The sequence below is a fragment of the Lonchura striata genome, chromosome 11 (genome assembly GCF_046129695.1).
Source record: "Lonchura striata isolate bLonStr1 chromosome 11, bLonStr1.mat, whole genome shotgun sequence".
Lineage (NCBI taxonomy): Eukaryota > Metazoa > Chordata > Aves > Passeriformes > Estrildidae > Lonchura > Lonchura striata.
Window position 1 is genome coordinate 9,039,433 of NC_134613.1, and position 144,179 is coordinate 9,183,611.

The 144,179-nt window shown below is 39.3% G+C and overlaps 3 protein-coding genes and 2 long non-coding RNA genes across 7 annotated transcripts; 2 read left to right on the plus strand and 3 right to left on the minus strand.

Moving 5' to 3' along the window:
* Positions 1-13,667: 13,667 nt before the first annotated feature.
* Positions 13,668-91,492, minus strand: LOC110483912 (uncharacterized). Its single transcript, XR_002467652.3, has 4 exons — positions 90,913-91,492; positions 89,344-89,442; positions 31,028-31,093; positions 13,668-13,729 (listed from the first exon to the last, which is right to left on the minus strand). It is a non-coding gene; the product is annotated as an uncharacterized LOC110483912 (long non-coding RNA).
* Positions 91,493-96,093: 4,601 nt separating this feature from the next.
* BNIP2 (BCL2 interacting protein 2) lies at positions 96,094-107,649 on the plus strand. Of its 2 annotated transcripts, XM_021554285.3 has the most exons (10): positions 96,094-96,202; positions 96,900-96,967; positions 97,682-97,855; positions 99,640-99,816; positions 100,243-100,345; positions 100,458-100,589; positions 101,215-101,301; positions 101,415-101,513; positions 102,899-102,934; positions 104,845-107,649. In XM_021554285.3, exons 1-10 carry the CDS (start codon positions 96,153-96,155, stop codon positions 104,891-104,893), a joined length of 975 nt encoding a protein of 324 aa, XP_021409960.2. In that variant the 5' UTR covers positions 96,094-96,152; the 3' UTR covers positions 104,894-107,649. The 2 variants fall into 2 exon arrangements, with proteins under 2 accessions (XP_021409960.2, XP_077641998.1); XM_077785872.1 differs by lacking the exon at positions 102,899-102,934.
* Positions 99,146-109,490, minus strand: LOC110483979 (uncharacterized). 2 transcript variants are annotated; one of them, XR_002467669.3, is made up of 3 exons: positions 109,355-109,490; positions 106,292-106,541; positions 99,146-99,892 (listed from the first exon to the last, which is right to left on the minus strand). It is a non-coding gene; the product is annotated as an uncharacterized LOC110483979 (long non-coding RNA). The 2 variants fall into 2 exon arrangements; XR_002467668.2 differs by lacking the exon at positions 99,146-99,892 and adding an exon at positions 101,413-102,363.
* Positions 109,491-109,534: 44 nt separating this feature from the next.
* On the plus strand, positions 109,535-113,929 carry GTF2A2 (general transcription factor IIA subunit 2). Its single transcript, XM_077785873.1, has 5 exons — positions 109,535-109,597; positions 109,816-109,950; positions 110,414-110,518; positions 111,846-111,972; positions 113,624-113,929. The coding sequence occupies exons 2-5, from the start codon at positions 109,879-109,881 to the stop codon at positions 113,647-113,649; spliced, it is 330 nt and encodes a 109-aa protein (XP_077641999.1). The 5' UTR covers positions 109,535-109,597; positions 109,816-109,878; the 3' UTR covers positions 113,650-113,929.
* Positions 113,930-119,713: 5,784 nt separating this feature from the next.
* On the minus strand, positions 119,714-120,991 carry GCNT3 (glucosaminyl (N-acetyl) transferase 3, mucin type). Its single transcript, XM_021554219.1, has one exon. It carries the CDS (start codon positions 120,989-120,991, stop codon positions 119,714-119,716), a length of 1,278 nt encoding a protein of 425 aa, XP_021409894.1.
* Between the last annotated feature and the right edge of the window lie 23,188 nt (positions 120,992-144,179).

The following is a 144,179-nucleotide window of genomic DNA, read 5'->3' on the forward strand; positions in this document are numbered from 1 at the left end:
AAAGGAAATCTGATCTCAGGGTGGGACCTCGAGGCATCCCTGGCATCAGGGAGTGAGTGGAGCCATGGTGTGTGTTCAGCACTGGGAAGAGCCCAAAAGCTCCAGCGAGGCTGCTCTGGGATCAGCCTGGAAACCAGAGACTTGTCACAGATGGGCTTCTTTGAGCTGCTTTGCTGTGGGGAAACCTTTTGCATTCCAGGACACAGGATCACCTGCTACCTATGCCAGAATCCTGATGATGATGAAACTGGCAGCACTGAAAAATATCTCTTGTATAACTCCTATGCAGCTACTTAACAATTTTTTAAATTATTATTTTTTATTTTAGAGAAAGGGTCACCTTAAACTTGGTGAACTTTCGCAGCCTGAACAGGGGGACCGTGTGGAGAGCAATGTCTCTGGGGATGTACTTTTCAGTGAGTAAGTTCACTTGAGGCAGGAGTCTCAGGTAGATTTGATTGCATTTACAAATACAAAATCTGTCAACAGTAAAGACACCATCACTGTTTAATCTTCCACTAGAGGGGAAAAAAAAGAAAATCAAAATACTTTTTTCTTTCCCAGAATAGCTATCTGGCAGAAAACTTGAAAAATGTGAATCCCCTTCCTTGATACCAAGTCACTTTGTTGATGAACAGTGCTCCCAGCAAAAACTGGGAACGATACCAGACAAAGGATGCCCAGCATCATTATCTGCATTATATATCAATAGTTGTGCTTCCTTGCTTATGAAGTGTATAACCTTGTGTGTCCTTAAAGTGTAAAAACAAAACACCCACCACCCTAAGGACACCTGGGACTGCACTTCTAAGAAGCCAAGAGAAAGAAAAAGATTTTATTAAAATATTATGAATTATTGTTAACATATATTTACATAATTTAATTCATCTCAGGAAACATCTAAAAGAATGAAATTTTATACATGTATGGTCATGAAGCCATTCTTTAATGTCATCATTTTCCTCTACAACCCATCAGTACAGTGGATCCATATTTGAGGGGATTTACTTATTTTATCTAGTAACAAGACAATTTATGGGGCTGTTATCTCTTAGATGGGATACTCTCCTGGCTTAGCCTAATCCTGAACTAGAGAGACAGTGCCTCTTAAAGATCCTGGTTTTTTTGAGTGAACAGTCCAAAATGCTCCAGCTTTTGGGCTAAGCAAACTGGGCCAATAGTGTTACTTGAAAATGATTGCTGTTAGTAACTGACATTTAAGGCTTTGATATTTCTGTTAAATGCTTTTCTTATTTTCTTGGGAGTGCTTAACTTGTAATTAATTTTATTAGGTTAAATGTCATTAGGAAAGAAAGTTCAAGCATCTTTAGGCTTCTTGTATATAGAAGCAGTTTCTGTTAAAGACCTTGTCTTTCAAATCTGTTCCTCTTTTAGTCTAAAACAGCTTTGTAGTATTTTTGCAATTAATGGTTACCAATTCAATAAGGACTTCTGGCATTCTTGGTCAGTTGTTCACACAATCATAGTTTTAAATAGAAAACTGTTCAGGATCTGATTATACTGATGGAAGTGAAAAGGGAAACAAGACTGAGGAAAGCAATCTGGTGTTAATAGTCTCTGCTAGAAAAATGAACTTCTTGCAGAACCCATTATTAGAAGTAAAACCTTAGTGAATGCTGGGGCATTCAGAAGGCAGACAGACACCATTAGGGACACCAGCCTTCTGTGTGCTCTGTAAAAGTGATGAGGCTTCTGGGAAAATGTCTGTATTTAATCACAGAATAATCTTACTTGCAAAACCATGTGTATAAACAAAATCTTCTGGTTTATACCAAAAATAGGGATAATTGTGTGGCTGCCAAACAAATCTGCTTGACAGCGTGTCCATTAAAAGGGCATTATGCTGGTGAGGGAATTCACTGAGGGATCCTGGAAATTGTTTGTCAGGAAGCTGAGCACTATTGAGATGACCAGATGCCTGTGAATCACAGGTGCATTATTTCCATTGCTTGTGGTTTTAATCTCTGCATTTTGAAATCTAGGAACTCCTGCATCTCCTGACCATTTCTGCTGTTTTGCCATCTCTATTTCCCCCTCTGTCAGCAGTTGGCTACCAGACAAGCTTTAGATGAATAGCATTCACCTTACTTCAGAGTTGTTTTATGATGCTGGTTAGATGAAATAGTTCCAGCAGATACTCTCAATAAGCAAAGGCCTGTACTCTCTGCAGTTCATTGAACCCATATGGATGAGAACAGCTGCAGAGATGGGTTTGCTACCTGAGGCCAATGTTTGTGTTGCCAACCGCGACTCCAGCTTGCTGACCCTTGTATAATTCATTGCAGTTGAGGAAATGTTGCTCACACTATTCCACTTTGTGATGAATGGCATTACTTAAAACTGATAGTCTTGTAAAGCAGTGGTGACTTCCCATGTCTGACAGATGTGAACAAAGAATACAGTCAATAAATATTGCTATGTTCTAAAGGAAGATTCACTGCTCACAGTTGAGGGGGGGGAATTTCAGTGCAAAGAGAAAACAGGTGGAAAAGAGGCTGGTATACAATTACAATTTAGAGGTTATACTTAAGGATGGATCTTTGTGGGGATTTGTGTATTGCAGGTCTCTGAATCATCCAGGTGTGGTGTTGCAGGCACATATTTCAATCTAGCATCATGGAGCAGTTACTGCTTCACTGACCCTCTTACAGGAGCCAGGCAAATCATTTCAGTGACCTTGCTGAGCTTAGACTTCCATGGAATTTGCCCAGAAAGGGAAGGATGCCTCAGGAAGGCCATATCTGGTTAATAACATTTTCTACTTAGTACTATTGCTTTCGGGAATGTTTTTCATCCAGATGTTTCCTGGTACATTTTTATTGACTTTTTTTTTTTTTTCTTTAACTGAGGTTGAGCGTTTTCTTGTTCATGTAAAAGAGCACCTGACCTCCTAACCAGTGTCTCTGGACTCTGTGGGAAATCCTTGTAGGCTTTGCTGTTGGCCTCTGCAGGCAGCAGCCCTAGGTTCTGATGAGACAGAGATTAGAGCCAGCTGATTGTATGGGTGGCAAGAAGAACAAAAAGGCCTTCTTTGAAAGGTCAGGAATATCCATGGTTAGCCATTAAGAAAAGGAAAAGAGGAACTGAGAAGAGAGACACACAAGTGTTTTAGCAGGTTTCTGTGAGACTTGGGCAGAAGTTATAATGGTCTGAAAGATGAGAATGGAGCCTGGGAAGGTGGAGTTAGGCAGATCTCTGAGTGGTTTGGAGGTACCACAAGGGGAACAGGATGTGGGTTTCAATAAGGAACAAACTGAGGTGAGTGGTGGAAATGGTGGGAAGGGAACAGATTCCTTTAATGTGAACCCTTCTTTCACAGAGCTGGTGCTCCTATGCTTTTAAGGTATATGAGCAAAAATAATATCACTGATTGTATTCAGTAAGAATATACAAGGCACAAAATCACCTGGTATTTGCCCACATTCACTTTGTGATGGGTGTGCAATTGTTTCAGTCTTCTGCCTAATTTCTTGCCACTTCATGGAGTATGAGGATAAATAAGGTAGTGTTTCTATAAAATGTCATGGACTGCCCAATTCAAAGTCCTTTTGAAGCTGAGGTATGGATTAATATTTGTTTTCTATTATTTTGTGGTGTTAATGGTGCATCAGCTGCAATACTGTGGATATTTCCCTAGAAATATTTAATTATCATTTTATTAATGAGGGAAAATAATTTTTCTCCAAGGCTCCAATTAAAAAACTACAAAAATCTTTGCTAAAAGGCTGTTAAGAAGGTGCCTGAAGTCCATGGAGTGAAATAAGAAGAGAAATTTAAGTATCTGTACAGGTAGTGGCTGAAATAAGATAAAACCCAGTTAATAATCTACAGTTCTTCATCCTCAGTCACTAAAGCTTGCTACAGCACAGAGATCAGACCATAGAAATGTGTGCAATAATGTTAAAAATGAGTGATGCTCATCTTACATGCAATAGAAGGAAAGGCAAAGGCCTCTCACCCAGAGGCTGAGCACCACAGCAGTGTGACCCTCTGCACCCAGTTCTGAGGCTGTGCTGTTCCTCAGCCCTGGGTAGGCCAGCAGGGATGCTCCTGAAGTTCCAGGTCTAATTGAAGCAGCTCTGACAAAGTAGATGTGTGCACAGAAGGTGTGTTTGCAGTTAGGCTGAGAAAAGGATTTTTGCTTTGCTTTGTTGTCACTAATGTTACATCTACTGAAATCAAAGCTTCAGCACTGAAATGCAGTCATAGTGATTTCTGCAGTTCTCTCTTCTTTACAAGGTGGTGTGTAGTCACAAGGGGCCGAATTAGAGATGTCAAGGCAGCTTTTCTGGGCTTAACTTTTCAATTAAGCTGCTTTAAAAGATTTCCCAATTAAAATGCAAGTAAATAAGCCACAATAAAAAGTAAAATAATGTGAAACTAAATTTATATTCATTTAGACAGTAGCAATTCCTTTAAATGTGTTGTATAGATCTGCACACCTCAAGTTTTCAGGCTAGCAAAACAATGGTTGTCTTTAATATTCCATGTGAACCGGCCAACACAGTGGGAGGATAAACTTTATTATTATTACTGTCTTGGGGTTTCACAGTTGTTTGTGGCAAAGGAACACACAGCTGAGGATTCCTGAGCTGACCTGAAGGTGCTGTGCAGAGGTGTTCTCCAAGGATGCCCAGCTAGTAGTGTTGTGCCTCTGGATTTTCTTGCCTGTGTCACCACTTTGATTGTCTTCCCCAAGGTGACCTTTTAATTTTTCTTTGTTTTCTGGTACTGGCAGCCTATTTAGAATTCCTGCACAATAACTCTGGAAGCAATCTGGAAATCTTGGTCATTTTCCAGAGCATGCAATGGGCGTGAGGCTGAACAGGACTTCACCTGCCTTTGGTACCCTCACTAAGAGAGTGTAATTGAGACACAGCAAACCCTTCCTCCCGTGGGCACTGAGCCCAGAGGAGGGAGGGAAGGCAGAGGCGACAAAGAGGAGTGAGTGGGAGAGTGGGAATGCTCGGGGAGGTGAATTGGTGGCACCAGGAGTTTCTCTGTCTTCCTCCCTCTCCCCAAACAAGCTGCGGGCCCTGCTGCCTTTACTGCGGCCGCGCTGGGGCAGCGGTGGAGCCTCAGGTCCCGCCTGGGCCGGGAGCGGCGGTTTCTCCCTGCTTGGTGGGCCAGGGCTACGTCCTGCTGCAGCACCGGCTGCTGCAGCTCCTCTGGTGGTGATGGGAAGCCCGTGTTGGGAGCTCCAGGATTTCCAGCGAGCTGCCAAACTGCCTTTGCAGAGCCAGCAAGAAAGGGGAAGCCATCGTGCTCCTCTTTATCTCCCTGCCAAAACTGAATGGGATTTCATGAGACAAAGGAAGGGCACTTCACCACCTGCCGGGCTGCTTATCAAAGGCCTTCTACACACAATGGAGGTGTGAGAACTTCTCAAAAGTGAGGTCACAGATGTCCTCTAAAACTGAAACTATTGAGCAATCGAGGTAGAAAATCCATTTACCGGATTCCCTGGAAATATGCACTTGAGGGTATATAAATGCGTATATAGGTGTGAACAAGTGTCTCTGTACCTAGATATAATGTCCACAGATCGACTGATGTAACATCAAAGGGCACAGCCCCTCACCATGCCTATCTAGACAGAAGCAACAGCAGAAATGGATGTGAAAACCAGACCAACATAATGCCTTTAAGATGACTGAAAATCTTCTATTTATATCTTGCATTTTGCACTTCACTTCCTCTGTCTGTTTTGTCTTTTGTCATTTTGTCATGTCTCTATTCAGATGCCGAAATCCTTAGGGAAGGCTGCATTTTCATGGCAGTGTGACACAGTGCACTTTTGCAAGTTTATGACTACTATGAGAAATAAATATTCAGTGCAATGGCATTTGCATGATTGAAGCTTCTGTTACCAGTGATACCCATCACCAAACAGAAAGAATTCCTTGGATCCTGGATGTGCTTTCACAAGTCTTAGAAATGCACCCACAGAACCTGTGGGGAGGACCTTACTCTTCCCTTAGAAAATCAGAGGGGACCCTTGAGGGACACACCTCTGTTTGTGTGTATACAGACCTGACACCTCAACTGAGTCATATTTTACACATGTCTCTGTATTTAACTTCTTTCTTGTATTGAAGTGCATTTCAAGTGTAGTATTCATAATTTGGGAACTGTATTCAGTAACGTGGTTCTAGTGGTTATTCTTGGTATGTGATGCTGAAACAAAGGAGATCAAGTGCAGACACTGATTTTACTTCATAATAACAGATAGAGACTAATTGATTTCTATGTTGCAAAGCAATACAGTTGCACAGGTCTGTGTAACAAAACATGACCTGGGACAGTGTATCTGGAGCACTGTATGTAACACCAAGGCAGGACTCTGTCAGTAGCCATAAGAAACTATTTTCATTTGGAAATATAAAATCATACCTGACACCTAGCGGAGGTGTCGCTGTGGCTGGAGCTGAGCAAAGGAATGCCTTTTAATATAAAATAATAAAACTTAATTTCAAGTGCAGTCTTTTTTGAGTAGACCAATAAAATTACATATCTTGCTGTCAATGCTGATAGAATATCTGTGTAAATGTCAGTGGATCACTGAGTGTCACTTATAACCATTCTTAGATCACTATTCAGTGACATTTAGGATTTGTTTTTTGGTGAATCTTAAAAACAGCAGGAAGAGAAATAGTCCCTACAGATAATTGCTAGATCATCTGGTATTCCTGGGATGGAAACAACTTTCAAATGTTACTGATAGTTTCTGGCCTTGTTGATTATTTGTTGAATTGGTTGAAATGGCAATTTTTGTCATAACCTTTCTAATATTTTGGCTTTTTCCACAGACAAAAGACAAATATTTTCATTTTTTTTTTGGCAGAGGAGCTGCCAAAGTAGCCTGAGAACAGCTGGTGGAATATTGTCCTTGACATTAGGTAAACCAGGCACATGGCCAAATTCCTTCTGTAGGCTTCAGTCAAGAGTTAAGGACAAGATTCAAGTGGAAGCTCTGTGAATGTAATGTCCTAATCATTAAATAATTCTCAGAAGGAGCTACCAAAGAAAAGTGAGGGAAGCTATCAGTGTTTTGCCCCTAGTTAGTGTTAGTGTTATGCACTGTTTAGGGATGCCAGGAGCATCCTATGGCGTAAGTCTCAGCCCAAGTTTAGAATTTCACAAGAGTGGAGTGGTGCAGTGCAGTAAGCAGGGAAGGGCACCTGCTGGGAGCTGTGTGGCACCAGCATGGCCCTCAGGGAGTGGGATTCCTCCCACCTAAAAAGCAGAGTTGCCTCTGCAAAACAACAAAAAAAAGCCTTGTTCTGACCTGTGTTCTGTTTCACGTGTTGAGAAGGCTGTACCCGATGTGGGGAGTTCCCAATCTGTGTCTATTTGTCATTAAAATGTAGGAATGGCCTCATACAGGGGCGTGCAAAGGATGGAATCATTGTGGTTTAAGCAGTAGCTAATAGCTGAGAATAATCCAAGCAAGTGAGGTTAGGGGAAAGGTATTGATTTTGTGTCATACAAATGTAGGTAGAACATCTAAGCATTAAATAATGTTCCCAGGGCACTTCTCAGTCTGACTGGCTGAAAGAGGAGAGCACAACTTATTTAATGATCTGTAGAACACAGCGTCCTTGAGGTCAATAATGTGTACTTAACCTTTAGGTTTTCCATGTTGTCTGCTTGTCCAGTTGGTTTATGAAGTGTATGCTAACATGGCTGGGGATTTAAGGCAGTGATAACTTGATCTCTCAAACATTCACTGCTGTTGCATGTGGATGTTGGACAAATCCATTGTGAATTCTGCTGAGCTTTCCCTGGCACTGCCTGCAGCAACTGCTGCTGCTCAGTCACAGTCTTGTGTTCTGAATGCAAGTCAATAGTGTTTATAATGTGAATGCTAAGATTGCTATCTTAACCCAGTTTTACTTTGCCTCCAAGATTTAAAATGAAAATAACCTCTTCTAGCCTTCAGCTTTTATCAAGATTCCTGTGCTTATTTGGTGGCACAAATAATGATTAATTAATTTTAAAGAGGAAATCTGATAAGAAATAAAGGCAGAACTTCAGTTGGCAGCAAGCATACCTCATTTAAAAAGAGAGTAAACATTTTTACAAAGTGATCCTTATTAGACACTAAAATATAATGCCACAATTTTGTAGAGTTTTACTTCTCTGGGAAAGCTTTAGAGCATTCTTACAGGACAGCCACAGTTAAAATATTGAGCTGGTAGTCAACAGGCTGCAAGTTCTCTTTCCAGCTCTGCAAGAAGGTTCTGTGTGTGTGGCAGAAACTCAGTCTGTGATTCCGCAGCTGACAGTCACCTCCACTTGCACAGAACTGCTGTATTGTTTGGGAAATGCCAGAGTTCTTGGCTAGCTTAGGGCTCATCAGTGACATGGAACTACAAATTGCACATGTGCGTTTGCTTCTGAAGTAAATTAAAAATGATCATTTTGTATTTCCAACAAAATGTCTTATCTTCCTAGCTCCAAATGGTGGGGCAGAACAGGAAGTAATGACAATGTTATCAAAATTCATCCTGATATCTAAAATATTCTATACAAGCATTGTGTTCCCCTCATTTCTTAATTGGAGCATTGTGTCCCTGGGTTGCTTTCTGAAAGGTTTGGATCAAAGTAATTAAAATTTTAAGGGTATTTCAGAACACAGATCAAATTAATATGATCTCATTTTTCTATTAATTTTCATTTTTATTTTCTTCATATTTGTGAGTCATCTAATATTTATGTTTATTAGACTGACTATTAGATCTTTTTTCAAACAAAATCTGCAGTGCAATCTGAGTGTTTGATAACTTGCTGGAAATGAGATTACGATCCTATGAAAACTTTTGCCTGAAGCAATGAGTGTTTCCATATGAGTAGTTCTATCGATTTAGTCTTGTATAGAAACATATGAAGGATAGGATCTGCAAAGTTATATTGTATGTACATGATGCCGAGTCTTTCAGGGGGATTTCTCTCACAGGAAGACAATACTTTTCCTCAGTGACCTTTCCCCCTGTTACTGTATAATTAAATGAGAAAGTAAATAATGTTATTATTTCTGAGCATGGACACAGTGCACACAGTAACAAATCAGATTCAAAGAATAGCTGATGAGGGGATTTGTGGAGATCCTTGATGCAAAGTTTTAAGTGCAGTACAACCAGATACCTACTCTAAATTGGCTGCCACTGTAATTAAAAGTATAAATGTTTCAAGCTGAATACATCCTATTAGTAAGATTTTAGGAAACAAAAATTTAATTTATTCACATTCGATATGGTCTGTAAATGCCACCATTATATGCTTTCCTCTGGCCTTTGATTAGCTATGGATTAATAAAACTTTTATACCTTCTTTGTCAGCCTCATTTTGAACTCTGTTTTTGCATACTGCTACTATTAAATAAATGAATTAGTGTCCAGAAATGTGTCATGCATATTACCTAGCAGCAGGAAGCATAATACAGTGGTCAGCTCCCCAGGAGCATTATAAATCCTAACACGCTCGGTAACCTGCTCATGTGGACCTATTAAAAGCTTGATGATTTAGTGAAGCAGTATTTGTGCTTAACAATGGAATTTTAGTTAATTCAAAACAAAGTAAATCATTTCCAATTACAGTATTTGAATATTCACAGTAGCTATATAAGGATGTGCAATGCTGCCAAGAAAAAAAAAAAGGCATTATAAAGGTTGACTGGAGTTTAGTGTTTCGAGTGGTTGTGGTACCTCAGCATCAAATGAACACCACTGTTTGTAAAACATATTTATTTGACATAGCTGCTTCACTGGAGAGACTATGAAGCTATAGTTTAGAATGGGCAAAACTTCCCAGCGACCGTGAAGACTTCAGTGACCAAAAAGGCTCCTGGGGGTGAGGCAGCAGCAGGAACAGCAGAGCCACCCAGCCGAGGGAGCGTTCAAATGGAGCAGGGTTGTCAGCAGAGCTTTGGGATCAATTCAGTGGCACCTTTTTTTATCTGTGCCTACACACACCTCAGCAGGGCTTGCAGGGATCTAAAGCTGCAGCTCTTGGGGGAAGTGGGTGAGAGCATCTGCCAAATTATACTGGGACTGTGTTGCAGAAGATGAGGGATTGAGGGAAGGCTCAAATGCCATGAAATGTCTTTGCAGCTTCTCTCACATGTAGCCAATGTGCTGTGCATGTGTGTGCAGACACTCAGATGTGTGGAAGATTGGCTGTTCCTTTTGAAGACAGGTCAATGTTTTCCAAACCTGTGTTTTCAACCCAGGTTTAGAATTGTGGCTATGCCTTAAAATGCTGATATGGTTCAAGAAAGGCACTGGTTTATGTTTATGAAAGCATAATTTCCTAATGCAAGTAGAATACAGCCAAATAATCATCACATGAAAGCATAGAACTGCATGAAGAGGACTTATTAACTCTTTCTCTGCCCAGCTGACTTGCACTGTATGGTGCAGACAGAAGGTGGGGGAATAGGTGAAGTGCCAGTCTCCAGGCAGATTTTATATCTTCATTAATTCTCATTACTTTTAAGAAATTTATTCTGACAACGTTTTCCTTTATGGGTGACATTTGCTATCTTCAGGTATATAAACCTGTTGCTGTTAATTTGGATTGCATTATTCCTACAAGTGTCTCTCTGATTCTTGCAATTTTCAGGCCTCAATTCCATTAATAATCTTAAAAATATCAGTATTTGCTCCTTGTGGCTTATTGGTCTCAGCATAATGACTTCTGTTTGAAGATGATGGCAGTCATGTGATATCACCTACTTATTAAAAAGTCCTGAGGAGAGAGGCTCGGGAATAGATTTGTCATTAAAACCAATGCGTTCTATGAAGTCTGAAATACAAAGTATCACCAGTATCCTCAGAAGCTTTCTTAGTTCATTGTGGCTGTTACAGTACGGGATACAGCCACGTGCTGCAGAGCAAATTAACAAGCCTAGAGCTGCAGAAACAGACCCGTGGAAGATGATACATGATTTAGAGGGATAAATTTGGACAATAAAACATGACTATAAGGATCTTATAGATTATAAAAAATGAGGTGATGATCACTCGTTTAAAAACCTGTTTATATGCCATGGAAAAGTTCTGTGCAGGTTCCTACTATGTTGTCTCAGAGGTAAGGACTGCCACCTGATGGGAAGGCTGCTCAAGGGGCTGCTGATTGTATTTGCAGGTAATTGTCAGCATTTGTGAAAATTGCTGTGGGGATGTGACCTCACAGGCATTCAGCAGAATGAGGTGGTCTTAATTAGCATTCAAAACCATAAGGAAAGGGAGGAACAGGGTAACCAGTACCATCATGGTGAGGGGAAATCTCTGTTGTGACTCCAACAAGAATTGCTCTCTGTGTGTAGCTCTATTTTTCCTTTTTAAGGGTTATATTTATGGACCAGTCTTAATCAGTTCTTAGCATTCATGATCAGTAACATAAGTTGATGTGAATGTTAAAATTCAAGTAAGTTTTAAAGTTTCCATTGAGACTTGTTTGCTTCTTCAAAACAGGAAATTACCTGGCCTGAAAGAAACCTGCTGAAGATTATGCAGGATGCTTTGCAGGAATATGTATGATCCTTTTTCATTTTAATGAAACTTTACTAACATATGGCTGAAGGAAACAAACACAAATAGGTTCAACCTGGCCAAAAGCATTAAATCAAATATAGCAAGTGTACTCATTATCCATTCATTGTTGTTTCAGAGTTACTCTTGATTGCCTAAGAAATCTTAGAAATTAGAAAATCCCTCAGTTGGGGCAAAACATGAATAACACATATAAATAAGAACACAGACTGTATTTCAAGCCCTTAATTTCTTATTTGTGTGAGAGCAAAGCTAAAAGAACTTGCTATACAAATAAAATCAAGTAAATTGCAGTTTAGTTAAAATACGGTTGATGTGGTCAGGATTTTGGAGCCCAAGTTCAGTGATAAAGTTCAATGATAAAGGCTCTTAGGGTTTCTAACTACTAAAGCAACAACTTTGTCTCTACATAGTACATGTTATTAAGTCAATATTAAGTTTGTTCTACTAAACTGATTTTTTAAAGAATATTGATGACAGCACTAGCAGTATTTATTCTGGACTATATATCTTGAATCCACATGCCTCCAGGCATATGCAGAACCTTTCCATAGAAAGCATAAAACTGAGAGCGGGAATCTGGTCTAAACATTATCTCATATATTCTGGCAACTTTGACAGAACTGTGGAGATCCTCCCAAAATGCCAGTGCAGAGATCCTGCCCTGGTGATTGTGGGGATGGGACTCTGAAATGAAATAGATTCCCGTCATCTAAACTTTTAGAAGTGTTCTTTTTATAGGTATGCAAAAGCTAAAATATTTTTTAAAGTCTCATAAGCTAATAAAGCTGTCCTACCTGCAGGGTTCTTTGATGTAAGATCACTGTGGACTCTGAAGTTCTTGTCCAGCCCCTTCATCAAACAGCTCTGGGAGCACCTTTCACTTCTCAAAAACAGGAAATGTGCTGGATCTTCAGCAGGAATTGGCTTTAGAAACTCTGGAAATTTCCCAGTGTTCATAGTCATATGACATCTTTCAACAGGATATGAAGGGACAAATTGGAGTTTATTTGTAGAACTAGTTAATTAGTTGTTTATATATGGCAAAAAAGCTATTAAGCTTTAATTCTGCTTTGCATTTGGTTAAACCCAGTGATGCACATTTCTACACCCACTTGTGTAGAATTTGTGTGGTTTTTATCTCTGACTTGTGTTTAAGAAAATGGGAGCTGTCCACACTTTGAGTTTGTTTAAATCTACTTTTCACAGAATGTATAGACATATTTTTTTTTTTCCTCTTCTGCATACCTTCTGTCTACGTAGGTATGTCTTTGTGCATGTGGATGGGCCGTTTGTTCCCAATAGTGCAAGGAACATCTGTAAAAAGGACATACCTCACTGACAGTGGCAGCGTGCCAGGAATATGCCCCAACTCCTGCTCTCAAGGACACAAGTTTGTGCCACAGCTCAGACACAGTGTGCAGGGCAGGAAAATGTAACCCCACTTTAATGCACATTTACAAGATCCCTGCTCTCCAGTGTGGTGTAATGAGTACCCCATGTGCAGTTTGTATCACTGTTAAAGCAGCACTGGTGGAAACACCAAAAGAAATGAACATGTTAAAATATTGTGATCTGTCCCACAGCGTACTGTTCTTCAAGGGCTTGGTGATTAGAGGTTTTGTTTTCGTGCAGCAAATGTTACTTACTCACAGAGAAGCCCTGCAGAGAGACTGAGGGACTTACACAGGCTGTGTTTGCTCAGGGGATGGGGCTGGGCTGGGCAGGGCTATTTCTTCCATGAAGAGACCCATCACTGAGGGGGTTTGGGAACCTCTTCAGGTTTTGTGCCATGGCTCTGCTTTTGATTATGTGCATAAATAGGTGTTCTGCAGAGTGGCTGACTTAGTTCAGTCAGTTCGATTGATAATTAGAAATGACGAATACGAGATCAGTGCAAATCATGAGGATAAAAACACTGGGACTATGAACCCCCTCAGTGGTAACCACACATGTACAAACCAGAATTCAGTCTAAACCAATTTCTTGGTTTAGACCTTGTGGGTTTCCAGTGCCTTTCCAGGGTGGAATGTGGGCTGAGCAGTGTTGCAGGCTGGCTTCTGCTCCTGTCCAGAACTGGATGAATGCTTTTCTAAAGTTTGAAGGCCTCCAATGAGATGCTCTTGGATTTGTTGTTGCTGGTATTTTCCCCCCTAATCAAAGAAACAAAAAATTAAATACTTCAAAGAAAGCATTTGATGTGAATTTGCAGGTATTTTGTGAGAAATTAAAATTGTAGTGAACAGAAACTTGTTTTAATGGATGAATTTTTTTCCTTAAATATATCTTTTGTCAGGTGCATTCCATTTCATACAGCAATGAGACCTGAAAAAAAATGGTAATTGGGTTTTTGTATGTTTTTTCTTTCCTTCTTCCCTCTTTCCTTTTCCTCCTCTGAAAGTGCAATGTCTCTGCAGTTAGGAAAATAGACTGCTGTCAGGAGATAATTTATCAGACGGTGGAGGTGTTCTGGTTTGAAAACAAAACCAGTGAGAGACTCCAAGTTAGAAATACAATTTATTGGGAAAAGGGAAAAAGACAAAAATACATGCAATGACAGAAAAGGAAGACCACTGACAAAGTCAGAATACAACCTGACACCCCTCTGGCCAGCGTGCTGGTAGCAGTCCAAACTGGAGTGGCTGCAGGCCTCTTGGAGTGGCAGATGCGGTTGCTGTGTCTGCTCAGAACCCTGTGGAAAGGCTGCTCCTCTGTCTAGGAGCTCTGGAGAGTGTTATCTCTGAGTCATTGATGGGCCCGTTAACAGGAGATAAGGAAAACTGCCCAGAGGCAACTGCTACTCGGATGGGAATAGGAAACATCTTGGTGCTTCAGTGTTGGATAGGAGGAAATCCTGAAGTGTTTGAGGATAGTGGTTACATTTCTTCAATTTCAAAATATTTTGAAAGTTTTCAGGGAAAAAGGGGGTGGTGGAAATGGGAGAAAAATAAGTTGTATACATACTTTCATGTTTAGGCACAAGATTGAGATGAGAGATGTGAAGCTTGCTACAAAAAAAGGGAAGATTTTAAATAAACTCAAATAGAATGGAGGATTAATTTAAAACAAACTGGAATATAAATACAGTTTTATAGGGAAAAATAATCGGAGAACTTTTTGATGATTTGTCCATAGAGTCATATTTTTCAATAGGATTTTTTATTTTCCCCTTTTCGATAATTGATGCAATCTCTTTTTGAGTTAGGAATGAACACTATTTACATTTACTGTTTGAACTGACATTCAGAAAGTCTGAATGACTTGATGGTGATGTCAGAGGCAGCCCAGCAGAGCTAAGAACAGATCCCTTATCTACATCCTGGATTTGTATTCCTTGGGAAGAAATCTTTCATGGTCACAGCTGGTAAATCCCAGTCACTCCCTTTCTCTGCAAGGCTAGGGTGGAAGGCTGGGCTGTGTGACACACCACACTGGGTGACAGTGGCACACAGCACTGGGTGGCAGCAACACACCGCACTGGGTGACAGTGACACACCGCGCTGGGTGACAGTGACACACTGTACTGGGTGGCAGCGACACACAGCACTGGGTGACAGTGACACACCATGCTGGGTGACAGTGACACCATGCTGGGTGACAGTGGCACACAGCACTGGGTGGCAGCAACACACTGCACTGGGTGACAGTGACACACCGCGCTGGGTGACAGTGACACACCGCGCTGGGTGACAGCGACACACTGTACTGGGTGGCAGCGACACACCGCACTGGGTGACAGTGACACACCGCACTGGGTGGCAGCGACACACCGCACTGGGTGACAGTGACACACTGTACTGGGTGGCAGTGACACACAGCACTGGGTGACAGTGACACACTGTACTGGGTGGCAGCAACACACAGCACTGGGTGACAGTGACACACCGTGCTGGGTGACAGTGACACACCGCGCTGGGTGACAGTGACACACTGTACTGGGTGGCAGCAACACACCGCACTGGGTGACAGTGACACACAGCACTGGGTGGCAGTGACACACTGTACTGGGTGGCAGCAACACACCGCGCTGGGTGACAGTGACACACCGCGCTGGGTGACAGCATTTGTCACCTCTCAGGGACATGCCAACCTGCCTGTCCTGAGCATCTTAGCTTGCTTTGAGCAAATGCTCTGCAGCCTCTGGGGTGACCCTACGGAGCTTCATGTGTACGGGGTGAGTTTGTGTGTCTGTCAGGAAATACACAGCGATTCTCAGAGGGATCAGCGGGACTTTTAGGAAGGTCAGCAGCTGATGGAGCTGTGCTAGAATGCCAAATCTTTGGTTCCAGAACTATTTCAAATTTTGTTCAATTTCTAATTTCAGGGCATTATTTTTGTTTAGACATTCCTTCTGCCTGGTATGTTGGCTGCTTGGCCTGCTTCTTGTACTCTTGTGCCTTCTTAAGTGTTTGGAAATGTTTGTTTAGGAGTAACTGCAGCTTTCCTGCTATATAAATTTTCCATTGGTTTAGCTTATTAATAAATGCCTTTTATTACCTTTTGAAACCAAAAAGTTAAAAAGGAAAATTTTCTCTCTTAACCTAGAGAAAGTAAGAACACTGTTCTAGTGTCGATTGCTGGAGTGTAAAAATCCTAAGTCAGGAATAAAATTCTGAGAGACAATATCCTCAGTTTTTTCATTAATATAAAATCACATCATCTATTAAAAGTGTAAATTTGTGTCTTGCAGACTTAAGACTGCTGGTTACTGGAACAAAAATCATGTGTGTGTTGGTTTTTATTATTAACTCTAGCTTTGAATTAGAATTCCCTACATTACAGCTTGGAGCTAAACTCTGTTTACAAAACAGTATTTACACTTGACTAATTTTGCAGATCAAACTAATTAAATCAATTAAACTGGTGATTAACCAAATGAAGGCTGATTGCAAAAATTAGTGGGTTTATTTTGGAGGACTGGAAGTAAGCTAATTACTGCAGTGATTACTTGAACCTGGAGTACTCTAAATGTGGTATAAATTGAAACCTCATAGTGAATTAGACTGGGAATTCATTACAGTTTAAAGCACTGTTAATACTATTTAGGCTGCTACTCCTGTGTGAAAATTTCACTCAGTATTTTGTGTACTGATAAACAATCATTTAGTCTGTGTCCTTTTAAATAACACCAAGCAATTTCACACAGTATTTTTTTTTCTTGAAGCTGAGTCACAAGACTGTTTTTATGAAAATGAAGTTACTAAAACTGTCAGTCATATTCCTGCACTGTGCATGATGGGAAATGTAGTCCAACCAAGTCTCCCTCCATCATGATGAAACCAAATGTTCTATTTTGGCTTCACATTGTTGCCACAGCATTTTTGGGGTTGATGTCTTTCCCTGTGTTTGCCACCTCCAGCTGTTGGCTCGGTGCACAGAAGAAACGGGGGTTGGGTTCTCTTTCCCTGCTCATCACTTAATTGTTGGCACAGCACAAAATGATCTGTACTAATCTTAATTTGTTGCATTTCACGCTCATACTTGGGAATGTGGTGCTGTAGAAGGATTTTAGAAAATGAAAAAGATCTGTAAGATTACTTGCTCATTTTGTTTGCCAATGCAAGCTATTCCCTGTAGGATACTTCCCAGGCTATTTCATTCCTCCTTGCTTTGCCAATTAACAATGGAATATAAATGTCTCCTAAAAATGACCTATATTATAGAGTTCCTTCAAGCACCTCTCCTTGCAAGGGGGTTAATGAAATTGCACAGAATTAAAATAGAAAGACCTCAAAGAACTGGAATATTTTGTAGTTTGTGCTTATTGCCTATTATACTTATGACTATTGTAAACATGCTTTGTTTTAAGCTTGTTTTGTAGGATCTTTCATTACATCCCTCATCTAGGGAAGGGTTCAGTTTCAGTCCTCATTGGTCCAGTGAATCCAGACACGTGAGAGTTATGCTGCATAAGTGGCTTTTATTCTGCATGTTTTTGTGGGTTTGGATTTTTTTCTCATGCACATGAACACAGGTCCCACTTGTTTAAAAACAATTTTTTGTAGACCAAAATGCAGATGTCACTCCTTCATTTTGTTGTCCTCTAAGCTATGTCCCACTCCATATGGAGCCATATGTAGGCCTTTTGCAGTATTCTCTTTAGAAACTGTTCGCTGGGGATAAGGAAATAACTACTTACAACAAAAAGAAAATGTATTAAAAGTAGAACCTGTACTTTACAATCCTTTGTAGCTGCTTAATTGGGAATTGTTCATTTTACTGCTGACATTGCTGGGTGCCATTTATCAAGGGGAACTTCAGACATAAAGAAAAGTATCTAAATCTAAAGGTATTAGAAAAGGTAGAAGGTGCCAATGAAGCCATTTTGATGGGCAAGTAATCTGAACTGAGATTACTTATGGGACTGGCTGAGGAAAAGGTGGTGATCAGCCAAGGGATGAGACAGGAAACTTGGTGAGCCATTGCAAAGGCTCAGCACGAGCCAGTAGTAATGGAAGGCAGCAGTGGGCAGGATTTTGGCTATTTTTGAGCAGATCTGGAGTGTCAGAGCTGCAGATGTTGCCCTCTGTGTGCACCAGAGGCTCCCCCATGTGAAGGCAGGGCCTGGCTCTGCGAGGGGCGCAGTGCTCAGCACTTGGTTATCACAGAGCTGCGCGAGAGCAGGGAGCAGCGAGGGTGGGAGCCCCCAGAGAGAGCTGCCACCCCGGGGCTGAGCTCTGGGAGCTCTCTAAAGGCTGCTGCTCTGTGGAGGCTGAAGCTGAGATGTGCTCACACGTGTTGAGGAGCTCTGGGCCCAGGGAGAGACCAGGGTGTGCTCAGCGTTGTGCTCCAGAGCGTGACAGCAGAGCTCGTCGCACGGGAGGAAAGGGAATGGCCAGGGCGGCAGTGGGCAGGAGCTCCAGCCTTCCTGCTGGTGGCACGGGGAACGCCCGGCCTCTCCTGCTCTCCTCAGGTGTTGGAAAGCAGAAGTTCTGAAAGGACTTGGGAAGGTGGGCTTTTCACTATGACATATTTGCTTTAGGGTTTTATTTGAGTGTGTCCAAGTAAACTATCTAAAAAACAGATGTAGGAATACCAAGATGATCCATATCACTATATATAGACAGTTTAAAAAGAAAATTACATTTCCTTCTTGGGCAGATTTCTACTCCTAGAAATCACGTTCTCCAAAAACAGTCAGATATGCAAGTTTGTATGTGAAAGTCACATGAAAAATAAGCCTAATTTTTTTTTTCTTTTTTAGCAAATATATAATTTTCCATAACTGCCATTGCAAGCTACATATTTTCTTTCTTGGAAAGAGGAGTTTTATTTATTTGTATTGGAATTAAAATATATAAATGCAGATTACTAGCTGAATGCTTTAAGGGAAGAAGCCATGTGTGTGAAGTACAAGGAAATGCCAATGCTTGATTGAACACTGTACCAAAATAAAGCACTTTCTCATACTCTGTGCTCATCAAAAATTCCTTATAAAGCTCTCTAAAGCAAAGCAATCTAAATGGTAGCTTGTTTTATAAACTAAGTCAATGTAACTTGTCATTATTTGAATAGATTCATGTAACTATCAACTTTTTGGTTTTTGATGCAGTTTTTTAGAAGTTACATTCTGCAGTATCAATCTGAAGCAAGTTTGCAAGTCTTGGGGAGGTTAGACTGCAATAAGTTTGCCCCACAATGTCAATTTTCACCTATTCTCCATTATTTAATGCCAGAGCAGAAAGAGACTCTCTTTCTGGGAGCTTCAAATGGTTATTATTCATTTATATTGTGTTACCACCTGGAGTGCTCATCTAGGTTGTATATATTGTGGGATTTCCACAAGAGCTTAGGAGACAAGTATGTGAAAAGAGAGAAAACTGAAGGAAAGCATTCATTAACCAACACAACAAAGGTCTATGAAGTAGCTCCAGTAACCCTGTCTAGAGAAAAATTGTTTAAGAAAGAGGGGTGTGCACTCTTAATAAATTCATAATGTAAAAAATGCATTATTTTTCTCAAGGAGATAGCAATATTATTCAAAACATGCTAAAGTGGGCAGGATATCCCAGGAGTAATTGTGAATTATTAGGTCATAGGGACCTCATTGCAAACTATTTGCAAAACTTAATTGGTGTAATAAATAAAATATGCATGCAAATTAGACTACTTTCTGAATTAAAGGAATCTGTTATCCAGCATTGCAAGGATTCATCCTAATTTAATAGGTTTTATATACAGTTTGAGATGGCCATGTTTCATATTTGTCCTGAAAAAACTAGATGGTATTTAACTAAGCCTGAACCAGCCAACTCGTGGCATCTGATAAATGTCAGTGTGTATCACTGGCAGGGTGACACTGGACTCCAGTGTGAATGTGACAGTATCTTATTTAATTTAGTGCACTGAACAAAGCGGCTAAGCAAGGTGACAAAATTAACAGTCCTATTTGCTTTATTCTGTTGAAAAAGACTCCTTCAGTACTGAAGCTAAAAATACTAGTAGCTTTGAAAGTTCTGTTTGAAGCTCTGTTATTTATTGATTTATTTTCTATTCATATTAGAATTCTAGTAGTGGAAAGAAGAGAGCCAATGAGTGTAGCTGATTTCATTACCCTAGATATAAAACAGGGAGTCTGTAGTCATGGTAGTCATGTAATGACTTTGTATCCTAAAGCAAAATCTGAAAGAATCAAAGTGAAGAATCTCTTAGAATAAATATAATAGACGGATATGAAGAAGCAGTTAACATTCTCTGTCTAATAGCATTGCTAGGCTCAATAACACTGTCTTGTCATCAACCCCAAATCAAGTATTGCATCTGCTTTTTTAAAGCAGTTGATTGAATGAATACAAATGTCTTGCTGTTGTCACTTGGGATAGCACTTCATACATCCCATTTTCTAGCCTCTAATTATTCCATTTGTAGACATGAATGCCATTTAGATGTAAGCTAATTCAGCATGGTAACTCAATTAGATTTGTACTGACTAGGATTTATGAAACATCAATGGATTCTTGGTGAGACCAATGGGACTACCAGTTATTTATCCCTAAGTCTTACTGATACTGCCTCTCAGGAGCTCAATTAAACACGCCAGTGATGAGAATATTTTGTAACAGTAGTCTTCCACAATTAGTCTAAGATTTTTGTAAAGCATACCACATGTAAGGCAGGGCATCATGTATTATGCAATACAAAGTTCTCATCTGACTAGTTCATGATGTTGAAGGGTAAAAGAAAAGAAATTCCCATCATTGTGTTGTTGTTGTAATTATAGAAACAAAACTTGAATTGAGTTCATAGAAAGAATGATGAAAATTCTGCTTTGCCGATTGGAAAAGTAAAACTCAAACTATGTTTATGAAAGAGTATCTGCATCTTGCAGGCTACAAACGGATTTCTCTATTAATATTGGTCCCCCTGAAAACCATGAGTTCCTTGTGTGGGTTTAGAGCTCTCATTGCACTTGATCCTGGGATCATTTTTTTGTTCCAGTTTTGAGAAATAAATTCCATGTTGGGAATGCTCACTGAAATTGTGGATCTTAAACAATGGGAAGACACTGCATGAGTAAATCTGTGTTTATTGTCATTAGATGTTTAAACCATTAAATCTTAACAATAAAATACTGTGGAATTAGTTGTTAGTAGAAACTGAATTATCATTATCAGACAGTATCAGAGTCTGCAGTGAGCAAAGAGAGTGTTGGAGAGAATTATTTTATTCTTCTGGCAGAAGAGGTGTTTGGGACACACTCTGCTTTCCCCACTGCTCTGTAGACTGGGAAAGTGAACTGCTGCAAGACTGGGATTTTATGTCAGTGTGTAGGATGAGTGGGCAGTGGCATCTGAAATTGGTGTATTGGGGGTTAAAAGTCTTGGCAGCTTTGCATGGAGGGATGGACTGCAGTTCTTGTAAATGCAGACTGAAAAACTTGACCAGCCAGTTGTGCTGCACAGCTATGGACACCAGCAGGCTAAAGGCAGGTTTGTGCATGGCCAAAATACAGATTTGTGCTGACTGGTGTTGTGGCTTAGCCCCAGCAGGCAGCCTGGTACCCACAGCCACTGCACCCCCAGTAGGGTGGGGGAGTCAACTGGAAGGACAGAAGTGAGAGAATTTGTGGGTTGAGGTCAAGGTAATTGAATAGATAAAGCAAAAGCTGCCCAAGCAAGCAACACAAAGTAAAGAATCCATTCAGCACCTGTCATCAGGCACATGTTCACATATTCCAGAGAAGCAGGGTGTCCTCTTGTAACTGTTACTTGGGAACACAGGTGAAATCACTCTGAAGTCCCCCCTGCCTCCTTCTTTGCCCCAGTTTTGCTGCTGAGTATGATGCACATTATAGAACATCCCTTCAGTCCCCTGGGGTCAGCTGTCCTGGTTGTGTCCCCTCCCAGGCTCTTGCCCACCCCCAGCCTCCTCACTGCAGGGCAGAGTGAGAAATGGAGAAAGCCTGGACACTGTGTGAGCACTGTACAGAAGTAGCTAAAACATCTGTGTGATATCAGCACTGCTTGGTGACAAATCCAAAGCACAGCACTGCACAGCTGCTGTGAAGTACATTAACTCTATTCCAGACCAAATCAGTCCAGCTGGGATTTGGGGATATGGCTGGTGCTGTCTGGCATTGTTAGAGTCCCTTTGCTTTGCCTCTTGTTTATGCTGGGAAGTGGGATGGAGGGAATGCCTGGCACTGTTGCTGCCCAACTTAGAAATACTCTCCCACTTGACTCCCACCTAAAAGCAGAGCAGTGCTAACTTCAAATCTATATGAAAGCCTCTGTACCTCTATTGAATGCACTCAACTTTTGCTAAACAGTGCAGGAAAACCAGCATGGGAATTTTTGCCTAAACATTTGTTTGCATTGATATGGCCCAAGTGTCTCCAAAATCATCTGTGTGTCTTCAAACACTAAGCCACTGGGCAGCATGCTGGTGGGCTGTAAGCTTTTGCAGGTGTAATGTTAAGGGTAATGAAGCAATATTTAAGCATTATAGTATACGGCACATGAGGAATGGATAGGTCACACTAAGCTATTTACTATGAAATCATATTGTATTCTATGTGCTGAAATGCTGCTTCACTTCTTCAGACTATTTTGTCCATATGACAAATTTGAGTTTGTGTATTCCTAAAAGAGCTGATTTTCAAGTTCGGTTGCTCCCTCACATCCTATTCTGCTTTTGATGGTACTACCAAAATTGAGAATTTATAGAAGGAAAATGTATTAGGGGACACTCAGATTCAAGTTGATTTCCTGTGCCAGGCACTCTTAGCTCCCTGACTTGGAGCTGTGCTCCCACGTTGGTCAGACTGCTGTAATTGTTAATGGCTTGGAAGGTGGCTGAGGCCACTTTCCTCTAGGAAATATTGACACCCAGGACTGAATGTTAATATGCCAGCTTATCTGACATGGTGGCTGCTGAAAAATGAATGTATAAAAAACTTCTTTTACATGGAATTACTTCATGGTTTTTGAAGGGGCCAGTTGCTGAAGTGGAATTGTATAGATACTGATTTTCTGTACCATTTGCCATTTCTTTAATCAGATTTACAATAACTTGATTATCCTACTCTGCAGTTCATACTGCTGACACTCCACTTGTGCTCCTCAGTGCTAGCAGGATTCCATATTTTCTACTTTTTCTGAAAGCTACACAGATTTGTGCTTAAAACCAGCTGGTTAGAGAGTGTTTTTCAATTTAAAAACCATCCTGCTACTCAAATATTTTCAGCCTATCTATCATTCTGAATTGTTGTTTAAAAGCAATACAATGGAATTCATTTGCCAAATAGTTTTCAGAGGATCCTATCTGCTGTCTTAATTCTTCTTGCTTTCACATAGGATCAGGCCATTATCTTCTCACACAGGGAGAGCTCATCACGGCTCCACCTAAGAACTAATTCATTACTACATTAATAATAGATTTCAGTTACAGTAATTTTAGTGCAAAATAAAGTATTACTAATCTTAGTACAGGGTAGTAAAAATTTTCTAGTAAATGTTTGGTGTGTTGGAAGATATTCTTGTGGAAATGATTTTTTTCCAATAACTGTGCTGTTTTTAATAGCAGTATGCTTGGGAGAAGAGAGCTCTAATTAAAAACCAAAAAAACATTGTCAAAATTGAATATTTGCATCTTATTTTAAAATACTTCTTTTCATATTAATAGAATTAGCTGGAGAACAAAGAGTCAGTTGAAACACACTTTAAGCTAAATGTATTTCAAAAATATCTTAAGAATATTTGAAAACATGCATATTTTGAGTAGAGAGGGAAGTGCTGGCGAGTCTCCACAAAATCACCTCAGTGAGTTTTTTGTTGGCAAACTCAGCAAAGAGGCTGGCTCAGGCTTGGGAGCTGAGCTGTGGTGCACAGACCAGCTCTGGATTTGCGGGTGCATCTCGTGCCTGTGCAGCAACGCTTTCTGTCCCAGGCAGCAGTGCAAGAGGGGAACTGCTTGGAATTTTGCTTTGTCTTCACTTCAAGAGGTTCACTTTCTGACGTGAACAGCACAAAAGGAAGAGAGGAACAGAGACAGCAAGGAGTCCTTGGCCCTCTTTGTGTCCTGTTCACAAGGAAGCTTTTGCTTCCTAGCCTTTCCTCAGTCCCTTCCTTTGATTCCAACTCACTCCTCATCCTTTTCACTTCCATGTCTAATGGGAGTGATCTACATTCTTCTATTCAGCACCTATAATTTTATCTTCTTAAGGAGCTGAAGGCCTCATTTAAACACTGTAAATCCTCTGAATCCCCAAAACTGACCTCAAGGTTCTGATAGTAGTTATTTAGTCATACTGATGGATTTGTAGTGCACAGGCACACCCACAACCACAGCTTTTGCATAAAACTGAATTCATTCTAGAATCAGGAGTGGGATAGCAAAGAAGACATGTAGCTTGTCTCTCTCTTAAATCTGGATCAGTCCTACAGTGCAGAAGTAATTCCTGACTGATTTTTGTCTACACTGCTTTTAAACCTAGATAATTAAGATGCACAACATATTCCAGTGCTAATGCTAATATTTAATTTTCCTGCTGAAGTACATGACTAGTTTTTCTTATTACCAATCATCATGGATGTGGGGGGAAATAATTTCCTTAGTATCAGCCTTTATCTCTCTCCTGTGAGAAACCTCTTCTACGGGACAAACAGAACCCCAGTTGTTTCAGTTTTCCCCAATGGGATCTGCTTGCTCTAATGTTATGTTGTATCTGGTTGTCTTCCTCTGGGTTTATTTCCATTTAGTCTACATGTTTTTTATCTGGTGAGATTACTTTGAATTCTGTTTCTTGAGAGGACTCACAGTCTTTCCCACCTTGTGGTAGATTTATAGGCATGCTGTCTTTTCATCTAAGTCAGTAGAGAAAATATGGATTGATACTAATGCAGGAGGGAAGCATGGTAAGCCCAACCCCACAGTGGAGTTTGACACTGGAAAAACAGGAATTTCTCTCAAGGGTGATTTTCTACCTGTTTTAGAGTTCACTCTTGTCCTGGTTTTGGCTCATAGAGAGTGAATTTTCTTCTTAGTAGCTGGTGCAGTGCTATGCTTTGGATTCAGTACAAGAGTAACGTTGATAACACACTGATGTTTTAGTTGTTGCTGAGTAATGTCTACGCTAAACCAAGGACTTCCCAGTGCCTCATGCTCAGCCAGTGAGCAGGTACACAGCATGGTGGGAGGGGTGCACAGCTGGAAGAGCTGACCTGAACGGGCCAAAGGGATGCTCCAAGGCGTGGAATGTCACATACAAACTGGGGAGAGTCAAATGGGGAGTGCTGATTGCTGCTCAGAGACAGGCTGGGTGTCAGTCAGTGGGTGGTGAGCAATTGTTCTGTACATCAGCTCTTTCTCTTGGGTATTATTTCTATCTGGTCCTCCCTTTTGTTATGATTATTATGATTTAGTTAGTAAACCATTCTTATCTCAACCCATGAAGTTTGCCTTTCCTTTTTGGTTCTCCCTCCCACAGGGTGGTTATTCTCTTGCAGAAGGATGTTAGATTTGTGAAAGCAATCACATCAAGTTTTACATGCAGCCTGTGTGTATAAAAAATGTAAAACTGCTGGTGATGTTCAGAGAAGCTCAGCTGCAGTTGTGCTTTTCTGACTGCTGCCATCAAATCCTAGTTCAGAATCCACAGAATTCCATTGAGATGGCTCAGTATGAGCCTTGCATCTTTGGTCCTCAAACTGGGGCTTTGACCCGAGGACTCTTCAGATGCTTTTTGTCCTGTGTACCAGATATTGCACTCTCAGGAGCACAGGTAGCAATGAAGTCATGCTGCTTGTAGAGACTAGGAATGGGGAGAGACGCCCAGTAAGAATTCTCCTCAGCTGCTGCATAAAGTGACACCAAAATACCTGAAAAAGTTTCTTCAATTGCTATTTCCCCTGCAAGCTGGGCCCACCCTCATATTGCAGCACTCCAGCAGTTTCAGGTGATTGTTGCTCCAATGAGGTGTTTCATGCCTGGAATTATTTCTTTGAGGAAAGAAATAGAGAGCAGGACCAGGAACAGATGGTTGATAATGACATCTTAATTCTAGAGAGAATGAAAGTGCTATTTCATTATGGAGTGGTATATTTAAATTGCCTTCAGGTGTTAGTTTAAGAGAGTAGAGGAAGAAAGAAAAGTTAAAAAGATTTTTAAGATTTAGTAAAAGGGATAGATTGGTACAAATCAGAGCTAGTAATAATGCCCTACAAACCTGTCAGATTGTAGTAATGTGACAAGTGCTTGCTAAAGGGAATCATTGCCCCATGTATGGTGATGGACTTGTTTCACTTTGATGAATCAACTGGTTTGAATTATTAGAAAAATGAAATGTTTGCCCTGGTTCAGAATTTCCAAATGCCCCTTCAGGATAAAAGGACATGCTTTATGTCTTTTTAATAATTTGAGAATCAATTTTATGCTATGCAAAATACTCTCTCTTTAAAGCACTAAGATACACTTTAAAACAAATTCATAATCCAACTGAGTTTGGTGACTAATAAGCTTCATTTAAGGAATTTCTTTCCTCCTGCTAAACTTTCCTACAAACTAGACTTCTTTTAGTAAATATGTAATCCTAAAGGAGTATTATGACACTTTCAGTAAGTAGAATCCTGGCTGATAGAAATTTTGACATAAATTAGGATTAATCATTCTAATTCCTATGGGAATTTATATTATCTGTATATGAGAGATTGGAAAAGTATCAATTCAAGACCTCTGTGATAGAAAAGCCACACACCAACATCTTTCTTTCTGTGAAAGATGTCACTGAAGGGCTGTTATTCTGTTATATATGTCATCCAACATGTGTGAAAGATCAATAGAGATCCATACACAAACACTTTCGATCTGTTTGTATGCATTTGAGGAAAAGCTCTCATAGATTTCTTAAAAATACACAAATTAATATTGCTTACTTTTCAGCAGGGGTAAATTAGGGTCTTTGAGACCTTCTTAGAACAGTCTGGAGTTAAATAATATGCATGTTTTTCATTTTACTATGATGAATGCAAAGCTATTAAACAACCTTTTAAAGAGTTGGTGTAATTATCTGTAAACAGTAATGTTACAAAAAAAGGTCAAGTTGTCCTGCCATTAGAAGTTTATGGATATAAACTGGATTTATGTTGCCATAAAATGGGCACCGACTAACTAGATTAATTCTACACAACTAAACCAACTGTAGTAATATTTAGAAACAATAAAGTGATACCAATTAAAGCAATTTTATTTTTTGTGTCATATTGATTAATGGTGCACTAAAATTAACCAAAGACCTTAAAATCAGAATGGTTGCAGGAGGCATCCACATCTCAGCATTATTACCAACAAGAAGGAGCAGTTAAGGGAGATGGCCCTGCAATAGTATGAATATTTAATTAATAATTAGTCATGTAATTTCTCCTCAGGAATTATTATCCCTCAAACTGGTTTGTGAATTTAATTATTAGCAGCCTTTTTGTTTCCATGTCCCCTCATTACTGTCAGGATTGATGTAACATAAACTTCATTAAAAATTAAAGCAAGAGTCTTAATTACAAGGCTACCCTGACTGAAGTCAGAATTAGCCAAGTCAGTGATGTGCAAATGAGTGCATTATTTAAGAAACATGCTGGAAGTAGTTATGCTAATGTGGAAGGTTCACAGTAGCAGACCTTTTCACTTGCAGTTGCATATTCATTAAATGCACTATGCAAATTTAATGTAGCAGCCTTAGTAATGCGTTGTTAATTTATTCAGATTTATTGAGTAGGACTTAAAAAAATGTACAAATTTAATTACTCTATCTGCTAGAATGATATTAGGAGAGATAGTGGAGGTTTAAAATGTGTTGATCTGGATTACTGCAGTTTGATGGAGGATGTAGTATCAAAGGACACAATTTTGATAACTAGGCTTGAAAGAATATTTGATTTACTTATAGAATGATCTAAGAAATCACTAAAATTGCACATGCTACTTCCCAATAGGAAAGTAAAAAAAAAGTCTCAGTTGTATTAACTTAAGAGCTAAAGCAGTGCTGAGTCCACAGTCTAATGGATGTAATGATCCTACTGAGACCAGTAAAGGTTATGTATGGAGATCTATGGGAAGCAAAGTGTCTTTGTGGAAAGTTCACCGGTTGTTACATGTTCCTCGGCGATGCTGCTGCTCATCAAGTTTAACAACAGGAATCCTGTCGCTTTGCAACATTACTGGGAGCACACGGTCATTTGTTAGCACTGGCTGATATGAAGATTAAATTTCTGTTTTTCTTTTTACTTTACAGTCTGCAGAAAAACCCAGCACAAAGACTAAAAATTTACCATTTTGGAATAATCCTCTCCTGGTACATTTTTTCCCTACATATGGGAAAAAAACCTATATGATTGCATTGTACTATTCACTTTGAAACCTATCCAAAATTACTTGGTCTCTTGCAGAAAGACACATGCCAGGAAGTGTGACCCTGTTACCACTGAGGAACAGAAAAGCTGAGCTAGAATCATTTGTTTCCAAATGTCTTTGATTATCCCTCATGTAACAGTTGCCATATTTTTATTTCCCACCTGATGTGTAGTTTCAGAAAAGTAATTGCTGCAAGTGTGTCTTGTGCTTTTTCAGTAATCGACTTCATAGCTGGGTATCTGTAAAAGTTCAGACAATTTTCAGATACTTGTAAGGGCTAAAGCCTGGGCTGCTTATTTGGGCAATAAGAGTAGAAAGGACTCCCTCGTGCCAAGCAGGATAAATACTTGCACATTCTCTGTGCTGTGGGGCTGCCTGCTTTGCTCACTACTGGATTGTTGAGACATCCAGGATGTGTCAGGCCACTGGCTTGATACTATGAATAAGTGACTTCCGTTCCCTTGCAAAGGTCTGATCCTGCTCCCCTGTAAGGAAGCAGTGAACACTCCACCTGTTTATCTCATTGTTAAAACTGGCTGCAGGTACCTGAGTCTTCAGGTCAAAGTGCTAGTGCTGGGCACAGCCAGGTCTGCATTGTGAATGAAGCCTTTGGGTAAAGCTTATCTGAGAAGTACTTCTGCTCTTGCCTCTTGTTCTTGCTATGGTGAGGCTGCTGTCTTGCCTGTCCTCTGAACAACACTGCAGAAATTAACTTGACTGTTCACTTTTAAATAATTAAAAATTAACTGCCATTTGAAATAATGACAGCAATATAAATAATCTGATGTACATTCTTAAGCCTGCATGGATTTGTTTCACAAAACCAACCCAATCCCTAACACCTTCCTCATCTTTTCGCTTTCCCTGTGCTTTACTGGTCTAGGCCAGTGAGTTCTTTTCAGCCAAACCTGATCCAGCTGAGTAATGCTCTGTTGCTGGGATATGAGCTGGCACCACAGGTTTGACATTGAAGTCACTGTGTAAGGGAGACAAGGGACTATGCTTTCTGTCACACTGCCACCCTCAGTGCATGCCATAGTGCAGCCTGAGAGGACAGTAGCCACTGGCACAGGGGATGGAAACAGGTGGCTGGACATGTCAGGAGGGTCCTTTTTTGGTGACTCTCCTGTTGAACATGGAATGTACCTACAGCTTCTCTGCCTGATTGGGGTAAAAAGCTGACTGCCTGACATATCAATTTTGATTTTCCCTCCATGCAGCAAACTGCTTTCAGATGAACTCTTCTGCTGCAGGAAGTAGTAATCTTATGACTGCTACACAAAAAGGATGTATAGAAAAGTACTTCCCTCCTCTGCTGTCAGGCCTCTCCCCTGGGCCACACAAGGCAGATTGTAGCACTGTAGGTTGGTTCCTCTGGTAGATCATTGAGGCATTGCCTGGATGTGTGTACACACAGCCCAGGCTTTCTGGAAGTGTTCTGAGGAAAATTTATCTTCTTTGCCCAAACAAGGATCTATGCAGTATCCTATATGTTGCAAGAGTGTTGTTTGAAAGGCATTCATGGTGTTGAAAGGCCTTTCATCGTGTGGCCTCTGTAAGTTAGAATAATTAAGAGGTGTGGGTATGCTGCACCATAGAGAGATTCTCATTTCACACACATTGTACTAGAAGTGACTCTCTCAGTAAATTCACATTCATTCTTCTTTTACATGCTTGTCTAGCCATTGGAAATTTCTTTTTTGTGTTGAAAGCATAGGCTGCCTAATTTGAAATAGTTTGCAGTGAAGTCTTAGAGCTGTGCCTTCATTGTGTGGGTGGGGAGATTAAATATATGCAGTGTATTCTTGGAATAGTTGAATGATTAGGCACTTACATCTGTTTAATTAAACAATGAGCTTCAAACTCTGTTTAATTAAGGCCTAGCTCATTTCAGTTGTGGTCTCATGCTGGGAATTTTAACACTTCTGTAATTCAAATCCAAGGCTATAATAGAAATAGGCTGGTCTCCTTTCAATCCTTAATAGCCAGTGGTGCACAGCACAAGGCAAAGAGATGATCTGCAGGTGAACAACGTAAGAATTTAGGTGTTATCAGGAAGAAGGTGTGTTTAAGGTAAGAATTGGGTCAATGTGAAATCCTATCTGTTGGGTGATGCGGGAAGTGAAGACTAACAAATATTGTCCATCAACAGAGTATATTATAGCCTGGCTTTACCACTGGAAAGTCTTGATTCCTTAATATTATTGCCTTAGTCTCTTAAGAACTTCACCCACAAGACTGAGAAAAAATAGGATTTGAGACACAGAGGCTGGAGCTAAGATTTGAGAACCTTGCTGTATCCCATTTAGCAGAATTCACAAAGAAATTTGGGGCTGATCTGGTTTCCTGTGCTTTGGGATTGCCTGCCAGGCAGTGGACTTTCCTTTCTCTGTCTCAATGATGAATTTGAGACACAAACCTTGTTGTGTAGGAAAACTCAAACCAGTGTTAATCAACAGGGAAAGAAGCAGCAGCTGAACAGAGTGTAGTGTAGTGTTCTTTCAGTACTGAGCTGGGAAAAGGAAAGAAGAAATTTGTACAGAAATATAGGAAGTGTTACAGATCTGTTGAAAGGAATTCAGAAAAGCAATTCTTGTGGTCAGACTTACGTGTCAAGTATTCAGTTCAGGTTGTTTGGGAACTCCAGCTTCCCTGACTTGTTACCTTGACTGTCCCTGTGAGGAAGAAACACAGAGAGATGCTGCTGCAGTGAGTAAATGTGACTGTTTCCACTTTAATTAGCATGAGCCTATGATTGAATATTTGGGGAAATGGGATTAACTTTCAAACAAACATGGAGTTTGCTCATCTTGTGTTTATCTTGCACATGTATGAAGTCCTGGTGAACCCAAAATCTGACCATCTTCCCCAAGCACCATATGAATAACACCTCAGTTGCATCATGCTTAGGATTTACTCTAGTCTGTGGCTGGTGAGAAGGGAGGAACCCCTAAAAAAGTAAAGCAAGTCTCAACTTGGACACTCAGGGTTTCCAAGCTAAACAAGAATGAGATCATTAAGCGCCTGCATGTGCTGTTTCCCAGCAGCTGCAACACACCTTGTGCGATGCCAGTCCATTCCCCACCTGGCAGTGAGGAGGCTTGTGGCAGTGCTTGGTATTTCTGCCTCCAGGAAAAGACAGGATTTTGATGGATGCTTTTTCACAAATGTGCCAAGGTTTAGACTTACTGAACTTGAATTTTGAAATAAGGAGTTACTTTGCAAGCAGCTATTTTTTTACTAAGATAAAATACCATTATTTTTAACAACATTTACATAATGAGCAATTTAATATGCATAGGTTTAATTTTGGTAAGTTGGTCTGTGTATGTATATATAAGCAAAACAGTACCTCTGGAGAATACCAATCGTTCATCTCGAGAGTTGTAAGAATAAAAACAGCAAGAATTTTGGCTGAGATGGTCTCATGTTCTGGTGGTTACTGTAACTAACACAGTAGGGGAAGCGTTGCTCTGAGTGGGTTTCTTCTGGATCTACCTACTGTTTCTTCAGTCTGTCTCTGTTGATGTGTGGTACTGCTAACAGAGTCAAGGTATAAGGTTGTGTTGCCTTTTGCAGTGACACTGTGTGCATTTTGTTTGGTGCTGTAGGAGCAGCAATTCAGGTGGTGCACGTGTAACCTGCCCCCCTCTCCTGCAGTGACAGCCATTGCCAGACCGTCCCTATTGCTTTCCAAAGGTAATATGCAGAAAACTGCAGTTATTGGGTGTGACAGCAGCATTATTTTACTGAACCTTAAAAGAAAAAGGGATGTGGCTTTCTTGTTCAACAACCCTGTGTTTCAGTTTCTTGCTGTAACTTTAAAAGCACTGAGTTAGTCTGGACCCTGGGCAGTCAGAGCAGCTGATGTCTGTATCCTTGGTGGAGATACTGTAGCCCAGTGAATAATGGCTCTGCTTCTGTGGGTCTTATTCTTTGTTGCAGATTAAATTGGTTTAATCAGCCTCATGTGTTTGGGCAGCCTCTCATCTTCCTGCTTCTCTCTGCTCCACATCCTCCACCTAGTACATTAACTGGAGGAAAAATTTATGATCTCATTAGTTTTGCATATTGGTTCACCTAGGAGCTTAAAAATGTCACTCAACTTCAACCTGTTATGAAAGCATTTAATCCACTGAAGACTACTCAAGTGTTTCTGAGCCATCAGACTACTCAGACATCCTGTCAAAGTTACATAAAAAACAGACTTTGCACAGGTACTTCTAATCACCAGGATCACTGCAGGTTCTAAGCTGGGCTTCTGGGGGGGTGTTCTTGGCTGTGCCAAGGCTCACTCTGAGCATGTTAAGATGTGCTTCCCTGCAGGTTGCCAAATTCCATGAGAGTGGGCCAGCATGGGGATGAAGTGAGGCAGCTTCTCTCTCTGTTGGCTTAGGCCTTGCCTGTTCCAGTTCTTGTTTTTCTCTCTGCATATTTTAGAGCACTTTCTGCAAAGCATTGGCCATCCCTTCTTGTATTTTACCCAGTCATCCTCTGAACTGCTGCCGCAGGGAGTTCTGGAAGGTGACTGAATCCTGGTACCCTGGACCTTCTTGTGCAGCAGACCTTTGCTTTCCGTGGCACAGAGGGAGACCTGTTGCTGCTGGAGCTGTGGTTTGTTTGGAGAAATCTGTGCTTCTGAGCAATTTCAAGAGTTTGGTTGAATCTTCTGAGTCATCTTTTTATTATCTTGTACCAAATGTATCCTGAAAGGGGACTCTAAGGGTCTTGCTGAAGCAATCAGGTATAACTTCCATTCCACTGTCAGCCTTTTCCCTTCATGCCAACTTTGTGTGTGAATTTTTAACTTGAGAGAAAGCTTTGTGTAGATGAAGAATAATGTCCTGATGCATTTCTTGACAGCACTAACAGGTTGGGATATTCTGGGATAATGCTGTACCTTATGCTTCCTGCTGTTTGAAGCAATTATTTTTCATGTAAGTTGTGTTGGTCCTACTCAGGGATTTTTACAGGTGTCTTTGTATCCCATAGCAAAGATTTGAGGCCTGGTGCTACTTTTTCTATGTCGTCGTCATAATTCCAACACAGATAAGCTATTTTGGGGGCCCCTTTTCTGTCAAGTCTTGGGAATTTACAGTCTGTCTCCCTTGCCCTCTTTGTCAGACACTAAGGCTCTCTTGCCTTAACTGAAGATGACTTGCCATATGGTAAAGTGGGCTTGTTCTCTATTAAATGTTTTTAATTGCAGTATGTTTACAAAGAGCTCTGTAAATACTTACATATCTGATGCAGCTAGAAATTAGTTTTAGGCTGGGTTTTCCTGGGACTATTCCAAATGATGCTGTTCAGAGAAGTTAAATTGCATTTGCTGCCATTCACTGCTTAATGACAGCATGCTCAGCATGGGGCTGGATGGCATTGTGCTTGCCATGCATCCATAAATAAGACCTCAAAAGGATTACTTCAAATGATATAGGTGAGCAAGCTCCCAGTGAGGTCTGGCAGGGATGCCTACTCTGCTAGCACTAGAGAAATTACTTGTATGATTTAAAGCCAGAGACTCAGCCAATGTAATTAATTTTAAACTCTGTTGATTGCAGTAGGATTTTACATTCATTTTTTTAAGCTGTCTGAGTATGACTTCTACACACAAACAGAGTCTGTCAGAGCTTTTTCTAAAGGCTGCTTACTGCCTCCATGAAAAGTTTAATTTGAGGGAGAGATTATTTTCTGCTCTTGGGAAGCCCAAAATCAAGATTCAGACTTGCAGAAACAATGTTTACATAAAGACCTCAGTCACTGTAATACTGATTTTCATCTAGAACTGGTGTGTAAAAGCCTACTAGGTAACTTAAATATCTACAGGTAAGTTACAGACGTGACGTGTGTGTATGCCAAGTCAACACAAAGCACCCGAGCCAGGAATTGCAACACAAAGCAACCCCATGCAAGAAACTGTATTATGTGAAGAGCAAAGAATTCTCAGCTGGATGAAATCAGAATGGGCTACATTTGTTGGAATACACATTGGGTAATTATACAGTTGTCAAAGTATTTATTAATCATGTCTGAATTCTATTAAAACCTTTTCTAAATGTTCTTGGAGGGAAAACAGAAAATCTCAAGTTATCCAGGACAATTTAATCCCTGTAACAAGTAGAGAATATTCCACTTAAATTCCTGTTCAACAGGCTAAGTTCCATTTTGACAGCCAAGTTGTTTCCATGTTGTTCAGCCCAAGTACAGGTATTTGGAATCATCTCTTTCAGAAGTATCATCTGCATGGAAGGAAAGCTTGTCCTCAGCTACATCCTGAAAATCATACCTGCATTCCTTCTTTGTCTTCACTGACCTATTTTGAAATGCAAGTGAGACCAAATTCAGACTCTTGGGCAATTCTGTCCTTGGTTTTAGCTGGCCCTCAAGCTGTCCTAAACTTCTCCATGAATATTCTTTAGAGACTGCAGGCATGAGAAACACTGTTTTGTGTTTCCTGAAGCCTTTGGAGTGTCTATGCCCAGCAGCACCAAGGTGGTGGGAAGGGCTATCAACAGCTGGATAAAAGCTCTGCTGGGAAAGGGTTCGGCCTGCAGCCACAAGTGTTGGAGTATGATATGTGAAAGTGTGTGAGGAACTTCCACTGTTGCTTTTGGAATCATTTTATGGTGCTTCTTTTACATAAGTAGAACTAAAGTGCACTGGATCTCTGCAAACTGATTACAGGTCTTTGTTTGCAAATGGAATGTGCTTCCCTATCTTCTTATTCTTGGACTTAGAATGTATCATATAAAAACAGGTAGTATTTAATGTAATTAAATCTTTAATTTTTGTGCCTCTGTAGCCTGGAGAGGTCAGAGCAATGGTGAATGATTTCAACAAGTAGATTTAGGATTTCATAGCTGCTGTAGGTACTGGGCATAAATGGCCTGGGTAAGGAAGCTGGGGCATGCAGAAGCACCCCCAGTAGGAGCACCAACATTAAATGTTAGCATGGTAGCACCTCACTGAGGAAATTCAGGAGGAAGAAGTTTGGAAGGAAGAATATTCAGAGCCAAATACTTTTCTGGTGTGAGTTACTTTAGCTGCCCTGGCAGGCTTGTGCAGTGGAGGCTGTGCTTGCATATTTGAGGATGTGTGCTTGCATCACAAGAGAATTTCTTCTCCCAGGATATTGGACTCTGAAATTTAGAATCAAGGCTCTAAAGCACCTTGATTCTCCAGCATCCTTTAAGTTTTAAATGTCTGTCTTTTGGGTATGGTCTTAATAGACTAGGGCTTTAGGACCAGTTTCTCTGAGAAGCAGTTCTGTTCAAGAAGGGCCCTTGACACCATTCTGGCTTAATGCTAGACACATCTGCTGCTACTTGGGCAAAATTGACACTGTCTAGAGAGCAAAGCAATCACCTGCTGTAGCATTACAGAGCATTTACACTTGAGCCATGTTACCAGGCAGTAAATCTTGACCTTTAGGAGTTCAGAGATTAGATTTCTTTGCTGCAAGCGCTCAAGATCTTGTTAGGCATTTGTTGCTATTCAAAGCAGATTTCAGGGGTTACCTATGGGTTTAAATCATAGCCTCAATCATATTTGGAAGGTTCTTTTAAAGCTGAGATAGCTTCAAATAAAAACTAGGATTACTTTTACATTTATTGTTAGTAGTTGTCAAGAAGCAAATGTGGTGGGAGGAGGGGGATGTGGAGGTGAAGACATTGCTCTAAGTTTCAGTGTATATTTCAATGTGAACAGAAATTTTTCAGTGCTTGGATAGAAATGGATTCTTTTCAATGTGGACAAAGGGATGCACTAATTCCACTGGGATAATTAACTAAAAGTTGTATTCAAAATAGTACTGAATGCAGACATAGCTTAAAAGAAACTATTCTGAAAATAGGAACCCCTCAGATAATCATTGACTTAAATAGACACAGTGTTAATAATTTGTTAATACTGAGGAATGCCTGAAAGCTTGTGCTTTATACTGTGTACGAACCAAGCACTGCAGAAGGGGAGTCAGGCAGATGCCAAAGAGCTCACTGAGTCCCCACTACTAACAGGAATCCTTTGTTCCTTCCCATTGCAGAAAAGCACTGATGATCAGGTTTGTGTAGGTGCACACAGCAGTTTACCGGGACTCTCATCTCCTTTGACAGCAAGACAGAAGATCAAAACTCATAAGACAGCTTCTCCTTTCTTTCTCCCATTTCCCCAAACCATTGCAGTGGGTCACCAATCCTTATTTCTCTTTTTTTTTAATCCTGAGCTTATTTTTCCAAAATAAGGAGTGTTACAGTCATGAAAGAAATCCAGTTTTCATCCAAAGTTTTTTAAAAATAATTTATGAAATGTAAGTATAAACTCAGATATAAAATGGAAAGCTAATGACTGAAAAGCAATACAATAAGAGCCTGTTGTAACTGACAATAAGAGCAGGTTCTGCATGGCACTGGAGTTTAAATGTGGTAATTCTGGAATGAATTCAGAAAATAATCAGACAGAAGAATAAGGGATTTTTGCCCTTTGCTCAGGCCAATGTTCCAGAGCTGGATCACACTCTAACCCTCTGGGCATTGTATTAGAGAAGGATTGGCGATCACTTGGAGAGTACAGACAGGGAAACTTTTATTGAGAAAAGGAAGCACGATTAAAGTGATTAACTACCATGAAACAGTTCATTACAGAGTCCTTTAAAGTCCAAGTCTCTCAGCCCCCAGGGTTTCACTTTCTTGCTTTTTTTAATCCTGTAAAGTAAAATAATGGTGATTTCTTTTTCCTGTAGAAAGGAAGGGAAAGCTTAACAAATGGGAGGAGCTCAGAAGGGGCAGAACCTTTTGCCTTATTGCCCTTTGGAATCTATAATTGATATTGTAAAACTTCCCAATGAAACACACTTTTCCAGGACTTCAGAGGCCAGAAACTTCAGAGTTATTTTTCTAAGCCTCACAACTGCAAAGTGTAAGAATGTGTTTGAACTGATTGGACAACCTTCAGCTGAGCAGCTCCACTCCTCTGTGCAGATGACAGACACCATCCTCACAAGTCCCAGGTCTTGTTCCCTGTTGTGTGATAACTAGGCATTAAAAACAACAGATGGAACCATAACTGGTTAGCTAAAGTTGTCTCAGTCTCTCTGGACACATTAGGTGTCTCACAAGGTATTAGAGTTTGGCCTTGCACAGCTGATCTTGCAGTTTTTGAAATCCTGACCAGTGGAAAAAGATTTTAGATTTAGTAGATAATGGAAAAGTTCTTGGTGAGTTCTGTAGGAGCATAAAGGCTTCTCTGATGATGCTGACTCAGGTAGTTTAAGGCAACTGAGATGTCCTCAGTGCATCTCTGCCTCTGTTTTTCATGCTGGGGAAGATCTGAACTCCCCTGGTCTGTCTTTGTAAGACATTCTTTGCCCTGATTCTACATCTGTCATTGTCACCTGTTGTGTGGTTCCACTGCTTTGAGAATCTAAGGATGTCAGAGTCTAGAGTATGTTTGCAATAAAGTAGTTAGGGCAGTGCCACTTCCATTTTTATGGATGGGAAATTGTGTTCTGTTTTCTGTGACTGGGCCCTCTGAGGAACTGGGGCAAAACACAACTCAATGCCTTTTGAGTGTCTGGGTTTAAATGGGAATTGCATTGGCATTCTGATACAGAGAGGAAAAGGAAAAAAACAAACAACTCCAGGTTCCTCACATCTTCAGCTGCAGTCCAGCCTGCCTTGGCATTCTAAGGGAGATCAGAAGAACTGGAGTATGTCAAGTGCTATTGTGTGCAAAAACACCAAAGGGCTTTGGTACAATGCTGTGTGAAATGTTGACATACTATGTTGTATTTCTAAATTCTAAAATGTTTGCTGTTTATTTGAAACAGTATCCTTAATATAGGATATTATACTTTGATAAATAAAATACACAGAAACATAATCCAGTTGTGCCTGACTATGCCAAACCTCTATAGAAGTTTTTGTTTTGACTCGTTTCCCTCCTACTTCTTCCCCACAGAAGACTCACTGTTGGTGCCAGCGAATGCATGGTGTGCAGTGGTTGCTATGGTAATTATTTCTTGTAATGAGTTAGTGTTATAAATGGCTAGGATTTAATGAAGAGTTCCCTCAGGAAGATCCTGATCAGTTTGGTTATGCATCCCTGTGAGACATGCCAGGGTGCTGGGCATTCATCCACTGCAGCAGAACCAGGGGAGCTGTGGTGGTCCATCACTCCTGAAATCTCCCACGCTCTTCACAAGCTAATTCTGTAGGAAACACAAGTAAGTGATGCAGGACTTACTAATAACTGGGGCTGGCAATCTGCACGGGTCTGTTGCTCTGTACTGAGGGGGGCACTCAGAGCAGCTTAGTGCACAGTGCTGATTTACTACAGGGGCCTAAGAAGATGTTGAGATTTACAAAAGCTGAAAGAATACTGCCTTCTGTTTAAAACAAGTATTTTTTACTGTTCTGAAGGGTCCATGCACTGTGCAAAAGCAAGTGATAGCTTAATGTGGCAATTGCAAACCTCAAATCATATGTAAAATGTGAGGGTATTTTCCTAAAAAAAAAAAAAAATTAGATCTTTATAGAGGCATATCAAATTATGTTTTTAAAGCAGGTGTCTTTCTGAATCTGAATCTTAATGTCTTAATTTCATTTTGAGACTGTGGAGAACTGGTTAACTGGTTCAGCAATCAGTAATATATTCTTTCCTGGAAATCCAGAGACTCAAATGAAGGCTACTACCAAATATGTTAGAAACTGGTGTCAGGTGGTCATAATGCTCCATCACACAGGTAGAGGTTAAGGGACCAGTCATTTTATGAGACCACGTGTGGGTCTTCCTGCAGTTTTGCAAAACAGAAAATTACTTAGTCTGCTTAGCAGAGGACATTCAGTTTGGTGTTTATTTTTTGAAAATATTGTATGGAAAAACTGAGATAAAAAAGGGGGTCTAAAATGTCAAAATGCCTTTACTTGGGACAGTCTCTCTAAAGGTACTTTGTAAGCCAAGATCAGTCCATACTAAAAGAACATATCCAAGCAGCTGCTTCTCTCTGAGGGCACACTAATTATTATGGGTCTGACCTGGGGGGAATCAAAATGTCACTAACTGCTGGTGTTTGTGGTTGGATTTCTCCTGATCCAGAGTTGAGACCAAACACACAGAAGTGAGCTGGCATGAGATGTTAAACCCATTTGTTGTATGTTAATTTATTTGAAATTAAAGTATCAAGGTCATGTGTAACATATTTTTGGCTATTCCATAAGGCAAATTTAATACTTGGGCTGGGTAATTAGGAAAATAGTGGGGTTTTTTTCTAGACTTAAAAAGCTCTTCAGAAGTGATATATTTTATAGTGAGATTGTTTAGTATTTACTTTGAGCAGATTTTCATCTCAAGTACTTCAAAACATGAGACTTTGTTAGACTTGATCAGATTCTTTGGCTGTGTCTCACTCAGATAATCTCTGCTGCTCCCCTTTTACCAGAGGACCAAGGGTTCTTTTGTCGAGGGCCTTGTTTGTCAGACTGTGCTAATGCATCTTTAATCATTCTTCTTCCTCTTTCTTATGCATTTGCTGCATAGTTCTAGGTGGAATTACCTCTTCAGATTTTTTCTGTCTTGCAGTGGCACATTCAGGCTCAAATTGTTGTACTCAGTAGTGCCATTGTCACATTATAACAAGGAAGATGCTTCATCATGTGTTGTAAAATGAGCTGAAATCTTCTGCAGGGAGCTGAGGGATCATGTTGTAGAAAAACATTCATTTTTAAGCACCAAGTCATTACACTGGAAAAGGACACATTAAAGCTGTCAAAGTATTTTCACTCTGTAATGCCAGGGTATCATGTTAACAAGTTACAGGGCATGAGGTTTTCTGTATTCTCATTTACAAAGGTGTACAATGCAGATGTTTTTAAATGTGCAGTTTTCCTCTGGGTTATGAGTGTGGTAGTGGCTAACAGAAAATTTTTGTTTCAAAATATTAGAAAATTAGATAATATTATTTGTCAAGTCTAATTAATGCAGTCAGTTCAAGCACTGCCTCTTTTACTGTTGCTGCTATGTAATTACGATTTTAGATTCATCTCCATATTTAATATTTCCATAGAAGGCAGGAAAGTAATATAGACCATCTCACTGTTAATCCAGTAGTTCTAGATTTTTGCTTATATGCTGGTCAGGAAAAGAAGAAAAGGTTTAAGTGAAAGATAGTGAGGGCAAGAGATCTATCCAGGGACAGAAAGACCATATTGCTGTATGAAAAAAAAAAAAGAAAAGGTACATGAGTTCAGCCAACTGAAAGTTTGAATTACAAAAGTGTGACAGTTCAAGTAAAATAAGCCCCATGAAATTTTGAAAATATCTGCTTAAATCATCTTACTGTGATTGTTGGTACAAACAATTCTGAAATATTTACACAATCACAACATATCTGTGAGTCTATTTCAGATCTAGTGGGAGCAGGAATGTGGGACATCTGTTGTTCAAACCCTTCCTGTGGAACCAGGAGTGCTTGGTTATGACTTGGCTGGGTGAGCAAAGAAGTTGTAGCATTTGCTTGCAGTCTGTGTTCCTGGGCTGTCCTGGTGAGTGTGTCTGATTAACACACTGAGCACACAAGAGTAAGGTAATAGCCAGACAGACCAGGCTGAAGAATCTTGAGGATACCAACCAAATCTCTGATAGCTGAAGAAGACAAAAGGGACAATTTCTGAGGTGAGATACAGAGAAGATACAGGCATTCTACTGGGAGGTAGGATCCCAGAAAATCCTTTCAGCTGGCTAATAGAAATGGAAGGCAAGGAGCAGGAAGGAAGGCACTGGAATTGGGAGCCTGTGATGTCTGTACATGTGAGATCAGAAAGGTCTCCTGCCAAGGAAAGAAGAAATAGGGCTTCCCTTTGTGCAGCTCAAGGTACTTCTTCAGGGGTGGAGGAGCAGAAAGTGGACCAGAATAAGGATAATAATTAAGGGCCAAGATTGAGGCTCCCTTGGAACACTCTAGGCACTAGATGGTGGGAGAGAATTTCCTACAGAAAAGGGTCAGAATCGGGTGGCAGCAGCCACAGTTCACCAGTTTTATCAGCTAACAGACAAAGAATAATTAGAAGATCAGAACCATTACAGTATTATATATTACTGTGTTCAGTATTATGGGAAGAATAGCCAGAGGACCAAATGACAGTGAATCTTTACTGTAGACAGTAAACAGAAAAAAGGAGAAATTCCTGTGATGTTGTCAGAATGTGTGCTGGAAGTATGGAGAGAGCAGAGTTCATTTTTTAGATCATGTCCTGAAGAGACACATGTGGTGATATAATATTAATTGCCTAAATATAGTATTAAAAAAAAATTCCCACCCTTGTACATTTATCTTCCAGGCAAAACTAGATGCTATAGAGAATGTGGCACTGATGCTAATGATGAGGGATTGTGCTGCTGATTGGTGACTCTCAAAGGATGGACTATTTGCTACTTTTCTCTTTCCAATATTGTGTCCCTCCCGTGTCAGACATGTCAGAAAACATCAATCGGTCAGCAAAGAATCCCACTCGGTAGCAAAGTAGACCATAAATAATGCCCTCTGCTAAAGCACAGACCGTTCTTCAGCCATGAGAACAAAACAATACAGAGGTATTAATTGCCTCTTTAAGAGTATAAAACCACTCTGCTGCTTGGAGCAGTGCAGCTCTTTAGGATCTTTAGCTGCTAATGACCACTGGAATCTGAGGGGCTACAATTGTCTTCCCAATTATTTAAGAACCTGAAGCAGTCTCTGAGTGGTGAGTACTAAAAAGAAAAATCAAAGCAATGTGCTATATTGTGCACTAAAATGATTGGTTTCTATAGTACTGTATTTTTATGTAATTTAACATTTAGAAAACTAAAGACAGCTAAATAAATAAAAAATACTGGTTTTTTCCTATTTCCAAGTAAAAAATTGTTTTTATTATTATTTTTAAGGACTCCTTAAGGAGATTTCTCTCAGAAATGAGGAATATGCTGTTCCTTTATTTCTCTTTATGAGACATAAATTTTAAAAGGTTTGGCCTACTGTGGAGAAAAGCAGTGCTGAAGGACCTGTGCTGCTGTTTGTACAGACACATGAATGGAAATTCAAGCTGAGCAGAACCAGTACTGCTGGTGCCTTTCCTTCGCTGAGTGGCAGCTGTGTTCTGACCCAATCCCAGCTGTTTGGTGAGGGGTTTCCCTGCCCAGCCCTGGGTATTCCTGCCCACTCCCTCTTGCCCACAGCAGTCACACTCAGGAAAGGTGACCTTCAACTGACTGGCTTATTTATACCTGTGACTTGCAAAAGGACAGGTGCCCCTCCAGTGATACCAATTCCTCCAATAAACACAAAAAAACCACATAATAATTCAAGATGAGAGGACTCTTCAGAAGCAGGGCTGATTCCAGAGCTGGATAGGGTTGCTCATGTCTGTATCAAGTCCAGTTTTGAATATCTGTATTGTTGGAGTCTCCACAGCCCTGAACTGCTGTGAATTAGAAATTAGTAGCTGAGAGGAATGAGCAGTCTCCACACCAAAACACAGCTGGATACTTTCACCCTGGCTGAAGGCTGAGAAGCTTGATTTTTTTCTGGGCAGATGGAGGTAAAATACTTCCTGAAGGCATAGTACAGGAGAAGCAATCTGAGCTGTCCAGCAGACCAAGAAAACAAGTTGGGTTGGGTTTAGCCCCAAGAAGAGTCTGGAAAGGATTTTTTGTCTGAAATAGTTTTGAAGATACAAAGAAAGGGCATTGTCTTGGCATATTTGTGCTTATAAAACTGAACTTCCCCCATTTTGTGCCTTTGCAGAGCTGCACCAAAATCCCTGATTCCAAACTGTGTTTGCTTTCAGTTCATCACGAGTATTTGTGATTTGCAACCACCACTGATTTTGGAAAAACAAAGTCAAATTTAAATACATTTGTTAGTGGTCTAGTTCCTGTTTATAGGAACTAGAAGGGTGGTTGGAAATGCAGTACCAGTTTAAACACACTCCTCTAGAAAGATACTGAACACTGAGCTGCTGCTGTGTGTAATAATATTGAATGAATTCAGTGCCGTTTGGCTGTAAAATTAATTGCTGAAGATTTGGGCTTAACCAGTTGGCCAGGCTGTTTCACTGTAGTAATTTTAAGTAGCATGGGAGTTCATCTTCCTGTAAGAACAGAGATGAGGGAACATCAGCTCTCCTGCTTTGCGAAGTATCAGCCAGAATAAAAGTGGCTACTGCTGTACCTGAAGGAGTGTTGGTAATTGCCCCACATCCAAATGAGCAATTAGCTAAAATAATTACCAGCCTTGAAAGGCATCCACACACTTTTTTTTTGTCTGTGACAGTATCAAGGATAACAGGTGTTGAGAGTGCCTTGAAGGGACAAAGATTAAAGATTATTTCATTATCTGGATTCCTTTAGGCAGAGAAGTCTTGCGTTTTATCCTGTCATGCACAGAAAGGTCTAAGCAGCACTTTATTCTCCTCATGCTTTGGCAATTCTGAAGCTGAGCTTCTGACAGAGAGTAAATGTTGTTTAATCTGGGCGAATTGTCTGTCCTTGAGAATTCAGTAAATTATCTCTGTGTCTCTGCACAGTCTGCTTCCAACTTAGAGACCCAAAGAAAACTGAAATCAAGGATGCCAAAGAGGCACTAAGCAACAGTCTTGCTATGACTGAGATTTAGATTAATTAGGAGAGTAAGTATTTGAAGGGTTCCTTTACTTGGAAACTTACTGATGAGAAAGTGTGTTTCCAGCTCATTTCCCAGCAGTGACTTGCAGGAATAATGTCTCTCAAAACTGTCACTAGATTATAACATATTCTTCCAGTGTGCACCACCATTACATCCATGACAGGTCTGTGCAAGTCAGTATTTGGATCCCAGGGTGATGTGATGGAACATGGCAGAGAGATGGGATGGGTAGAACTGTAGCTAGTACATGTTTGATTTATGATCTTTTCTTAATCTGCTCTCATTTGATTCTTCATCAGGTCAGCATTAGGTGCTATGCAGAACACTTAGGTGTTATACCTTTTTTTGATTCATTATCCTCTGCTTTTGTTCTTCACTAATCTCTTTGTTCTTGCTTTTTATTTGTTTGTTTTCTATTCTATGTTTCCCAGCTACCATCCATGATTCCCCAGAGTTGAAACAAGTTAGAAAAAGGACTTGTCTTCAGTCACAGCTGGCATCCAGTTATTTGTAGTGGCCCTTGCTAACATGCTGTGGTTCCAAGGCCCATAAGTTCTTGGTGTTTTATGACTTTGACTGTTCCTGGAGCAGGGTCCATTCTGGTGGTGCTTTGTGCAGTTTATCTGCCTTTCAGAAGAAGAGACTTGGTGCTGGTGCTAGAGCTGGGCAGCACCACAACACTGGCTCTTCCTTACTACAAACTGCCCTCTCTGAAGTTAAGTCAGTTTTGGTTTAGGAGTTTTCTGGAAGAAATACCTTGTTTTCTACAGTGGAGTTGTTCCAGTTGATTGCAGCTGAGGATTTCTGGTTCAGAACATTGTACAAATTTGTGCTGGACTTGCCTCAATATGTTGGTTCTGTACAGGGTCCAACTTCCTGCTCTGCAGCAGGCCAGCATTTACTTCCAAAAAGGAAGAAATCCTCTTCCTTTTTGCTGGAGTTCAATTTTTAGGGCTGTCTGTGCTTTTTCTCTGACAAGTCATGAAAATCCCTTGCATGGCTAAGCATACCTTTTTAAGTTACCAGATAGCTGGTCTCTTCCAATTGACATTGACCTGCAACTCCCTTTGTCTACAAGAAAGGTCGTGAATGTGTCCTCTAGCAACAAATAAAGCAAGCTACAGATGCAAAACTGGACTCAAGATTGCATTGAGATGTTTTCCAGTGAGACAAGGATTTCTGCTTCTGGCCAAGGTGGCTGCAGCAGCCAGTGAAGATGAGGCAGATGCATGTGAGCAGTTAAAGTGTGAAAGAAAGGCAGCTGGCTCCTCTTTTTCATTGAGAGCAGTTTCCTCACATCTAATTGTGCCTCTCTCTGTATTTCATGTAGTACTGCTGCCATAGTTTTGAGCATGCTTTTAAATGTTTTAATTTTTCCCCCCCTCCCTATGGTTACTTAGGAAAACTTCTGGATGATTAATTCACCTCATAAATATTAATATTAAATTTTATGTTTTCAGTATGGATATGTAGTACACTTGCTGAGAAGAGCTACCTACAATAAATAAGTAAGGCTGAGGATAAATTGAGCATACAGAACTCCTGGAATTTGCCAGGGACTGATTTAAGTGCAAGTGGATGGTTTGAAATTCTGGTACCCACAGCTCTTTGTAAGCTGAAGTTCTCAGTCTCCATGTTCAAGGAATGAGTCTGTAATGAAAACACTTTGATATTCAGGAAAAAAATTAAAGCTTCACAAACCTTCAGCTGAAAGATCAAAGTCATCTTTGAATAAATGTGACTGCATTTTGCCTTTCAGGGATGGATCTGTCTTCCCTGAGATGATTCCTCCACTTCTCATGGGATTCTCTCTTCATGTTTGTGGGCTGTGCTTCTGGAACATGATTTTTGTTTACTTTAGTGCTGTAGTCTGATGGCTACTAAATGGCTTGCTGGAGAAAGGACAGATTGTGCAATTTTTTTTTTTCTTGCAAATTATATTAATAATTCCAATGACTTTAAATTAGTTGCCTTTTCAAGAGTTTGACAGGTTTAAATGCTGTTAATAGTCCTGGAATTAAGCTGTCTTGAGCCAGGTCAATATGACAGAAGCAATCTAAACCTTTATAGCATACCTTTCCTGAATAACTAGGGAAACTCTACCACTGATTAAAAAAAGTGGGAAATACACAGTATTTGAAATAATTTTTGGTGAGAGCTCATGCTGCTTATTTACAGAGGCTCCTGTGGGAAAATGGAGTTACTTAATGTGTAGGTGAGATGAACCTGGAAAATCCAGAGCATCTGTAACTTAGCTTGCAGGTCAAACGGTTTAATGCTGTTGGAGAAGTTAGAGATACTTTCCAGAAGATAGAGAAGGCAGATGTTTAACCTGTCCCGGGCTTCCCAGAGGAGCTGGATACTTCAGGGTAATCAGCACAGTGCAGTTTACATGTTTACATGCCCTGGGGGAAAGTGGAAATATTTTTCCACTCTGTCTATAGGAGATAGTTATGTGTAGTCCAGGAAGTTCCCAATCCTCTTAGTGACCCCTCCAAATCCTTTCCTGAAGTATTTATACTCTAATAAAACAAATGAGGAGTGGGTTACGGAGGTCCACAGGCAGATGGTCAGTGGGAAGCAGAGTAATTGCACCTATCTCAAAACCTTCTGTTTGTGTTGAGCACTGATGAAGAGTCCTCCAAAAAAACCCTGCAGGTTCCAGCATGGACCCCACTGCTGTGCCTGCCCAGTGTTCCCAGCAGGCAGGATGTTTCTAGGAAGGCTCACTTGCTGCTCTCTGCTTTGGACTGCATTTCCAAGCAAACACCTGCTTGGAAACCCATTTCAAAAGCACACAATGCAGATATCTTTTAGGAAGGAAACTGAGCATGCAAAGAATTAAGGTAGTTCATTGATGAGACTGAAGCTATTTTGAATAAGAACAAACACCCTTAGGCTTTTGGGATTTTAATACAGAATTTTGAAAAAACATCAAAGGGGGAAAAGTAAATACTGGTTTTGCAGCTATTGACACTTCAAATTTTGTTTAACAACAGCAATATCAATTGCATGTTTCACACAGTGTGATTTCCTTAGCGAGATGAGCAAGATCAGCTTTTGAATGTAGAATCAGACTTTTTGCATGGAATTGCAGGATGGTCTTATTTTAACCAAGTAACTATATTTTGAGTGTTTGTCTCTCCTGTACCTGATCTGAAAGCTTCAATTACAAAAGAGATTTATGACCTGGAAGCTCAAGCTTATGCAATCAATAGTAAACTGATTTAGACTTAAGAGTGCCAAATGCCTTTGTGAAGTGTTTGTACTTCATTGTGTGTTTGTGTAAGTGTAATGTAGCAAATGAAATTCTAGCCACCTGTGATTCACTAGTTCATACCTTTTAAAAATATACAGGGTTTTTAAACTGTAAATATTATCAGCTACTTTTTGTCCTGATCACTAACAAAAGAATTTGTATCTGCTAACAGGGTTTGACAAGGTTACTCATTTTGCCTCCCTTTTTTATCACTCCAGTCATTTTCCACACAGAAGTCACTATTCCTCTGGCATCTGGAAATCAGCACTCTGAAATTAATGTCAAAGGCTGTTGCTATTTTAACTGTTGTCTTTGGAGTGGTTTGGAGAAGCAAATCACCAAAGATTTCCAAAATTCTCTGGTGTAGTTTCAGCAATGAATGACACCAAAGAAATTGTTCTGTGAACCTGCCGCTGGTTGGTTTTGTCCCTTGCGTTTGTCAAGATTCAGCCAGGTCCTCACTGCTCCCTCAGTTCTGTTCATAAATCTGTCTCTTTAGTTCATCCTTGCTCCCCAGCCTCTGCAAGCTGGTGCCACCTGTGGAGCCGGGCTCTGGCCCTGCCCAAACGCTGGCGAGGGGGATGTGGATGTGTGTCAGCATCTGCTCCTGTGATACCCCAAGATGGGGGACGTACTTCTGAATTTATAAGGTCACTTTTTATAAGGAATTAACTGTAGGATTCCTGTCTATGTAGCTCTTGTTTCAGACTTAAAGGATGACAGCTTTTCAGTCAGGCTCAGGATTTTGGGAGGCCCATCACAGTAATTATCCTGCAGGAATACCCAGACCTGGTCAGTGCTTGTTTGGTCTGGTGTTTATATACCATGCAAGCATTACATACAGTAAGAGAGTACTGGTATTTTATAATGAAATACTCCTTTTATTACCGAAATGGCCTATGAAAACGCTAAACATAGCTGGGATAAATACCTTTAAATAAAATGAAATCTAGGGAATAGTGAAGTTATGCAAAGCTCAGACGTTTTAAAGAGAGGTATGAGTCATTTGATGAATAGGAAATGTGTTAGGAAATTCTGATTAATTATTAATCAATTGAAAAAGGAGCTAGAAAAATTAATATTTTATATCACAGATATATCTATATAAAATAATTCTGTAGTTGGTTAGTTAGCTGGTTAGAGTACAGCTTCAAACAATCTATAGAAACAAGTGAATCCTCCTTTATCTCAAATATAATTAGCCATTTAAATGTCTTGGGTCAATTTATTAACACTTTATTCATCGGGGTGTAACTTTTATTAGGCTTTATTACTATCAGAAATTATATCCTACACAAATACAATAGAGATTTAAATGTTCTGTAGAATGAGCCAATGCTTCCTGACTTTATTGCACAGTATTGTAATGAACCTTGACCAGCTGTAGATTTGATAAGTGTAAAATATTGCTGCTTGCTGCTAATTTTGTTCCTTTTTAATGACTGATAATCCATGTCGATTTAGTGTGATAGTCACAATCCAATACTGTTTTCCTGCCATAAATGTGATTGTAACAGGAGCTATTAAGTGTGTCTATGTAATAAAATTAGTCAGGGAAGCTCTGTATATTGTTTCCAGGTCTTTGGATTTTCATTATAGTAGTGGAACTTGTTAGACTGTAAAGCTTGATGGTTGCCAGCTCAGACAAGCTCTTTTCTACTTCTGTGCCAAGCAAACGGGTAATGATGCTGCACTAAGAAGTCTGTTCTCACTCTTCTGGAAAATTCATCATGTATAAACATAGGGGATCACTTTGGGGGGAGCAGGAAAGGTGTCACAGGAGAAGAAAAAGAGAAAACTCATCTGGGCAACAAGAGTTGCTTAAAGAGACAAACCTTGCAGCTGAATGTCTGTGTTGGGAAAGGTGACATCTCTTAGCAATTAGGCAGCACTGCTAAATCAAATGCTCATGTTTGTCAGGATGCCAAACTGTACAAAAGGTTCCTAGTGAGGAAGCCTCGGCAGAAGGCTTTTCCTTTATGGCTCTGTTCAGCAGCATACGCCACTTTAGATCATGAACTCTTGCATCCAAATCATTCTGAGAAACACACGCTTCCTCATCCGCTTGCTTTTGGTCTCATTTGATCTTGTCTAACCTGAACAGTTAGTTCTGTTTCAGTTCTTGGGCTGAAGGGTAGTTCTTGCGTTTGAAGAGGAGCTAGTTTTACAAGAGTAGTTGAAATTCCAATTGTGAGACTAATCAAAAAGCTGTTCTGTAGATTAACATAACTTTAAATTTTTTCTTTAAAGTGAATAATTATGTGATCTCCATTGATATCTTGGCAGAATAGTAACTAAAAGCTGTACCGATATCCAGGTAGTATCTCAAAACAATATATTCTGTGGTAAAGCAGATATTTAAACACCTGAATTTCTCTTCCTGCTTAAGTAGGTAATGGGGAATTCTGACGCTGATGTCAGTGTAGACATGGTTTTGCCCACAGTAGTTTTGTCTGGAGAAGCCAGACTCTGGCTCTGGTGGTGTGAGGGCTTTGCTATGCTCTCCATCTGCTCATGTGGACTGAGCTGTACTGACTGCTGGGGTGGACAAGAACTATTTGCACACATCCACTGATGGTGTTGGCTCAATAAAGGCTTCTGTCAGCAACTTATAAGGGGCAGTTTATAACTTTTCACTCACTAAATATCAGTTCATCCCTTTCAATACAAGGCAGGAACAAACCGAAAGATTCATAACCTTCTACATTATTTATTTGCAGCACTTTCTCTGTCACTTGGGAAAGCTCCCCAAGGGAAAAAAAAAAAAAAAGTAGAAAGCTGACAAGTACACGCAGAGAGAGCTATATTAGCTTAAGGTTTACTGGAACCTGTTTGCATTTTGGTGGCTGTGTGGTAGAAGCTGTGAGGCCCTTCTGACCTTTGAGTTTATGCTTACATGGATGTTTAAATGTCATTGCTCAGTCTGTGCATTATCCAGACCTGCTGCACTGGGGACCATTCAGATGTTCCTTCCATACACCTGCAGTTTCTATGAAGGCTTTCAATGCAGAGCGGTAGCACAATAAAACAGTGGTGGAAAATACATCTAGCATGAGCCTTTCTGCAGAGGTCTCCAGGCTGCTTTATGGCTGACATATACTCCTTTGCAGTGGAATTCTGCAACTATTCCTAGGATTCAAAGGGATTTCTGCTGCTATGCAGCGGTACTTGCATAAGGCTCCCTGCAGCAGTTTTGGGGGATGCTGGCTGGTCAGGGCTGCTTCCTGCCAGAGGACAAAATGCTGAGGCTGGTCAGCAGGTAATAGCAGCTGAAATCCTGCCAACATCATTCAGAAGTTAAGGGGGCAGTCAGTGCACCTGCAAATTAGTGCAGCCATCCACAATCAGCACCATTTCATCAGAATTCTTAGGGGAATCTGTATTCTCTGTGGGAGAAGTCCAGTAACTGCCTCCTTTATGCCTCTACAGCAAATGAATTTTGAGCAGGGAGAAGACATTTCCTCTGCTCAGGCAGAAGAAATAAGGAAAAGGGAACTTACTCCACCAATTTATAATTCAAATTATTGGAATAAGTTCCTAGTGTCCCATTCATTTTTTTGCCAGACGAAGATGTCCCGTATAGATTTAACTGTGGGCTTTTGCTCTAGCTCAGCTGGTACACTAATACAAAGGGTATTCCTTGAAAATAAACACTGGACAGATACAAAGAAACACCGAGCAAAACCTAAGCCATGCAATGAGCTTCAGAAAGATCAGATCCACAGATGTGCTGACTGAAGTTTAAGAGACAACTTAACAGATGTACAAAGCTGTAGATCAGAGGGGATATAAAACAGTTAAACTTGCTTAAAGGCACAATGTGTCACAATCTAACGATTCCATGCATCCTCAGCCCGACAGAAGAGGGAACATACGCTCAGCTCGGTGCTCTGGCTGTAGGCATGCCAAGAAGATTATAAAAATGCCATGCTGTGATATGTTGCCCTCCTGCCTGAAAGGCTACCATTAAGCTGCTTATTTACTGCACCTATTCAGGCAGCAGTGTGGTTCAGAGTGCTACCTGTCTTCTTCTTGGATAAATTAGTTGTGGATATCACAGGATTGTTGCTGCCCATTGTTCAGTCTGGTGAAGGTGGGAAGAGATGAAAGGCACAGATATGACCTTGTAATGTTTTGTGTAAAATAGGAGATGCTTTTTCTTCATAGTGAGTGTCATGGTTGATCTTGGTAGAACTGACTGTGTTAGCAAGTTTGGAGTTAAATTTAAAAGGCTAACATACTAATGAAGGCAGTATTCTTATATATATATATATATATAAAAGATATAAATATATAAGGGGAGAGATATGGAGATGTGGAGGAAAATGAGTGTCATTAGAGCTTTGTGCTCTTTATAAATCAGCACTGTTTGGAATTAAATCATCAAGAGAATGCACAGGAAAACTTAGACACCCTGTTAATGTAAAACATGTTGTTGTTGGTTGTTTTTTTTTTAATATATATAAATTGTTGAGCCCTCATGTTTATATGATATATGGAGCTGTGAACTTTATATTAGTGATAATAGAAATTGACAAGTATAGCATTAAAAACTAAACCATGCAGCCCTACAGGCTTAATTATGAAGTGAGCAGGAAGATAGACACAGAAAATCCTGTTTCAAAATTTTACCTCACATAATATAAATAAAAGATTATGTCTTCCACTGGTAGCCTAAGATCAAAAGGATAATATAAAATGACTAGTCTGTATTTATTTTGCCTTTATTATGTGTATAGATAAACTATATATTTCTCATTTCCTTGTGTCTTTTAGCTATACACAGGGACACTTAGATATAGATTTAATTATGGATAAATAGCTATAAATTAATATATGTAATTATTTTTAATTTTTCATTTAGTCATTAGAAAGAGGTGTTCTCATTGTCAAAACTTAAAAACAGAACATTTTTGAACAGTGTTCTAACTGATAGTATGGCAAGTTTAATACAAATTAGGCAAATAAAAATATTGATTTTATATTGGAATTTATTTTAGAAAATGTGGTTCTGAAGATAAGGATGTTTTAGATAATCACTAACAGAGACACATTATGGTAGTATTTATTGTATAGATGTATATATGTCATAATGTAAACAGATATCTTCACCACTTAGCTATCATACGTGCTGAACTGATAATTTTCATTGCTGTTCTACAAAAAACCCTACTAAGTTTAAATAAGACACTGGAGACACTGCCTGAATAAGGCACTTTCTTCTTCCTGATGAGCCATTCCTAACTGAAAACATTTTACATGGTTTTGGAATAGAAGGTTAGTCAGGAAAAGAAAAAAAAAAAAAAGAGTAGAAAAGAATCTCAGGAAAGCAGGTGCAATGTTCTCCTTCCTTCCTTGAGCTACTTATTTGATCATTTTTGGATGCCAGTATAAAAACTGCCTGAATAGCAATCAATGTGCAGCCAGTAAGGTTTTGTTAACATTCAGGGTGGGTGTAATGCGACACAAAATCAGGCTCAAAGGAAAAGTGAAGAAATGCTAACACCTTGTTCTAATGGTTTCATAAAAGGACACATCAGTATTTTTATTGTCCTAGTGTGCACAGGCCCTCAGTGATGGGATGTCAGGAGTGTCAGGCACTAATACCCAGGCTTGCTCTAACAAAGTAACTCTCTGTTTCCATACTTGTTTGCCCATGGTATAGAATAATTTCATAGAAAGCCTTAGTTTGTGCAAATATCCCTGTTAAGAGATGCTGGTTGAAGCTGAGATTTTCTGATGCTGCCTTACAGCACTGAGTCCTCTTGGAGTAGTATTTTAACTGGTAATTATTTTATTTGATTATGATCAATAAGGATGAAAATCAACTTGACTCCTAAAAGTCTAAATCTCTTTTTATCATTATTAACGTGGCATTTTCTTCTTGTGTCTCTGCCTCATTGAGCCTCCTCCACACACATTTGCTGAATAAAGATGGCCCTTTGCAGAAATTAAAGGAAAACATCATGTTGTGATCAGTCCTAGATTAAATTTAATATAAAAGATTTTAAAAAATACTGTTTTAACTTGTCATTTTTCAGTATGTTGGGAGTTGGTAATATTTAAAAAACTTTTATAAAGGAGGAGACCTTTGCAGTTGTGCTAACTCTCATGGAAGGACCTAAGTCACTGCAGTTGCAATTAATGGTAATCACTGGCAAATCTGTCTTAAATGTCTAATTAATCCTAAGCATGTAAGTAGTGTGACTGCTGTAAATGGAACCGCTCAGACACTCATGTACTGACATGCACAAAATTAGTCAGGCACTTGGCTCCTCCAGTAGGTCCAGATGGAAATGCAAAACTCTTGTGCTAAATCACCGTGGGCTCAAGAGAATGGTGCAGTTTAATTATCTCCAGCCAGGGTTAAAGAGGGGTGGAAGTATTCTTTTGTGCCAGAGAAAATCACCCAGATGTCATTTGTAAGGGCAGCAAGGACCAGCTCCAGGGAGCCAGCACAGGAGAGGTTTCGCTGTGTGGCTGTTATTTGTGAAGGAAACTACTTTAGGATATTAATGCAAGACCAGTAATCAGCCTGAGACGAGCTTGAGATGGGTCATTCCAATTTGGAGATTTCTTTCTGTTTGAAAGTGTTGATGGGAAAATTATCTAGGTCATGTAAATGAGAGTAGGGATCATTTGGGGAGACTTCAAGTACTGCAGTACTAATGGGCAATATTGAAGCAGACTTCATTTTTCATGTGTACCAATCACCTGAAGTATCAACTGGCTGCACATTCCTAAAACTAAAGGATGTTGTAAGGGGGAAAGGTGGGAAAAATCTTAGAGCTGTATTAACTAGAACAAATTTAGAACTGTGAAAAATTCAGGTTAATTGGTGAACAGGAGGATGAAGAAGTATAGCTGTGAGTTTTGCAGCACTGAGTATCAAAGCTTTATCCCACACCTGCTAAAACTGCAAGGTCCCAACAGAGGCTAACACACTTCAGTCACTGTAACTGACAAAATGGCTTCCAGGAAGAAGAATATAATCATTAAGATCTTGGGCAGTTGGGAGTAGGGTGGAATGTTTGTCAAAATTAAAAATTAATAAGAAAATTGGAATTTAGTGTGGATTTGGTATGTGACAACTCTACAGAAATTTGTCCCCAGTTCTAACCGCACTTACATGGCTAAATAAAACATAAATTTATTGTTTGGTCACTGTGTTGGACAGTTAAGCCTTGAGAATATTTTTGTGTTCATTACAGACTGTAATAGTCTTTATTTTCTATATAAATCTATTCCATATAATTTATGATGTAAAAATATAAGTGCATGGCAATCTGCAGTTAAATCAGTGCTTACTGCTTCAAAAAGCATCTAATTTGGTTCAGCAGGTAGTAGTTCTGGCAAAGGACTGAACCACTGTGATGTGATGTACACTTGCAAAATAAACAAAAATTGCTGTGATACTGAGCTAAAGATTATTTAAAGATTTAGTTTTCTTTGAAGGGAAGGTCCATGAGGCTTTGCTGTACAGAATACCCTTGTCCAAAACATAGTGATTGAGTGATTTACTATATATACAGAATTTTTTACTTAATTTCTTTCATATGTGTATTTTCAGACAATAAGTTTGTGTAACCTCCACAAAAGACATTCAGGATATTTAGATTTTATAGAATCCTGAAGTTAATTGCAGATGTTTTGGATAGTTTTATTTTGTCCTGCTTTGTGCTAACCATGATTTGGTATTTAGTCCTGGGCCAAAAGGATTTTTTTGATTGTTTGGAACTTTGAGAAAAGAAATATTTTTGTTCAGAAATTTTGCAAAACTTGCCAGATTTTAGGGTTCCACTCACAACACCCAGCAGATGACAAACAGCTCCTGGGAGTGCTTGGGTAGCCAGTATCTTGTGCATAACTGACACCGTGTGCACTTCAGTCGAAATCCAGAAAAGTGTGTACAGATATAAGGAAAACACCTGGCTTTCACAGTCCTCCTGGCACCCAGGCAATGACCCAAAGCAGTTTCATTTTTAAGTGGCTTTTTTATCCAGTCAGTGCAAGTCTGGTGTTCTGAGATGCCCTGAGAGCTCTGTCTTTCTGACAGGACTGCTCTGGGCTGGCTGCTCCTGAGCTGCAGCACAAGGTTTATGTACCCAGAAAGAAAAATGGAGATGGGAGCTCAGCTTGGCTCCAGCCTGGTGACGCTTTGTCAATATTGGATTGGCAATCCTGTTATTATAAGAATCAAGGACATCATGTAGCTGTTAGGAGCTAGAAAATAGATTGTTTATTATGTTCCATGCCATCAATCAGTTTTGTGAGAAAACTTGAGCTCTGGCTGACTGTCATAACTTCTTTTAAAAGCCCCAGGTGTCTCTGTTGCTTAATATTTATTGAGATTCAATTAACAGCAAATTAAAACTATTCATTTTTAAATGGAAAATAATTAGAATATTAAAACAGTTCTGTAAATAAAATTATTTTAATTCTAATCACAGTAATAAAATGGACATGATGTTTTAAAAATTACTGCATAGCTGCTGTAGGAAAGTCATACCAATCAATGTGTATAGATTGCTAATTTACTTCAAACTGGAGATTAGTAATATAATTAGAAATTACTTCTTTAATAAGATATTTCTTGGTAAAATAATGCAAAAGGCCAAATTTAAATGATAAACGTTAGTTTCCTTGAAATATTCCTCTTTGGTATGCAGTGTATCTTCAGACTAAATGTATTTAGTGTTTTATGTCACTCAGTATTATACCAAGTCTTCTACTAATGTTTGTTTCACTATGCAAATTCAAAGTTTGGAAAGCTGTTGCCTTCCAAGTCCTCTGTATATAATTATATACATGAGCATATATATAAGAAGGATATAAGAAGTCCCACTTTCCAACAAAAGTCCCTTCTGGTCAGTTGCATAGCATAAATTGCAGCCAAAATATTTAAATTTCATCCTAGATTGAAAACTTCTTAGGACCTGCAAAATGCCATTTAAAAGCCCACTGTGTGGAATGACCTTAGTAGTTAAATGACATTCTCCATTTCAACAAAAGAGTAATTGAATCATGTATCAAATGTTTGCATTGAAAACCAGAATATTTTAAGATGGAACCAAGGATCAGCTTGACATGTCCCAGTAAGAAAGAAAAATGAGACGTACAGTGGAGAGGAACAAGTGTAAAGCTGGGCCTGCCTGCCACCCTCATGCAATCACTCTTGTTACTGTTTTGGAGCCTTAGAGGTTTGATACTGGCCATGGTCTAATTCAAGCTCTAGTGAAGTTTATCAAGTGCCTCACCTGGAAAATGAAATTAAAAAAAAAAAAAAAAAAAGAGGGGGATGGGGAAGCTGAAGACTGGTCAGGTTTAGAAGAAAATGTGTAATGGATCATTAAAGGAAAACAAGAGTAGGAGCTGAATACTTTGCCCTTAATGAAGTCAGGGTATTTTATCATAGTTGCTCAGTTCTCTGCAGTTTCACATTGCTGTCCTTTCAAAGAGACACAGGCACAGGTACCTGAGGCAGTCTCTAAATATTAAGGACAACCTTCCCTTTCCAAGGTGAGTACATTGTGGAACTTGATGGTGCCATTTGGTATCCTGGGGTTGGCTGGTGCCATTGCACATGCCTATTAGGCAAGTCAGCAAGCAAGCCTCTCCAAGTTTGAGCTGTACAGTGTAGTTTTCCTCTTAATTTCCTCCACTTCTCATGTGGTAAGTCATGACCTCTTCTTCAAAGTCTACCCAGCCTAATCCCTTCCTTGGATCTGACAGCATGCAGACATGCAGTCATTTTTTTAGGTGGGTGCACAGGCACAGGCCTGCTGTTCAGTGTCTATTCAGAAGTGTTCTTCAAACTACTTAACCTGGAAGTGGATAGGAAAACTACCTTCTCAGGGCAGAATCAAATGTTCCCATGGTCTAAAGCTAAACACATCCCTAATTGGTATTCAACCTTTAAAATGTCTTTCATTAAAAATATAATTTGATGAAGTAATTGACTTGCATTTGATTAAGTCACAATCTATTGGATTAACATGATTAATAGATAAAATTATAATCAAACAGAGCAGTACAAGAGGTGAATTAAGTCATGGGTCACAATAAAATACTAAATTCAAGAAAGATTGATATGACAGGAATATTCATTTCACAGTAGGTATCACATTGTTCCCTTACAGACAGTGATGTAATTCAGATGAATTTGGGTAGTCAAAATCAGGGCTGCTTCAAAGGCCTTTGAAGTGGGTGACAGTTATGCCAGAGATCTGTTTACAGTACATAACACCCACGGTGTAAATATTCACTGCTCCCATATTGATAGCAAAATGTGGGGTTACTATTAGAAGAATTAGTTCTGAACCACAGAGGAGAAAAAACAGCTTAGTGATCTTAGAATCAAAAAACCACTTAGCCAAAGAAGGACTGCTGTAAGACTTCCTGTTCCACAGCACTGGAATACAGTATAGCATTTCATTGTACACATCTATTAGGAAGATAACTAAAATTTGTTATGAAATTTGACCCACAAATACAGAGGACACTGCATTGACTGAAAAAAGGTTATCCAGAATAAAAATTCTAGTATTAAAACTATATTTTTTCTAGTATTAAAACTATAATTTTTCTTCATAGCAGCAGACAGCAACCACATCTTAAAGCTGCAGGTAAACCATTAAAGCTGTACCTGGATGAACTGTCAGCATTAATGTGAGTATCTGGCTTGTACTTTGCTTTGAAAAAGAAAAATGAATGTATTAATTTCTGTCTAGCAACTAGAGTTCTCCTTTTCTGAAGCTAGATGTTTTCCTTCTGTGCCCAGCATTGCATGTAATTTTAGTGCTCCCCTTTTAGGAGTGCCAAGTGAACAGAATGGTCTGTGTGTGGTACGTAAAAGTAATCATGGCTTGAAATGCATGAGGGCAACCAGCTGCACCCTGATATTGGAATTATCTAAAGATAATGTTTCCACTCAACCTCTGTTTCAGAAGGATAGGACTGGTGGAAGTAACTATACCCACAGTTACCTAACCTTCCTAGACTGACAGCTTGCCAATAATTAGATCAGATTAATTAGTAATTAGGTCAGTACTTGGACTGCTACTGAAGTTAGTGTGTGTTTGGGATCTGCCAAGTTCTTTGAAACAAAAAATTGATGACTAAATTGAAGATACTGGTAAAACATAAGCAGAAAATTCCCACAATGGGATGACAGATTACTGACTGTTTCAAATTTAGTTTGCAATAGTTGTGTTCATTGAGGCACCTGTAAGATAAGGAGAAACAGGTAAATTACAGACTTTATTAAAAACATCCGAGTTCAGGAAGCCGTAAAATCTTTAAGGTAACTTCAGCATTCTCTCAAGATTGACTAAAACAGAATCTAAGTCCAGTAAACATATTGAGCAACAAGTTCAAAGTACCCAGGGAGTTAGGGATCTAGTTGCCTATGGAGCCCATTCAGGGAGTGACTTTGTGTTTAAAATGATGATTGTTTTAGCCTAGTCAAGTGGGGGATGATGATGCCAATGCAATGTGGAAAAGCTGTCACTGCAAGTAGCTTTCTACTGGTTGGCTCCCAGTATCCCAAATAAGAGGCAAATGAGAATGTTTGTTGCCTAAAGGAGACTTTCTTGTAGTCTAAACTCACATACTCTGATAAAAGGGAGTGCAAAAAGACTGCCAGATATTTTCCTGACTGTTCCATCAGGTGCCAAATGATTTATCATCCTCTAAATCATTCCACAAGATAAAAAAGTGCTATTGTACCAGTGACAACACACGCCAGAAAGCCTTGGTGTTGGTAGGTTGGAAGTGTTCATTGTACCTCCACAGAGCCTCCCTGCTCAGATGGCACAGGTCCCACTGCAGTTGTGCCTTTTTTTGCCTTTCTTTCTTTTTCTTTTAGTTAGAGTCAACTCAAGTGCTGTTCTGAGAAGAAATGGGCTTGCTTATTTTTCTGAACTGAGGATTCTGTAATTGCAGCCATTTAGTAGCTGCTGGCTCTGATAGATTGGATTTCTAAAATCAGGAAATAGGAATTACAGAAATGGCACAAATAATGCTCCATTTCTCCACAACAGCTTCTGCTGCCACAAGAGCCTACTTCCACCACACTGAAATTTAGGCTTTAAAAGAGCCACCAAAAGCAGAATAGTTATTATTGTTTGGTCATTCTTGTTCAGCATTTGACAGCATGGCTCAGCCATATGTGTATTTGCCTATTAAAAGACAAAAAAAAAGAAAAATCTCATTTCACTTCCAAGTTTACTTGAAATCTCTTGAACAGCTGGCACATGATATCTCAGTATTTTGGTGCCAAAGGTAATAAATTTTGTGGTCCTTATAACACGTTTGGGAATAGCTTTAGCATTGGAAATAGAAGGGCTAAGCTGGACTCTGGTCTCTATACTGGGATGGTCAGTTAACAAAAATTAAGAAATTAATAGAATTTAGCAGATGTATTTTTCAGTAATGTCACTATTGTTTTCTGGACACCCTGAATTTCAGAATGTGTTACCTCTGACCTCACTCATTAAGCATAGTACTTGCCAAGGTAAACTCTAAATAAAAATAAAAATTAAATTAAAAGCTGCACTTTTGTACAATGCAAAATGGAAGAAAACAAAAGAAAAAGGAAGACTATGCTGTTTCCAATGTCATTAAACTTAGGCAGGACACTTAACTTTAAACTATTGTTTTGAAACCACTTGATTTGTTTACTGCAGAAACAGTATTTTGTTATGGGTGAACTTAGCAATGACCGGCTAGGGATCCCTGTATATTGACTTTTTTTGTTTTATTTAAGAATAAATGTAGATGGATGGATGAATTTGGAACACTGTTGCTTCGTCTTTATCCCTAATTGAGATACTACCATGGATTGTAAGGCTCTGGAGTATAATGATTTGTCAGCACAGGACACAGAGTGGACCAATTTAATAGTTGCTAGAGGGGTTAGGATTTCTGCCGCCTTTGATGAAATCTTTTTTAGGTCAGTAACATTTAGAGATAAAGAAGAAAAAAATGAAGTAATTGGAGAGAAACCAGATGGTTTGTGGCTAATTTGGAAAAGTACAGATTATTGTTGTGCAGCATCTTATTCATTAAATGAAAAGGCCTTAAGATTTTATAAGGGATAGATTAATATTGATATCATGTTATGATTCACACTGTTTAGTGTGCAAACATCAGCCATCCCTTATTTTTTCTGCCCATGCTCAGTGCTATCACTGAAGCCACTGTATGAGGAATTACCATGGTGAGTCAGTAGATGACAGCCTTACATGTACATTTTTCATTTTTGTTTTCCTACTACAGAAAAAACATTTGCACACTGTAAAACACAAATTCAAGTATTACAGAAGCAGCCAAATGTGTGCTTATCATGGAAATACCATGGGTGAGTGAAGTGTCAGAAGCATAAGCTGATCTCTACATTCCCTGTCATTTTTTCAGAGCATCTTACTTTACCATTTGTACAAGTTCCTCATTAAATATATGTTAATTTTTAAGTTTCTTTACTGTTCCTTTCTGAAGTAATACAGGCATACCAGCTAGCAATCGATATGTGTTTATTTTAGGATGATAAAAGTAAAATGTTTACCCATTTCTAACCACGTAAATATTATTTTACTCAGATTTATTACAATCATGCCTACAGACTCTGAATGAAATTGCTGAGCAGTTCATAGCTACTGCAAGGAGCAAATTTTGCCTCATACATTTTGTAGCAAAAATAAGCAAGACAGACAAAAGATGAGAGTGCACACACAGAGCCTGGGAAGTGACTCTTTTAGAGGGGTTTTGTAAGAGAGAGGTGGAATGCTTAGGAACAGTGTCTGCTGACTGAGGTGAGAGATGCTGATCACGAAGGGCCCACATGTCCCAACAGATATGCAAGTGAACTATTCTTAATTGAGGAGCATCTGTCATATATATTTAATACAGTATTCTATTTTATATTTGTGTATTGATATATATCTGTGCCTAATTGTGTCATATTTCAAGATGTTATTATTAATTGTTCACTGTATATTGCAATTGGTATAGGGGATTTTTTGGCTCCCATTAGCTTACGTGGTGTTCTTAAGGCCTTAACCTTCTGTTGTGGGATGAAGAGATTTAAACTTCACAGCCTGTTGCTGTCACTTGCTGGCATAATTGACAATATTGTTGTTTGAGATTTTTGGAGAATCCTTTCCATTTGGCAGAGATGTTTGGACACGCTTGTTAGGAACTGAACACTACAAAATAGATGGTCAGCTCTGGAGGGGATTCTTCAACAAGGGAATAGCTGTAAGAAAACAGTGCCAAACAAGCAGCATTTTGCTGAGAGGTTTTCAGAATAACATTCTTGACTTAGAGCCCATTATCTAACAGATGTGTATTGATTTAATAAGCCTCCCTACTGTTTCACTGTAAGCACTTAGTTCTCTCATCTTCAGTGGAGGATGTGAAACAGGACTCTATGAATAAAAAGTCTCTTATTCCAGCAAAACATGTTGGTGCCCATATTTGTCAAGGACAGTTAAGTATTTCAAAGCTAATTAAAACTTAATTTTTTGATTGGGACATTGTGGGCAGGGCCCTCAGCTAGATATAGTACCTGATATATATACACTGATGTCCTTTTGCTTGACCAAAGAATAACACTGGAAATTATTTAATCTACACAATTTTTTTTTCCTGGTATACCTCAAAATGATCTTAAAAAATAATATGATTTTCTGTATCTACAGAGGAAAGTACTTCACAACTTGCCACTGCCAAGTTGTTAATTAATCTAGACATATTTTAAATGTTTTTTCTAGATTATTTTTTTTTACTGAGCAAGAGCAAATAAACAGGAAAGATTAAAAGAGGTGTGATTTAACACAAAATCTGTTGAAAGAATGCATAGGTGTGGGAGGGAAGAGCCAGCTCTACTGCATCTGCAGAGTTCTGTCAGGTTTAGCAACAGATTTGGTTTCTGTGACAAGGCTTTGGTAGCGGGAGGCTCCAGGAGTGGTGTCTGTGAGAAGGTGCCAGAAGCTTCCTCCATGTCTGATGGAGCCAATGCCAGCCAGCTCCAGGACAGAGCTGCTGCTGGCCAGGGCTGAGACCATCAGTAACAGTGAATGGGATATAATTTATTCCAGAAGTAGGGGAAAACCTGCACAGCAGCCATTGCAGCTGGGGAGATGAGTGAGAATACATGAGAGAAACTCTGCTGACACCAAGTTCAGTGAGAAGGGGAGGGAGGAGGTGCTCGAGCCACCAGAGCAGATTTTCCTGCAGCCCACAGAAGTCCACAGTGGAACAGAGATCCACCTGCAGCCCCTGGAGGGAGACCACATCAGAGCAGGATGCCTGAAGGAGGCCATGACTCCATGGGAAATCAGAACCTATGGAGAAGAGCCCAGGCTGGAGCAGCTTTGGTGGCAGAACTTGGGAACCTGTGGGGACCCACACTGGAGCAGGATGTGAAGATCTGCAGCCTTGGGATTGGACTCACGTTGGAGAAGTTTGTGCAGGACTGTGTTCTACGTGAGGGACCCTGTGCTGCAGCAGGGGAGAAGAGAGTGAGGAGTGGTCTCCCTGAGGAGAAGGAGCAGCAGAGACAGATACCTCTGTCTCCTCAGCCTCTTGAGGAGTACTCTTAATGTTTCCCCATGCATAACAAGTCACTTGAAAATCTTGTTCAAATGTTTCATCCTTTCTTACAGATGCCTCAGTTAAAAACACTGGAATTGCATTCCTGTATTTCGTATTTCTGTCATGCATAAAATGTGAAGCACCCTAAGTCCGACACAGGAAGCATTCTATACAACACAGCCTTTTGGAGGTAATGAAAACTTGTGTGAGTAGTTCAGAAGCTGTTTTGAACATTGGATCTCTTCTTTCATCATCTATTACTACTTTCTGAAAAGTTTCAAGTAATTTGCTTCTCTGAATCAGACTATAAAGTTTTTAACTGTAAAACTGATCTCCTCATAAAGTATATATGTTTTAATGCTGTAATTACCTGAGGCCTGATCTTCCAACCCCTGACAGCCTAAGTAATCTTTGTGATTGAATACATGGAGTGCCAAGTGATTCCAGAATATCTACTAGGTCTCTACTCAACTTTTGTAAATCACATTTTGTTTTCACATAGATAAGTGATCTAAGTGAAGGGTTAACAGTGTTCTGTCTCTCTTAATTTGATATTTGAAAGACAATTATAATTCAAAATGTTTCTTCTAGTTGAGACTCCTTAGGAAAGACACATACATAGCCTAGAGCTAGAAGTCCAACTTTGCTTTTAAATGCAAATATTTTAACAAGTATAACACACAGAAGCATGAACTATCAATTATTACTACTAGGCATATGTAAAACATCTTGTTTATCACAAAGAGACCAAATTAGGCTAAAAATAAAATAGAAATTTGTAATTGAAATGTTGCCTGTTCTCCTTTAAAACTGCCTATTGTTCTTACCAGAAGTAGCCTTCAGGTTGTCTTGATGCATCTAAATAGATCTTTCAATAAGAAAAGATGGGAACTGCCAGTGTTGGCAGACTGTTTGTCATGCAATGAGACTTCCTGGGAACTTAGAACAGTGCATTATTTACAGCACCAGCCTGTCACTTAAGAGTTAAGGCTTTGTTTCATCTTACTTTCATTCTCTAGAGGTCTTGCTGGTACTTACAGAATGACAGGAGGAAGTTTCAAGTCAGGGAGAGGGCATTTCCCAGCTGACCTACCAACACAGGAATGTAGACAAAAGTCCATGGAGATTTTGAAAGTATTAACTTCAGCAGATATTTTGAATCCAAATATAACAGCATTCAACTGAAGATGAAACAAGTGTAAGTTTCAATAAATGTTGGATTTATTTTTTCAGTATAGTACTGTCTCAGCCTCAGTCAGGTCAAATTCTACTGTCTATCTCCATCCTCCAGAAGGCCTTGTTCTGAGACAGTAATACCTTGGGGGTCTGGTTGATTTGTTTGTTTGTTTGTTTTTCTAGGCTACTACTACTTATCTTTTAGAGCTATGGCTGGATTGAGTCCTCAAGGTGATTTAGTTGCATCACTTTATAGACATGACAGCATTTTACCAATACTTTCCCTTTCTCAAGGGTAGTTGGTAGGTTTTGACCAGAAGATAAGTGCCTTAATCACCCTCAGTGCACATTCAGGATGTCCCTTGAACAGCTGCACTCACAGGAGCCCCAGGACAGCTGGATGTGTGCATGGCACAGTGCTGTGACTCGTGTGCTCAAGGAACAGGGCCTGAGAAGTTATCCCTGGAACCATCCTGGGAAGTCAACGCTGCACTGCAGCAGCCTGTTACTTCCCCTGTCCCCATGTCTGCAGAGCTCCACTGAAACTGGAGCTCTCTGATCCCTCTTGGTTGTTGGACTGTCTTGTTTTGTCCTCTTTAGGTTTTGGTACAAATTTTTGTACATTGGCCTCGCTATGGAATAAATTCAGAGCTCCCTGTCACTACTGAGGTTCTGTGTATCACACCAGGCCCTTTGATTTGCTTGAGATATTTATAAAGGTTATTTCTATTATATCAGATACAGTTTCACCTTGGAATTTACAGTGGTCATAATTGAATCCATTTAATGTTGACAAGATTGATATTGTTGTTTAATACCTATTTTACAAAACAATATGTCTAAGTACTATTATTTAAAGATGTATTGTCTGCATTGCTTCACAGTCTCTTCTATCTTACTGATGATTTTATGCTTTTTCAGTTTCTGAGGATTTAGATGTCAGAACACAAACTTTTTTTCCATTCTATTCTTTTGAAATAAAAGAAAGGCTACCTCTAAACAAGGCTGTCTCAAAAAGTTTCAATATTTTTGTTTAGTGTATGCCCCGCCCCATCAGCAACAGCTTCTGATTTCTCTAAGAGCATGCAATTAAAGAGACTTGGCTCAGCTGCAAAGACTTTCACTTCAACTCATTAAGTGGATAACAGCCCCAATAATATTTACCTCTGTGAAAATAATAGGTCCTCTACTAGGTGGTGTGTGATTTTATATATACACACAGCTATTTCTGTACATGTATATATGGCATCTGATTTTGCATTTTAGTACAGTCCAAGAGTAGAAGTCAGACCATACCCTTTGTGTCATTCTGACTTCAAAAGGACATAAAATAGGCCTCACATCTCCATATCACTACCCAAAGTCTCTTCTTTTTTGTTTGGTTTCTTGCACCAGAGAGAAAGGAGTGTACCTGAGGCAGTCAGTTGTTTCTTGTCTCTGTATTGTTTGATATGTGATGAGCTTGGTTATCAGATCTCAGTGTGCAACCAAACATGGCTTCACTTGCTACAGAAAGTGCTTATCTACAAGGAGACAAATATGCCCTCTACTGACTTCATCTGTGGCTGGAGTTTAAAAGCTGCTGTCAGAGAGCACACAATGGAACTGTTTGCAAATAAAACAAATTAAAATAAACATCTTTTATCATAAGAAAGCAATTAGTGTTGACTCACAGATTCACTTGGTTTTTCTTTCCTGACCTTGACTACATTGTGATGGTTTTGTGCTTCCTCGGACAGTTTCTACTTGCATCTGCATTGATTAAACCTTGATCTCATTTATTATCTCAGGAAATGGTCTCAAGGTCACAGGGCTGGAAATTTAATTATGGTGGCAGTATATTAAGTGGCACATTTAAAGATGCTGAATCGTAGTAATTAATTTTTTGGATGGTGGTCTCTAGGGAACAGGTTTTCTCTACACTGGGTGTTTAGACATCCATCACAGCCATTCAGCTTGGCAGCTGTCTTTTAGCTTTAAACTGCATCATTATTCATCTTTTATGAGTGACTTTAAAAACACTAGACAACTATATCCTTTTTTATTGTAATATATGTCAGATGCTTGTATTAAGCTATACTTCACCTTTGCTATAAAACATTAACAGAGGTTGCTAGCAGCTACCTAGGCTGGCCTCTAAATTGAGACAACAATTACCCTTCGCTGACATCTAGTGTCAAGACATGAGATATAGCTGAAGTGCCGAATCCATTGGCCTGGAAATCCTGCACTTCCCCACTGATTCAGGCTCACCCAAGAAGCTGCAGCACTGGACGTAATTAGTGGACACGAGGGATTAACTTGGCACACAATGTTGACTTTGTAGCAGCACTAGGTTATAGGATGAAATGCAGCACTGTCAAGGTCTTAAAAAGCTTGTAATGTTTAATGAAGGAATGGTCATTAAACTTGCTGGATCAAATATTAGGCAAGATGGAACTGGGAGGTATTTAATAAAGAGGCCTGAAAATATGAACTAAATCACATATATTCATTTAAACTGCTGGCTAAAGCCCAGCATATTTCAAAATAATTCACTGCTGGTTTAAGCTAGATGGTATGAACTGGGAAGGAGAAGAGTAAGCAGGTTTTAGCTTTCTGCATAACTTTAGAGATTTTTTTTCTACTGTAGATTTATTTTTCTTAAATACTTTAAAGTTCACACATTTTGTTGGGACTGCAAAAAAATAAGTTCTGTAAAGAATGAGTGTTAGAGTTCGCAAAGTGAACAAGATCTTCAAGTGTGGATTTTCATACCTTTGTCAAGCTTAATCTTCCAGGATCTATACCAAAATATTAAACATTGGATTTTTAAAATATTGTTACAAGAGTTGGTCCTCATACCAGTATATTAATAACACTATTTTTTTCCAGGTTGATGTTAAGGTGATCCCTTAAAGCAGCTGGAACAGTCAGAGAATGGAATTAAATTCTAGGTACAGAATATTGGGTGTAGCATTCCTCCTGCATCTTGTCACCTCCTGAATCTTGCTAGACATAGTTTTTCAGCTGTAAAAGCCTTTGTGTTTGCAGTATTTGACATTCTCTTTAAATTCGTGTTGGGAACCCATCTAGTTCTTTGGGCTATTTGGCCTTTCTGGAACAGTAATCTTCTTCTGGAAAGATGAGCTAGATCTCCTTTTTGTGCTGTGTTTTGTGATTAGAATTATGTGATTCTGGGTGAGATGTTTAAATGCATTGAACTGAAAAAGACTCATCTTCCCAGGTGTGTCATCTGCGTGCACCTTACTTCCCTGGGCTCACTCCAGCAGTTCTGTATGCTCCACTCCAGGCTCTTGTTAATTTAGAGGGTTTGTAAGCAGCATTTGTAAATGCGGGACATGTTATTCCTCTGCCCATGGTCTGTGTTCCTACAGTTTGGGAAGAAAACAGCAGGTAGAACAGCAGGATTATGGGGAGAGAAGTGAATGATGGATCTCTGAAGTGAGATATATGAAGGCACAGAGCGTTTCTCAGCTTCACTTGGGTTTGACCGCGGCATGACTGCAAAGGGGATCCCCAGCAGTGTCAGACAGTGTCAGATGGTCTCAAGGCCAGAGAGTGAGCACAGCAGATAATTTGGACCAGGTTAGCTGAGCCACAGACAAGCCTACTTAGAAATGGAAATGAGTGATACCACAGTGGCTTCTTACAGAGCTACATATGGAGCTTTGGAGGTGTCCACATTTCATCAAATTGAAGAGGTGCAGAGAGATGGGATATGGCCGATATCTAGTCAAGAGTCAATTTAAACAGGAAATGTTCACAAGTATAGTGTTCAGTCTGGTTTCCATCTACATGTGATTGAAAACTCCTTAGGAATTCCCTTATAACAATGGACTGTAAGCTTGTAACTTAGCTCTCACCTACAATTAAATATTGCAACAGAACATAGAAATGGGAATAAGGTATCCTGATCACTCCCATGGTTCATCATGGTTGTTCTAAGTGCACTAGTCTGTTCTAAATTATTAAGATTGGATAAATTGCATATATGTGTGGTTGCACATCTAGCCAAGCAAATCAGGGCTAGCTACAGCTGCGAAAACAGGGTGGTTAAAATAGCTTTATTTCTCCCCATGGGTTTCTGAACCATTGTTCAGAATCCACTGGATTTTGTGAAGAAACAAGCAAATCACAATGTAAGAAATATAGTGGAATTGCAGTATTTGATGGATATTGGTTTGGTATTGATTGGATATACTGATACCTGCAGCATAATAAAAAAAAATTCAAGAGGATATATGGATATTCTTTTTCTCACGTTTGTTATCTTCTTGTAACCCATTTTAACAAAGACTATGTAGATATTTGAGTTGTATCTCTCTATGCTATTGGCCCATTCACAAATGGTTTGAATATATCTGCATGTAAATATTGCCATCCATTTGTACATATGTGAGTGTCCACAATGGAGTGGGGACAACTCTTTAGAAAGTTTAATTTTCGGACCATGTAGAAGAGATAAAATCAGTATAGCTGAGGCAGCAATGTTGGAAGAGTGATAGGTGTATAATAAGTAATCCATAGGTTAAGATTAATTAATGCAAGTAATTAGATTAGTAGCTTTGCACAAAAAGTGGAGAAACAGAATAAAAAAAAAATAATGCTAACTTCAGAAGAGGCTCATGATACCAAATCAAGTATTCACCATGAACTGCTTCTTCTGCTGCAGTCATGATATACATTCTATTCAGATTTCCTTACTGCTGGATTAAGTGACCAGCACTGTTATTGAAATCAAGATAGCAAATGTTTCCATAATTCATTTACAATTTATGAATAGCAAAATTAGTTTGTTTTGTTGGTTTTATGTCAACAAGCTCAATAAAACCACTTTTTTCTCCTGTCTGTGGGCTTTTTTACCTAAACTACTACAGCAGAAGAGCAGCAGTCATAGAAAATTGTTGCACTTGAGCACCTTTTGCAACAGACTTGCAGATGTTTGGTAAATTAGAACTTCTATGGCTGAAAGGTTGGATTTGTAACCAGTCACATGAGGTTTGGATCCAGTCTGTTGTAAATCATCAGAACTTTCAAATTACATATCAGGTTTTTTCTCTGCTTTTAAAACTTCTCCTATATTAAAACCATATCATTCCTGTATTGACTTCTTGCAAATATCATGTTGGAGTAAAGATTTTCTACATTTGAAGCCGTTAGTCAGTATATTTGCTTTACTTTTATGGTAGTTTTGAATGCCATAGTTTTAGCTCTTATTATACAAAGTTCCTTTCAGATGAGGTAGGCAATAATTGGATTTCTATGTATACGAACTATCTTTCAAAATTGTTTCGGTGCATACTCACATGACTGATATCCTCATAACCATCCACCCTGAACTACATTCAACTTTCCTAAATGAGATTTTATTGGAACTGATTATGATTAGATAAATGGGTGACTTCACTAATGTATAATACACTTTTCAATTATAGAATATGTATGATAATTTACATTTCTTGTTTGATAGTATGATATTTATGTGACATATTCTGGATGAGATCTGCTGCTGTTTATATAATGGCCTTTTCTTTTAAATTAAATCTGCTTTCAACTTCTTTTGATATATTTAATTTTTTAGGATAAACAAAGACATTACAAATCCACCTTAATTTACCCTTCAGTGTAATTAAATCTCTTGGTGGATAAATTCTGGTCCCCAAATTTGTTGCCTGAGGAGATAAATTCTACCATCAGATGAACATAATGTGGCTTGGAAGTTCCCCAGTTATGTGACTGCAGAAACAAGCAGCCATTATCAAACTGACAACTGAGAGACTGTTAAGAGAAAAATGGAATTTGATGGAGGAACAGGGTTTCTTCTTTCTTGCAATAAATCTGATTTATGCCTCCTGGGTTAACAGTTTTCTTTACATGTAGAGATTTTGTAGGATGCATTGCTAATTTTGAGGTAGATGAGAATTAGAGCATCTTTCCTGGCAAAGAACCTCTGGCCAGGGGAAATAAAAAAAGTATTTTAATGTACTTTATTTTTCCTACTAATAGTTTTTATCTGGTGTGAACAACCAAAGAAATGGCATTCAGTCACAAAAGAGACATTGTCTACAGATACATCAATAAATTGTATTGCTAAATAGTTTTCAAACTTTGTTTAAAAAAAGAAAAAAGTTAGAGTTGTAGTTCATATCTGTAATGAATAAAGAATTTTGGAAACTATCAGATCACCAAATTTAATTTTAAAATGGTCAACATGCTAGAGGAATAAATTTTTCTAATTTTATATAATCTCTCTGAATGTTTTCAGGAGTTCCCTGACAACACAATGCTGGGAGGAGCAGCTGATCCCCCAGAGAGCTGTTCAGCCTTGGGAGCGACCTGGACAGGCTGGAGAGAGCCTGGGCACGGTAGCTGAAGTTCAACAAGGGTGAGCACAGGGTCCTGCACCTGGGGAGGAACAACCCCAGGCACCAGCACAGGCTGGGGCCAACCTGCAGGGAGGCAGCCCTGCGGAGAAGCACCTGGGGCTCCTGGTGGAAAATGAGCTGTCCCTGAGCCAGCAGTGCCCTGTGGGCCAAGGAAGCCACTGGGATCCTGGGTGCATCAGGAAGAGCACTGCCAGCAGAGCAGGCAGTGATCCTGCCCCTCTCCTCAGCCCTGGTGAGCAACTCTGGAGTGCTGTGCCCAGTTCTGGCTCCTCAGGACACAGAGACAATGGAGCTCCTGGAGGGGTCCAGGGAGGGCACAAAGGTGATGAAGGGACTGATGCACAGAAGTTCCACCTCAAGATGAGGAAGAATTTCTTCACTGTGCGGTGACTGAGCACTGGAACAGGCTGCCCAGAGAGGGAGCGGAGTCTCTCTCATGGGAGATACTCCAGAACCCTCTGGACACAAGCCTGTGCCATGTACTCTGGGATGATCCAGCTTGAACAGCTTACTGCCCCACAGTAGCCTTCCCAAAAGGAGAAAACCCAGAAAACCAGATAAGCTATGCAGCTGTAGTGAGGTGATCCCGTTGCGTTCCATTGCTCAGTACTGGTTTCTTTTGGAAGTTATAGTTTTTCCAGTCAGGCACTATGGCCAGTTGCTTACATGGGACAATACTGATATCGACAATCTCTTTGTGTCTTTGTATGTGTGCGTGTATATTTATATATCTATATATAGTGTACATATATTTACACGTACATAGTGTCCTAAAAACTGATAGGAATTCCAGCATCTCTGTAACATATACAATGAATTTATGTTTAGTCAGTATGGAACTGACATATGATACCAATACATGGCTTTTAATTCCTGAAAGGGTTTTTAAAAATACCCAAACCTGATTCTATTGCAGGAGCTTTGTAAAGAACTGAGAACTCACAGATGTGTCTTTATGAAACTTTTAAGACTGTGACAACATTTTTCTTTTTTTCCCCCCCATCCCTTCATGGCAACCAACAGAGGCAATTGGTAATAGACCAATTTCACATTCCAAATTTTCAGTTGTTTTAACTATCCTTCTACTTCAATCATTCCTGTCATAAGTCCACTGGACTTAGAGAAGGAACAAAGCCAGCTCTGGGGAAAGCTCAACAGGGCCATTTGAATATGAGCACTGAAATTTCTAAGGTTAAGAGTTTGTTAATAAAACATAATTGTGTGTACTTTTTGCTTCCATAAAATGTTTTATAACTTTATTCCAGTTAATATCCTTGTTGTGAGATTGCTACCATGGGTCTGTAACTTGTAAAAATATGTGAGTTAACTAACAACTTTCACTTGGCTTTTGCCAAGTTACTGAATTACATTAATAGCTGATTGCAGCCTACTGTTTTATTAGGACAGTATTTTCTTAGCTATTGACAGATACATTAATGACAGTGATGAACAACTAGCAGTTTTAGATTGAACTTTTTTTATAGTGGAAATTATTTTTTTCACAATTTAAAGTTTAGTAAGCATAATGGTTTTAAACTAAAAGAGGGTTGATTCAGATCTGATATGTGGAAGAAATTCTTTCTGATGAGGGTGGTAAAGAACCAGAGCACATTCACCAGAGTGATGGTAGATGCCCCATCACTGGAAACATTCAAGGGTCAAATCGGATGGGGCTCTGAGCAACCTGATCTGGTAGAAGATAACCCAGTTCACTTGGAGGGGTGTTGGGCTAGATCTATGAATGTCCTTTCCAACCCAAACTCTTCTATGACTCTAACTCACCATAAGTAATTTGAAGGAAGATACCCATATCAAGCTTTTTGTCAAATGGGGAGGAGTAAGGTAAGTACTTTGGGATTTCTATTTGTTTAACTTGCACAGCTCTTTGAGGAGAGGCATCCTCTTCCTCCTGTTTCTTAAACTTCCCACAAGTGTGAGGACAAAGTACAGCCAAAGAAGTGTCCTTGTCTTAAAACTGATGAAGCACACCAGCTATGTAGTCAGTATTCCCTGAAATGTTTCATTATGTAGGAATGGGAAGCAGGAACTACAAAATGTTAAGCTAGTGTGCAAGCTGTGCTATAAAATGCTGTTTTGGAGGCAGTCTGCATCGGAGTTAGGGTGACTGTTATGTTCACTAGTCACTCACTTGAAGGTCAAAAAATTGTCTTGTAGGAGCTGGTGACTCCAAGTTGCTCTGCTGTGACATGGGGATGCTGCCCTCCAGAGAAACAGGAAGTTAACAATCCAGATGGTGCTCGAGAAGCCCTATGGAAAGCCTACAGAGAAGGCTGGACCCCATCTCTGCTCTCTTGCTGTAAGACAAATCAAATGGCAGAAATGATGTAATTTTAGACTTCATTGAGTAAGCACATGTAGGCTGGGAAAAAATAGTTTTCATGCCTGATGCAATTTGTAGAGTTAGAAATGGTAGTTTAGAGGAGGGAAAGCAGAGCAGGTTGCTCAGAGTCCCATCCAACATGGCCTAGAACACTTCCAGGGATGGGGCATCTCTGGGCAACCTGTGCCAGGGCCTCCCCACCCTCACAGGGAGAATTTCTTCCTAATATCTACTCTAACCCTGCCCACTTTCAGTTTGAACCCATTTCCCTTTTTCCTCTCTCTCCATGTCCTTGTCTAAAGTCCTCAGTTCTCTGGCAGCCCTATTGCAACCTGAATTTGACTCCTCTCTCTAAATCACTTCTCTGCCTTTCAGTAGCAAACTACTGAAAATGCAGGTAATTTGATTAATAATAAAAAAAAAAAATCAACCCTTGTGTAAAACTAGACTATACATGTAAACCTGTATGAGGCAAAGCAGTTATAATTCTCCTCCTCCTTTAACAGTGACACCACCTGCTATTTAAAGTCACTAACTATTCTGATTATTTTAGACAAATTTCAGTGTGCATTTTCTTGTGTCTCAGTAACAAGGAGTGTGTTTGCTCCAAAATCACCCTACTACAGCGAAATGTGAGAGCATGTGTATTTGATTCATACTGGGCTTGGAGTTTCATTACTGAAATAGAACAGAATACTCCCAAGAAGTAAATACTTAAATAAACAATAATGCTGATGCAAATAACAGGAATGCTGAGTCTACAGAATGCATTATTAACAGAGTATTAGTACTCACATTGGCTGAGACGTGTAGATAGCTGTGCATGCTGTAAATAATTCTCTGGCTGTCAAAATAGTAGTGCACAAGACAACTGAACCCAGTGCAGGCAAAATGGCGTGAGCCACTTTATTTTCTTTTAAAATCATGACTCATTCATGAATCAGTGGACAGGTCTTAGATTTTAACTATCTGTTAAAGCTGTTGGGCAAATTCCTTTTCACTGGAAGATTACTGATGACCTCTGGTCCTGTCGTTCTCTGAACTGGGGAGTGTGTATATACATATATGAGGCCTTTATCATACCTTTACATTTCTTTTTAGAGATTTCAAAGTGTAGTTGCTTTACCCCACTGACTTTAATATTGTTCTTGTGCTTCTCCACAAAAATAACTTTTCTAGCCTATTTTGGACTCTGTAAGAACTTCCCAAGGACTAACTGAAAAGAAATTTACTTCAAATTAAAATTTTTGCATTCAGGTATGATCATGCAGACAACAGGCAGAATTTATTTAACCTTCAGCCAGCTGCTTAACCAAGTTGAAATTATTTATAGCCCATCAGCATTGATCAAGATGGAGAACCTAAATGAAGAGGTGCCTTTTCTCTTTCTTTTCCAGCCTTCAATGCATCCCCCTCCCCCTCCCTTCTCTTTTTTTTCTAAATAAGAGAACCATTGAGCTGGTAACAAGACTTGAAATTCCATGTCAGCTCAGCCAGTGTGGTCAAGGAGCTCAGCTGTAGAAGGGAAATAAAACTGTTAAGTTATGACTGCCCTCCAATCAGTCACAGGGGTAATGATGTTTGGCTTTAGTCAGGTTATATGTCAGTAAATATACATCTCTCAGACAGCCTTTAAGACAGCCTTAAGATCATGCTTATTGTTTGATATAGATAGGGGTTGGATGCTGATATATGGTAGTCATAGGCCACTGAAATAAATTTCACAGCATTCAGCAGGTGAAGTTAATCTCAGTAGAACAGAATGTGGTGACACTTTTGATAGAGATGGGGCATTTTTCCTCTGTTAGGTTTTGTGCAAATCACTCAAATGCATATTTTTCCCTCCCTTGCCTTGACTTTAAATTTGCTGCTACCTGAAGTTACCATTTCCATTTGGTCTTTAGTGTGGAGCTGTGGCAAGATCAAAAATTGCAGGTTATAAGCAACACTGTGTTCACACAGTTCTCTGTTTTCTGTTCATCCTGCTCACATATAAATCACTTTCAAAGGTAAGGGAATCTCAGCATTCTACATTCTGCCAATGAGATATCAGTCATGTTTGGGTGATAACAGGAACTTTTGTCTCAGGAGCAAAGGACTGAGACGAGACCTTGCCAATAGAGACATTCTTACAGCTCTGTGAACTAAGATTTTACTATAGACTTAGACAAAAATTTTTTACCATATTCTTTCTGATAATGATATTTAAGTTTCCACTTAAGCTTACTGTGAAGGACTTCATATCATTTGCAAATATTGGAGCATACATTTCATTCCTGTAGCTTGACATTAGACATTAAATTCGCTAAGTCTCTCCACAGCACTTTTTTAACATGTTATGATCATCCATGTTATAAACAGCAGAAGGTTCCCATTGTACCAGCTTCTGCTCTCTTGCTATTATTAAGCATTACCATTACAGAGTAAGAAAATGTAAAAAATATAGCCTACATGCATTTCATGTAACAGCAGTAGACCAGAATTTGATAAAGCCTTGTGTAGTGCTTACACCCTAAGTAAAATGTGCTTTGGGTTTTAGAGTATAATGCAGTGTCCATTTTAAAATTCAACAAAATTATGGCTGTAGGCCTAAGGTTAAACTGAAGCATCAAACTGCCCTTTGGTGTCAGAGCCTTTAATCCAGATCTAGAATAACAAAACTGTTTTAGTTTAATTTAGTAGGATTTGTCAATGAATAAGTTAAACTCAGAAACTGTAATATTCATACTATAGCTGTTTATATTTTCTAAATGCTGATCCAAGTCCTAAGAGAAAATTATTATAATGTCAGTATAAGTACACCAGATTTTACCTTTTAAATCTGCCAGGAAAATTTTATGAGACTCTGAAATATTAAAAAGCTTTTTTTCTCCTCTTAGATGGTATTAACTAGTCTATATCCAAAATTTTAAATTTTCTTTCTTAATATATTATTTTCTTTTAAAGAAGATGCTCTAATATTCTGGACTTATACAGCCCTTTTTAGACAGGTACTGCAGAAGCACTGAATGATGCTTCATAAGCTTTGTGATACAAATGTCATCAGCTGAAAAATTCCCACTACTACCAGGAATCTCACAGTTCAATGAAATCCTTTACATGTGAAAACTGAGTAAGGATTGAGAGTTCATGTTGTCTGAACTATAACTAGGCATGAAATTATTCAGAGATCCATGTGATCATCACATGTTAACTTTCAGTCAAGGGGAAGGCCCTTGCAGGGAAGTGCTTAGGCAGGTATTTCAAGCTATCAGCTACTGTAAGCTGTGATTAAGAGCTTTCCTCGAGAGTGACCCTAATTACCACTCTTAAATAAGGTAGGCTATGTCTGCAGACCGACTTAATTTGGGGAACATAGGCTCAGCTTTTCAAATTAACATATTAAAGTTTTGTATTTTCCTCATTCAACATATTAAGTTCCTTCAGAGAAAGAAAAACATTTTAAACTATTTTTGAATTCTTCTTCCTCTCCTAGTCAAGTTTTAAAAACATGAAGTTCCAGGTCTCTGAATATTCCATTATAGATTTTACTGGCCAGTTCTGACTGTTCTGCTTAATATTTGATCAGTGTGGAAAGGCCCTGATCTGAAGGGAACATTTGATCAGTAATGAGTTTGATACTTCCTGTCCTGCTGAGAGTTGGCTCTCTTGTAGCAATGTTTGAAAGGCTATGAAATTGCTTCTGTGTTTTGCAGTAGTGTACCTGATATTGATTTTCAAAAGGTTTAAGTCCTTATGGGATATGGTTAATGTCAATGTTGTATTATTTATTTTTATTTACCTCTTTTTTACATGTATACCCAGTACCATAACCAGTTCTCCTAAAAGCTCATTTTCAGATTTCATTTTTGCCTTGTTTTTCTGTTATTTTTAAAAAGCACATTAAAATAATTCAGATAATCAAAGCAGGTCTTATTTAGGGTGTCTGTAGCTGAAAAAAAAAAGAAGATTTAAAAGCTTCTACATCTTTATAATGATTTAATGAAAAGTAAAAAGTTTCCTTGATGTGGATAGGGATCAGTATGAATTGTTTTACACTGATAAAACAAATTATCACAAAGGAAACACAAATCCTTCAAAGTCTTTAAAAGCACTTTTTAAATCTCTGTACTTTCATGTATGCCAAAATTTTTGCTGGCATTATATCAGAAAACAAGCCACAGACTTTTGTAACTACCTTGGTGTGACTGGTCAGTATCAATTATTACTTCATTTCTTTTACAGATTCTTCGTTGCAGCCTAGTTATCTGTAGAGAACCATGGAAATAATATTTGCTCTGTTTCTGACAAATTATTTTTCAAGAAGAAAACAAGAATTTTACAGCTATTTTTTCAAAGTATAGTCTTTTTCAACACAAAGATACCCTCAAGAACTACTAACATTTCTTTAACTACTAATCTAATTGTTAAAACTCCTAATGTAATTGTTAAAACTCCTAATGTAATTATTTAACATTTCATAATAGGCTACCCAAGAACTACACTGATGCCCAGAAAATTGAAAGCAAAGGGTCATGTAGTAATTACTAAGTTTACATAAATGATCTGGTAGTAAAATTTCGAATCCATGCAAAAATGATTATTGCGTCATTTTAGGCTGATAAATGAATTTTTAGCAATTTGTGTATGGGATTCTGGGTTAAGCTTTTTCTGCTTATATCTTCACTGAACAGATTTTCAATGCTTGTACATAAAGTATATTTTTCTTATTTTTCTTACCAGGGCTTAACAAACTACAGCTTATTCCCATATGGGCAGCGGGGGGGGAAAGAAAAAGTATTTTATTACTGCACTCCATATCCAGGCTCCAGACACTCTTTAAAATGTTGATGTGATTTCTTTTTTTGCGTTCATGCGACTAAAGCAGACTTTATGCCAAGACTGGAAGGTACTCTGGGAATAACTTTTCATAGTTTCTACTTCCGAACATGCAGCAGATAGCAATTAGTTAGCTAGTTAAGACAGAAGTTAATCAAATCACAGCTGGCTAGAGCCAGGACAGATCCATCAACACTCTTTTGCCAAGCTGTCCATTGCAAATGCAGTGACTGACACATGGATTTATCTCACACCTATGGAGATCATCAGCTGCAGCATTAAAGGGAGGCATTTCCATGAGTTACTCCACAAATTCAGTGTGACTGGTTTTACTACATTCACTGCACTGACTGCTTCTGCAGTCACTGCTGAAGAATAAATTATGAATGTGTGTTGATGATTCTCAGCAATCACTTCCTAGGCTATCTTTGCAATGAGAGTCAACTGCACTACAAGACACCATTTCTGATTTTTGCTTTTAATGTCTAGTGGTCCATAGCAATTGGCATAGATTTGGCTTTGAAAAAAACACTATTAGAACATTCCAAATGGAGCACTGAAAAATACAAATAGCAGTCTTTAATCATATAGCCATCACTGCATACAAATAATCTGTAGGAATTTAGTAGATTTCTAGAACTGACCTCTATTTTTCTTGTACTTGTTTGCTGAAACATAGAAATATTTATCTTAATTAAGACAAATTATTCTGATATTTTCCATAGGCACAGTTTCAGTGCAATATAGCACTAGTTCTTTGAGATATTTGTCTTGTCTTATAGAAGGTGTTTCATCATTCTCAGAGAAGCTCCCTGTGCAGTTCCCAATGAAGCTTCACAAACATTTAAATCCCCTACTGGAGGAGAGGTGGATTTAACTGAGTGAACATAGGTTTTAAACCTCACTACAAAAAAAAAGAACACCAGAAAAACCAAACAGAAAAACTCCACCCACAACTATTTTTAAACAACTCTGCTCCTGAGTATGATTAACAGGAAGATTTCTCTTACAGCATTACAAGGAATAATTAAGCTGTAAATGTAGTCTCTGTTTGCCAAGTGGGAAACAGTATTTTTACCACAGGCTTCCCCCACCTAAACTTTATCTATCTAGATAAACATAATTAAGTAGTGGATGATGGTTTGTTAGCATTTTATTACATGTGTTTGCAAGGGCATTAAGAATAATCATAAAATGCACAACAAATGTTACAGGTATTGAGGTTTTCAGCAGTAGAAAACGTGACTTCTTAAAATCTGGACTGGAAACATGTACTCCTACAAATTGACTATTCCTCTATGCAGAAGAGCCATTGAGATGCTGCTGTCTTGGTTGATTTACATACAGTAATTGCTAGTTCCTATTAAGCACTGACTGGTCACCTGCTCAATAATATAAATAGATTCATATTTTCAGATAGCAGTTATTCATATGTAGTATGAAACATTAAATTTTCTTTAGATTTTAACAATGAAATTGGATTTTCCTTTTGTTTAGGATCCTGTTTGTTGCTTTGCTATTCAAACAAAATAACCTGGTGATGCTGTCAAAATCTGCAATATTTTGTATGTGTATATTATGTAAATGTATATGTATGTATATAGTTACATAATGGTGAAAGTTTCAAACAGGGATGGAAATATATTTTTTCCTGCACTTTGGCTAATTACATGATCTAAATGTCTGTACCAGAGTCATTTATCTGGCTGAACCTTGAAAGTGAATTGAATTTTCTACAGACAGAACCTACAGGAACAATTCTTATTTACAGCTCCATGAGCTCAAAGGAAAATGTGCCTGGCATGTGTAAAATTCCTCACAGCTGAACTTCCCCCAGAATCCATTTAACAGCTTAGGTCAGTAACTCATCTGTACCTGAATCAATGCACAGCTGACAAACCAGGAGACAAGAGGCTGGCAGAGGGACCTTGCTGAAAATGCTCATCTGTAGAACAAGTGGCATAACCTGTCTGGCTTCCCAACAGCACCACAGCAAATCCTCAGAACTGCCTTGGCCTTCCCAGCCAGGGAGTGGAAGCACAGCCAGGCCCTTCTGCTTCTGACTGGCCCACTCCAGTAAATGTTCCACTGAGCTGAGGCCTTTCTCTGGGATGACTTTGGGCTCTATTTGCCCAAGAGATGTCCCTGGTTACTCATAGCAACAGTGGAAAAAACCCCTCAGGTTTCCAGCACACTCACACTTTCTGAAGTAGTTGGCTTTTACTCTCTCCTAGGTTTGGTAAAAACACCTCAAGTCCAGGATACACAACCCTTGGAGATCTGAGTGCAGCTTCTGGTTCATGCTGAAAAAACATACACGAACTCCACATGCTGCTTTAATGATAGTGTGGAGGGACTGTTTGGGAAAAGCAAGTTTCTGAATTTTGGAGATTCAGTTCTGTACCTGACTTCTGAAGGTACTTTTTTTTCCTGAGTTGTTTGTTCTTTTATAACAACACTTGACAGTTAAAAATGTTTTGATTTTTCAAAACTAAAATATCACAACCGTCACAATGTCTTTCTTTTACAGAATTCTTGCTTCTCTACATACGTAGTTTAATTTTCTAGAAAAATAAAAAACTAGCAAGAGAAATAGGTTTTTTATTTCTGCTTAATTATTTTCATTTTGAGGAGTATATTCAAAGACAAGAGGACCTTGGTGCTCTTGCTCAAGGTATGAGCATATAACACAGGATGGAAAGTAGCATTACTAGCCTGCCGTAAGAAGGTGACAAATACAGACCTTAGAAAATGCTTTTAAAGTCAACCATTACTTCTGTTATGCCACTGAAGAGGCATGGAAATGCCACTACTGGAATTTCAAGTGAAATCTCAATTTACTCCTGGAAGGTACTGATTTTCACAGTCTCATGTGTAGCCTAAGGTCCTAAATTCTGCTTGTGTTGTGTTTCTACTGATTCCATTGAAGATACTCTGGAGTCCAAGAGGCCATAATTAAGGAGGAAGGGCAAAGGACCTGACAGAAACACTCTGAATTTAGGATATTACTGTCAAGTATTTGTGCATGGTTTTGATCATAAATATTGTCCTGATAAAGCAAAATAGTTGATAACTCAATCTGATGACATAGTTATTTTTACTCTGTGTGTGTGTCTTTCTATCAGTTACTTGTTCATTACTGTGATACTTCTAATGCTAATTACTAATAATTATTAACTTGAATAGAACTTCATCCTAAAAAGATGTAAAAGTGCATCGATGTCCTTTTGAAATGCTTATGTGATAGTGTAAAGGCTATAAATCATTCCTGTGAGCCAAAATATAATTCATTACTGTCAGAAAGCAAGTTAACAGTATTACAACTTTGTTGAAATTTGAATGCATTCCATGTTCAATTTTTTTTTAAATAAGAACTGTAAATAACAGGCCATTTTGAAGTATAATAAATGATCCTTTCCAAAGCCTAATGATAGCTTACTTTAGTTATAGCCATTCTTTTATAGCAATAGACAGCTTTAAAAAATCATTCTTGCCACATATACATAATTTTAAGGAGCTGTCATAAAGTTTTGGAGTTAGTCCATTCATTTATACACAGGTATAGTAAGTAGTAGGAGTATCTTTGATGACCTAAATCTCATCACACAGAAAGCTGCCTTATCTTCTGAGTTTTGCACGTAGTGTTTTCTTCCAGGTATTTCATATTCTAGAGAGCTCCTTTCTACTTAGGATATTTCTTATCCTCATTCATCAAACTTATCAATCAGAGGATAAAGATTTAGTGTGCCTCTGATTTGGTATGTTTAAAAAAAATAAGATTAAAAAAAATTAAGGAAGCACCTATTAAAAACTTTCCTCTGAATTTGCAATCTCTGTAGAATATATTTTCCAGATATTAACAAAAATCCCAAAGAGTAATAATTTTTTTTTAATTAAGTAAAACACCAATTCCAACTTAACTCAGATTTAGAAGTTGCAAATTAAAAAAAAAAAAAGTATTATTGAGATAGCATTAGCATTACCTACAGCTTTATAGTATTCTTTACCTACATAATAGCAGATAGCTATTTTCAATTGAACTAAGCTTCAAATGTTCTGGAAAAAAATAGGATAGAAAAAAACCAAGTCCCCTTCAAAGAAATCCATGTATTTTTCTGGTTCTGGTGTGGCTTTGATTTTGTTGTGTTGAAAGCAAAAAGATAAAAAATACTACAGGTATTAATGCATCATGAAAAAAAACTATAGGATAAACTTCAGTTGGAAACCACAAATACCTGGTGTGGATGAAGAATACGGATGTTTTTTTACTATAATGTTTTCACTGCTTCTGGTCCTACTCTTACAACAGATAACAGTGCCCCATCACCACAGGAAAAAAAAAAACCTCTCCAATTGGAGTTGTGCTTGAGGAAAAAAAAGAGAATGAAAATTATATGTTTTGAGCAGGGTTTTTTTTCTTCAAATTTTGCTGGTGATCATATTCTTGAGGAGAAAGATGTGACATTCTTGCTTCACAACTTTGTTCTACAGGTCAATCATCAGCTGGCACAGTCTTTTTTGTCCTTTTTGTACCACTTTATTTTTTTACAAAGGGTATATTTCATGGTAGTTGAAAAGATGAAAAGCTGTTTCTGGAATAAACAGCAACACAAACCAGCCAGTTCTGCACAGCATAATGGGATTTTAATGTATTCTTCTTGTTGGCATAGTGTATTTCTGTGATAATTTTATGTGACAGCATAATTAAACTGGAAAACAATTCCCATTTCCTATGTATTTTATCTATTTATCATAATTTATTTCTTTACTTTCTTGCTCCGCTATAAATATTACTGTAAGGAGAGTTAAATAAGTTAAACCAATGCAATTACTTTTACAGATTGAAATTAACTTCATATATCAATTTATACTGTTTTTTATACTGCACCTACTATTTGCCCTGTACAAATAAATGCATTTGTTGCAGTATATTTATAGTGTCACTATGGTTTCCATGTTTGCACTCCTTTTGACTAATGTTCCATATGTTAAAACTTGACATTTTAACAGTATTTTCAAACAATTTCATTCATTATCAAATAACCATTTATTACATTGTGGCAATTTCAAACCATTTACTGGACCCTCTAGACATTGCTAAACAATGATTTATCAAGGACCGTGCAAATTTTACTGCTTATCACAGCAAATACAAAAAGTAACATTAAATACTGACTTGACAAGAGCCCTGACTAAATTATTTTCCTTTTTTAATCTTGATGAGTCATAGTTAGTAATAGCAGTTTGTAAGTGCACTGGAAATTGAGGCAAATATTCTAGATTGCTCCATTATATGAGGTTCTTTCTGGTTTGCTCAATTCTTTTTGCATGCCTGAGGGATAAATTGAAGATTGTGGGACACAACAGATGCATCTCTTACTGCCTTTTTATTTTCTAATGGCACTTACAGTGCCCCAGCTTTGTCCTGTGTGACAGTGCTTTTTACATTTTATTTCACCATGAATCTAACAAAATTCACCTCTAGGCCAAATCTGTATTGAATTTTGCTTACCTAGAGTGAATAGCAGTGAGGCAAAGGATTTTCAGGAAAAATCTTCTTCCATATATTCTAGCCACTAAATAGAACTGATTGAATCTTCTATGTGGACACTTGGCTGCAAAATGCTGCACTTTTAACAGCATTCCTTATCTCTCCCCTATTTCTATAGAATTTGAGATCCACTCTGTGTCTGTGAGAGAACTCTCTGACACCCACAAATGACAATTAGGCCTCTGCAAGCACTTAGGTATAAATCTTACAAGAAACAGTATTTGATGGAGACATCCCCATTCTCAGAGATCTCATTAATTGCAGAGCTCACACATTCAGCTCTACACAAAGTAAATTAAAAGGCTTAAATATTCCACAGGATATCCACAGGAGTTTCAAGGACTTGGGAGTATTCCTTATTTGTGGGGTTCATACATGGAGTAAAGCTGAACAAATACTATTAACACTGAATTTAAATGATCCCTAAATCAATAGTTTGGCATTGTTGGTTGATGCTACAGTAACATTAAATGGCTCCAGAGAAAGTCAAGGCTTCACTGTGCAAAACTAACAGCTTAACATCATCCTACACAGAAGAATTTATAGCCCACACTGTTTGTTTGTGAATTGAGGTAATAAGGAACCACAGAGTAGATTGTGATCTTCTTTGGCCAAGGTCATGAAAGGAGCAGAACTGAAAAGTACACATAGATTTATTTTCTACATGTCAGTCTTAATTTCAAAGGCAGCCAAAAGGTTTTGATTCATTATCTCAAATTCAGGAGAGGCTCTGAGGAGCCCTGGCCTGTTACTGCTTCCATACCAGAAGCAGCAAAGACAGCTTTTACTTATTAACCTAATAATGTAGTCATTTAATTTAAATTGCCACAGCTTTAGCTGCTTCTGGTAAGTCAGACTGTAAACTGTGGTGGAGGAGAAGAAGCCAACTTTCTGCTCTGCACCATGTCACAGGAGGACAGCCTCTGCTAGAAAGGTGCAGGTGAGCTGGGGCACTTTGACTGGCAGTGCTGCAAGAGCCAAGGTGCAGCATGAACTGGGGCCTCCACAGCTGTGGAAAGGTAAAATCTTGCTTGCTTGTTGAAGGTCTTCCAACCTCCAGCATAAGTACTTCACTTCTTTAATTTTACCCACATGTATCTGGTATGTTTAGCCCTAGCCCCTCAAAGCTTGGGTGTTTTCTGTGATGTTAATATGTAATGTTTGGGGTTTGGAGGGGTGAACTGCTTTCTTGAGGTTTTATGTTTGTTTGGGTTTTGGTCACCAGCTCTACTAATGTTCTCTGAGAATTCTGCTACACTAGTAGGGTGTGACCAAGCCCAAAGTCTGTTTACAGAGTACACAAGGAGTGTTCATCCAAAAGTGGTAAAAATTATAATTAATTTTACCCCAGCAGAGCTGCTTTCTTGTTTTCTCAACTTTAACAGATAATTCCTAAAAATTATTCATCTATTCCTAAATTTTAGTAATTTTAAACATTTTGATCATTTAACAGTTTTAATCAAAACTGCCACTGAATTCAGGGAGGCCAGATCAGGCACAAAAAAAAGTTTTGACTTTAACCAATTTTTTAAGTGACACTATATGATGCTAGAATAAATGAACCATTACATCAGTGTCTCTGCCTATTAAAAAACCCAAAAAAGTTTGTCTTAGAAAATGAGTGAGGACCCTGAGCAGTCAGAAGTGAGCATTTAATCACTGGAGAATCTGAGTTCAATTCCAGGACAGAGCAGAAGGGCTGCTCAGAACCAGGTAGCTCAAATTATAGCACTTTGGGCACAGATGTATCTATAACCCCTCTCCAGTCACCCTAATGTAAGTATAAGTGTATTTACTTTCTTTCATTTTGGTCAATCTAAATGACAAACTCCTAGAATCTTCAGGTACTTTCAGATCCAGCTCCTGTTGATCCAGGAATTGATCCTAAGATGACTGGTCTTGTTAATCCATTTCCAGCCTCATTTCCTCCACTAGTTTGTGTACTGGAGATTACTATTTCTTGGTTTCCACTGGTCAGATTAATCATGTGACTTCTTTTCACCTATCCCTATGAAATCAAGCTTGAGGGGATTTTTGAGTGGGTTTGTTTTTTGGTTTTGTTGTTATTTTGTGGTAGACTTCATATGTTACAATCTTCAGCAACCATGAGCTATCAAGTGCTAGAGATAAGGCCTGATTAAGGCAAAAATGGCTTTTAGTATAATCAGGGTTAACAGCACTCCCTCTTAGAATGCAGAAATGGAAAAAGAGTTATTCTCTGTGGCCAGCAGCCTGGGCATGAGGAAGGAAGTCATCAAGGCGAGCTCTTTCCTCACTTAAGGAGATATTATACAAAACATTAAACCCAATGAGGGTATCTGTCAAAATCTAAGAGACTTCATCTCTGCTGTTATCCACCTTCCATTATGGAGTAATTTGACACTAATTGCAAAAATGATTTAATTTAGCTAATCTTCAAAAAATACTGTTAGAAAATTAAAATTAATGGCCAGGATAAAATCCAAGTATTCTACCTGAATAAAAGCTTGGACATGAAAGGCCTGATGCAGAAAGCTTAGACAGAAATTACCTCGAAAATTGCATTTAATACATGAAGCAACAGAAAGCTAAAAATAAATTTAAAGAACATGACAGGTATCAGTGGAGGAAAAGTCAAAGTTGTGTACCAATGGAGAAGGATGGCAAAAATCAAATTTGGAGCATTTTAATGCTAAAAAGAACTTCGGTGCTCTATTTTTTTAGACCTAAAAAACCTCAAGAAATTACACATTTTTAATCCCACACTTTTAGTTATTCACACAGCAGAACCCAGTAAATCAAGAACTTATTAACTATGTACTGGACAAACCAGAGAATGTGATTTTTAGAAGTAGTTTTATAGTTCAAAAGTCAAATTTGTACCAGCAAACTAATCACAGCTTTGTGATGTTCTTCCAAATTCCTGTTTCTGATAAAGGCACTGTGTAACATGATGGATTCTCATTTGTAGCAGATGGCACAAGTCCCTGAAGAATCATGTGCCAGCTGTTCATGGGCAGAACACAACACACTCCAAGCACACTTGCTCTTTCCTCTCACAGCCTTGCTGTGCTGGCACTGGGGCTGCTGAGCATTCAGAGCAGCAGAACCTGTGTGTCACGGGCTCTCTGTGTAGCACATGAGTGATGGATGACAGCTCCATACTTCATGCTTCTACTATGAGTTTGTTCCCCTGCATTGCTTTCCCCTGTTAAGTTTGGCCTAGACAGGCCTGCCTTGTTCAGGGGTCGGAAGGGAAATGTTCTCCAGCACACACAGAGTATGATTTCCTTCATTCTGTTTGCATTAAATGAAGGGGTGCCATTCCAACATCTTCCCAGTGCCACCAGACTTGCCTTGGAAGTGGGAAACTTGCCTTGTGTGTGGGAAACGCAACTGTCCCAGCCTGCCTCCCTTGTGCTCTTGTGTGCCTGTTTAATGTGATCAGCAAAGTGTACAGCTTGCAAGGGAGAATAAGGCTGATTCTAGCACATGGTTAATTAAGACATTACAGTTAGCTATTTGCTAGGCAGGCTCAGGGGAGTAGTAATAGGATATGGAGTCTTTCACCTTAAGTTCAGTCATTCTTACCCCCATATTCCCAGGTAGTGATCAGTAATTTCTCATTAACCCTGACACAAGCTGAATCCAATTCCACTCAGGCATGTGGATGAGTTCTGAGCACGTGTCTGCCAACAAGGAGTGTCAGTATCTCTGGTAATTAAACTTCAAAGTGAAGAACCCCACTGCTGTAAGTGAGCAGCAGAAGTTGATGTATCCCTGTGGCATTATTTTAACTCCTCTGTTGTTATTGTCTCCAAACTCAACAGCTATCAAAAGCTGTCATCATATCAGCAGATACAGATTTAGGTTTTGAAGGCTACAAATTGACTATTGTTCTTAGATTCTCCAGCGAGACAAACAATTAGTAGTAATACTACATAAAAGTTGGGAAAACATAGTTTAAAAAATATCCAACACAACTAAATTATAATGCATCTCCAAGAGATCCCCTAATTTCATGATCCTACCTGCACTGCCAAGAATGTAAAGAATCATTGGCTCTTCACATAATTTTCTTGCCAAAGGGCAATTACCTATTCTGTATGCATTGCCTTAATCATGTCAAGTTGTGTCCCATAAATTTACATTTCTCCCAAGGAAGCACTGTGCATTGCCAGCAGCCTGATAGGCCAGATCAAAACAATTTCCTGGTGTGTGTTTACATCAGCTTTTGGCTTCTGAGCTGCTTTAGCTGTAGTTGCTCTGCAGAACAGCAAAAATTCACTCTCTGAACTAAGCTGCATCAGAGATAGAGGAGGGAGTAGCAGAATCTGGATGGATGGTCCTTCCCAGAACCAAGCAATGCTTTCTAGATTAATGAACTGCAAATCAGTCACACAAATGAAACCACATGCTAGAGATAAACACAGTCCTCTGAGATGGGCTTGTTGTCACAGTCAGAGAGGGAGAAGGAGAGAGAGCACACACGCGTGTGACTAGGGGCGTAATGAATGCCAGCTTCCCTCCTGCCTCTCTGGGATATGTGAGAATGACAAACTCTCTGAGGAACAATTCCTTTGACTGGTTCGTTGAGGAAAGGAAACTTGTCATGCTGCCAAGAATAAAACTGCTCCTGGGCTTAGTTTTGAATTTTATAAAGTGAATAAGTGAAAAATGTATACACATTCACTTCAGACCCAAGTCATGAATAATTAAAAGAATATATAATTGTACCCAGTTTTCCCCTCAAGCTCAACCAGCAAGGATGTCTTCTGTCCATGTAACAGGGCATTTCATGTGTTCTGTGTTTTTTTCCAGGAGCTGCTGGAAGTGAGTTGAACTGAATGCATCCTGCATGCAGGTAGGAATTACATACTGACCATCGGAGTACACATAAAAACACGAACTCAACTGTTTTGTATCAAGGAAGCTGCAGAATTTTGATTATGCATAAATATTTTCCTGGTATGAGTCATCCACAATTGATACTGGATTTAGACCAGAATATGATAAAATTTATAATATTAAGACAGCCTTATTGTAGACATTAATACTGTAAATTACAAAGATTAGATATTTTTATAAGGCACAGGAAGGTAAGAATGTTTACCATGTCAAAAATAACTTTTGTTTTCTGAGGTTATTTTCTGCATATTTATCTGTATCTATCTCCCTCTTCTGAGACAGGCACACTTCCCAGTACAAATTTAGGAATGCTGAATTAACAGTATAAAACCACACATTGGTCTGCAATTCTACTGCTATACTGGAATTATCTAGTGGTACCTACCTGGAAGGAGATGCAAGAGATCTATTGCTTTTATTTTTCTGCATTATTCCCACAATTAATTCCCAGTTTTCAGCCAAAACGAAATTCAGGATTAATATTCACTTTTCTCTTGATGGCATAGAAGTTGGCAAGTATGGTATGAACAGCCATGTATTTAGTACCTTTCATGCAATACAGAAATCTTATTTAAAGACTAATGAAAAATATTAACAAATTCTGTAAACAAAACAATCATTATACATTCCCTCCCTTCCAAACACAGACAGGAAGTTTCTCATGGGTAGCAAGCTGGCTCTTGCTTCCTCTGATACCAGTATGGCTGTTTGTAGGCAACACACTGTGATGCTCTCTGATAGAGAAAAAGATATAAAACGCCTTGAAAATCACACACAGAGGGGATCAGTAGATTGTATGTAGGTAATAGCTATGTTCTTGAAACAGCAAATGTGTGGGATTTTGTTTGACTCTTAGAAGGAAGCACATTTTGTACTTCTGCAGCTGAATTCCAAACACAAGTTCTTCATGTAGACCTGACTTAGAACTTGGCTTCTTTTCAACAACGGTGCATTTATTCGGAAAAAGACAAAACACCAGAGGGGTGTGTTAGGGGATGTGAAGCAAAAGTCTGCTTAAAAACTAATTCACTACAGCATCATGAGCTGTACCTGAAGTTGGTCAGGAAGCTTGGGAAGGGAGAACACAGGGACACAGACTGTGTGAGAGTCACTTTCAGATCAGTAACTTACCTCATGATATGCAAAGACTGTGCGACTCAGCTATCATTGCAGTGGGACAACTGTGTGCAACAGAATGGCTTTAAAGAGGAGGTGATAGAAATATCAGAAGTGAAGCAGAATGTTATAGACCACCTACCTCTTATCCACATATCTGGAAACTGCTACTCTGTAACATGTTGATCTTTAAGTTTCATCTCACTGTTGTCCAAGGCAGGAGCCAAATTATTTTTATGAACTACAAAAGAAAGTAAACTACAACCAAAAATCTTACCATCCAAAAAGGGCAAAATAAAGTTGCAAAAAACCCCATACTAAAGTATATGGATTTCCTGTATAGGTAAAATGGCAAGGAGGAATTCTGTACAAATGCAGTCTCCACATCCACCCCTACTGGGACAGACTTTCCACTTAATGTTTTCAAGCTCCAACATTTCTGAGCTGCTGCTTGAACCAACTTGAAAGGGAGGCATTTCCCATCTAGTTGATGGGGGGGTTTAGATTACTAGAAAATGTTTTTTCTAGTAATGTGAAATTACTAGAATGTAAAATGTGAAAGGACTGTAAAAAGGGGGAATGTTTTGTATTCCACTACTTTTGATGACATATTTCTATGTAAAGGTTAATTGTCAATTATGTCAGACCTTGAAATTGTGTAACAGTTGATTTTCCCCATGCACAGGACAAAATACATACAACAGTACATTATTCCTTCAAGACTGTTCTCTTTGGTAATGCTTCCATGTCAGAAACTGCTTATATTTGCAATTATCTGATGTTTAAAAATATAATTCTTCAACATTCTCCAGTAGTTGGCTCTGACCTTTAGGTTGCTCATTTTCTCGGTTCAATTTGAGCAGTAGATGGATTTTTCAGCTATCTTGTGCCACCTCGTGTAAGAGATGGGAAATTACACAACTTTCTGACCACTGTGACCTGATTTTGGCATTGGAGTCCTACAGATGATGTTTTTTTGCATTTTGAATACACTTTTCAGTTTATCAGCAGCTGAAGCACATTTTTAAAAAGTATTGAAAGTATTTAATATGACAATTTTTCTTAAAACGTGATTTCTTTATACTTAAGCTAGCTCTACCTTTACATTTGTAACTTTTATATGATAATGTATACAGCCCTCAGGCCATCTGCTGTGTATGAAACTAGTTCTTTATGAATATATTTTCAATATTCTAATTAATATACCTTCATAATTGTGCTTTTCCCCCTGTTATTTATACTTATTTGCTGGTTGGTGCTGCTTGCTTTTTCTTTACTGGTATTTTCCTTTCTCATGTTTTCCTCTATGCATTTTTTGCACCCTTATATCCCTTTTTAATTCCTTCCACACTTCTGCATATCAGTCACATTCACTCTAAGTTCATTTAGTATCCTACCATAAAACAAACTTTGCTGCTATTGTTGAGTCTGTTGGGCAGTAGATCAGCTGTGATCGTCAGTAACTGTCTGCATATGTGTTGCTAGAAAGTTTTAAACTTTAGCCAAAACTTTAGTTCTAAACCTAGTACCATTAAAAACTGGCACGTGAAAGAGATAAATTAGGTTTATCTAGTTTTTCATGTTTTACTGTGATGAAGGTCTGTATTTTGGATGCTGTATTTATTCGGGTGAAATTGTAGCTGCAAATGATGTGACGATTCGGAGGTTTGCCTCGGTACTTCGGCTACCGCTATGTTAGTGCTGACATTACCTGTGCTCTTTACCTCATGCAGGAGGTTCCGCCCGTGCTTTTGACACTCATCTTGCGCCTCCTTGGGCTCCTCGGCACTGCAGCCCTGCACACACAGCTCAGCGAGCGGGTTTGACTTTTTCCGTCCCGCGGGGCGCGACCCAGGACTGGAGCTCTCGGGTCAGTCCTGCGACGAGCGGCACCGGGCAGTGGGGGAGGGCGGTACCGAGCGCAGGGCCAGCAGCTAATTGGCGTTAATCACCTCCAGCCGAGGGCTGCCGCTGCACGGCCCGACCCCGCCGCGCTCCCGGGCGGTGGCAGCCGTCCCTCAGCCACAGCTGGAGACTGACGGGAACTCGCTGCGGACTGCCGAGGGGCAGGCACTGATCTCTGCTCTGGCCAGGGACAGGGCCCGAGGAACGGCTGGGGCAGGGCTGGGCAACAGGAAAAGGCTTTCACCAGGAGGGTGGTCGCGCACAGACCTCCCGCAGGCAGTGCTCACAGCCCCGAGGCTGACAGAGTTCCAGCAGCGCTCGGACAACGACGCTGCCGGGCCCGCGAGCCGCTCTGAGGGCTCCCCCGGTCCCGCCCTCACGGCGCCCGGGCGCGGCTCGCGGCCCCGCCCGCGCTGCTCACGCATGCGCGCGAGCGTCCGCGCCGCGCGGCCGGGGCTGTCACGTGACGCGCGCGGCGGATGCGCTTCCGGGTGAGCGCGGGCGCGCAGCGCGGCCCCGAGCGCGGCCCGGCCCCGAGCGCGGCCCGGCCCCGCTGCCGCCAGGTACGGCCGCGGACGGGCGGGAGCGGGGCCGGCAGCCGCGAGCCGCGGCCCGGCTGCGCGGGGCGGGCGCGGGGCGAGCCGGGGCTGCGGCCCGACCGCGGGTGCGCAGGGGGCGGCGGATTCGGCGCTGCGGTCCGGCCCGGCCGGGGCGGCGGCGGTGAGCAGGGTCCCCGCGGCCCGGCAGCTCCGCGGCCCCGCTCGGCCGTGCCCGCCGCTGCCGCCGCACGGGGGAGGGCTGTGAACGCAGAAATCTCCGAGGGGAAAATCCCCTGCCCTGCCCCCTCAGGATTTCGCATAGCGCGGCTGTACAGAGCCCTGTCGCGGAAGTCAGAGTTGCTTTCTAGTGCCTTTTGTCTTAGTTCCTCCTGATTTCCTGTTACTAACGCTAAATAATGGTTGATTATTTCTGGTTGACTTGTATGCGTGGTAAGTCCTACAAAGGAATATTTGGGCAGGGTATAAATCCTTTGGCATGATTTTGAGAAGTTAGTGTTTACCTCTAAGTAAGTTTGAGTGGCGCAGAAATACAGACCCTTCTGTTGCTCTGGATGTGGAGTTTAAAGGAAGCAAGAGTTTTCAGAAGCTTTCTCTTTTAGCTGTCTGATTTCTCTGTGGTTTGATGCTGAGAGAAGGGAGTAAAAGGAGACAATTGATCTGTTATTAACCTTGCATCATCCCATTTTGCAAGTGGTAAAGTCTGGAGGTCCGTCTTCGGATTTGGGAAATTTGTCCTGGATTTATGGCTAACCTGGCCACATTCTAAAAGCCGCTGGATTTATAGAAACACATAGAAATTGCAGTGAGCTGCATGCTGTGAGTTTGTGTACCGAAGATGTGTCTGCTCCTTGCTTTAGGCTTACTGTAAACTCAAATGTGAAAATTATCTTAAAAGCATCTCTTTAATGCCTGGAATTAACTTGACACTCAGTTAATGTTTCTGTTGACACAGTGAAGTGAAATGTAGGGGGGGAAATGTAGGCTAACCTTGTTTTGAAGTTGATTTTGACTTTTTGAGATGGAAACAACTTTGTTCTGTGCCTGTCAGGTACATTGTTCAGTAAAAATGCTTGACATTGTAATTGTCCTGCAAAGTTAAATTTTGTATTTATTCTATTTTAGATGCAGGGGTGCTGATCAAGTACTAAATATAGGTGCTTGTATTGGATAGGCAGATGTGACCATAGAAATGTCTGGCTTGTAATTGTTTGTGTGCTTGCCTGAGAACTCAGAGGTGAAAACCTAAGTAATAATTTTTGCAAGCAGCCTTTAACTTCATTAATAAAATGACCTCATGCTTTCTTGTTGTCCTTCTGTCCCACCCCTGTTGCCACCCCTTTTTTTAGCTATTTGGGACAGACCCAAGTCTCTGTTTAGCTGTACTGTAAATTTTTATAAATGGCATATTTTAACAGGCTTCTTAATACTGTTGTACCTGATGTGCCAGAATCTACCAGCTAAGGCAGCTTGATATTAATGAGAGAACTTTGAAAATTGTCTATTTTAGGAAAAAAGGATTAAAATACTGGTGTTTGACCTCTGGTGCAAGCAGTGACATTCTTCAGATGCAAACTTAAGTAGGTTTAACCTGCTGTTCTGGAATGGAAATTTGTTTATTAGCTGTAGTGAAAGAGCAGTGGGTTTGAGTGATGTAATACCTTTTTGTAACACCATAACTTGCCTGTTGACATACTTAAAAATATAAAAAGCAGTGTACAGTACTAAAGTCCAGTGGCTCCAGTAGGAGAACAGAACCTCCGGCAACCCTGCATCCAGATATTCTTTGTGTTGAAGTTTCTGACCTTTAGACAACTCTCCATCTTCAATTTCTTTATAGAAAATAGAAAGTAATGAGCATTGGAGGATAAGATCAGGCTTGCTGTTCTTAGAAACCAAACCTTTTTGAGTTGGCTGTGAAGAGTGCTAGGATCAGGTACAAATTATTTGCTTTTTTTTTCTACATGACTGATAAATACTTGCATTATTAAAATTTACATTTCACAAGTTACATTTTTAGATTTACAGCTGAATTAAAATGGCTTTGGCATTTTAAAAACATCATGTCATCAGTGCCACAGCACAGGTAGAAAGACTATTCTAAACTTAGCTTTAGTTTGTATAAGCAGAAGTAGTTTCTTTTTTTTGCCTGCTAGTAAACATTTATATTAGTTGAGGTAAAATAGCTCTAAAGTCATCACTTCTCTAACTTTCTTGAAAATATTACTCTTCCTTCTTGATTTCTCATTCTTCTAGTTGACAAGTGACAGTGATTTTATAGGTGAGACTTGAAGTCAAAACATCCAAACCAGCTACTTAGTCTGTGTGGTAAGTAGGATGCTGACAACCTAAATTCAGTCTTACCTGAAGCTGAACTCCAAGCTTGCCTTGTAAGTTGCTTTCAGGTGTCCCACTTGGTACTTAGCAAATGATTGCTTTATAATCTACCTTAATGAGGAGCTGCTGTTGAGAATCCTGCAAGTAGTGTGAGGAGTGTTCCATGAAAACACCCTAAGCTTAGGTAACATCACCAGTAGCGTTTAAACTCTTGTCTTACTACAACAGGTTTATCCCAGTGTGATGAAGTAAGTGCAGGTAGAAATGCTTCTGCGCTGAAAGGCTGTCCATTTGAAATTAATAGGTGTTACTTGGTGTTCTTCAGAAGTGTGGGAAGAAAACTGTTCACGTCTTGCAGCAAAGCCCTGCTTTCAGCTGTCTGAGAACTGTATAGGGAATGCAGTGCAGGTGAGCTCAAGGGGAACATCTTACAGCCACCAGCACAGTGACAGGCTTGGAGGGGGGTGGAGGTGGTATTTGGGTGTTTTGACTGCCAATTTTTTGTCCTTCAACAGTGAAGTCATGAGTTAAGATTTTCTTTTGGGTTTATAGTCACCTGCATATTTGTATCAGCTGGTTTGTTCCATGCTGCTGGAACCAGCAGCCTTCTTCCACCACTGCCTTCTGACTGCTGAGGGCCCCTAGGGAAACTCCTTGGGCTTCATCTCAGTGTCCTGAAACAAGCACACATTCACTGTTACTGCTGATCCAAATGTGATCTTCCCTCTGAGCAAATATTTAAAATGCTCTGTTGCAGCCAGCAGGTTGGTGGCCAGGAGTATCCACACCCTGTATGCTGAGAACATCATCGGCTTGGTGAGAGGCAGGACTTGTTTCCAAGCAGTGCTTTAGTCAGGACAAACAGGGAGAGCTGGGAGGGCAGTGGCTGGGGCAACAGCTTCACACTGCTGAAGAAGGACAAGTGAGAGGTGCAGGTGCTGAATGTTTCAAACAAGGAGAGTTCATCCTTTCAGAGGAACTAGGTTCCTAACTTCCACAAGATTTATTTAAATCTTCTGGATGAGGAGGCAGGGAAATGTCAGTAAAACAGGCTTAAATTGAGATCATTAGTGCTTAATTTGTAGTACTGCAGTTTTACAAAAAGATAACTTAATTTTTCTTTACTAATCAACTTGCATAGTATAGCTTTAAGCATTGCAGGACATTTTAAAATGAGGTCAGGAGCAGAAAAAAATTGATTTGTCATGAAAGGAAAGCTGGTGCTACAGAACAGTAAGTGTAATTTGGTTTTCAGCCAGTTAAAAAAATTATATATCTGGGTTAGTAAGCAGTATTGGTTGCATTCAAACTTTGTACTTATTGCTGTTCTTTGTTGATTGGTTCTTTGCAAAATACCATGGTTTCTTATTTTGATGTGTGTTGGTTTTCTTAATACATTCATTGATAAGTTTACCTGTTTCTGCCAATCTTTAGAGCCAACACAGCCAAGAGCTTCATCTGATTTGGACTTTTAGGTCAGCATAATGGTTTGCCATGTTCTATTATTGGGGATTCCTTGTTGCTGGTGATGGGTGAGCCTGAAAAACTACAGCTTTACTTGCACATCATAGGGTGAGTTTTCCAAAAACACTGTCTTAAATAGTTATTTTTAAAGTGTTTGTGTTGTCAGAGGTTTGTTGTTTTTTTTTTTTTTTCTTTTTAAATGGCTTATAGTTGAGATCTGACCATCTGGACTTTTTCTCAAAATATACACTTATTAATTATTGCCTATAGAATCTACAGACAATTCAGGTTTCTTACATTTTGGAGTGAACTGGTGTAATCATAAATGATAGAACAAATTGCTCAAGGCCTTAATTTTAACTGAGGGATTGATCCTCCTTGACTGCATGAAATCCCTTCCAACCTAAATTATTGCATGATAAACCATTCCACAAGGAGTTTTGTATGGGAAAAAAAAAGTAAAATGCAAACAAACAAAAAACTTTTCCTTGTATTATTTTCTTTTTATTCTGCATCATACCTCAACTTGATGATAAGTTAAAGGATGTGTTACAAGTATGGGAATTGTCACAGTATTGAACTAACACCTTCTGTTATATTCCTGCAGCTCCTCTTTAGCCCATTGTGCTGAAGCCAAGGGGTTCTGCCTGATCAGGAGTCTCTGCTAGCAATTTAAGTGAGCTGGAGAATGGAAGGAGTTGAGTTTAAGGAAGAGTGGCAAGATGAAGATTTCCCAAGGTTTTGAATTATTTTTTAAAGTAATTTGGATCAAACACATAACATCAGCAATAAGCTACCTCTTGGTCTTCCTGGTGAACTAATACTCAGTAATAATCTTGAAGTAATTTCCATTAATATACTTGTTTTGGAAAGGTTTTATGGCATATTTCTTCAGGATTGCCACCAATATTTCTGAAATGAAGATTTGTAAACTTGGCTTTATTTATTTCCTGTGATAATATTTTGCAACTACATTGTTTGCATATTACTCCCAGTGCCTGAAGGCCCAAATATTTCATTAAGTACAATTTCTGAGGAAAGTCTTTAAAAGTCAATGTTGCTACTGAAGCCTGGGACTACAAAAAGTTAAATCAGCTTCAGATGCATTCTATGATAACATGACTAAGATATTTGTGTAATTTATTTTGAGTCAAATTTTGTCAAGCAAGAATATGACAAGTTTTCTTAAGGATGACACACCGGTTGTAGTCAGTGTTTTGGTATTTGTCACAGGATGGGATGGTCACTTGAATGCTGTAAAGGAATTTTCTGCTGCTTTGGTGTTTGTTAACTGAAAGTTTGAACTTAGGCTGTAAGTAAAGTTAATTCAGTACTAACTTTACAGTGGGTTTTTCTAGCAATATGTCAGTCTTAATATATGACATTACAAAAGAGGTCAGAGCAGGTTTTTAACAATAATTTCTTTGTGTCCCAGGCCCCTGCCAGAGGATGATCCTGTTGAGTCTGAGGCATCGGCTGCAGCTGGAACAGAAAGTGAAGCTGGTACGTAAATGCCTGCTTTAAAGCTTCTTGGTTTGGGGGGATTTTTTTGCTTGTTTTGTTTTGGGGGTTTTGGGTTTTGTTGGGTTTTTTTTTGTTTCATTGGTTGGAGTTTTGGAGGTTTTTACATTTAATTTTTTTTTTTATTTTGTCCGTCTGCTTTACTTGTGGCCTTTCCAGTGCTGGATTGGTAATCTGATTTTATTCCTTGCTTTCAACTCCTGTCTAAATCATGCCAATATTTGCCTTGTACCTTTAAGCATTCTGTCTATTCACAGAACAGATTCTTTAATTTTATGTCCTCACTGTTGTCTGTAAGTATTTTTTTTTTTTAGCTTGTATATTATTTTCTATTTTATCAAAGATGGTTATGTCATCACTGAAGCCTAACAAAAGCAAGCGATAGAGACATGAATCTGTTGTATTACTTGCCAGATTTATTCAGTGTAATATATGGAGCAGCTCCTGGGACACTTGGATGAAGCAGGCAGGGGGTGGTAGTGTCTACCACCCTGCTCAGACTCTGTGTGTGCAAAAACTTGAGAACTTTTAGCTGCTGTTCTTTCCATCCCCTATTAAAGTCTTACTCCAAAGAAAGTTTAAATTATGGGCAATTATTTATAATGCATTATGAGAAAGGACTGAGCTCTTCTGTCTTGGTAATATGCTTATCTCACCTTGCTTTAGCTTTGAAAAGAAATAATTTGCTTTCTTTAGATACAGAGGGCAATGGAACCAAATTGAGGAAGAAACTAATGGCTTCAGATATTAGCTTGACTTTGGATCCCAGTGGGGAATCTGTTTTGTCTGATGACTTGGATGAGAGTGGAGAGATTGATTTGGATAATTTAGATACTCCTTCAGAAAACAGCAATGAATTTGAATGGGAAGGTGAGTATTTTGGTTCTTTTGTCTGATACTGTAAAATATTTTCTTATGTGCAGGTCAACTGTTTCTCTAGTAAGAAATAGCTATGATTCACTAGTACAAGAGGAGAGATACAAAGGGAGTGATTACATTAGGAATTAGAAATACATGCAATGACTTTTTAAAGAGCAAATCAGATCTCATCTGATTAGTAAACAGGCGAACAGTTACTAGCTGTAACTACAGCTAAACTTGGGTGAAGATCATGTACATATGCATCTAGAAGACTTGGTATTTTACGTGTTTTAGAAATGAGTTTTAAATTGAGGGAGCCAAACAATGGGATTTAGATTAGCTACTCAGAAACTGCTGAACTGCAATTTAAGGAGGATTTAAATAATAACTTAGTATTTTAAAAATACTAAGTAATACCCGATCTTAAATCTTCTCTGGTAAGAATGACAAAAGCTCAGTAGCCTTAGAGTGTGCATATTTGCATACTAACTAGAGGCAGTAGAAGAGCCTCTATTTTATGTCAAGGAATTCTGGAATGACTTCATAGGAATTTAAAGTAGTCATAGCCACGCTAGTAATGATCTCAGTTTTATTATTAATATCTTGAAGTTTTAAGACATTAATAGGTGATATATCTTACAGGCAAAACAGTGCTATTGTAATACATTTTATTTGAGATAAACATTTTGTATAGGACTTAAAGCACAAATTTTAAACTTGGGGTTTAATGATGTCTTAGGGCCCTCTTTTTGGAAGCCAAGAACAGTTGTGTTGGGCAAATTGTTGGAGTCTCTAACATCTGTAAACTTCATGGTTTAAGAATGTCTCTAATAAGTAAACTTGTAAACTCAATTATTCTCATTCTGAAAAGAAAATAATTTAAATTCCTGAATAAACAGGAAATTCTCTTTTCACTTTTATGTTTGAAACACTACCTGTGGAGAAAGAAACACTCTTTAGAATAAGGGGTTGGCTTTGGTTTTTAAATAGCTATAGGCATATTGCAGTGGAAGTTTTCTTAACAGAGACTGTGTGTTTAAATTTGTAAAAGGGTTTTCACTGTTTTAATGAAGAAGAATTGGTGTTTAGGGTTACTTTTGCAGTGATGCAAAGGAATTGTTCCGGATGTTTGTGTCTTGTTTTTAAAAGTGGCTGAAAAGGGTTTCTGTCTTTTCTTCCTTTAATGCTGCTGCCTTCATTTTCCTGGAAGGATAGTTTCAATTAACAGCTTTGTTTCGGGAGCAGACAACTAACTTGCAGTAGGTTTTTCTCGCTTTGGGTAAGGTTCATGCAACAAAGTCAAGAATCATAATTTCATTGGAGCAAATTGTCTTACAGATTCCTCTCAGCACAAATTTCATATATTTTGATTGCACATGTGAATTAGATTTAATTTCCAATAGATTTTTCTGCATGTCTGCTTGCAAGGTACCTCAATGTTTTAAATCATGCTTCATGTAAATCTGTGATCAATCTCTGTAATTCTCATCGGAGTTAACCACTTTGCCTATTTTGGTGAAATTCATTGAGGTCTGTGTTATGAAAGCCTACACTTAATTAGGCTTCTCCACAAATGGAAAATTTTCACATACTTGTAACAGAGAAAATTACAGTCAACAGAAAACTGCCAACATGAGTATGTTAATAAAATATCCATGACATCAGCTGGTGTGTCTGGCTGGCTGAAGAATACCAAAATAGATTAGATAGCAAAGTGGTTAACTTGTGTTGTGGCTGATTGTCACTATGCATGGTATTCATAATGGGTCTTCAACATGTTCTCATTTTGGCAGATGATCTTCCAAAACCAAAAACTACTGATGTCATTAGGAAGGGCTCACTGGCTGAGTACACTGTGGCAGAGGAGAAGGATGACGGCCGCCGCTGGCGCATGTTTCGGATCGGAGAACAGGACCACAGGGTGGACATGAAGGCAATTGAACCGTACAAAAAAGTTATCAGCCATGGTGGTAAGGATTGGTGACATGCTGTGGGGAACTGCTGAGCAACTCCTTTATGGGCTGAGATGGGGAGGCAGAGGAAGAGCTGTGGGCATAAAGACTTCTGGTAATTCATTTGTTGCAGTGTTAAGACATGGTTGATAAAATATTTTTTTCTCTATTAAATTAAAGTTCCAAAATGTACACATGGTCACATGTACTAAAATACACCAATGTAATAAGATATATTTACTCTATTCTACAGTGTCACTGCTACCTAATTTTTTGGTTTCTAGACTATTGATGTTTTCTATAACTGTATGAATGTGTCCATATGGATGTGTGTGCATGCCTGTAAGGTAAATAATGAAAAAGCTTACTGAATGTACTTGACTTTGTGTAAATGTAGTCAGTGTATTGTCACCTTTGTCACTACTGCTGATTATTTAATTTTAGGTTATTATGGTGATGGATTAAATGCCATTGTTGTGTTTGCTGTTTGCTTCATGCCTGAGAGCAGCCAGCCTAACTACAGATACCTAATGGACAATCTGTTTAAGTAAGTCATCATCTGCCTTTCTTTTTTGTTATGTTTAATATATTTGAGCACTACTAGGAGTTAACTTCAATATCTGCAAGCTTATCTGAAATTTTCTTTGCTTTCTCTCCAGGTATGTAATTGGCACTTTAGAACTGTTAGTAGCAGAGAACTATATGATAGTTTACCTGAATGGTGCAACAACACGGAGAAAAATGCCAAGTTTAGGCTGGCTTAGGAAATGTTACCAGCAAATTGATAGAAGGTAAGAAGCTCTGCAATATTTCCTTACAATATTCACACATTCTGAGATAGACATATTTAGGAAAAGCTACTGTTTAATGTCGTCTCTTCTGGTTAAGATTTGATGAAGGAAATTGGTGTATTGAAAACATCTTCCTGAGCTAGGCAGTGTGGGATGATGCTACAAACATGCCTGGGTAGTGTTGTGTGGTGGATTTTTTTGGTTGGCTGGGGGTTTTGTGTATGGTTTTGTTGCTGTTGCTCTCAGGGTGTTTAGTGAAAATAGTACTCTTAGAATACTGAATATTGTTATCCCGTAGAACATCCTTACAACTTAATATATTAATATAAGGTTAGTAAGAGAGGTCCTTTGTCAACCACTTCATCATTAGTTCTGTAAAAAGATTCAAAGAAGCTTCTCCTTGGCGTATTATTTCCTTGTCAAATTGATACTGAATCTTTAGTTTTTATTTTACAGTTGTGTAGTATTTTTTCCTCTGATGGAGGTTGAATTCTAATAATGGGATGTCAGAATACCGTGTTTATGTGACAGTTGTGCTTCTAAAAACATACTACTTACATATTCCAAAACCTCTGATCATGCTGCCTTTTTGTTCTAGTAATTATCCATTGTTTAAATCCTTCAGGTTAAGGAAAAATCTGAAATCGTTAATCATAGTTCATCCTTCCTGGTTCATCAGAACTCTCCTGGCCATCACAAAACCTTTTATTAGGTAATGCCCTGAAAACTTCTTAATAATTCTGACAACTGTTTGCTTTGAACTTAAAAGACTGCTTTAATATTGACCTAGAGTTGTAACTGTACCCTGCATTTGTTCTTCCACAGCTCAAAATTCAGCCAAAAAATTAGGTATGTCTTTACCCTGGCAGAACTAGCTGAACTCATCCCCATGGAATACGTTGGCATCCCAGAATGCATAAAACAGTACGTGTTATTATTCCAACATCTTCTACATTGATCATGGTTTAGGACTGGTAGATGTTGTAATCAGTGTTTGGTTTGAATGTAACACTTGGCACACAATGACTTGAATTAGATTACTGCTCTCTCTGGGGAGTGTCCATGTGTGACCTCATTGCTAAAGGCAGTTTGGAATGGAAATGTGTAGTCATTTTCAGGGTGGAGCTTTGTGCCATTATGTGTGAATTCAGCCTTCTAGAGAAGGTCTCATTGCAGTTGTTCTGCACCTTAGTGTGTATATCACTCATTGCTTGTGAGTGGGAAATTGTAGGCATGTGGATACTGAAGTTATTTATAATGTCTTCTAAAGCATTTTCAGTAAAATGTGGAACAACTTAAGTGCTGAAATATTACTTGGATTGGGTTTTCATTTGAAGAAAGGTGATGGAAAAATGCTGAATCTCTATCCACTACAGTTCTAAACTACTTTGGTAAAGAAATGAAGACAGAATTAGCGTAATTTTTCTTCCTTCCCATCCAAATAAAAATGGCCATTTTAACATCAGCACAATTCTGCTGTCAAAGATTATGACCCTTTTGTCAAAAGCATTTGTGAATGCAGTAATAGAGTAGAAACTATAAACTTGGGTGTTAAGAAAACCAGATGAAAACACTAACACAATCCTGATGACAGCCTATTAGAGGGTATGACACACAAACCCTGTCTTGTCTGCATTGTGATATGTGAGACAAACTGGGGGAAGGTGGCCCAGTGTCATGAGGACACATCCATGCTGGAAAAGCCTCGTGCCCCTGCAGATGGTTGTTTTTTTTCAGTAGACATCTAGCTGCTTGTCAGTTCCACAGTTTAACTCTGTAAGACAGAAAAACAGTTTTCATGGGGTGGGAGTGAAACACATGACAAAGCTGAGGCAGCCTTGTGCTGTCTTTAGACTTTTTTTGACTGGGGTTTTATATGAGGGTGTTACGAATATTCAGACTGTCATTCTGAGTTTTAAAAGATTTCTCTCTCTATTGATGAACCTTTTAACTGTTCTGCACAGTCTGGACATGGTTAACTTAAAGAGTTCATTCTCAGATTTCTGTGGAGGATTGTATCTGGCTTCAAACTGTTAGGGATACAGACTTTAAATTCTAGTGATGAATGCTAACTCTGTACAAGAGGTTATATTGAATTCATTTGTTATGTCATAGTAACTAAATCTTAATGGGTTTTTTTAGTGCTAATAGAGGTTGGAGGTACAGTGTAGTTTTTTTTCATAATTATATCAGTTTCAAAATTTGGTAAGTTTCTGAAAATTCTATTGACACTAATACTGGTTTGCAGCTTCTGTTGATTTTGACCTTCATATGTTACATTTACTGAAACAAAACTTTTCCTCATCAAGGTATGAAGAAGAAAAGTTTAGAAAGAAACAGAAAAGGTATATTCATCTTTTGATTAGGGTTGCATCTAGATAAGACAATTTGCACTGCAACTAACTCCCAGTTGATTGGCTTGCATAAAGGAATAAGCATTTGTAAATATAAACATGCACTAGTGCCCAAATGTTTATGCATGACAGCAACTATGCTGTACTTGCAGGCAGTATGGAATCTGTAAGAACTCACCCTGGGTGTTCAGACAGCTATTTGCAAATAGTTTCTATTACACTTTTATGTGAGATGCTCACTTTTAAGGGGATACATGGGTTCTCAACTTGAAGTCTTTAAGAGGCAAAAGTAGTGCTTCTGTATGAACCCATTAAAGCAATGTCATTGTTTCTAACAGGAATTGATCTCATCTACAGGAGATGAGCTGTATTTAGGTGCTAAGCTGTAGCATTAGCAGAGATGCAACTCCGTAAGAAGTTCTAATATTGAATCTTGTATTTTTGGTATTTGCTACCTTTTTAGTTATTAACTTGCAGAGATGCAATCTAAATTAGTATTTTAGTGCTGTTTGTATTTGCAGTGCCTATGTTCCTTCCTAATAAATACTGGATTTCCATTTTGTTAATTTCCAGTCTCCTGCTAACTATTCAAGCTATTCCACAGCTGATAAATTTTTGAATGGATATGTTATTTTTTCACTTACTAACAAATAGACTGAAAGATTTTGCTACTAACTTTGCAGTTTTTTTAATCACTTTTCCTTTGTGTGCCTAACTGTTAAGGTTTATTGTCTAAATTGGGTAGAGGAACACTGAGATGGAAGTAAAAGGAATCTTAATTATTTCTGGAAACTCACATGTAAATCTAGTGATGTGTTGAGCATTCTACAGGAATTATTCCAATTAAGGGATAATGTAAAAAATCTCTAGTAGAACAAACACTTTTTAGTGTCCTGTTGGTAATTTCACCTATACTACTCTCACTCTTGTAAAAAAGTAATATGTTCTTCAGTGAAAATTAAGTCTAGAGATCACAGGAAGAGTTGGATACTGAGCCTTCAGTCAGGTAGAAAACAGTTCATTTTTATGGATTTGTGGCCCAAAGGAGCTGTCAGTGTTTCTATCATTTTGATAAACTGGCTGGTTATAGTTTGAGAAACTGGACAAATATGTTAAACAGATTATTAGACGTAGTATCTCACTTTAGAACTTCTGTTGGTTTTAAAATTAATTTACCTCCATGCACAACCTATTTGCCAGAAGATGTTACCAAGACTGTAGCTTGTTGTTACTGTAAAGAGGAAAAGTACATTTTGTGCAGGGCTTCCAATCATCTCCTTGTTTCTGCAAAGCAGCATTTTGTTTGCTGGTCCCAAGGCAGATAGTAAAAAATAAGGTACAAAATCAAACCCACCTTTATCAGCATGATGGTGAATTCTTCCAGGGTAATTGCAAGAGTCTTAGATGTTAATAGAAAAGATACTGCAGTTACGGAGCCTCTTCACTTTTGTTAATTCAACTAGTGCTGTTACCTTTAATGTTACAGTAATTAAGCCAAGAAGGTAATTCAGTGCTTATGAATTAATCAGAGTGGTAGAGCTTGCCAGTACTGTCATGTTACCTGTACTGTATTCCTGCTTGCATTTATTACTATGAGCACAGGCCATGCTTTTTTCTTCTGTAGTGAAACTTCATTTGCATTTTTAAAATGTTTCCTCTCACGTGCTGTAGTTACTTAAATGGTTTCCTAACAATTTTGATTAATTTCTAGGGGGTGGTAGGAAAATAGATATTGAAAAAAACCCAAACTACATTAAATAAAAACCTTAATTTAATATTTGTTTACTAAAACGTTTCCCATGTAAAAGCTTTGTGTTTTCCTGTTAATAGTTTTTTTTAATACTATGAGCTATCAAACTATGTTAACACAGTTTAATTTTACTACTTTCTTTGCTAAGCAGAGTTGACCAAGAGCTGAATGGGAAACAAGAGCAGAAAAGTGAACAGTAAGTTTGGAGTCCAAACAAGACTGAAGAATACACAGATGGAACGATGCTGTTTGTGCTCCATTACAGTGCATTCTCTGTGTGTATGTATTATATAATCTGTTGCAAAAGGTGCTTTGGACTAGCACACAATGAACTGCTTACTGCTGTACTGGTTTGTCTTGACTTTAATTGCAGTTTTTGTAATCATTTTATATTGCTAAATGGCAAAGAACCCTATGTTTTCAGAGGATGTTCTTGCAGCTGTTTATCTAAATGATGCATGTTCTTCAGTAAAATATTTATGTACCTAAATGTTAAAGGAAAGAGATAATATATATATTTTTATGACTGAACAATATATTGTGTGTACCTGCTGAAGGAATTCATTTGCAGGTAGACAAGGCCATAAGTTACTTGTTGTTATTGTATAAATTTGTTTTGCTGTAAATGGTCGAGTGCATTTCTTTGTTGTCATGAAAACTTGTTTGGATATTAACAATCACATTAACTTGGCTTTCACAAATACAGAGATCCTTATTTTTGTTCATTTACCATACACAAGCTCACTCCTTTGCCTCACCAGAGTGAGCTTCACCTTTGATGTCTTTCAGTCCATAATTCAGGATGCAGAACTGCAGTTCTGTGGGTGGCAGTTTGTTGAAGCCTAAGCCACAAAAGCTGAACTGTCTGACTGGTAAGATACCAGAACTTTTTTGGTTGAAGTTGTGAATTTAGATTCTGCTTCAGTATGTCAAGATTGTCTCAGCGAGCAGTAGGAAATAAGTTTACTGCAGTTCTTTGTGGATGAATTTTGATTGTTTCTGGTGGGAACTCTGGTCATGCTCAGTAGAACTTGGGAGCTACACAAGTATTCTAACCACAATACCATTTTTTAGGCAGAAATATGAGAAGTCTTATGCTACCTGTGTCATTCTTGTAGATAAAACATCCATTTCTAAAGCTGTTAGGCACATGATACCAGCACTAATTTGTCTTTTAAGAAATGTTTTAAAGGTTGGGGTGTTTTCACTCCCCACAGTGGTGGTAAATCTGTGTCTGCAACAGGTCTTCTTGGACAAAACTAGTGTGTGTAGGTTTACTGGGACAACAGTAATGCACTGGTTGATACATTGTAAAAGTTTGTAACATCTTCTGATAAACATTGCATTTTCCATGTAAGGGCAGGTGTATGCAAATAAATTCAGGAGTTGAGCAATATAGTATGTTGTAGCAAGTATATTAAATCTTTGCTTTTGGTGTTTATTGTGCTCACAATTTTGTCTTAATGCTAAAAAATATCACTTTTTAATTATATTTAATGTTACTCAGTTACTTTATTTTAAAAAAAGTTATGTTCAATCAGATTATTACATGACATTGATAGACAGCAGTTGCGAGACATTCGCTGGACAAGACTTACCAAGTAACAGTTAATCCACTGTCTCCAGTGATATCTGCAGAGACTCTGAGAGCATATGGGTGTCAGGTGCATCTCTCTGGTGGTTTACTTAAATCTGCAGTTCAGATACTTTCTTCTCAAGATCTAAGTCCTTTTGTTGCAGTAGTTTTTATATCAGTTTCAAGGAGATTGATAGACAGGATTTATTCACACAACAGACAATACCAATGCAAGTTATCTTGCATCCACTCCATCAGGTTCGGATCTTGCTCTGAAAGCAGAAGACAAATGCACTTTCTTTGGGGCTGTCTTATCTCCTGCTTCAGTTTTGATGTTGACACAGGTTAATGTAAAGTTCAAGTCAGTACATGGAGCACATGCAGCCTGTTTACTTCTGATACTTTCGTGGTGTGATCTGTGTGACCATGCAAATCTGATTTTTACTGGGTTGGCATGTGTCCTAAGCTAAACAGGAAGCATTCTGGTAATCTCATTTCCATTTTTTCCTAATTGATAAAAGGATTAGTCTCAGTAAAATAATATTCTTTGTTGGAGGTATTGTAGTTCTGTGTCATGTGGCTTCCTGTGTGTATAGTGCAGTACAGAGTAGCTGTTCCTCTGTATATGCCATTTACCGAATGATGGGATTGTTATTGTGTTTCCTGGTAGCCAAGGATTCTACAGTTTCATGCTGCAGTAGTATGATTTCTGTTGGAAATGTGTATGTGTTTATAAATGGTTTATTTCTCTAGTATAAGATGTTGTGAATGAGTATACAGCACAGCAGTTGTTCTGTCTCTAAAGATATGCAGCTTGAGAAAGAAGTGTACTAAAGAATTATTCCCCTCTGCCTTCCTGCAGCTCATCATTTAGTGGTGAGGTGGATGTTTACAAAAAGCAAAGTGGTCCCAAAGCTATGGATGTTTTGTCAAACTTAACTTTTTTTAAATCTATAATATAATGTAATATACTTTAATATTTAAAAACCTGAAAAGTTGGAATGTCATACTTAAATAAAAATTATTTTAAAACTTGAATGACTTTGTGGTAAGGTACAGTATTGGAGGGAATTGACTTTTCAATGGCACTTCCTTCTAAAAGTAAGAGTAATTTTGCTAGAATTTGGTGACCCCTATCAAGAAAAAATTTCATGAGTCACTGATTTACCTCTGATTTGGAGGTCTCATTGCTTTGTATATATTTATATATGTAGTAATAAGTCATTACCTATCTCATTATTGCTGTGCACAGATGGAATAGAGATGTCTGGGCCAGTGGCCTCTCAGTGTGACATTTCCTAATGATTTCTGCAACAGGGTAAATTCAGAAGTGGCAAAGAAATTCTGGAGAAAGTGTCATTAAAAATTGATGTGAGTAGACTCTGGATTTGCTTGGGTGTTCTTGATCTGTGTAATGTGGCAGAGCCTTCTTCTGTTGGAGGGTAATGGGAAAGAATTTAGTGCTGAAGCAGACTGAAGAACTTTTATTCCAAAAAGGGTAGATAGAACTAGTTAGAATAATATGTAACCTTCTTCACAGCAACACAGTTTGGCATATTTTTTTCCTTTACCCTCGGTAAACAAGTGAAGAACAGCTCCAGTTGCTGTGAGGAACATGGTACTGAGAGACAGCAGCTACACTCCAAATTGCAGTCCACTAGGATATTAGAGCCTGTATCCATTTCAGCAACTTTGTTGCATCATGCCCTAAATGCTCTAATGACTGTTTAAAACAGTTTCAGCAGTTAATTGTGTCATACTTCAAGGTCAGATTACATGTGGTAGGAATGGAATCTTTTATGAAGCACCTCCAAGTGTATTATGGACAGGAGAAGGTGTCATTGGTGCCTGGTCATGTCAGCTTCACTGATGCTGTCTGCTGAAATGTCTGTACTTAACTGAAAAATATTGAACGATGCCATGAATAGGCACTTTATTAACTAAATCAGTCACAAGGTAGAAAGTTGCTTGGTTAAATTTTACACTGAAAGAAACACACTTTTTTGTCAGTGTACCATACAGATTTATACAGTATTTAGTGTCTAGAAAGAAGGTTTAAATTCATGTCTTCTCAAAAGCTGTTATCTTTGGAAATGACCAGTCTCCCTCGGAAACCTCATATGAGGAATGGAGAGGAGATCTTGCAGTCAAAATTCTTACTCAGTCCTTGTGGATGCAGGTCATTCCGAAGAAGATTTGCTTCACTGACTGCTTGTCAGAGACACTTGAAACAAGTGCTTTAATTATACTTTTTAAGGACACCTTTTAGTCAGAAGAACACTCTGAAATGTAAGGAATATTTAAATATTCATATTCTGAAAGACATCTTGCAGCTTTCCTAGCTTTGAAATTCTATGTTGAACTACACTGTTTCTTTTAACACATCTCATTACCCATATTAAACTAACAGGAAAAAAAGAGCATTTGTGAGGAGATGCAGTCATGTTACTTTTTCATCATTCCCTTCAAGCATGACTGAGATCAATGAAATTAAAGCCATTCTTTTGCTCAACTAGATTTTTTTTCAGTTTTGCAATTTGAACTGCCCAGATTACTCTGATTTACATTATTTTTTTTAGTATTGAAAGTGATCTGAAGAGAAGCTCTCTCTGCTTCCCGAAAGTCCTTATCTTACCATGTTCCTTACTCTTGCTTGCTCAGCTGCTAGTTAATACTGGTAAGATTGAATTCCAAGTTAAAAATTACAAATATAAATACACATGGAGGACAGATGCTTAGTTTACCAGTGGCTCCGCAGTTCTGCAATGTTTCTTTTCATTAACAAAACATTTTTATCAACAAGAAAGACCTGAGCAGTAAGGTGTTCTAATGGTTGAATGGTACATTGAAGGGTTAAGATGGAATGATTACGCTCTCAGTTACCGTCTGTAAACTTTATTGTGGGTGATAATGGGAAACGTGCAGGGTTTAACAAAGTGAAGCTGTAGTAATCATGCAAAAGCACGGGTTGTGAGTCATGGGTAATAGAACTGGCTTAATTGGGCTAGTAACACTCTTCAGAGATGTGACTACTTTCCTTTGTCCCTTTAATAGAAAAAATCTAAGTAGAAGACTCTTCACCTACCTCTTAAGACTACTATGATCCTTTCTTTTGACTGCGCCGCAGGGTGTCGCGGGGTGCTGTGCCAAGCTCGGGTGTGAATGCGCTGGCGGTCGCTGCTCTCGGCCGCGTGTGCCGCGCCGGCCCCGCCCGTTCCGCTTCCGCGCCAGCCGCGCGGGGCCGCGCTTCCGGCCGGGCGGGGCCGCGCTTCCGGCCGGGCGGGGCCGCGCTTCCGGCCGGGCGGGGCCGCGCTTCCGGCCGCGCGCGGTGAGGCCATGGCGGCGGGGCCGGCGGGCCCGGGGCGGCTTCCCGGGGGCGGCGTGGGGCCGGGGCCGGGGCCGGGTGGGGCTTGGCGGGGCCCGGCTCCGCCCGGGTGGCCCCGCAGCCGGGCCGCGCTGAGCGGCCCCGGCGGCGGTGCGGGCCGTGCGCGCCCCGCGGGCTCGGGCCTGCAGCGTTCATTGTTGCCTTTGTTTGTTTCCAATGAGAGCGAGGACAGCACAGGGCGCAGCCGCGGGTGAGCAGGACGTGTCCAGCCCTCGCAGCGAACCATGGCGTACCAGCTCTATAGGAACACCACGCTGGGGAACAGCCTGCAGGAGAGTCTGGATGAGCTCATACAGGTGGGGGGCTTGCGGTCTGGGTGAGTAGCTTAATAAAGACAGAAGCTCTTATCCAAACGGTTTTGTTGTTCCTGTGTCTGGGTACTTATGGCGAAGGTTTGGGAAACTTCCTGTTTGAAATCGTAAGGGTTTGGTACGGTGATGTTTTTTTTCTTTACATTCTGAGTAAAGTGTTTTATGTAGGTGGCATAATCTCTAAGTTAACAACCAGCTTAAGCTGGAACATTACAGTCAATTTGATGTTCTTCTGGTGATTTCCAGTAAATATTTATTATGAGAGATCTTTGTGTAGTACAGGATTGAAATTAAAAATGGAAATAAATATGGGAACATGAATTTTTTTTTAGCTTGTTCTTTTAGAGATCTGCTGCATTGAACTTTGTTTTGATGTTTTTAACTTATACTGCATGTTTGAGCTTACTTTGAAACAACTCAAAGTTTGTTTTCTTTTCAACTACTTCAGTCACAGCAAATCACACCTCAGTTGGCCCTTCAGGTGCTACTTCAGTTTGATAAAGCTATAAATTCAGCACTGGCACAGCGAGTCAGGAACAGAGTCAATTTCAGGGTAAGGAAATGATATCTTAAAGTTTTACATGAGATAGAGCAACTAAGTATACATGCAACTACATGCAGAATGTAATTTAAAGCGGGGTGCTCTAAGCAAGAACTTAAGAAGGTTCATTTTGGCTCTGATAATGACTGTTTACCTGTGTATTCAGTATGCAGCTGTAAGGCTCATTACCTTGTTTTGCCAGGGATCTTTTGAATAAATGCAAAAATCAGATGATGAAAACAGGGAAGAGGGAAATGCTTTTTTGGTTGATAACATTGCCATCCTCAGTGTCTTGCAGATGAGGAGGGAGCCTTCTGCTTCTCGCAGCTGTCCCTAGCAGAAGTGAGATGAGGCCAGATTTTCAGCCACATGACCAATGTGAAGAGAGAGTAGAGAGTTTTAGATCCACCCTTTCACTGGATCATTTTGTAGTTATTTTCTGTAGGTATCGTAGAAAAGTAAGTTGGGGGGTTGTTCCCAGTCAGCCACCCTAATTGATGTTAGATAGCCAGCAAGTTGTTAAGTGTCAACTTGAATGTAATGTTACAGAAAAAAGCACAAAACCCAGCTTCACATTAACTTTTGTTGTAATACTTCTCTACAGTGTATGTAGAACACATCATGATGTGAGTGGGTTCATGAAAGACTAGATTTTTAAACAATATAGAGATGTTAAAAATAGCATCATTTCTCTAGCACACTTAAATTGTTTTGCAGATGTAGTATGGTATAAAAAACAGTTTAGCATGTGTTTAGTGGATAAATTTTAAAAACCTTACTTGGACCTTAAGTTCTAAGTTCAAGAATGTCAATTTAAAATATGTAAAAGTGAAGGTCAGAAGTTTTCCATAGTGTCATCCTCAGTAATACATCAAATAGGAGGGATACCCCTTTATGTCACATGTCAGTTTTGTCATGATTTTTTTATTCAAATTGCCACTTTGGTTAAGCAGTCACAGAATTCACATCTTGTTATGATCACTGCTGTGTGCTGTGATCATATCTGATTTTTCTAATGGCCCAATATTTTAAGAAATGTTTTCTGCTACTGATCCTTTGTATACATTAGAAAAATTGTAAAACTTCTTTGCCTACCTGAGGAGCCTCCCCTTGGATATCCTGTAATGGCACTCCATGGTCTTGAGAATTTCAGCCACTGGAGGGCATTTAAACCCCAGTTTTCCTCAGAACTGCTTGCTTGCCAGTTTGTATGCATTCAGGTCCGCTGCTGGCCCTGTAGCATATGTGTTCTAGAAGGGACATAGTTCAGTAGATACTCGTTATATTTTCTATTGCTTTTGAGATGCATCCTGTAGAAAATGTCTCTTGTCTTTTGTAGGGGTCTCTGAACACATACAGGTTCTGTGACAATGTATGGACATTTGTACTGAATGACGTGGAATTTAGGGAGGTCACCGAACTTGTGAAAGTGGATAAAGTGAAAATTGTAGCATGTGATGGAAAAAGTAAGTATGAAATATTATATAAATAGGCTGAGACACGAGACTTGATTGTTTTTAGGAAGCTTTGACCAAATGTCTTACTAAAGCCAGGTTGACTGTATGACTTAGAAGCAGAGCTCTGTATTCCCCTTTACATCTGATGAGAGATGAAACAAAAGCCAGCTAATTGCTTCCCTGACTCATAGGCACTGAGGTAGAACCATGCTAGGGACTGCTGTGCACCTGTTGCTGGGAAATACATAATACTAGAGCAATTAGAAAGTTGAAGAAATCTTTATTTTCTGTGTGGTGAGTTTTCTAGTACTAATTTAGTTTTTAGGATAGCACCATGTTTTACTGAATCTGAAGAGCTTTTCAACTGTCTGAGCAAGGAATTGTCTGAGAAAAGTGTCTAAGCAGTTATTCTCTGGATTTGATAGTTGGGGACACAAACCATGAAAAGTTTTTTGTGTGCATTTGCAAGTCATAAGACTTATTTGTTGCCTAACAGACCCTCTGTTTGTACTCTGTGAGAGTTTACAGTCCATATCTGCTTGACTGGATTACTTTTGTCCATGTGTCTTGAGATTCTTTACTGGAGAAAGTAATTCAGTGACTTTTGTGGCAAGCTGCTTTATAACTTTTAACACCATCAATGTGGCAGAGTATTGCTAAAGCCATGTGAAATGGTGCTGCTTGTTTCATCCTCAGAGAGTGATGCTAAAAGCAGGAACTGAGCATGGAAAAAGCTTTATTTAAATGCACTATAGTCCTCTGAAACAGGTTCTTCATGGCTTCCTGACCCTGGCATGCTTACAATAGTTCCTTCAAGTTGTAGTTCTAAAGAGTTGACAGAATTTATTGTTTTCTCAACTTTGGTATTAGCCAAGCATATAATCTTACTGCTTTGTTTTTGTGTGCTTATTATAGTTAGTGGAAGAAACCTAACTTTCCAAGTATTAATCATTTTCATTCCTGATAAATTGTGCAGATAAGATTTAAACAACTGGCTGACTTGAAGTTGCTATTAACACTACAACCTTTTTTTTTGTTCCCACGAGAAGCTGACTTGTTGAAGGAACAGTACTCTAAACACTGGCTTGTTGTTCTCCATATTTGAGTTACATACTTTTTCCACAACTCTAAAGACAAGAAAGCAGTAATGGTTCTGTATCAAAAAGTACACTGGCATTAACTGGTGATTCTGATAAAAGGTCAGAACAGAGAATTGGTCTCAGTTGATTTAATGAAGATCATGTTCATTCTTGCATCTATTTCAAAATAAATGACAGACTACAGCCCACACTCCACCAGAGGTTATGGTGCTGGATGTGCAAAAACCTTTTTCCTTAGTAGATGATAGCCAGATGTGCTTGTGGCTGACTGCAGTAAAGTGTATTGTTACCTGTTAGAGCAAAACTTTCAGTATTTCTAATGTGTGCATGTACACAGCTCTGGAGTTTTGTGCTGCTTCTTCTCAGTGTTGCTAAGTGAAGTGAAACAGCACAAGCAGTTCATGCATGGCATTGAGAGCAGTAGAGACAATAGGGTAGGTACAGAACATGTTCTAAAATGATTGGGGAACGCTTTAGAACTTGGGGAAGGTACAAGAGAAAGTTCTTGGTTCTCTGTTTTCAGTGGAGGTGTGTATTTGTCTCACTCTTTTCTTTCCTAGACACTGGTTCCAATACTGCCGAATGAATAGACCTGTGGTTTGCCTGCAATATTTTCTGTTAATATGCAGCACTTTCTGGAGAGAAGCATGGAAAGGGACTGATCATACTCAATTCCTGTGATGCAGATGTGAGTTAACCCATACTAGAAAGCATCACAGAATGACAGTGGAAGAAATACCTGTAGCATTTCTTCATTTCACCTTATAGGGCATGAATATAATGTTACCCTTTTTTTAATTACAAGAGATACTGTTGTCTTTTTTGTTCAAAATAATTTCTTTAATAAACTTTTATTTAAAAACTTTTGAAAGAGTGATCATTGGAAAACTCAGTTTAAAACTAGCATTAACATACCGTATTTCCCAAAAATATTCTAAGTGTGTTTAGAGAAATGTTGCAAATGAAAAAGTTTCAGTTACAGGGTTCCAAGTGTGGTTGCACTGTCGGGTATTGCAAGAAGTGTCTGTTACAGACCGATGGAGGAGAACATCAGCAAAAGCTTAGCAGCTCTTGCTGGACAGCATGTTTGTGTGTTTATGACTGCAGTTTTCTGTCTATAAATAGCTCTGCTACGTGCCCTTTGCTGCACACTGCAGAGTGGAACAAAAAGAACAGACAAGTTGCTTTTATTTCAATAGGACACTAAGTATCTGTTGTTACCTTAAAGGATGCATATGTGTATCTGTACCATGGTCTTCTCTTGTTCTACATCACTCAATCTTCTAGGTTTAAACTTTTTTTGTTTTCTAATAACCATGTGGTAAACTGAATTTCAACCCATACAAGTATAAAAATTTGCTCTTCTGATCTCCCAGCTACTTGTAGTCTCTTCCTGTCTGTAGACAGACTTCTCCATTTTGAGTTCTCTGTAGCCTTTTGACTCTCCGAATCCAAATAATTATATCTTTTATTTTGTTCCAATTAAGTTGTGCATTAGAGTCATAGAATAGCCATGGTTGGAAGGGACCTTAAGGATGATCTCGGTTCAGTCCCCTGCCATGGGCAGGGACACTTTCCACTATCTCAGGTTGCTCCAAGCTCTGTCCAACTTGGCCTTGAGCACTTCAGGGATGGGACAGCCACAGCTTCTCCGGGCAGCCTCTTCTACTGTCTCATCACTCTCACAGGGAAGAATTTCTTCCTATTATCTAAATCTGCCCTCTCTCAGTTTGAAGGCATTTCCTCCTTGTCCTGTCACTCCAGGCTTTAATTGTATTTCTGGGATGGTGTTTGTCCAGTTGCTGGATCTGTTCCTTCTATGGAGGTTGTTTCAGTTCATGGAAGGAGTGGGGAGCAAAGGGAAGTTAAGGCAGTCTGGTGCCAAAGGTCTTTCTGCTTTTTGTTGTTTTCCTCTCTATAACTTTCTTGCCACTTGCTATTTTTTTCATTTGAATTTCAGCCACTCCTGCCAAGTTTGTGTGTTTAATGTACTTTGTGGACTTGGAAGAGTGAATTTACAACTAAAAGCATCGACTGCACTTCTGCTATACTAAGCTATTTTAATATCCATTGGAAAATACGTCATTTCGCTTGCTAGAGCATCAGCACACTTGCTGCTGCCTATTTGGCTCTTCTTTGCCTGTAGTGTTCCAGACTTTTTCATTTATTTCCTTGTTGGTTTTCTTTGGAAAGATCACAATTGCTTCCACTTCTCAGCAGCAGAGAGAAAGTAAAATATAGCTTTGCGTCTTGACATAGACCTGGAATGGATGTTTCTATTTAGAAAGTAAATTAAAGTGAAGGGAAGAGTAAATACCAGTGCAGAACTGGCTGTGGATGACTGCCTGTTTAAACATGTTTCCAAGAAAAAGGATTTTGCTAATTCCATAGGTGTGTAAACCAGGATGTTATCTGATGTAAGCTGTTTGCCCAGTCAAGGATGTCAATACCTGACTTCAAGTGTTATCAGAGAGGCACAAATTTAAAGTGCAGAGCAGGAAGAATTTATGATGAATTTCCAGAAGACAAGTTTAATCAGGATCGTTATGTACCTTTGGAGGATGACTAGGCACAGTGAGGTAGGGAAGAGTTACTCAAAGCACAGACACTTGTGTTTAAGGATCTTGGCAGCTTAGGGGGTAGGATTTCAGTCAAGGTCCTACTGACCTGGGTTTGCTTTTCTGTAGTCAAAAATTTTGGGGTGGGGAGGAATGTAGAAGCATGTTACAAAGCACTTCATTTAGTAAGAGTGTACTGGGAGACATGAACTTTGCTGTAATCTAAAGGGTGGTTTTTGTTAAGATTAGCCATTATGGACTAGGAGGTAGTAATTCACAGATATATCAACATTTTGGTTTGCATCTTGTGCTAAAAGAACCTGCATTATTCAAGGAAGTGGAAAATTGTTCACAGAGAGTAGTTAACATTTAATGGTCACTGCTGTTGCAGTCAGAAGAAAAAGAACACCCTAACCCTTCTCCCTGAATCAATTTTACTCATGACTGCAGATACCTTATTGTGCTCATATTGTTCATGTTTACTTTTTGTTTCTTTAGAATTTATTACCTGTTTTCCTCCAAATTCATTTTCATTGACCCATCTCTTTATTATAGGGCATCTCAGAGATGATCATATAAAGTATCAAATACAAAGCAAGAAGGAAATAAACCTTCCTAACTAAAGCTAAAATGAACTGTTATGGACCTGTTGTGTAAGTATGTAATAAGCCTCATTGTTCTTGTAAAAATAAAGTGAAAACCAATTGGAAATGAAACATAAAGACAGGTTTAAACCAGAAAAATAAATCTGTTTTGAAGTCTCAGAATTATAGTTTCATCTGCCTCCTGTGCACTTCTTGAGAGGTAAATTTGCAGCATATTACCTCCTTAAACAACTGGTGGTTATCTAGAGTTCAAGTTATTAGTTAATGATTGTAGACAGACGTGGTTGAAGTAGATTTTTTACTACACAAAGTTAATATTTCTGATATGATTTCCAATTGGACAACCTATGATTTTACTGATAAATTTGGGGTTTAAACTATTTTTTGAGGTGGTCCTATAAACTGGTGTGATTCTGTTACTTTGGGCTAGTCCTGCTCTATTCCAAATTCTTTTTTCAGTTCTACAACCAACTGGCAAGTTACATGATTTCTCTGTGCTCTGTTGTCAACTATCTAAGATGCCAGCTATCTGATTTCTAAGATCCTTTGAGATCTCTGGAAGGCAAAGTTCTCTATTAGAGTTGAGATGTGGTTTTTACTGCCATTTCTAATGGCAGAGACATATCACTGCTTTAATGTATGACTACACTCATAAATATGACGTTCCTAATGTCTTTGAAAGAGAATATGCTGAGAACATTCCTTTGTAAGAATCTTTTTGTCTTAGTTCACCTTAAGCATTTGGGAGTAGGCTCATTCTTTCAGAAGAAGTTAGGTCACTCCTAAAAGAAGTGATTTGAAAATAAATTTGCACAAGATAGCCTTTGTTTTTCCATCCAAATCATCTGAGAGGAATTCTGGGTAGTAACACCATTAGAAACAGGAAATTTCCTTTGGATCAAGAAAATTGGATGTCGAGGTTTGCAAGTTGTTTGCCTCTGCAGGTAATAACATCAGAACAGTAATTTTCATCCAAAGCAATGATGTCTGAATGGGAGAGTTGCCTGGGCTGTGCTTTTAGATAGCTGCTGTCCCTCCTACCGAGTCACCAGGCTGGCACTCTGGTATGCTGGCTTCACTTGATGCCTTCATATTCTGTGGGAAAGCTTTTTCAAATCTGGATAGATGCTTAGATTCTCTGTCTTCAGGTCTAACCAGGGAGGGCAAGTGAGTAACATTAAATGAAAAAATATTTTATATTTTGACTTTGCTAAAAGGCTTACCATGGGACAGATTTGAAGTGGTAGTTTGCACCCCCAATGTAAACTCTTGTCTCTGGCTCTCCCTTTGTAACATTTTTGTGTCTGACAACAGATGAAACACTGTTATTACACTGTTTACGAGCAATACTTTGTTTCTGAGAGAAGAAACAGCTGAAGAAGTTAAACATTTACAGAGTAAAGGGGATAAAAATTACTGTTGACAAGTCTGTAAGTAGCTTGTAAGTATGTATCTTTCTCCACAGGTATATTTGCAAAATAATAGAGAGGCCCCTCATTCAATAATCTTTCGCTATTTCAAACTGGGATTCCTTCCAGCCCCCCAAACCCCTTTGGTCCTCAAGAAATAAAGTATTTAGTTTTTACAAACATCAATTTCATGGACAGATTTAGGTTTGATGCAATTTCTTAGAACTGTTAAGTTATGGGGATCTTTTTGTCCCAGGAATATGCACATTTTCCCTCCATTTTCTAAGGGAAAAAGTCTTTGCCACAGTTAGAAACTTGGTGACCCTTCTCTGCCTGTTTCAGTCCAGGAACTTGAACATATCCCAGCCCCCCACTGAACCCCTTGGCACTAGTTTGCCATTTTGAACTAATATGTATTAATTTAAAGTAAGCAAAAGAGTTCTAAGAAGCAAAATCAGGTTGGCAGCAGTGATTTGATGCAGTCTTCTATGGTGGGAGTCTTGGATTTCTTACCCTAAGTCGCCAGAGAAGTTTTGTTTGTTCTAAAAGAATGTACTAGACATGGAGATAATTTCTATTTAATGTTGAATTTGCTGCTGAAACCATTTTAAAAACTTGTATGTTACCATCAGGTTAACATAAAGCTTTAATCTCTTTAGCAAATGTCTGCTTACCTAAATTGGAAACAGCTCCCCCCAGGATCAATAATTCTATTTCCTCTTTTTGCATAAACAAATGCTCAATGATGCATTGGGTATTTATGTTTGAGAGCTTTTCGTGCCAGTACTTGGTGGTGTTGTCTGTGAAATCACTATAGCGTTTTAAAAATCACTATTTTACAACCAAGTTCACTTTAAAATGTTTAACAAAATTGCAGTGATACACCTTTCAGTTACTTCATCTTCTCATCCTATTTAAATCAATGTTTTAAAGATCCATGTGACTGCAGTCATAACTTCATCTAAACCATAGCCTGGTGTTATGGAATTGCTTCAGATGTTCTTTGTATAATGCTAATTCTCTGCTGTAGACCTTAAATTTGTAAAGGTGAGTGTTTACTTACAAGAAAGTTACTTGAATAGATTTTTTTTAAAAAATAAAGACAACGACATTAATCTCTTAGCATTACAGGTGGTGAAAAGCTGTTGGATCCATGGAAAGTGGCTAGCTTTAATATGAGAAGGTGAGAAAAACACGTGGGTGAAATACAGAAGTTTGCAAATCTTCCTTTCAGCTACTAGAAACTTTAAAAAACAATGTGTTAGGTTGTTCATTGCCCATTACTGGATATGGCAATTACAGTACTGAAATATCACCAAAATATTTTTTTTTTTTGGGGGGGGGGGGGCAAGGGGGGGTGAGGTGGTGGGAAGAGAGATGTAGATCTTAGGGAATGTAGGTTTGCACACCATTGTGTGCATCCCTCTGCCTGTGTTTGAGATGGAGAAGTGGGTGCACAAAGGCTTAACTTGTTTAATGCTGCCTGCTTTTCTGCCAGGAGCACAAACCATTCTCCTCGGAGGACAAAACAGAGAAGCGCTATGTATTTTATTGTCTTGGGTTTTATTGAGGGTTGGCTTTTAATGATTAACGGGTTTTTATAGAGTCAAAGTTTAAAGTGAGGCAAAAGCAGCAGCCAGATGTTCAGCTGAGCAGTCGGGTGCTCTGTGGAAAAGCCAATAAATCATTGTTTCAGCTCTGCCCCAGCCGACCCGAGGCCCCGTGACGGCCCCGCCGTCTGCAGGCGGCAGCCCGGGGTTCACCTTTGCCCGCAGGCTCAGGGAGGGACCGAACAGCGCCCCGGCCCTGCCTCCAGCCGCTCTGTGCCCGTGAGGGGCAGGACGGGCGGGACGGGCCGAGCCTCCCGCCCTTGCACACCGGCCCTTCCCTCCGTCCGTCCGTCCGTCCGACCCTCGGCGGGGCCGCAGCCCCGCGCCCGCCCGGGGGCTTCTCCTCGGGGCCATGCTGAGGCGTCAGCCCCTCAGGGGCCCGGGGGATCCTCCCGCTGGCCCCGAGCTGCCGTCGGCCGGAGCCGCCCACGGAAGGCAGCAGGTGCTGGCCAGCCTCCGCGGCTCCCCTCAGAGCCCCCGGCCGTACAGGGCCTTGTGGCGCAGGTACTCCTCCAGACACTGGATGGCCGCATCGTCCACCTCGGGGTCGAACTTGTTGGCCAAGAGATGGTGCTGCTGCAGCATCCAGGGCACGTCGCCCACCCCGTAGATGCAGATGGAGCGCTGGTGGCGGCCGGTGCAGGGCGGGTAGGGCGCGCCCTTGGTGATATCACCCTCCAGGTACTCCCACTTGACCAGGCGGGGAAGGGCGTTCATGTCCGAGAGCTGGAACTTGTCGCTGAGGGGAGTGCCCCCCGGCACGCCCGGCATGCGGTTCAGGGTGGCCCAGACGTACTCGTCAGGGCTGTAGCTGTCCTTGGACCACTCGAGGAACTTCCGTGCTGTGGGGTTCTCGAAGACATACTGCACGAAGTCCCGTGTGACGGCGTTGTACGCGCTGCCCGTGAACATGGGGTAGCTGTGGGGCGGGGGCAGTTTCTTCTGGGCAGTGCGAGAGATGGTCTCGCCCACCTCGTGGTGGTACTCCCAGCGCTGCTGCTTGGCGGCCGAGGGCCTCTCCGACTCCACGGTGTTGTGGCCCTGCAGCACCTGCAGCACCCGGACTATCTCGGCGTTGGTCTTGATGGGGAAGTCGGTGCCGCAGGTGTTGATCAGGTAGCGCCATGGCACGGGGCTCTGCAGGAGGTCCTGCATGCAGTTGAGGTCGGCCTGCAGCCGGGACCAGGTGGCATAGACCACGCTTTCCAGGCGGCTGGCCACGAAGACGTTGGGGAAGCAGGCAGCAATGGCCCGCACGGCCTTCTGGAAGGCGGCCGGGGATTTGCTGTCTACATGGACACAGTAAACATTCTGGGGAGCGTAGATGGATCGCAGGAGCCGCTCAAACATGTCGATTTTGTGGTGAATGATAATGGAGTAGGCGATGGGGAACTCCTCCTCCTCCTGGCTGAGCGGGAACTCGATGTAGCGCCGGGTCTCCTTGAAGGCTCTGCAGTCCCTCGTAATGTTCAGGTACTCGCCGGGCGTCAGCGAAGCCCTTCTATTCTTCACTTCCAGGTTGTTGAGCTGCGCCTCTTCGATGGCCTTGTGGTCCCCGCGGACGACCCCCGAGCAGTTGATGCTGCGGCTGGGGGGGAGCTCCAGCGCCCGGTAGAGGCGGGAGCGGCCGGCGGGGTCGGGGCGCGCGGTGCCGCGCAGCGCCAGGGCGGCGGCGAGCAGCGCCAGCGGCCCGAGCAGCAGCGCCCAGCGCCGCCGCGCCGCCGGGGCCCGCTGCCGCCGCGGCATCCCCGCGCCCGCTCTGCGCTCGCCCCCCGCCTGCGCTGCCCGCAGGCAGCCCGAGCCCTGCCGCACGGAGCAGCCCGGCAGCCGGGCTGCTGCTGCCTCTGCGAGGTGGGGAAGCAGTGCTCGGGCGATCCCGGTGTGACCGCAGGTGAACAACAGTCCCCTCCCTCCCCGTGGCGTGGCTCTGTTTGGTTTTATCAACACTGGAGGTGGTTCTATATCTTCTGTGTCTGTTTAAAAGAAGATATTTCATCTTACCTCTGTCCAGCATGTAATGCAAGGAAGTTTCTCTAGAATTTAACCCTCTGTAATGCACCTTTTTGAAAGACTTTACTAGATTACTTTGGTGTCTAACCTGCTTTTCCAGTGTTCTGATTGATAGGGAGGATGTGTGCTAACGTCTTTATGAAAACTTCGGTGGGAGAAGGTGTGGCTGTTAACGTCTCTACTACAAGAAGCAAGTTTGTTAGAGTCCAGGCAGTTTGACTCCTAAAACAGACAAGGGTCTGCACAACCTGAACTTCTGTGGTATAAGTAACGTGTCAGAGACATGTAGATATCCAGGTTTATAGTTAATAGGTAACCTAAACCCATGGTGAATCAGCTTGCTGTGTCTCTCCAGAGTTATTTGGATTATTTGGATTAGTTATGTGAGAAATACCTAACCCTGCATGAGGCCTGTAAAATTATTTTGTAGGTCCACACTGAAAAATACTTAGGGCTGGCTCTGATCTTTCTTTAGTTTTTGGCTATGTAATAAAGTATTATTAAGCAAAATTAGTGATACACTCTCTGACTACTATTTAAACAAAATTTTTCCTAGGTATACTTTCTACGTAATTTGCTGTCAAGTACAGATCTTGCAGTAAGGTACAGTATCCTCTTGTGAACCACTGTATTCCACTTTTTTCATTTGTAGTCTCATAAGGAATGTTTTTATTTGTGTCAAGTAGCAGTGGCTCTTTTCAAAAGAACTGTTCTTTTTAAAATTAGTATTTCCTTTGAACTATGACCAAAATTAAGATGAAATTACATTTCTACTTTCCTGGCTGTTCAGTGGGGTTTTTTTTGTTTATTTGTTTGTTGGTGTGGTTTTTTTTTTAATTTTACTGTCTCTGCTGGTATTGTGATACTTACCTAAAAACCATGGCATTGTGTTTGGCTTATAGTTTTGAGATTTATAGTTTTAAAATCACCAACAAATATTTGGAAAATTTCATTATAGCTTTCTCAATTATGTATCTTTAGACACCAGAAGTTCAGTGTTCTTATATGGAGTCTTTGGCACACTTTCCAGAGTGGGAAAGTGAACAAAGCAAAGGTGGGAATGAGGAAGTATTGAGGTTTCTAAACAAATAAACCTCATGCAAATATAAGTATGTTGTATATGTACACTTTATCTATAAAACTTCAACATATTGAACATGGTCTTATGCAGGTTCTGCTTTTTGAAACTGGAAACTCTCTGATTATAGACTTCCGCTTCTGTTTGCTTCCACTTAATTTCAACTGAATTATGTGTCACAGTCCTGTACTGTCTAACAGTTCAAGCTGTATCTTTACAAGCTGCTGAGATTGCATGCCCACTAGCAGAGTCTTGGGTCAGTTTGATGATAAGATAGAGGTCAAGTTAATCTTTGAAGAAACTGTTGGATGTTAATTAATTTTCTTTTCAGAGTTCTACTTCATTGCTGGTTTATGACAAATGGTTTGAAAGCACTACATGCAGTATGTCTGAAGCTGATTCAGTAAGGACATGAAAAGGTAACAGTAAAAAGCAGTAAGTAAAATATCAAACAACAATGAATTTTGTAGCATGCATACCAGTTCCTGTTATTTAACTGAGCACTGATGCTATTCACCTTACAGCTGCAGACTCATTACTCTACTCTTTCTGGACCCATGGTGCACTTTTACTGAAGTCAGAGGATTTCTGCTTTGATCCAAGACAAAATTGCTGGACTGAAGAGCATAAGTGAGTGTGGCTTAGAAAAAAGCTGAAGCAGACAATCATAATTGAGATATAGTCTATAGGATAGTATTGGTTACTTGAAATTTTACACAACAGCTGAACACTGCTCATAAAGTATAACAAGTTTCCTCAATTACATTTTGTATAATAAAGCAAAATAGGGTGGTAAGGCATTACTCACCTTATACAGATTGCTGAAGAGACAGGCAAATAAATAGGAGGATGCCGGTAAAGACGTTTAAAAAAATTTCCTTTAAACCACTCTTAAGACTGGCACTGTTTCTGTGGTGCCCAACACTGTAAGCTGGACTGCATCCTGGGGAAGAAAATCTGTTTTTTTCTTGAAAGATGTAGCACAAAGAAAACACAGTGATACTGGGGATTATAAATACATTAGCTCATGCTGTACTGTTTCTAGAAAAGAGTTACTTCATACATCATGGGAAATATAAACAAAACAGAAAACAAAACTCTTATAGACAGACAATAGAGGAGTTCAGGGCTACAGGAATATAGAACCAAAAATAATGGATTTAATTTTGGACATTTCTCACAATGAAAACCCCATTATAACTGTCTTATTGAATAGATGGTTTCTTAAGAGATAAGGGACTTCCTGAACTAGGCACAAATATTACTGAGAAAAATGTTTGTCTTTTACCCTTAAAAGCATGTTAGTTTTATTTCTTGCCTTGTTTCCAGATGTCTAAATAGTATTCGGAACTTTAGGTGTTTCTGTTCTGTGGTAGAACTTTTATCAATTTATCAATGTTCTCTGCAGTTTGAATTGTTCACAAGTAGAGAGTCTGCCACAGAAAAATGCACAGAGTGAGTCCTGACAAAGATCATGTCCAAAGCCTCTGTGTAATGGAGATTGTTGCTTTTATATCTCTCTGGCTGCCCAGAAATATTTGAATATGTTTAGACCTACAGCTGGTCTGGTTGCCTACAGGCACACAGCTTGTGGTAATTGGGAGTGGGGCTGCAGCCCAGCCTCATCCCCAGTGGGTGCAGCTGTGAGAAGCAGGTGACATGATGTTGCTCTGTAAGGACAGATGCTTGAAGCCTTCTGATATGGTGTGGTGTTATTCTGTATGGGGAATGCTTAAAGCCTTCTGGTGGGGCATGGTGTTAACTGTGTTTGGGTTGAAGCTCTGTGGAATTTGATGGGGATGCTCTGTGTTTCATGGCCATCTTGACTGTGACATATGCTATGGTGTATGCTGTGACAGCTGCCCTTGAATGTCCCACAGCTGCCTAAGAATACTTTGGTTGGGACTTTATCCAGTTGCTGAACAGGTATTGCTAAGTTCAGTAAATTTCCTTCAATGCTTGGAGGATTCACCCAGAGCATTCCTTACTTTTACACTCATAGAGTGCATTTTAAGGGAAGTCACACAAGGAATCAGTGGGGGAAAGGTGATTGTCATCTAGAGCTGTTATTGTGGGCTATTCAGCTCTGTGTGAGGTCCTTGCTATGTGCTCCCCTTGTTCTGGCTGCAATTCTGCAAAGAAACCCAAGTATTTTATAATAGTTTGAGTGCCCTGCTTTTTCTGCCATACATTCACAGCAGAAGTCAATATGAAATTACTTCTTAGTGGAAAATGCAGTTGTGGAGAGTGCAGTACCATTTTTTCCTTATTTCAGGTGATCTATTTGCTTCATATTTTCACCCTTTAAAATTCTCCTATACACTTGACGCTTCTGCTTCCTTGTACAAAGCTAGAAGAAACATTAGCTGCACGTATGCCAGAGAAAATCCTAAAGGGTTTTGCTGCTTATTATTTCATTTTTATAACTTATAACATGTTTTCATGTTTATAACATGTCTCTACAGCTTGTCTGTCTGTGATGTTTTCATACTTCTGTAAACTGTCTCTGGGGAAAGGTTAGCAATAGCAAAAAAGAAGCTTTCTGTACAGCAGGTAAACAGCTGAGGTCTACAACCACTGAGGTATTCGAGCATCCCACCTCAAGTAATCAGTGCTTCAGTATGTGGATCTGTATTCTGGAACAGTTCTGTGCTGCATCAGTGGTGCTGATGCAGCAGACAGCAATTGCATCTTTCTTATGGCACCTATTATGTGCTGGTGTGTCCAGCCCATGCAGAGGGGGCCAAAGAAGAGCTCCTATGGGTTTTGAGTAGTATTTACTGTCCAAAGACTGAAATAGTGATTTAGCTGACTGAAGTTCATGCTCCTCAGTGTGTGCAAATGAGCGTGACTGAGATTATCTTTGTGAACAAAGCTGGTTATGGTAGTGCTAGATGTCATACTGGCAAATGTATTTGCAATGCAAAGATTGGCAAATGTATTTCTACTTACTATTCTTACTAAAAAAATATACAACACAAAACCACCCAAAACAAGCCCCAAAACCCAATAGCTTCTAACCTTCTGATGTGCATTTTCTGCCTATAAAGTGATGCCATTCTCCATGGTTTTGCCACTTGTTTTAGGCAAATAGTGTGCTTTGTAGAAGTACCAAAATTTAGGTCTATAGTAAAACACCTTAATTACAAATTCAACAGCAGGAAGGGCACTAGTAGTTTAGTATTAAAAATACACTACACTGGCATGGTTCCTATCTTCATGTTATTTTCAGTCCTAGATTTGGATTAAGTATTTTTTTTCTACTTCTACTTTTTCTGTGTTTCAGTGGTGAAAGTGTTATACAACAGTAGCAATAAATCTGAGTGGGAGTGTGTGAACTGAAGCAGTCTTTCTCACTGATGGAGAGAAAAATGAGAAGTGTGTTTGTGTTTAACTTTGAATGGATAATTTAATCGTTTTTACCTGAACCTTTGAGCTGAAGTTTGCTCTGACATTGGCTAAAAATATGCAGTGTCTTAACTTCTCTTGTTGGAATAGTTCATACACCCGAGTGAGAGCATTTCAGTGATTTGCTGGTCTTTAGTTTACTTCAGTATTGTCTAATGCTGCTATTGTGAATAGCTGTTTCCAGGACATTTCACTCACCTTTTAAAAGCAATTTTGCTGTTGTCACAAGTAGCTATTAATCACTTCATCTCTGGACTCTGTTGGCAATTTAAAGTTATAGAGCTGTTATGATTATGAAATAAAAACAACTATTTGGATATATGCATCTCTAGTTATTGGGCAGCTTGCAGAAGAGTGACATGATACTATAAAATATATTTTCAGTTAAAAAATGATTCAAGCTATTTTTCTTAGTTACAACTGAGGTGAAATTTTGCAGGTTGTTTCAGAGAAAAACCACTGGAATTGGCACTAAAATCATACCAGACTCCTGAGGTGTATATGTAAAAACAGTTAAGCTAGAAAGATTTTGCCACATGCTAGAGGATAAAAAATTAGAATGTTTGCAAAATGTGTATTTGACTAACTGTGGAACAGTTCTTGGACAATAAAGGCTGGATTCAGCCAAGCTGGTAAGTTGGAACTGTTCTTCCCTCCCATCTTCCACAGGTAGACTTACAAAAAACAAAGCTAAAAGAAGAATGCCAGGAAAACCACCATGCTTTGGAAGGGTATATTTCAGCAAACAATAGATTCCATACTGAAACAAGGTGTTCTTTAAGAGCACTAATGTTCCTTTATTTCAGGAAGGTTATGGTACATGATCTCCTGGAAACTACTTGGAAATGATACAGCAAAAAGGGCTACACTGTTCCACATTTAAAATTGTGAGATGCCAGCACTGATGTGTAAATCCTGACTGATACGGTGGCAGGATGCCCTGTGCTGTGCCAGTGTGGGACAGAGTTCCTAGAATACAGATGGCATTGTCCACCTGCTGCTGACACAAGGTGTTAGCCACCATTGCTAAAGCTAATGGGCAGGAGGAAATGCAGAGTATTGGTAATCAATTGCTTGGTGGTTTGTTGTTTTCTTTTTTAAAATATATATTTATATTTTTTCTTATATGACCATTAGTGTAACTGGGACCATAAATCTCACCAGCAATATGGCTGTGTCTTTTTACTGCTAAGACTTGACAGGCACATATATACTCACTAGTGTGAATGTTTAACATGTAGAAAAGAATTGGGTCAGGAAATGTGGTGTTTGTGGTTCGTGTTTGTTTGAATGAAAAAGACATATCATAGACAAAACTCTCTTTGCCAAAAAAGAGGGAACACCTTCACACGCAGGAGGATATGAGCTACAGTCTGGGTAGTTTTGGTATTTTATCTGGGTAGTTTTGCCATTGTTTCATCTTATGTGTAAAGCATGTTGAAATTATGGCTAGCTCTAACAGCAAAGTGGCACAGATTTTACCAGGCAGTGAGAACTGACTCTCCTGCTTTTGAAGCACCAGAAGTGACCAAATGTAAGGATAAATTAAATGCTTGCCAATAAGGGATAAAAATGTAAAAAATGCACACATTGGGTTCAGAAAAGGTTTTATCATGGTACATCCCTCTAGGCCTTAAGGAATCATATGCTTTTGATATGTGTGTTCTCACTTCAGATTGGTAGAGAACAATAGGTGATGTTGATGCTCTTATTCACCATTCCCATACTGATGTTGTTTTTAAAATTATGAATACTTGGTGGCTGTGAGGGAAAGATGGCTGGGCTGTGTGCCCAGTTTCACATATGAGCATGCCAATTAATGTTTTGTTTTTGTAGCTTTGAATTTGTCACCTGCTAATGACACTTGACAACCTTGTGTACTTTCATAGAGGAGACAACAGTCGATTTCTAGGTGGGCAGCAATCAGGAAAAATTGTAGCTGTGACTGCAGGAAAACCCCAAAAGAGTCTGGACAATATGCGACAAACAACAGAGTTCTGAGAAGGGAATACACTGAAAAGAGCTTTTACCACTGGAATCAATAACAGAGTTTTTGTGAGCAAACAGCTGAATGAGTACTGTAAGAAAAAAGATCATCAAGGCTCCATGTTCTCTTCTTTAACTTTATTCCATCAATTAATAGCCTGAGGCATGAGGTTTTTCATTGGATATTAGTGACTCATATTTTGAAGGAACAGGCAAATATATCAAGAATGCAGCATTGGAATTCAGGGATTAGACCTAAATTAAGATAAGGAGAGGCATTAATTAGAGAAGAGACATGAGAGGAAGGCAATAGTGCTGCATGTGCAGAGCTGGTCAGGTATTAGTTGTATAGTTCTAACTCCCCATGGCAGGGGGGTTAGAACTGGGTGATCTTTAAGGACCCTTTGAACCCAAATAATTTAATGGTTCTATTGCCTCCTTAACAGGTGTGGTGAGCTGAAAACTGGGTTAGAAAAATTCCTGTTTGAAACAAGGTACTAAAAACCCAGAACAAATGCTAAATACTTGGTAGTCTATAGAGTTTTCTAAGTAAGACAGAACAAAAGATTATCTTTTCTAGGATGATGGTAGAAGTTCATTTTTCTTTCCTTCCTCCATAAGAGGATTGGTGTAAATTGCTTGTCCAATGTTTTGATTTCCAGCTGTGTTTGGAGCTTCCATTAATGATTAATTTGGGATTATCTGCAGGCCATAAATTTTGTTCACTCCTAATACTTTGTGTGTGCTTAAAACTGCCAATGTGGTCATAAGCCTTCTAGATGGAGTGCCAAGTTTTAATTGCAAATGTAAATAATGCCTGCAAAGTGCACAAGTCCCACTTTGCACCTCCATCATTTTTAGTGCAAAGTGAGTAAAGCTGAAGGGAAGGTACAAGTCTTCAGGTAAAGAAAAAAAAACAACAACTAAAAAACAACTGAAAAAACAACCAAACCAAGCAACTCTTTGTTTCCAAGTCACCTAGAAAGGAACACTTGAAGCATGCCATCCTTGTAAAAAGCAATTTCTCTGTATTTCAGAGTACTCTCAGCATTGTTTGCTTTTCTTTTCAACTTCAAAATCCATGAAAAATTGCCAGAGTGCAGTGCTGGACTCTGTGACCCTCAACACCAACCAAATGTCCTAATAGTGGGACTAAATTAGACAAGCACTTGAAGAAGATATAGCCTTGCCATATAAGCCAAATTATTGGTTTATCAGCAGCACCTTCTGTCTGACAGCTGACTGAGAGGATCTGGTAAATTCAGTATATTGCAGGATCTGCCTGTGACACTGTTCCACCGTCTCCTTATGTTTGTAATGAAACTAAAGTTAATTTACAGCTCAGAGAACTGGCTACATTCCATTGACTATCCCTGTTGTTCAACTGTGGGTGAAGAGTTCAACTGTACTTCAAATTCTTCTATTGTTTCTAGCAGATGATTCAAATAATGAGTGTGAGACATTCTGCCAGTTACTAATTCTGAACTTCAAGTTAATTATGTTTTATTGTGTACATATAAAGATAATATGCTTCTTCTGAGCAGTGTCACTTGTGATAGTTGATAGAATTACACTCTTTTATGGTGAAAAAGCTGTATGTGTCTTATTAGTCAAATGTGAGCTAATTACTCCCTATGTTTCTTTATAGCTTGTCAGTGGTTTCCAGTGAGGAGCTGAGCACTATCAACATGAAGGCATTGTGAGGGAGAACTTCCATCCATAGTAACAAATCCTGTTCTGTCTTCCTGTGGATGTTGGGGATAGACACTGCCTCTGACAGTGTAGGTATGTATAGCACATTGCCTGTTACCTTTTGTAAATCCTTGAAGAGTCTCCTCTCCCTCAGCTAGAAATACATGTTTCCTATATAAACATACTTCCCATCTGTCCAAATCTCTATCCTACTGAGACACAGACTGAGAGTTTTAATGCGAATTTATAGGTTAGTGCTACTGGAAGCAAAAGGAAAAGGAAGTTGTTTTTCTCAAGAGGAAAAACGAATAAAACATGACTAAAATAATCACCAAGACCAGTACTGCTGGTTAGAAAGGAAGAAGAATTTTGTGTCAAAACTCTCCTCAAACATTACAGGTTTTGTGTGGTTTTATTTGGTTTGTGCAGCACTGTTTTTGAATCAAATCACAAAGTAATGGTGACAAAGTGAACTTTACCTTTTCAAGTTAAAAACTATTGTTTGCTGTATTCAAACATGTATGTTGTTCAGGCAATATCAGCTGTCTTTTCTCATGCAGATTTTTAATTCATTTTATGAAATGAGCAAAGTTAATTTGTTTTTGTCACCTTGCAGAATCATAAATTACTATAGAATGACTTCTATGTTTTTAAAATATGTGAATGCAATGTTCTTGGGCAAGTGCCTGCTTAGTAATGCAAGAATAACTCAATGTCTCCTTCCTAAAGAACACCGGGGCTTTTAGCTTAGCACCTCTCTGGATGCAATAAACCCACTCAGCTGGTGGTTAAAGGAGGGATGGCTCTGCTTGCTCTGAGTTCCCTTGTCACTGCTAGCAGGATGACTGTAATGAGAGCAGCCACATCAGAGGAGTCAAGATTTCAACTTACTTTTCTCTATCAGATCATTTCAGTGGCCTAGAAGTCAGAGTTACATAAGCTTTTTTTAAAGGTGTGAGACAGGGACAACAGGCTGTGTTTTCTCTGCAGTCCTCTTGCTTTCTTCCATAAGAATTTAACTGGACTCCAGAACAGAATACACTAGAAATTATTTTAATGAGAGCTCATCAGTTTGTGCCTATATTTGGAAAATAATTATTTTAAAGTTACTATAATAACTAAAATGAAGTCATTTTCCAGACAAATTATGCATTAATTGAGTTATTTCCATTTTTTTTATGCTTTGTGGTTCTTTTTATTAGAAAATAGAAAACTTTTGGATTAAAAAGGAAAAAGCTGTTTATGTATGAGAAAGAAACAGATAAGGGAACACTTTCAATTGCCTTTTCTGATGTCTATTTAGATAACTGTTACAAGTCCACATTAGTGACCAGTAATACACAAATGTGCTGTATGTACCTGAAATCTGAACTTTTAGACAATCTAAAAGTTGTATATTTTTTGTTTAAAAGAAAAAATGCTTTTCAGATTATTTTTTTAGCCATGCTGTCTGACGTTGGCTTTATCCTAGTTAATGATCATGCCATCTTTCAATTAGCCTACGCATTTCACAGAATTTAATACTTTGAGGCAGTTTGGATAAAATCTGTGCATATATTTCAGTGTTCTTGCAGCGCTATTACTCTGTCTAACAATAAAGGAATAAGGTACGCAAAAAGAAGAGAGACTGTTCCTTCCTCAGAGAAGACAAGGTTGTTCATAGTGCTAGCCTGGGAGTAGGATTCATTTTAATTTTTAGACTTTGCTTTGGTGAAAAGCAATGTAATGTAATTTTTTTGATCTTCATTTTTGTATTCCTTTTGTGGAACTGATCTTCTGTGTCTCATAGGGCTTTTCCTAAGTTAAATATTTTCTCTATGTAATTTCTTTTGCAGTATGAGGTGCCGTGAGAGTATGTAAGCCTTAATCATAAAGATAAACTTCCTCATTTAGATTGGCATTTTAGCTCATTAATGTTCTTGGGCATCCAGAGGGATCAAGTCTGCAAATATCTGCTGAAAAATGTACACTTATTATCTTCCCTGATTAGGACCTGTGAACTTAATCAGAGGACTGGATATGCAATACATGCTTTGGAAGTCTCTGCCTCCTGCAGAACCTGGTGTAGTCTCTATTGTGGAATCATAGAATTGTTTAGCTTGGAAAAGGCCTTTGAGACCATTAGGTCCAACTGTCAACTCAGCACTGCTCAGTCCACCACTAAACCACATCCACAGTGCCACATCTCACTTGTACTGTACACATTTAATCTCCAGGGCTCTTTCCTGGGGAGCCTGTTCTTGTGCTTAACGGTGTTTTTGGTTGTCACAGTCTAACCTGTCCGGATGCACCCTGGGGCCATTTCCTCTTCTTGTATGGCTTATCACTGTAATTTTCAGCCTTATGCTAAGCACATGCTGGCATGGAAATCGTGTCTTGTCTGCAGTGTCTCCTTGCTTGCTTTTGTGACAGCTACGTATTAGCCAGCAGATTTCTCAAGAATGGTTTATCTGACAGATTTTTTTCCCCTTGTGTTTATTTTCAGGATGGGAGGATCCAGGAAAAGCATAGGTGCCACAGCCTGGCTTCTATTTACTTTAATGTGCTGTATGTAATTCCTTGTCGGTTGACCTGGAGTTTGTCATGCAATGCTTTCTGACACAGCTTCTTTTAGGTTGCAGGGTTGGCTCACACCTATGAATTGTGGAAAAAAGAATCAAACTCCACAACTTAGTAAAAGTTGTAAAGCTAGTATATTTATTGCAGTGCTGGGTGCATGTGGGGATCGTTCCCCCTTCCAAGGACATGCATGCCCCTGAGAACTTCCAATCCCTTTTTATTCTTCCTTCTAGTATATATGCATATAATTCCACAATAGTTTGGTTTTGCATTACAGCTTGCAATTAGTCCTAGTACAGATTAGTCCTTGTACAGAGAACTCTCTGGTCACTTTATTCATCTCTTGCAGATTTAGCTTGGGATTTTATTCTCTTCATTTCAAAGTTCAAGGAGCCTTTCTTATCTCTTCAGCTTGGAAATTTGCATTCTTCCTCCTTGGCTGAGGCAGTTTTTACAAGCACAGCAGAGCTAGCATATTTTACCTATGCTAGCAAGCTACTAATAATCCAAAGCAGCACAGTTCACCTAAATCCAAATGGATTTCTACCCTATTAAATTTACCTTGCAAAATCCACTTTTTCACCTGTATCTGTGCTGCTGTCCAGAATGGCCACAAGCATCATCTTGTGGTGGAAAAATTGAGTTAAAATTGGAGACTGATAATGAAATTAATAGCCTGGATTCAAAAGAGAGCTGCCAGCAGTCATGCTCACAGGGCAACCAAGGTGACTTTCCCACAGCAGATTTTGGGGCTAGCTGATACTGGGATTCAGAGTGGGCTAGAGGCCCTGTTCCTGGTTTCTCTTCAGCTTGTCCCCTACTTTGTGTAGTGACCCTGTCTGCAGCAGAATTGGAACAAAGAGGATGGAAGCCAAATTTGCAACCAAGTGGAAACGCTTTGTTAGGAAAGGAAAAGGAAATTAATATAACAGGATTCTCATCCAGTTGAGATGTCCTTACAAACGACAGATCTTGCTGAAATGGCTTCATTCTCTACCTCAGAGGAAGTGAAATGGGCTGAGCTAGGGAGGTGCCCTAAGCAGTACCTTGAGATGGAAATATTGAAGGTGACACTTCAATAAGCATAGTGGGTAGCTGCATTTATGGAGATTTAAGTTTAGACTTGGCCTGGTAAAATACCTGTCTTAGCAAACCCTCCAGTGTGAACATAATTTTGCATACTTCACATGAAGTATGTAGTTAGGTCAGCTCTCCCTATGGCACTTAAGGGAGTGACATATTAGTTCATTTCAGGATGAACTGCTCTCAGTACAGGCCAGCAGCTCTGCTGGTGTGGTGATACAGGCCTTTCACAGTGCCACAGACCATGTGCTGTGCTGAGAAAGACCTTGTAGTGCAGTGTGCCCTCAGTATTGATTTGTGGTTTCTGCTCATCCTCACGTGAAAAGATTTTCTTCTATTCCCTATGGGAATAGTATCAACCCAAAGAGGCTACACCACAGTTGAAACTATTTAGTAACTATATAGCTACCTTATTCTATTGTATAAAGGATTTATATGGTGTATGAGAAAACTTGACTGTAACTGGATTATTGATCTTCATTTTCTTCCATGAATAATCAAGCTGTTACTGGATTGTTGTAGGATTTCCACTCTATCTCTTAACAGCTGCGTTCATGTTTGTTTTTAAATTGTTGACATATTTACTACACAATTCTGTTCAGTGCAGTGCAAAGGGAAAAGGGCACACTTGGTATCCCTTCTGGGCATTTTGATTCCTGGTAAATCCTGTAATATCTTTCTGAGACTGTCAGTTCATTTTCTCTTTGCCAATCTGGCAGAGTTACAGACTTGATGACTGATTTTGTGGGGTTTTGTTTAGAATAGTAAAAGGCTTGACAGCTAAATGTATAATACATATTCAATAAATGTTCTTTCCTATAAAGAAAATCACAAGTCCTGTCATCTCCTGGGGAAATTTTATCCAATAAATGTATTCAGAGTGAGAAGAATCTTCTCAGTTATCTTGGTTTTCAAGTCATAGTTATTAATATGTTAGTCACAATCACCCTGTAGGTGTGTGTTACTCAGCAGGTTTTTGTTTGTTTTTGGGAGGTTTTTAGGTTCACATGGTGGGTAGCCATGGCTGGGTGGAGGTTTCTTTCCTGTGCAAAAAGGTGTGTGCTTTCCACATGTTATCTCGCATACCTGAATAATTAAATAGTCTCTTTGACGTCTACCAGCTGATAGAAAATTTACCTTGTCTACATGACTTACTCTTAATGTTACCTATGCAACACTTACCTTATTCTTATAGGCTTCAATGTATATTATGCAAAATTTTGGTTATAATCTCATTACTGATGATCATTAAAAAAAATATTTCTTGGAATAGCTTACATGTTTGGCTTCTAGTTCTGCTGGTCATGAACAAAGTTACCTCAGGTCCTCCTATGCTGTGCATATAGAACTGGAGAAGACATTTTGCTTTATATATCAGTTTAACTTAATTTGTAATTAATGGTTCCTGGTACTTTTGTTAAATGTTTAACCAAAATTACTAAAATGAAAATCCAGTCATTCTTCACCACCAGTAAAGGCATCATACATATATTAAAATATGTCCCTGTTTTGGAACATGGCATAATTTTAAAATATTTTTCCTCTCAGCATCCCTCTGAGGTTGGAAGTGCTAACAAACTTAATGAACTTATTTCCAGATGAGAACTGAGCTGCAATGAGGTTGAGACTTGTTTTTTGGGTTTGCTGACTTAGTCTGTCCAGCAGAGGAGGGAGCTGAATTTGCCTTTTCTCACGATCAAGAACAGCATTCTGTCCACCCTGATCTGCAGTGGCTGGCACTTCCCTCCCCCTGAGCTCCCAAGTCCCAGACCTTGGGGAGGTCACAGCCATTGAGCGGCCAGTTTTCCCTCAGACAACCAAATACTTCCTCCTCTTTGAAAGAAATACCAAAGAAGAGTGTGAGTTTTTGCCTCTAGGGCCAAAGTCAGCAATTTTACCAAATACAAATCACAGAAGCTGTGTTTGGCAGTGCTAAGTTGTCTCTTGCTGTGGCTGGGGCTGAGAAGACGCCGGGGACTAGCTGTGGATTAATGAATTATTTAAACTCGTGCACCATCTAGTGGTACCTTTTCAAAAAAAGCCTCTCAATCATCTAAGATAAAAGCACATCATCTATTTAACTTTCTATTTTAGATTCCAATTGCATGTATAATTAAAAGCAAGTAGCTGTGTAAAACTGAATATTAAGCATCATCTTTCCCCTAAAAAGCCTGTTGTTATATTCGTTAGCATGTGTTTACATATTTCTTGCAGATAACATATCTGTTGGGTTTATCTTCTTAAGCAAAATACTTAGTTCAGAAGTTAACTTTCAGAGAAACCAATAACAGTTTGTGCACAAAATAATATTTCTTTTTAGTTCAAAAGGTCAAATGTTCTCTTGAAAAGTATGACTTTTAAGAGAAGCTATATTGGTATTTTGAAGAGTAAGAATGTTCACTGCACAGAAAGAGCAGTCACAGTGGCATTGCATATTTTTTCCATGTAAAACTGCTGGTGTGCCTTACATCTGCTCTGGGAAGATTCTGAGGAACAGTCAGCCATGAGGAATCAATGCATTATCTAGCTCCTGCCACTCAGGCAATCAGCTTAGATATTGTGAGCTGTTTTTAAGAACAAAACAAAACCCAGTCTGAATTTCTTGTATTATTTCTAGTTTTTTAGCCTGTAGGCTGCAGTCGTTTCACACTTTCAAGCTTTTCTAAGGATGCAGGGGAGTGGAAATATTTTCTTTTAAAATTAATGCTGAATCTCAGACGTGATTCCAGTAGCAGACTCTAAGCAAAGCACTAAAAATAGTGAGAGTCATGATAAAATTGCAAGAGCAGGAAGTGTTGCCTCTGAGAGGAGTGGGGAGGAATCTCAATTTGCATGCATTCATTAACTTGGTGTCTGAAGTTAAGCTGCTTTTTCTAGGGTGCTGCTGCTTTCTTTACTGTAAGAATTTAAAAAACTTCATAAACCAACTCTGGCTGAATGTTCTAAAGTAGTTTTTACCCATTAGAATAACATGCTATTTACAATACATTATCACAGAACTAGCATGTAAATCAGATTATTTATAATTTCCTGGACAGCTTTGATTTTGCAGGTAGACTGAAGCTGTGTGCATGCTTAATTTGTTTGGATAAAATGTCATGGGTGCTAAACTCTGGTTAGTGGTAATGATCTGGAGCATGTTGGAAAGATAATTGCATGCTGGGCACAATGATCTCATTCAAACTGGTGATTGTGCTGCTTGATCTCCATTGTAATACCTATGGCTTCAAAAGATGCTGTATTAGTACTTCTGCATAGAAATAAATACCTGGCAAGGTTCTACTTATATGCAACTATTTATGCTGACACTCTTTTAATTATCATTTAAATATAAAAACTTCGTAATTACTGCCAGGTGTAATGCAAATAAAAGTGCATTACATCTCACTTTGCAGAAAGGAGGCCACAGGGCAGTTCATAATTCTACAAAACAGCATGGAAGGAGGTATGAAAACAGAAGTGATGGGCGACTTGGTTTGGGGATTTGTTCTGCCCAGGGTCCTTAGACAGACTAAGGACTGAGCCAGGTCCTTTCTACCTGTGAATTGGAATGGTTTATGATACCTTCTCTCTCAGGTAGTATGAATCTAACAATTGTACCTTAGAAAGGAAAGGTACCTTTGAAAGTGGGAATGGCTGTTGTCAAGCTTGTGATACTTGGTACTGAAAGAAAAATGTCCAGTCTTTACCGTTAGCACTGGATGTTTAGTAAGTGCAGAAAGACAGTTTTCTGGTTTTAATGAATAGAAACTTCTGCTTCTGAACAGACCCAGAATTTAGGCTTCTGAATAGTGATTTGTGTGGTATCTGTAGGAAGGTAGGTAAATTTTCTCACTGTATATTTGTTGTAAACAAGGAAAGCATATTTACCTCTGTCCAGTATAATACATGACCTTTCACATTTTGATTTTACTGTATCACACTTTAAATGTGGTCCCTATCAATACTTCTATAGTCTGTTTAAAATTCAGTTTAATTTGTCACAGTTTTCTTTTGTGCTCTCATTTTGCTCAGTAATTCCATACTCCTGTTGACTTGTTTGTAGTTGTACATAAAATGCTATAAATTGTCTTAAATTTCACTAAGTTTCTAACATTGAAATATGAAGAGGCCATTGTGTCAGTAATGGAATTTTCCTGTTTGACATATTTTATTCTTTCCTAAACAGTAGTGCAGTGGTAATGTTTTCAAGGTAGAAAGACTTTTCTTACAGGCCCATCCTTGTGTTAGTACACTGAGAAATTCTGAAGTAAATACTAATCACAGTCCTTTCTACATATCAGAAGTAGTTTGTGGAAATGCTCTTTTATATATTGCTGAACTGATTCGTTAGACCTGTTTTTTATTATGTGTATTTGAGTGAAATACCAACAAGGCCAACATGAAATCTAGCAACCAACCACTTTCTAAATCTCAAAGTAATCCACAAGTATAGTGTCAACATTATCTTCAGTGTTCTTGAGCAATGATTAACTTGCATAAGCAGCTGATGAAACTGACCATGCTTCCCTTTTCTTTCCTCTTGGTACTAACTTGGAATTTAAATGTTTAAATAATTTAATGTTATTTGAGTGTTTAAACAAATGAAAGTCCCACTGTAGTCTGGAAAAATTTCTAGCTGTTGTAGCTTTAAAGCTGTTATTGGAAATAAAACAGTGCCTCTCTCCTAACGTGATGTCCAGCTTTAGTAAAGTTCAACTTCTTATACAAATAATGTCAGGCATCATAAATATCTAAACAGGCCTTCTATTTTCATTTCTTTGGAGGAACTGGAATACTCTGCACATTTCTTTATTTTGAGAGCTTTTTAAAAATCTCAATTCCAACATTTAAGTAACATTGACTAAATCCATTAGCTGGCCAGTGGCATCCTTTTTCCTGAAATAGCATGACAATCTATTTTCTATAGACTCCCAGCTACCTAAATGATTTGAGGAAGTAACCAAAATTGTACGTTTGCTTTCCCAGGGATTTTGGGGGAGGGAGCAATGGAGCTAGAGATGCAAATATTTCTGATATTTTTTGAGGATTAATATTATTAATATTGTGAATTCTTATTTAGTTCTTAGGAATCAAGTGATCCTAACAGTAAGAGAGCATTATTGAGTGTGGGAATGAAGCAAAGATTTAGTATAACCATGGTTTTGCTTCCTGAAATGCCCAGCATTGCATATAATTTTCTTGTCCTTTGTATCTGCCATTTTCAGAGTTAAATGTGTGCTTCTACTTGTGATGGCAACCCCATAGCAACACCATCTGTTTATTCAAATTGATGTTTCCTTCAAGTGAAATGTGGTGGTTAAATATAGCTTGACAATTACCTGACATTTTCAGAATTTAGTTGTTTTTCATTGCAGCATAGTAAAAAAGCAAAACTGGAATTAATTTGGTTGTCAGAAACTAACTGTAAATAATATTTCACAAAACCAAATACCGAAATTTTCTGTGAAGAAATGCCCTTATCTCTCACATTCACCCATTCCCATGACTTGCTTAATGTGAGTGGCTGTATGATCCAGATAATTGAGTAAGGAACTGAGAGTGGGAAGTATAAATTCATAAATGTCAAAGTGCCTAGACCAGCTTTGGTTAGCTTTGGAAAACACATACCATACTCCTGTATGTCATGAACTCAATTTTACCCTCTCACGTTTATTGGGATGAATGAGAACTGTGTTCATGTTACAGCTGTAGCTTTGCCCATTTGTAGGTGTAAGTTCACAAATGTCAAAGAATATCAATCAGCATGAGAGTAAATTTTTAGATCCCACCACCTCTTAAATTATAGCTGTGCACAGGAGTTGGTTTAGCACTACTAGTCCTGAAAGATGTACCATAATTTCTAGGAACTTTGGGGTTTACTTTTTTGTTTGGGTTTTTTTTTCCCTCTTTAAGAAACTGTGTATTTCAGAGGCCTGCCTGCACAGAGGTCATATCCCTGTGTTTCAGTATCCAAACCCAATTTAAGTTGGAGGCAGCTGCAGATGCTTCATAGAAATGTGTAATAGAAATATCTGTCCAAGCGGAGTTCCAGTCTCTGCCAAAACACATGGTAAGATAAACTGGTATAACCTTTAAATGATTAGTGAAAAAACAAGCTGGTATGGTCACCTCAAATAAATGACATAACAGACTTAATCATAGCCACAAGTGCTAAAGTTACTCTGAGCAGGAAAGTAAAAATATCACAAATATCAAGCACTTCAGGCTCAGATTTGAATATCTGTTTTGGTACTGTTTAGTGCACTACTCAAAATGGAAATGGGGCCATTATTCTCATTTCGATAGACTTCAGCATTGTAGGGAAAGAAGCAAGAGGCAAGAGAAAACAGGATAGTTCCTTCTTAAATCCTACTACTGTGTGGCAATCAGAGTGGCATTACTGAGAGTTGTTCCTGTCTCTGTTCTTTTTGTTGAAGCTTTAGAGACACTATAAATTGTTAAAGGCTGCTATCACAACAGCACCAGAGCTGCCAGTGACAGCCTGTGGGGGCTTTTCTACTTGTCCTACTTACTCTTAGGTGTATGGGGAGAGTCAGGGGAGAAGGCTGTAATGAAACTACAATTTCAGTTCATCAACATGAAAGGAAAGGAGATTAAAATGAAATAAGAGGCATGAGTCATCAAGTTGACATGCACCACTGGATTTAGCAGTCAGTATTGGTAGGGTATCTGTAGGAAGGATGCGGTATTTTTGGCTGTTGCTGTCAATAGCTGTCAGAAGAGCTGGACTGAGCAAACTGAGATAAGAAGGAAGACTGTAATACAGAAGGGAAGTTTTAAAAAGCAACATATCTGCTTAATTAATTGCAGCCTACTTATATATTCATTAACTGCTATTATGAGTCAAGCTTTCTTTGCTTCAGATTTCCATTCTGAAGGTAGAAGCTAAAGAGCAAGGCAGCTGTTCCCCAGTCACTTCCCAATACTGTTTTATATTTTGTCACATTTTTGTACCTCTCATTTAAATAATGAAGTACAATTTTGAGAAAAAGTTCCTAAGGGAGAGACAGGACTAGTGTTTATACAGGAAGATTGTGCTATAGTTGAGATTCATGCTGTCATAATCTGAGAGTGCTTTTAAATAAGCAACTATCTATTAGCAACATTATTAGAACTAGAATTGTGTGTGCATTTGTGTGTGGGAAATAAAACTGGCAAATCTGTAAACTTTTAAGTTGAGAAATGTATTTATTCATTTATTCCTTCCCCATCCCCTGTGTTGAAATAGTTGACTCTAAATCTTGTGGTTGTGTTTTTATTGTTTTTGGGGTTTTTTTTGGTAGTTTTGTTTTTTTTGGGTTTTTTTGTTTGTTTGTTTGTTTGTTTTTGGGGCTTTTTTGCTACTTCAAGCTACTTTTAAAAATGAAAATTAATTTTAAAATGTAAAGATTCTATCATGGATTGCCTCAGATGGAGTTAAAGTTCATATAACACTTTAGAAGTTTTAACACAGGCTTTTCACATGAAATAAGGAAAAGACCCTTTTAATAATTTGATTTGGATAACGTTCTCTCTTCCATCTTCTTTTCTTCAAATACAGTTTTCCTTGCCAGTTGTTCTCTTGTGAAATATGCTTAAGAATATTATCCCAGAAAGGTCTATATAATAGTCACAAGCCACTTACATTTTAAAATATTCTTCTTCAGCACCAATGGCTCGTTTACTTTTATTTTGCTGCTGTTAGGTTCTCTCACAGTGTTTTCAGCTGAGCCATGCTTAGGGATGACACAGGACTTTTCCTGGCTTGTTACAGAGCAGCATGTACTTGAAGCAATTCAAACTGACAGAATAGCTTCCTTCCCTCCTTCCCTCCTTCCCTCCTTCCCTCCTTCCCTCCTTCCCTCCTTCCCTCCTTCCCTCCCTCCCTCCCTCCCTCCCTCCCTCCCTCCCTCCCTCCCTCCCTCCCTCCTTCCCTCCTTCCCTCCTTCCCTCTTTCCCAGTCCTTAATCCTGGCCAAGGGCTGTAATTCTGATAAGTCATTCTCAAAGCCCTAGTAACTGTCCTTGGGGAGTACAAAATGTCCTGGATAGTCCTGCTTCAGAGGGCTGAATCTCACCCCACATAACAGTGGGAGAAAGCACACAATTGATGGAAGACTCTGTTTCTTTTCACTGTTTTCTTACGCAGAAGAAGGTAGAAGTCTTTCTTTTATGGCCCAGTAGTTTCCTCTCATTGCACAGCCCTACAAAATAACCTCTGCTCCCTTCCGAAGTGCACGTGTGTTACGACTGTGGTTCTGGTCAATGCAGCTGTTACAGTGACACCCTGCCCAGTTAGAGCTTTTCCTCAGGTCACTTGTGTCCTCCTGAATTACTTTTCACTAGGCACAGACAGGCCTGGTGGCAGCACAAATCCAGCACTGCAGCCTGTGGGAGAGGAAGTGTTTGCCTGTTGTGATTGCCACTGGGAAACAACTTTGACACACTTTGGGCTGAAATAGTCACAGTGCACCCCTAGAACATTATAGGAAAAAGGAGTCTGGAGATTGCTACCTTTAAAATATCGACTCAAGACATTAAAGATGGCCTGCGAAGTCAGGATTACTTCATCACAGAATTGAAGATTTAGCAAATTATGTAATTGTTCTGTAGGTGACAGTAAATCTCTGAAATGCTAGATTGAGACTGTGATCAGACTGCAGGTCTGGTAAGCTTGGGTTGGATTTGTAGTGATGAAGAGCCAGGGAAAAACTTGACAGTGCCAAATTCAAGTCATTGCAAAGACCCAACCAACAGAGTTCTCAGGTCAAGAGGCCTGGGTGGCCCCCACTCCAGGGGCAAAAAGAGCAACATAAATAGCAGAAAACTCTATCTAACTTCTAGGAAGGGTAGAGAGTATGCTATTGCTGATGAGGTAAGTGGAAATAAAAGCAGTTTACTGTCTGGAAATTTGCCATTTGTTTGTATTAATATCTCAGTAAAGAGGCTAAAGAGACCATGAAGTGCAACATGTCTAAAGCAGAGCTGCCAGTATACACCTGAAGGCTATATTTTATTTTTATTATTATTTTAATTTACAGTTAAGAAATAAAAACAGAAAATGGATGGGGGAAGTCTGATGTATTTAAAATTAGTTCCAGGCAGTTCAATTCCTTTGGCTTCAGCTGAATATGTCTTTTTTCTAGAATGTTTACAAGAGGTTTTGTTTTATTGTATATCTTTCCTCTTGGTGATGCTTATAATGAAATTTACCTTGAAGCAGTTGTTTTGAAATCTGATCTGAATAGCCTGGTATTGGCAGAGTTTTGTTTCTCTAATGGTTACACACATGGGTCTAATTATCTGCTTTTAAAACATTTTGGTGAGGTAGCTTTATGATTTCTCCTATTTTTCTTTAGTTTAAACACCACAAGATGACCACCCTTGCTGATATCAAGGAATAGGATAAATGTGTTATATTGAAATTTTAAGATCACTGAGTCACATGGATAAAGGTTGGAATTATTCTTTTTGTACCTGGACTTTGACTTCTGTACAGTTCTTGCAAAATGAGTGCCTTTGGTTTAACAGTAGGTTTATTGTGTGCTGTATATACATATGTAGATGAATTCAGTTTCTTTTCTATTTCTTCCTTTACCACACTAAAAAAGAAGGAAATTGCAGGCTTTTAAAGCCTAATGCTCACCTCAGTATGATCTGTAGGAGTTTTTTTTGCACACAGTGCAAGTGTAGGTCTGCTGAAGTAACTGTTTGTCTTCCCACAACTTCAATATCTCACTAGCAAGTTGTGTCTAAAAATATAAAAATACCATAAATTGCTGGAATTAATTCATTATTAGGATCTATTTCAGATTGGAATAGTGATGAAAGGAACTATTATATAAATTTTACTCCTTCTTGATTTACTGCAGAGAACAAACTCCCTGCAGGGATATTGCACTGCTTCTGGTTTATGGGCATAAGCACACAGCAAATGGCAATGGCCCATAGGAAGCTCACAGGGGATCTGCTAGAGATAATTAGTGCATCTGTTTTCTCTTCCCAAATTCATCTGTGATACTAAACTAGCTGATGATTCTGATTTGCTTGCTAATTGTGAGGAAAGTTATTTCACTAATGCAAATGTCAATCTTTCTCATTCACACAGGTAAATTCAAGTTACATTGAGAAATGTAATGTGGCCAGCAGGAAACAGGTTGCTATGAAATACTGTTTCTTCCTAATGCTTTGCCCTGAATGAAGGCTTACAAAATGTGTGACTTGGAGTTAGGAGTAATGGACCCCTGTGAGTGCAGAGGGAGGTTCTTGAGAAATAGTGCAGCTGCCATACATGGGAGGCTGAATTTTTTTTTGAGATGATGAGCTGTATTAGGTGAATGCTGTTTCACCGACTCTTAAAAACTTTCATTAAATGAGTCAGAATTAATTCCATGCAAATCTGATTTCTCCCTTGCTCTTTTTCTAACTGTCAGAGAGGAGGAGGAGGAAAATTTTATAAAACGCTTTTTGCTTTAAGAGTAGAATTTCAGATAAGTTACATAATGTCCATGAAAACTGAGAGTGAAATGTACTATTTTGACCTTCACAGTCATCTGATAAGTGTTTTACAGCCATTTCAATTTTGTCTTCTTAGTATCATTAAATTCTAGAGAACTAAGTCTAGTCAATTAAGATTTACCCACTGCTTTATCTAAGTTTAAAATGTGGTTTTGAAAAAGCTTTTGATGTTTTAATACTGAATATATTTTCAGAACAGAGAAAGCTCATAGCCCTATTTCCCATTCCAAAGAATGTATTCTTTATGCCTCTCTTTCTTAAGGGTACATTCTCTTGGATGTCCATATTGAACTACTCTTCCTTTCATAAATAATATCTGGGCTTGAGTCCATCTTGATCACAGCACTCCTGAGTGAGTGCCAGTTTATATAAGCAGGGAATATGCAGAGCTGGAGGGACCCACAGGAATCCCTGAAGTGCAGCTCCTGGCCCTGCTCAGGCAGCCCAGCAGCCCCAGCTGTGCCCGGGAGCCTCGGGCTCTGTCGGGCTGGTGCCGTGAGCACTGCTGTGACCACTACCACAGCACCCAGCACCCTCTGGGGAAGAACCTTGCCCTAATGTCCAACCTGAACTCCCTGGCACAGCTTCAGGGCCTTTGCTCAGGCCCTGTCAGGTCACC

What these genes read in the sequence shown, in the direction of transcription:
- GTF2A2 (XM_077785873.1), top strand. Translation starts at nt 109,879, where the DNA reads ATGGCGTACCAGCTCTATAGGAACACCACGCTGGGGAACAGCCTGCAG. An exon ending in GTCTGGATGAGCTCATACAG is followed by an intron (nt 109,951 to 110,413) that starts GTGGGGGGCTTG and finishes CAACTACTTCAG; the next exon opens with TCACAGCAAATCACACCTCA. An exon ending in GGAACAGAGTCAATTTCAGG is followed by an intron (nt 110,519 to 111,845) that starts GTAAGGAAATGA and finishes TGTCTTTTGTAG; the next exon opens with GGGTCTCTGAACACATACAG.
- GCNT3 (XM_021554219.1), bottom strand. Translation starts at nt 120,991, where the DNA reads ATGCCGCGGCGGCAGCGGGCCCCGGCGGCGCGGCGGCGCTGGGCGCTG.
- BNIP2 (XM_021554285.3), top strand. Translation starts at nt 96,153, where the DNA reads ATGGAAGGAGTTGAGTTTAAGGAAGAGTGGCAAGATGAAGATTTCCCA. An exon ending in CAAGATGAAGATTTCCCAAG is followed by an intron (nt 96,203 to 96,899) that starts GTTTTGAATTAT and finishes TTTGTGTCCCAG; the next exon opens with GCCCCTGCCAGAGGATGATC. An exon ending in CTAATGGACAATCTGTTTAA is followed by an intron (nt 100,346 to 100,457) that starts GTAAGTCATCAT and finishes CTTTCTCTCCAG; the next exon opens with GTATGTAATTGGCACTTTAG.